The 144,179-nt window shown below is 43.1% G+C and overlaps 1 protein-coding gene across 1 annotated transcript; it reads right to left on the bottom strand.

Moving 5' to 3' along the window:
- Nucleotides 1–52,788: 52,788 nt before the first annotated feature.
- JAG2 (jagged canonical Notch ligand 2) lies at nucleotides 52,789–124,287 on the bottom strand. Its single transcript, XM_086749709.1, has 26 exons — nucleotides 124,091–124,287; nucleotides 123,533–123,856; nucleotides 97,150–97,204; nucleotides 90,099–90,353; nucleotides 89,014–89,074; nucleotides 78,077–78,207; nucleotides 77,574–77,693; nucleotides 75,414–75,527; nucleotides 74,498–74,611; nucleotides 73,828–73,941; nucleotides 73,204–73,250; nucleotides 72,754–72,927; nucleotides 70,284–70,434; nucleotides 69,831–69,995; nucleotides 69,136–69,249; nucleotides 67,612–67,725; nucleotides 67,120–67,233; nucleotides 66,058–66,174; nucleotides 65,045–65,072; nucleotides 63,917–64,002; nucleotides 61,540–61,653; nucleotides 61,213–61,328; nucleotides 59,303–59,548; nucleotides 58,745–58,876; nucleotides 57,561–57,717; nucleotides 52,789–55,084 (listed from the first exon to the last, which is right to left on the bottom strand). The coding sequence occupies exons 1-26, from the start codon at nucleotides 124,169–124,171 to the stop codon at nucleotides 54,612–54,614; spliced, it is 3,717 nt and encodes a 1,238-aa protein (XP_086605835.1). The 5' UTR covers nucleotides 124,172–124,287; the 3' UTR covers nucleotides 52,789–54,611.
- Nucleotides 124,288–144,179: the final 19,892 nt, after the last annotated feature.

Genomic DNA, 144,179 nt, shown 5'->3' with positions numbered 1-144,179 from the left:
GTTAAAAATGCAACGGCTGAGGCAGACAGATGTCCTGCTCCCTCTGCAGCAGAGATGTCTCTCTCTGATGGGGAACATGAAGAGGACAGCTGGGAGCAGTTCCTGACTTCTGTCAGCTGTCCCATTATATAGTGGCAGCCACAAGTCCCTGAGCTCCCATTATCTTGAACTTTTGAGTAACTTCTGAAAGTAACTTGCTTCATTTCTTGACACTTAAGAATTTACTCTTGGCACTAAAATATGTATTTATTTTGTTGTGTTTGTTTTGCCTTGGTTCTTTACTGACCTCTGAGCAGGACTTTGACTTCTTTATAGTTTTGTTTCATGATTAAAAAGGTTTGCTGAAGAACAGCTGTGAATGAGCTTTGGCCTGCAATGCAGTTGAAAAGCACCCAGCTGCAGGGACAGCTTCATCTGTGATCAGCTAGTAAGGAACGTGTGCCATTGCCCCTTCTTTTCTTCACCTGTTGCTCAACTTACTTCATTCATTCAACTACCTGCTGCTTCCTCTTTATTATTCTAGAGGATCATCTAGTTCTGAAGTAACACAGAGGAGGTCCAGCTGGTACAGTCATACCAGGTTTGGTGCTCCTGACCCATGCAGAGGAGAGCTCATATTGCTAAGGATGTGTCTCCGCACCTCCAAGCCCATCCACCCTTGGCACTGCTTTAACTGCTGATCAAACTTTTTGATAGTCCAGTGAAAAATCTTGGGCAATGCTGGCAAAAACACATCACAAGAAGTTGGACGAAGCCTGAGTGTGATGGGAGGACTGTGTATGCACAGTCGATCTGTGAGTTTTTTGTGTCCATGAGCCATTTCCATACCTAATAATGTTGGTGAGTGTCTAGCTCATGCTCTCAGGTCTCTTTTCCACTGACTGTTTCAGCAGTGCAAGTAAAACTGCCGTCAGGTGAGATAGCAGGAGGGGGTATGAAGCAGTGAGTCTGGTTTGTCTTGGTGAACCTGAAGATCTGATAAGTGTGGCAGCTGGATCAGCCAGATGTTTTACCACATTCAAGGGATCGTTTGAAGCAGTGAGATGAGGAACCAGTATGTTCCTCATCAGGAACCAGGAGGGCCACCAAGATGATAAGAGGGCTGGAGCACCTCTCCTATGAGGACAGGCTGAGAGAGTTGGGGCTGTTCAGCCTGGAGAAGAGAAGGCTCCGGGGAGACCTTATAGCAGCCTTCCAGTACCTAAGGGGGCCTACAGGAAAGACGGGGAGAGACTGTTCAGTAGGGTCTCTTGTGACAGGACAAGGGGTCATGGTTTCAAAATAGAGGTTGGTAGATTTAGATTAGATATTAGGAAAAAATTTTTTACATTGAGTGTGGTAGAACACTGGCACAGGTTGCCCAGAGAGGTGGTGGATGCCCCATCCCTGGAAACATTCAAGGCCGAGTTGGACGGGGCTCTGAGCAACCTGATCTAGTCAGGGATGTCCCTGCTCCTTGCAGGGGGGTTGGACTAGATGGCCCTTGAGTGTCCCTTGCAACCCTAACCATTCTGTGATTCTATGTTCTTTCTCTCATCATAGAGCTTTGCTTGTATCCCCACAGAGAAGAGAGCAGCTTTAAGCATTTACCTGCGATAATCTTGTCTGACCAATTAAATCAGCCAGCAGCTTTTGTGTCCCCCTCAGGGGCTGCATTGAAATGAAGATGTCCATGCAACTGTGCAAGCTGGAGGAGAAAAATAACTTCTGCCATTCAGAAATGCATGGAAACATATGATACAGTGAAAAACCTGGGAATATTCAGAAGGGGGCTGAGTCCAGGAGAAAGCAAATGCTTCCTAGATCAGACCCATTCTTTGACCTCCAAATATCCATGCCATCAAAACTTTGACTGAGGCCAGTGTGTAAGGGCAAATTTAAAAGAGGAAAATACTGCCTGCTGCAGGCCATTGCCACGTTTCTCAAGACCATCACAGCCTGACTGAGGGATCTCTGCCTCTCTGTGATCCCCCTGCAAAAATCCTTCCCAGAAGAAACAAAAGCTCCTGGACCATCAGGTACATTTTGTTCTGGCCAAAAGGACAGAGCTGTTCACCCTGACTCCCAAGGCATTCCTCCTGCCGCTTCTCCTTAAAAGGCATCACCCACCTGGCCTAGTTACGAACGTGAACTACGCAGCCTCGCAGTCTCCCTTCCATAGCAACTGCTGGGTAGTGACAGATTTTAAGGGAATTGATGGTTATCTGATACATAGTTGAGCAGCCATGTTCAAGGCTATAATTGATCCTTGCTCTCTTTTCTTTGCCACAAGCCCACCTGCTAACTGCAGCTCTTTCCATCAGGTTGTCCTCTAAAAAAAAAGAGAAGGGATTAATCTTGTAGCGTAGCTCAAATTACACAGGAGTTATTTGGCAGATTAATGTCTGTGCACTGAGCTAAATAACCAACCTGGGAGTGAAAAATCAAGCAGGACTGTTCTCTTAGTGTTTAAAGCCTGGAGACTGGGCTCAACTGGTGACACGGTGTGACAGACAACACAGAGGGAAGATTTGCATTTTTAATTTATGTTTTGAAGGGGTTCTGTCGTGCTGTGTTGTGTGCTCCAGGCTAACTCTGCTTTACCTTAATCTGCTCCCCTTTGGTGAATTTAATAGTGAACAACTTACATGTTATTCCAGCTGTAGGCAAAATATGTGGCAGTGTGCTTTTAATTTGAAAAATAAAGTCACATTGGTGCAAATAAATGAGACTAGAGTCACTGATTTTGCAGATTATTTGCAGTGTGGGAAGTGCATAAGGTTGAAAAAATACCTCATTTATGAGCAGGTCGATATGGAGTTTAAGAACTGAAATAGAATCATTGGCCACATCCTGTGGCTATGTTTGGTAATGTTTCTCAAATTACTCTTTCTATAGAGACAAAATAACTGCTTTCTTTTCTCCCTTTTCTGGTTTTATGATCACAGAATACACTGTAGACATTAATTTTTTTGAACTTCTATAGTTGCCTTCGCATGTTTATGAACACCAATGAATTTAGCACAAAGTGACCTGGAGAAGAAAGACATTGATTTACTAGCTTAGAGGTGAGGAAAAAGACCTGGGGGTAAGTGGCAGGGAGGGAGAAAGTGGCTGGAGACAGCTGAGAACACCAAGGAAGTTCTGGAGGATCCAAGGAGCTTCACCAAACTGCTGCCTGGATCTGCTGGTCACCAGCACACGACCCTGAACTCTGGTGTTGGCGCTAAGGGAAATCCTTTGTGGGAGAAAGGATCATGAAAGTTTGACTGCCAGTTCCGGCAAATCCTGATACCAGGGCAACACAGCCAGAGGAAAAATCCCCGTTGGTTTTGGCCTGGGCCAGACTGCTGCTCTGAGCCTCCGTTTCCCCGTCTACAGAATTCCTCTTCTTACAGGCTCTGTCTGAGCTTCTCAGTTAATGCTCAGGGGCAATGAGCTGGGAATGACGGTGACCCAGGTACACCACAAGAATCACTTCTGCTTTTAGAAGGAAAAAGTGCTTCCTTTTGACAGCCTTAGCAACAAATTCACTGAAAAAAGACCTGTTTGTTGGACAGGAGCTTGCAAACATTGAAGACTGACCTCAGTCATGGTTACAGAGGACACTGGTGCAGTTCATACCGCTGCAGTTTGCAGCAATCAGGACATAAATTAAACCTCTGTTTGCAGAAGGGGCTGTGCATTCGTATGCCCCTATAAGCCAAGGCATACTGGTTTTCTAACCAGGGTAATTTCCAATTGAATAAATTACTACTAAAATGAGAAGAAAGAAGGTTGCTCCCCATCAGTGCAATTGCATGCTAATGCTGGGGCTCAGCTGGTGAGCCGGTAACGGCAAGGTGGGGTTATACAGAGCACCACTCCAGGGGAACCTTCTCCAAATGTTGAGAATTACTGCAGGTGACATCTACTCAGGGCAAAGCAGAAAGGTGCATGGCCTGAAACCCTGGCTTGGACACCCTCATTAAATCACCTGCAGTCCACATCTCGTGGCCACAGCAGCACCTTGCAGCAGGACACACTGAGCACAATCGGGTACCCCACCTCCCTGTGATGGCGTATGCAAACATCCATGCGAAGTGGTGATGGAGCCTGGCCCTTGGAAGGGGAAAAGTGACTGGACAGCTTTTAGGTAGCAAAACATCCCCATGGCTTCGAAATGCACGTGGCATTAGTAGCAGCCATTCATTAGCCATCATTTGTTAATTATTTGTGTTTTATTATAACATTCCCTTGATTTTTTTTTCTTCAAACTTTATTAAGTAATTTATGCATGTGTGGAGAGACAGATATTTAATAGTATGTTGGAAAAGGGGGATTAAAAATTTCAGGAAGGAAAATAATCTGGAAAATTACATTTTATCTTTTAATTGAGACAAATAGGGAGAAATGAAGAGATGTCAAGTGATGGTGTGGATCTGACAGGGAAGTGAAGATAAAGGCACTTAAATATCACACAAAGTTATAGAGAGTTGCTTTTCTTTGAAAAAATAAAATATTGGAATTTTGTTCACGTTTTAGATAATTTTCTGATAAATTTAATACCTGCTTTGTCTTCATTGTTTTTTACAGCCAACGCGATAAAATGTGTTTCTGATCCATGTGTCAGGTTCCCCTGTTGCCATTGCAGCAAGGCAGCCCGTGATGGTGTATCTGCCACATTACAGAACACATCTGCTCCGTGGTCTATGACAAATTAGCTCGTAAATTCTTAGAGGTTGTTCTTGCTTAAAACACTCTCTTTCATAAAGAATTTTCGAGAAATAGTGTCTACAATTTTACTAAATATGACTTGTTTTGTTTTGTTTTGTTTTGTTTTTCTTAAAATGCCCTTTCTGCTCCAAGTTTGGAATTTCTGTGAAAAGTTTTGTATTTTCCTAACTAATATTTCTCAAAAAAAAAAAATATGCTTTTCTGACAAGTGGAGAATTTTTATTTTATTTTTTTTTCCTTTCAAATTGTAGCTTGTCTTTGTTTTATTCTTCCTTTTCTCCTTTTAAGTCCAGTATTATGCAGTTACTGGAAAGTCACAGATGACAGGACTTGTCAACTTCTTTCTTCACTGTCTTAGATTTAGATGTCTAGTGAAAGCTAAGCTAAGCCTTTTGCCCCTTCCTAGAGAGCGTGGGATAAACTGCCAGCTGGGTCTCTCTCTGCCCACTGTAAAATGAGCCCAGAAGACCAGCTCGACTAAGTAGCTAACTCTCAAATGGCTAAAATTGCGTCAGATGATTTGCACCCAGAGTAACTAGGAGAGAAATGAGACATGAGCAAACAGATGATTGTAAGGAAGCTGAAAAGAAAATGCAACCTCAGATATCATAAAATCTGTGACATTGAGTGACAAGTGAGGAACAAAGGGACTTGGAATGAAGAGTAAAAGGGGAAAAATAAGAAAGAAAATTGTAATTTCAAGCATTTTAATAGATCAGTATCAGTATTTTAAATGATTTATTTTTTTTCAATACAAAACTATTTCTCATAGATATATCTTCATTATATTGGGGGTCATTTCTAGGTTATTCTAATCTTGGATAATTATTTCTAAATAAATGAAACCCCTGTATCTAGCAGAATGCACTGATGCCTAAAACAAGACAGGTGACCTTTCTGGGACACCAAGTGACATAAATTGACTGTGTCCATGCTCCATAGCATTTGAGACTGAATCTCCTTTGGGCTCCATGTGATGACCCTCCAACACTAATATTTTTAACCTATTTTTTCGGCTCAAATTTCTGCTGTAGTGCAGGGGTCACGCTGTTACCAGTCCGAATGGTTGAAATGGAGATTGTGCATTGCATGCCCAAGTGAGAAGCTGTGGGAAGATGAAACCATATGGGGCCATGCTCCATGCTGCAAGCATAGGGGAAGGTAGGAATAAGCAGTTGGATGGGTTTATCCATATAATCCCTTGTATAAGGGCTGGTATGAGATACACCATGCCACTAAGTCCTGCATTGTCAGGAAACGTAACAGGATGATCCCAAAAAGAGGAAAAATGGATGGTCTCTTCTATAGACTGATAGGAATGTCCTGTAGTGCCTGCACTGTGTTGGTTGGCAGTCTTCTCTCTGGCCACCTGGAACTAGGAAAAGCAGCACACAGCATGTGTGAAGGCAGATGATAACAGCTGAAGCTGGAAAAGAGAAGCAGAGAAAGACAGAGGAAGCCATTTGTGCTGCCAGTATCTATTCTGCTAGATACTGCTCCTTGGGAAGGAGCACCTTGTGGCAATCTCTGCCCGTGCATCTATAGCCCAATATACTATTTTTTAAGCTTCCTGTGCGATGGGAGACTCAAAGAAGAACCACTAAACCTTTCATGACCTTGCATACTGGGCAGATCTGGACAGTGGTTGTAGGTGAAGGGAGGGCAGCAAAGGCTTTACGTGAAAACTCCCTCTGATCCAAGAAGTAAGGGACCATGATAGATGGGAATGGAGCAGCCCTAGTAAGGGTTGCTGGCTCTGCAACACACCAGACAAGCAATAGTACCACACAGAAGTGCCTGTACCACAGGTACTGAACGGTCCATTTGGGCCACATGAGTAAGCACATCTAATAGAGTCCATCAAATGAATAAATAGCCTTTCAGGACCAACCTCCATTTTCCAAGGTAACCTTTATGGGCTTTCCACTATTTCATTGCTACCCATTGCTTGGTTTTCCTAAGGTTGCGGTAGATTTTCAGGAAGTTGCACCATCTGAAAAGGGCCACTGGACCAAAGGTTCAACTTGTAGATCTATATTCAAGTCTGGAAGACTAAGTAGAAAGTAGACTCCTATGCTCATATGGAAAATGTGAGCGAGATGGACATGATTTCATGTTATGCCAACAAAAAGGAAAATCCCCCATCACTGTTAAGACTTGCCATCCTTCGTAGTACAATGAATTTGGAAGCTGAAAGAAAAATAGGAAATGTTGGAAGTTACTAATAGCTGTTAATGGAAGTGGTATAGCTGTAGTCAAACAAATGTGTCCCACTTCCAATGTTCTAATATATTTTGTCACTTTTCTGGAAGAGGCAAGAGAAAGTAATGGAAATTAAGTTTTATTTTCCATTGTTCATTTGTAGCAGTTCTAGTAATATCTGCAGAAAACCTACTAATTGGCACTTCAGGACATGGTTTAGTGGACATGGTGGTATTAGGCTGATGGCCCCAGTGCCCAAGAGAGTCTAAAGGCGGGCAAAGATTAAGAAGCAGTGTCCAAACTAGAGTTACATAGTATAAAGAGATTAAATAAAAATCCAGGTCTAAATGCAATTTTCCTCTGGCGTACTGGACCAAGTTACCTACTCTCTTACATTCTTAAGTGCTATACAGCAGTCTGCCATAAAATGCTTTATTCACATCTTCTTCCCTTTGAAATGGATATAAACCCAAATACCAACGGACCCCTGCAAAGGATCTTGAGCCATTTCTGCTGGCTTGGTAACTTCTTCTGGTATACCAATGGGAGCAGCGCATGACTAATTTGATGTGGTGCTGGCACGCAGTGTTGCCATGACTCTTCCTTTTGCAAACTCTTTTCTTCTTTTCCCAAAGTCAAATATGGAAAAGCTGTGACAGCAGCATGAGCAAAAGGATATTGGAAATAATCCTCTTCATTCAGCCTGCCTGCAAGATTTAGTGGTGCAGTAGCATTGCAAGGATGATTTCCACGCATCTGATAACACTGTGACACCCTATAATAAAACATACACCTTCTGTTTCATTTTATCCATTTAAGCCCTTTGAGCAACCAGCAGTTGTTGAGTTCCCCACTCCTACTATTAATAGTTGGGGCAGACCATGTCTGCCTACTTAGATTTATTACATTTTAACTAATCTTGATTGAAGTCTTCGTATGTATAGGCTCCAGAGCAGTTAGTCACCAGGGTTACACACAACATACATACACAGAGAGTTTTTCCTGAAATTAGCTCAGTAGATCTCACATAAAAACCATTTAATATGAAAAAGCAGTTTCTGCTTCCCTCTTTTCCTTATGAAACTGGGACAACCAAACACAAGAAGCACCTCTTTCACTATCAGGGATAAATTCTGGACTTTTACCCCTGTGAAAATCCCACTGAAGTTTATGGGGAGATTTCCCTGAGTAGGGAAAGTTGTGCAGCTCCACAAGTTTTGCCTTCACCAAGCAGCCACGATTCAAGAGATCACACACAAGAAGACAGACAAATTCCTCCCTGATACTCTGTATTTTTTTTTCTGAATATTTTAGATAATGGACTTTATGGTGAGGGATTTGTCAGTGACATGTGAAAATCCGCTCAGGGGAAAATTTGTGATGCAGTTTCTCAGCTGCAAGTATGAGCTCTAACAAGTCCTGTGTATGTGTTGTACATGGATGATGCAAAGGGCAATGCTCTCCCCACGGCTGAGAGAAGAGGATTTGGAGGCTGTTATGTCCCTGTGTCCCTCCTTCCTCCCCCAGGACTGCACGAGTAAGCTGGGTGCTCAGCTGAGAAAGGATTTCTGAAGATAATCTGAACACTTTGCTTTAAATGCAACATTGCAGATCCTTAAGCCAAAATATTTTGATTAATTTTCATGTTTCTGTTTCTACTACTCCAATAAAAAGTCAGTCATGCTCACTTTCTAAATAGTACGTCAACTTAAAATGTTTCTCTGAGAAAATTCCAAAACCTAAAAATAAAACAAAATAAAATAAATCCTCAAGGTACAGTTGCTTTTGCTTGGAGCTGGTTTTCCCTGAGTGCATCCTGCAACAAGTGCTGGGCGCAGGCATAGGCGCAGGGGCTGCTGTGGCACAGTGCTGGGTGGGAGCAGGGAGGTAGTGCCCAGGCCCGTGGAGGCACCCCAGAGCCATCTCCTATTCCTCAGACCAAAGAAAACTCAATTGAGCAGAACTTCTTGCTGCAGAACTCCAAGACTTCTTGAGGCAAATTTCCCATCTAGAAGCCTCATGAAGTGCCCAAGCTCAGAAGGGTCTCAGCCACCAGCCTGGGCTCCATGGGAAGCGAGGCAAAACCCCTGTCTCCAGAGTCCCCACCGGGTAGTTAGCAGTGGCATTGTCCTTTCACTCTTTGCTGTCCCCAAAGGACAAGGCTGATAAATTTAACGGGCACGAGTGTTGCTGTGCTGTCTGCACATTGGAGACATTAGCTCCTCAGCATCCCTTCCGTGTTACCAAAAGCTCCTTTTGCAAGAATAGGATAAATCTCCAGGGTTTTTAAAGATTCACTTCAAAGGTCCTGCAGCTGTCTCTACTGGTGATCTGCAGCTCTGGCAGGGCAGTGGGTTTGCGCTAGCTGAGAACATGCAGGAGTCTGGGCAAGACATGGTAGGTATGGGCAGAGAAACTACACGGTGCAGGGAGGGTACAGCAGCAGTGCAGGATGCGTCAGGCTCTTGGAGCGAGCACGGCACAGGAAATCTGGTGTCTTCAGTACATGTGAAGCTTCCTGACCTTATATAAACCTCTTCCACCATTTGTGCACAGCAGGTCCAACGTGTCCAGGGTGCACTCAACCTATTTGCTGCATGCTGCATGTACACTGTGAATGTGACCAAGGCCAGTCTGTGGGATTTGGGGATGCTGTCAGCACGCTGTGGGCCCCTGTGTGAGAGTGCACATGAACTGCAGAGCCCTTCTCACCTATTTCTGGAAAGCCTGTGAAGAAACCTGGCTATCGCCGAAGCTCTGCATTTTGGGAGGTGCAGCAAGAGGCTGATAAGGAAATGTTTTCTTACCAGTTCAGCAAAAATCCCAGGGAAAATCATAACTAGGGAGGCGCTTGTGCAGTCTGAGGTTTGGTAATGAGATATGTCTCAGCAGGGACATTTCCACCGTTAAAGCCCTCCTGTTGTCTGGGCCCAGGACAGAGGTGACTTGTTTCCTCTTGCTTTCTTCCTCTTGCACATTGGGGTTTCTGGCCTTCCATTGGAAATATGTTTTGGGTGTTAAGGACAGCCCTGATCCTGTGTCACATGGTTGGGACATGAAGAGGCAGTGTTGGAGAGCTGAGTGATGCTCACACAGTTGTGGGGGCTGGACTGGATGGCCCCAAATGCCTTTCCATCCTGTGTTGGGTGGTATCTTCTACTTTGAACCACTACTTTGACCTGCAAACTGAGAGATGGACATTTTGTGCTGCTCTGATGCGGCAGACAGGTAGAAAATTCACTCTTTTACTGATCTTCCTGTCCCTGATTGTGCAACGTGCCTCTGCCTTCCTGGACAGAGAAGGAACTTGCGGCTGGTGGCATTTATTCTCAAGAATAAAGTAAAAGAGAGATTTGGGAGCCAGTATTAGGTGTAAAGGTGATATGAACACTGCTCCAACACTTGCTTGGATGCTTTAGAGAGAGAACAACTGGGTGGTTCAGCGATTTCTGCCAGGAGTAGCACAGTGTGCTTAGCTTGTGACAGTGGTATACACCATACGTACCTAAAGGGACCTCTGCAAACCCACTTCAGTTGTAAAAACATCAGCTGCAGGGGATCTGCATCTGATGTCTGTCTTGGCACAAACAAGACCTCCCCACCCAAATCAACCATCCTTACAGCTTTTGCTGTAATATGTAACGCAGATCAACAAATCATCACCATCAGGGAAACCTAAACACTTCTGTAAGTGATTTCATAAAAAGATGCTTCTCAAAGCCCACGTACGGTAGAAGCTGAAACAGGAGATACAACACAGTGATGAATCCATCAACAGCAACATATTTGGGCAATTTCATGTCTTTTTCTGCCTCACACATCTATTGTAAAACTCTGTATTTTATCAGCTGTTCTAAACAGTGTCCAGATTTCCTCTCTAAATCATTTTTAATTCACAGCTGTCACTTTTTAACTGTTAATGACATTATTCACAAGACATTTTTACAGTTACCAGCAGCTTGATATTCTTATAAATTCCAGTGAAAAAATAATTGAGCAGCAGACCAAAGTGTGGAGATTAAAATGGTATTTTAAGAATATTGAGGCACAACAGGGAAGGGAGAAAGTCTCAGTGGGAGAAAGAGAGAAACCCTCAGTGGCTGTTTTGGAGCAAAGGCTTGAGGCTGTGACTGTGGTCCTTGTTAGGAACACTGGGCTGGAGAATGGGCTTTGCTGTTCTCAGCTGGCTGGGAAACTCTCTCCTTTTCCCCAGGCATGGATATTGCTAAAAAAAAAACATTTATGACTGCAATCCGTTCTCTGAAGGATTTGCATCAAAGACGTGAGCCCATGGAGCGATGCTGGTGAGGCAGCCACCGCCACTGCAGCCCTTCAGCAGCTAATGGGATGTCCTGGTCCGAGACTGAGCGCCCACCCCTCACCCCAGCCTGCAGGGACTCGCCAGCAGAGCTGAGCCCATGGGGAAGCTGGACCTTGCTCAGGACTGAGCGCAGAAAAATCCCTCCCTGGAGGGACATTCCTGGGCTGACCTCAGCACATGGTTGGCCCACGGTAAAGAGCTGTGCATGGGAGAGCAGAAAGGGAAGGGAAGCATAACTGTGGGGAAGGGGGGAGGCTGAGAGGGAAAATCTGGGAGCACCGAAGGAAGGCCTGAAGGAAGAGCCCCAGTGGGAATTTTGCAGGTCTGGATCCTGAAAACGCCACTGGGGAAAGGCTGTCACAATCCAGGAGAAAGTGAATCAAGACTTGGCAGAAGTGTTTGTTTGAGCCATGCTGCTTTGACGCTGCTGTGCCCGAAGAACATTAAAAAAAAAAAATCCCATTTAAAAGAAAATAAAGGGTTTAGTAGAGTGTATCAATTTGGTAATAACAACACTTCTAAAACTCTCCACTCTCTGTTGGTGTCCTATGCCTCACTTAGTTATGAGCAATTACTGAGCGCGTTTTGCTTTCTAAATAGCAAGAGTCCCCTGCAGAAAGCAAATGTGGAGCTGCGTCCTGGGAGCAGCCGATATGAAGTGAAGTAACACCCCAATTGCTGAAACCCCTGCCATGAGCCAGCACATCGGGTAGGAGAGCTTGGCTTCTCTTCCTGGGAACCATTTCAGAGGAAGCTTTCATCACAAAGCCAGAGCATGCCCCCAGCCTGAGCCCGCTTCTTTTAAACGTCATCCCTTTTCCTGGGCTTTGCAGCAGAGACGGATGGGCTCAGCCGAGCCTGGCGTGACAGGAATTTCTTAAAAAAAAGATCTGCATGCCTCCCTTGAGCTTCCCCATGCTCACAGTCCCCCCGCCCTGGGGAGGCAGGAGGACTTTGCGAGGCTGCCATGGTCCAGACAGACTTGAAGCAGTCCCACAGGCGTGATTGATGGACACTCTGGTGATGGGATTGCCAAAAATAATCCCAACACATGTTTCCCAGTAGCACCTGGCAGCCAACAAGAAGACAGCACTAGCATTTCCTAAATACTGAAAAAATGACTGTCACCGCAGATGCCTCACTAAATATAACCCCAGTGAGGTGGCAGCCTGTGAAAGGCTGGAGAGGGGCATCTACCCAGGACGTATGAACAACTCTGGTCCCACCGGAGCTGTAACTGTTGTCCCCGGGCTGCAAGATCTCCAGCGCTGCTTGCTGCACAAGCTTCGAAGTCCCAGACCTGATGGGGAAGTATCTCTCAAGGAGCAGATGCCAATAGAATACTGGAAACTGAAAATATGGAGCTATTGGAGCAAAGCAGACTCTTACTCTCCATGGGCAGGAGATATGATTTTGGGTGTCTCTCCATCTCTGGGGCTTTCTGGGATGGGGGTTTGCCCACTTTGAGGGCAGGCACTTGGTCCCTGCTCTCTGCCTTTGCAGAGGGACACAGACAAGCCCCTTCAAGTGGCACCTAGCTCAGAGCTGGGCAGCTTGCACACCTAAAATTTCCTTGCTTCCGTTGAGTGTTTCACAGAGCAAAGTGCAACCCAGTGTTGGAGCAGTGGAACACAGCTTTTAATTTTTAAAGGAGATGGGGATTATCCTTCTCAGTGTGCCCCTCTCCCCTTTGCCCCACAGCCTCACCTCAAGGATTAGGTTACCAGCAGAGTCCAGTGGTTCCTCGGGTGACGGGACTGCAAAGCATCAGTCCTGCGAGCTGCTCTGTATTGTGTTACAGGGCGAGTCAAGGGGTAGTGCTGCCTGTGTTTGCTTTAGCAGCTTGCTGGGCTACCATATGCATCCAGATATGTGGTTCTGACTCTGATACATGAGTCTCATTTTCCCAAGTTGGCTTTTGCAGGGGGGAGTAGGGCTGAGGGGAACTCTCAGGTCATTCTTGAAATCTGGCCTCTGAGACAAGCCTCTGTCAAGGTGTTTCATGCTTCTGAGACTCAGCTGTATCACTTTAAGAGCCAAATGTTAAATAATATGCCTAGATTTGTGCTTTGAAAGCAGAAGAGTTTGTTTGCAGATGTTTCGTTTGCTCTTCAGCCTGTTATTACCTACCAGCATGAAGTCAGCCTTGGACATGGCTGCTCAACTGCAGACACAGGTCTAAGCTGTGTCGTGAATCCTACCAGGACAGAGACAAAGGGCGGAAATCAGAATTTTAAACAAGTGTTATTTTTGTTTGCCTTTTCCTGCCTCCATGGGGTAGTAAGCCATGGAAGGTGACAAGCAAGGTGGTGGAGGAGAGCTTTCAAGTCGGGGAGCACAGAAAGCCTCTGCTAAGGAGAAGTTATTAGCCAAGAGATGAAAGCCTGGGTGAGGCCGCAGAGCAAGGTGGTCATATGCCCAGTCTGTCTTTATCTAACTAGCAGGAGGAATGGGATGATGAAAGCACCATGGCCCTGCTTTTACCTGACTGTTAGGTCTCCAGTCGGTTTGTTCTCCTGTACTTGTGCTTGATAAAGCTCATGTCATGGCGCCCTTGCTAGAGATGTGCTAGCAATGTGCTAATGTGTGCAGCAGTCATGGTTCATCCTGTTGTGTCGAAAGACTCACAGATAAGGCAAAATAACATAACCCATTAGAAATGTCTTTTTCTGATTTTGTACTCTAGGAAATTATGGGAATGTCTCTTGGGGAAGTGACAGGAACAACCTTGCTAGACACTAAGGACAATCTTCTAGCAAGCATAGCCCAGGAACAGTTCTCTGCCAGACAGAGAAGGACTAAACATGTGTTTCCAGCCTAGATGCTGTAGTCCAGGGTGGCCTCCTTGGTACACTCAATGGGCATTTGTCTGTTGGCTGAAGAAGGTAACACCAGTATTGGATGCCACTGCTGGAGCATCTAGCACTGCCAGAATTTTAACTTCATGTTAGACCGCAGTTTAATTTCAGTGATGCAGAAGGAACATCTGAGTGGGAGATTTGTTTTTCCACATTTGACCTTGCCCTTTGATTCTGAGCTGTGTGAAGCTGCAAGCAACTTTTTCCCAGTTGCTTATTCTGCTCTTACTCATGAGCAGAATAAAAAAAGAATAATGAGCAGAATGGAACAAAAAGCCCAGCCTGGGATGTTACTGTAAACTCTGGGCTATATCCTTCCTATATGTTTGCATAGTACCTGCTACAGCAAGCCCAGGGGTCCCGGAGATGTATCATCAGACAGGCAGTTAACAAAGGCAGGCAACAACTGCAGACTTTCATTTCAAATCCATCATGCAACATACTGGCAGAGGCAAATTTTGGAAATTGTTATTTGAAGGTGCCATCTTCTAGACACAACTCCCCATATACAGCTCTATCTCCTTTTTGGAAACTCTTGCTTGTCCTTTTTTTTAAGTGTTTCAGGCTTCGGTCCATAGAAACGAGCAATTAATTTCTGAACCAAGGAGCATGAGGTTTCAGACTTGCAGGTGTTCTCTCTAATAGTAGCTGTCATAGGAACGGTTCCTACAGCAGAGTAGGTAAACAAACGGATATAGAGCATAGTCCTCCATAGGACAGCTGGCGAGAAAAGCTATAGGGCAGAAGTGTCATTTAAACAAAAATGTCTAATTTGGGATCTCTTGTGCAGGACAGAAGCCCTTATGAGTTGGCAGTGTTAGCCCATACTAGAGCATATGGTTATGGCTAATTCATTTTTGTCTTCAGCATTATCTGTGCAATCCAGAATGAAGCATGTGATTTTTTTTTATGCAATACTTTTCAAGAAATTAAATACTTTGCAACAAATCTCAATGAAAGGGATGTGCAGCTTCCTCAGCGCTGCATGCATTTCTTGGTTTCTTTTTCTGCTGTGTGCTTCCCTCCAGCCTGGCTGTCTGTGTCCACCTGTTGCCCCTGCTCTTATGTTTCGATTGTAAGTGCTTTGGGATAGGAAGCATTATCTTCATGTGGGGCACTTGTGCAGGACCCAAGCTGCTGTTCTTAATGCGCTGATATTATATGTTACAGTCTCCTGTACCACTATGGAAAGACTTAGGAGCCTACTGTATTCATAAACCTAGAAAGCTCTGTCTGTAGGTTTGTGTGAAAGCATGTGCTTTCACACATGTGCAGACTGTGTGATATGGCATTTCTTGTCTGCTGGAAGATGGTGTGTGAGTGGGTGGGAAGTGTTGGAGTGGGCTCCACAGGCAGGGAGCTGGATGCAGGCCCTGCTGAACCACCCGCATCCCAGCTGGGGGAAGGGGCAGATCCTGCCCACAGTAACATCTCCTGGCTATCTCGAGGCTCAGCTGAGTCCATCCCTGGAGCACTGTGCAGTGCCCCTGGGAAGGTATGCCAGAGCGCTGATTCTTAGGAGGCTTGAAATAAGTGGCAGCATGGGTATGCGGTGTCAGCAACTTCAGATACAGAGGGAAGAAAGGGTCTTTGGGAATGAAGCACTCAGCTGGGGCATGAGTGATGAAATTCAGTCTCCTTCCCAGCATACCATAGGGTAAATCACCCTCTCAGGGCCTCATTCCCACCCTCCCGTTTGTATCTTTCCATCCTTCATCTCATCACTTACCAGCGTCTGCCCTACTATGTTTCACACCCATGTCTGTGGCGTGTGGTGGAGCAATGGGGAGAGAAAGAGGTCCTTTCTGGTTCCTCACTATCTCCTGCACAGCTCTCCTTCAGGCAATGGGAGGAACAGCAAGTGAGTCCGCCACCTGGCAAATCATCTGAGCTTGATTCTTTGAGACTTCATTGCACCAAATCTCATAACCTTTAGGAGGTTTCCCAGGGCTCCCTCTCACATCAGCATGCTTGAGTATGCTCTCAGGTGGTTTTGGAAGAGAAACCCTCCCCAGCTGAGACCAAGAGCTCTGAGTCTCCTCCCTCCAGCTGCCATGCAGCCTGATGCTGACTCTCAAGAGGCATTTGAGGGCATGAAGTAAAATCAGCTTATCAAAGGCTCCTAACTCCTCATACTAATCTTCTTTAGGAAGGCCCATTGTGTGTCTTCCATTCCATACAGATATTAGCAGAGTTAACGGGCACCTGTCGTAGTTTAGCCCTGCTTGGGACCGAGCTACACAGTCTCACTCACTCTCCCCAACCTCCCAGGGACCAGGGGAGAGAAAATAAAACAAAAAGTCTCGAGGTCTGAGATAAGGACAGGGAGAGACCATTAAAGTTACCATCATGGGCAAAACAGACTCGGGGAAAACTATTTCAATTTATTAATAATAAAATCAATGCAGAATAATGAAAGAAAAAAACAACTTCCTCCCTCTCCTCCCCTCTTCCCAGGCTTAATTTAATTTCAGATTATTTCCACCTCCTCCCCTAGAGCAGCACAGGTGGGAATAGGGAATGGAGATTGTGATCAGTCCATCACAGGTTGTTTTCTGCCACTCCTTCCTCATCGGGGGAAGAACTCCTCACATTCCTCCCCTGCTCCAGCGTGGGGTCCCCCCCACGGGCTGCAGTCCTTTGTGAAACTGCTCCAGCATGGGTCATCTCCTCCACGGGGTGCAGTCCCTCTAGAACAGCTGCCCCAGCGGGCCCTCCACGGGCCACAACCTCCTTCAGGCATCCGCCTGCCCCAGCGTGGGGTCCTCCATGGGGTGCAGGTGGATCTCTGCTCCTCCGTGGACCTCCATGGGCTGCAGGGGGACAACCTGCTCCACCATGGTCTTCACCACGGGCTGCAGGGGAATCTCGGGAATCTGCTCCTCCTCGTTCTTCACTGACCTTGGCGTCTGCAGCCGTTCCTCTCACAAGAAATTCTTCACAACAGGCAGGCAGACACCTCTCAGATTTTCTTCACGTCTCATCTCCTCTCCACTTCTTGCAGCAAGGCCTGGCTGAGTCCAGCACAGACGGCTGCCCGGCGGGAGGCCAGAGGGTGAGGCCTGCAAGGCTCACGCCTTCTCCTCTCTGCTGTCTGCCCTGCTTCTGCTTTTTCTCTTTTTTCCCCTTCTTAAATAGGTTATCACAGAGGCATTATCACTGTTGCCAGTTAGCTTGGCCCTGGCCAATAGCAGGTCCACCCTAGACCTGGCTGAGTCCAGCGGACAAAGCAGAAACTTCTAGCAGCCTCTTACAGAAGCTGCAACTGTAGTCCCCCTGCTACACAAAACCAGAACAACACCTCAGGAGCCGTTACAGTTTTAATATTCATACACTTTCCTAATTGTTCACTTCCCAGTGCCTTTTCTTCCTGGCAGGAGATGATAATGTTCCTTGCCTAAAGTCAGATTCCTCCAGCTCCCTGACTAATTTTCCTACAAATTTTGCAGCAAAAGCAGTTGGCTGGTAGGCCTGTTGAACACTTAAATGGTACCTAGGGTGAAATTAATCTCCCTAGCTTCAGGTACCGCCATCTAGCTGGTTACTATGTAGCTTGCCATCATCTCTTTAGAGTCGATGGCTTAAAGTAGGATTCATCTCATGCTAAAACTGATGCCCCAAATCAATTAGATGCATCCTTGTGTAGAATGCTTTACAAAACTGTGAAGGGAGCTCTGATAAGACAGCAGTCTTGTAAATGTCTAAAACACGGTGAGATGAATCCTACTCTTGTGCTGCAGACGTTGTTCTCCAGTGATTAAAACTGGTTAAAATGAGGAATGTAAGGAATTATGAAAAATACATGGCTGCACTGAAAAAGTCATCAAAAGCTCTGACTTCTTTCTAATTGCTACAGATTAATAGCTCCTATTACCTTCTAATTCCAATCACCCTCTTGAACCTCCCAATCCCAATGATAGGCCCCAAGAAATTTATATAAACCTCCCATATCATCTTTCTGGGTGTAGGCACATAATTTGTATCTTATCTGTAAGGAAGTGTCCCTTTCTCTAGCCAAACTGCAGGTTTAGATGCCAGAAACAGCAGCTTTCCAGTTCCATAGCTGTGAATTTACAGCGGGCCGATGAGCTGCACATGTGCTTTGCGTACCCGTGCCCACATCAGGACAAACATGGGCAAAAAGAGCCCTAAGTTCATAGAATCATAGAATGGTTTGGGTTGGAAGGGACCTTAAAGATCCTCCAGTTCCAATCTGCCTGCCTTGGGCAGGGACATCGTCCACTATATCAAGTCACTCAAAGACCCATCCAGCCTGGCCTTGAAGACTTCCAGGGATGGGACAAGTTCTCCTCAAAGCCTCTGGGTAGGGACAAGAGAAAATTTCACTTCGGTGATGAACTCTGTGTTTCCTCTGTTCTCAGCCTCTGTAAAAGTTAGTACAGCGTTTTGTTTAGCGGGACTTTGGCACATGCCAAAAGGCAGCCACCTAGTGAACTTCCCAGATGAATAAGGAGACATTAAACACCAGGGCCATTTGAACGGAGCATTACTGCTTATTTTAGGTCTTCTGGCAGAAGTTATGCTCTGCAGTATGATTGTTCAATGAACTGGAGACTGTGAGTCTGCAGATACACACATGCACAGGCATAGAACTGGTTTGCAAACTATCAATTACTGCACTGAAAAAAAAAAAGTTCTATATCTGCTGAGGCACCTAGCTGAAAAGGTAAAAAAAAATAAAAAAAAAATAGAAGCACAGAACTGGCAAGAGAACTATCCAGAGGTAATAAGTGAAGTTTTTGAGCTAAGTTTGAAGACTAGCTGCAACTTGCCACACAGGAAAAAACAGAAGACAAAAGCACTATTATGCTTTCTTAAAAATGTGAGAGTACAACACACACATTCCCTGACAAGGTCATTAAACATCGGTTCAGAGACCCACAGTGGCATATGCCCAGATACAATGGGTGTTTACTCTTTGATTCAGAGAGGTGCTGGTATGCATAGGGGTTGCTGTCGCCTGAAGAACGTCGTTTTTGGCCCCGTGTGGATCATAACTGCTTGGTTCGGTTAGTGCACAGAAATGTGGCTGAACCCACCCCTTCAGATATCTAATTTGTTTGGAATGACAGGCATGTCCTGACTAAAAATTAATTCTGCCAGGTGATATAACTTGTTTGAATTTGCAGGAATTTGCCATTTGGAAAAAGGAAAAAAGAAAAACACTTAATTAGGGATGGAGCTAAAGCAGCTAATTTGATCTTTCAATGGAAAAAATAAATTAGAGGTTAAAAATGAAGATTATGTGCTCTGGGTGAAGCATATTCCCTCCTTTCAGGTATGCTTTGATGAGGCTTTTTCCCCTGCTAAGAAACACAGTGCATGTGTCTTTCAAAGTAATGGCAGCACTAACCTGATCTCGTCGTTTGTTATCCTCCTGCCTCAGTCCCCAAGCAGATGACCTGGCCGTGCTGGGGATTCAGTTCCTTGCACCATGCGGCACATCACCCACGAGGAGGGGAAAGGCAAAGCCGGCTGCTGAGGCGTGGAGAACAAACCTGCCTCTCCAGGGCTTTTTACTCCATGCACCATCCCAGCACAGCCTGTTCCTTCTCCTTCCTAGGGAGGAGAGTCCACACACCCCTTCCTCTTCCCCAGACCTGGGTAGTTCCTTTTATCCAAACTAGTTTATTGCACCAAAACCCTGTGGCGCAGCCCTGGCAGCAGAAATTGTGCAGTCAGGAGCCAGCCTTTGGCGGCTACAGTGCCACTGAGGTCTGAGCTAGCCCAAGCATGGCCATGAGAGCACTGCCCATGGCTTTGCTGTGCTCTGGAAAGCCCCAGGGCAGCCCCCAAGGAGTAGCTGGCTTTACCACATCCCTAGAGCCACCTCTGCCCCTGCCCAGGTGCAAAACGAACCTTGCAGATGGGCTTGCCCTCAAGCCCACAGAAACCAGTTTCCCGTTGGCTGCAGCACTGCAGATCTTTAATAGCACCAAAGACATGTCCCAGCAGTGATGGCTTTTGGCTTTCCTTCTTCCAGTTGAGGTTTGAGAGGCCGTTGCTCCTGCTGCCTCTCCTGGGACACCCAGCCCAGGAGCACGATTCGGAAGAGCTTCAGTGCCCACGTTGGAGCAGTTTGACTGCAGATGGGTTCGGACCCATCCTTCCTGCAGCCATGAGCAGATGGTCTGGACCACTAAAACCACATTTTCTGGAAGCAGGTTCTCAGATGGAGTCACTTCCTGAGAGAGCTCTTTGTCTCTTATCAGGAGGAGTATAATCAGAAAAAAAAAAGCACTAATTATTTACTGGAGGGATTTTTTTTTAATCTTTTGTCTTTTCTTAGTAGTGTCCTTCCAGTTTCTTACTCATCTGTGGCTTTTTTACAAGTTGTCTTTCAGGTGAGGTGCAGTGAAGTGGTGTTACATTCCATACATGTAGGGGCTTAGCTGCAGTTTCATTGTGTATTCAACCCTATAATTAAGACTCAGATGGAAGACCTTATGCCTTTAAAGCAAAGAAATTCTAGGTTTCTTGGCAAAACATTTGGCTGAGTACATAGAGAGCACCTTAAGTACTTAAATGGTCTCTACGTGAGGAAACCTGATGCCAGAAATGATGTACCTTAAAGGCAGGCTGTTGGGAAAAAGCAAACAAACCAACGCTAAAATGCTTGATGTCTCGAGGTGCATTCTTCCTGTGTATTATTTTTTTCTTGGAAGATGCTCTGGGAGAGGGATTGTATTCTCAAAAATGACTCGCTGCTGGCACCCAATTGCTATTAATGTGAGCCGCATAAGGCGTAGGAGTCAGCAAGAACCACTCGGCTGGTTTTCAATAAATTATGAGGGAGTCGACCATTGCCTTTAAGCAAATCAATACAGTGCTGCTGCAGTGTGCCAACAAAACTCAACAGGAGGAAGGCAGCAACCTGGAAGGCACTACCGTGCACAGCCATGGGGTCTTCAAGGGGGAGGACAGCTGGAGCGAGGCATGGTGGCCATGGGACCGTGAGATGAGGCACGCAGCAGGTTGGGTTTTCAGGCGAGTGTGGGGCCTTGGCATAGGAGGGCTTTACCCATGAGAAAATTCCTACAAGGAAGAGGAGCACAGTGTCTCCTCCAGCCAGCAGATCTGCAGAGGACACTCGAGGGCTGTGCCCCTGCCTGGGGAAGGGCTGAGGTGGCTGCAGGCGGGAGGAGATGCTTTGCTCTTGCTGGTGGTGTTTTCCCTTCTGGGCATGCACCCATCATCTTCCCCCGCCTCTCCTCTCTGTGTGCCACCCTGCAGCCTTCACTGCATCCCTCAGGGCCTGCTGATGTATGAACTAGATCCGCTACTGGAAGAAAGACTTCAGAGATGGGAGTCAGAAGAGCAGCCCTGTCACCCACTGCTCCACAAGGAGCACAGAGCAGTCAGTCTTTTATTTTTTGTCTCCTGCTGGAAGGGAGTGCAGACCAGTGCTGACTTTGAAGCTGGAAAGAGCAGACAGAAAGAAGGACGTGGTCACTGGACTCAGGATAAGCAGCATGGGTCACATCTCCCCGTGCAAATAGCATCACTCCTGCTTCTGCAAAAGAGTGCACTTGCGTTCAAATACCAGTGTGGCACAACATGGGCTAGCGATGTTAATAGCCACCACAGCAGTTATAAAAGGCAACAAGAATATTAAGGCTAACAAGAATATTAAGGCTAACAGTAATGGTGTACAGCTCAGGCAGCTTTTTTTCCATCAGTCGATCTCAAAATACTCCAAAAGGGGATCAATAACATTTTTTTGCAGATGGAGAAACAGTGACACAGAGCAGTGACCTTGTCACTGTCATCCAGCTGGCGAGTGGCAGAGCCAGCAGCAGAACTAAATTCACAACCCGTGCTTTTCTCAGCCTAAAACAAACTCAGCTTTGCTACTTTGACTTTTCACAGCGCCATTCTAAAATTTGGCACAGAAAGATGCACGTATCCTCCACTCACCTCCTCTGTATTTGGGGCCTATCGAACGTGAAATGAAACGACAGAACCAGAGCAATAAAGATTTCTATCAATGGGGGACCTCCCACTGCACAAGGAATGTATTTTGTTTGACCTTCAAAAGTAAGTAATTTGTCAAAAGTCAGCCCAAGCTTTTTAGGGATATCTGTGCTTCTTTCAGGGAGATGATCTGCGTATCAGATGAGCCAGAATAATTTGGGATGTGAAAATTACAATTTCTTTTTCTTTCTTTTTTTTTTTTTTATTTTGTTATTAGGCATCAGAGTAAATAAGTATAAGCTCTACACGGAGCATCTTGTTGGGGCATACATTGTATATGCTCAAGGGTGCAAATATTTTACACACCCTCCCCTTTGATTTTTTTTTAATGGAATATGCAAATCGTGCATGTTTCAGCTGGGATTGTCTCTCTTTGATCTGACTCTTCTCCATCCTGGAATTTCTCGCAGTGGGGAGAAACCGAACCAAGGCGTGCAGTGAAAGGGAATTTCACCCTGCACTTTCTCCAAACCCATCAGAAGCCAGTAAACTCACTACAAAGACCTTGGACGATAGCAACAGGTTTGGAATAAATCTTTACGAAGGAAGGGCCAGAGAGCACTGTCCCAGGCCATTGCAAAGGATGAGCAAAAGGGCTTGGGTGCCTTCCTCTGTGCAAGAATTTGCCTACAAAGGGGATGGTTACATGAAAGAAAGTCATAATTTCCTTTGAATTGCAATGCCTGTCCTCAGTGCGAGATTGTGGAGGCACCGATAGCCAGGTCCCATGGTTGTGATGGGTGCAGGCTCATGTGCAGCAGGGTGGAGAGCAGCGTGTGGCTCTCCTGCCCAAGCAAAGACCCACACCAGGCAAATCCCTGGCAGCACCCACTGTTAGTGCTGTTATCGGACTGCTGCCTTTGGCCAGCACCTCTTGGCCTTGTATGATCTCAAAAACAACGCAGGGTGCAAACTGTCCAGTGGGAGGACCTTCAGGTGTCCTGCTAAGCAGGACATGAGCCGCTTCATTCACAATAAATGGTTTTAAAATGCGCACCTGGGGGAAGGCTGGCATGAGAGCCACCTGCATCCAGCGAGGAGGCCGGGGCAGGCGCCGCCAAAGAGGTCAGCTGAAACAACAAGCGGTGCCTAGGCTACGCTGCCAAAACAGCTCGCGCCGGGGCTTGAATTACCGCCTTTGTGCAAACACCCTGCGCGGCTGCCGGGATCAGCTCCCTTTCTTTGATGAAGCAGATAGGGCCAAAAGGAAAACAGAACGGGGAGAGAAAGCAACATATGGTGATACGCATGGATTTGCTGGACAAAGTGTCCTCCTGCTCCCGCTGGAGCCAAGGGAAGTTTTGCCACAGACTCCAGTGGCAGCAAAAGCGGAGCTCGGAGGGCTGGAGGAGTGTTTTGGCACACAAAGAAATGAGCTGTCGATCGAGGACGTATCCACGGCCAGGAAGACTGGTTTGCCTGTATGCCAGGCTGTGCTGCAGCAAACCAAGCACAATCAGGAGTTTGCACGTATTCAGAGAGAATGATTTGAGCTGTCTGGAGAAAATTATACTAATACTGGGGAAAAGAGGGAGGGAGAGAGGGTGTCCTTCCTGAATTTGGAAAGTATTCCTGTTCATTTCTACTTGCATGTGGGGGAGAGGGCAGCATAATGAATCATCCCAGCCACAAAGAGCACAACTAAGATTTTACCTGAGCGAGAAGAAAGCTTTTTCAAGGCTCATAAATGCTTACTGATTTGACCTTTTCTATTTGTGTGCCTCTGCATTTCCAGGAGCACAAGTGGAAAGAAAACATCCTTGAAAAAAAAACATCCCTGAAAAAAAACCCCGAACTATTAGCAGAGGTCTGACCCTCAGCCCCTTGACGGCAGTGAAGCCGCTTGCCTCCAGCAATGGATTTGGTCCATCCCTTGCTGCGAAAAGCAAACCAGCCCCAGTGTGGGGAGCCCCTGGCCTGCAGCAGTGCCCTCCCGTGCTCCCAGGTGCCTCTCACCTGCACACATTTGCCTTTTGGGCAAGCCCAGGACACTGCCAGGGGTCAGCTGGGAGGTAGCCAAGAGTTTGGCCTACAATGTGTTGGGGCTTATCAACGGAGCGTTGTTCAGCTTGGGATTCCTGAGCTCCTTAGTCACGTCCTTGCAGGTAACTATAATCACCTTCTGGAGAGCCTGGGGTTTTGCAATACTTGGCCCTTTGCAATTTTGCCTCTTCTGCAAATAACAGGAGTGGCCATTTTTTTGCTCTGCTTGAGCCAGGCTTTCCAGTTACAGGCTCTGGGTTCATGAAGAATTAGTTGGGTTGATTCTGCTTCCTTGACAAAGTTATTAAATTTCATTAAAAGCGGCTAGGAGCACATTAAGTTCCTCTATGCTCTTGTTTTTCCATGTAAGGAATAGTTGCCACTGGGCTGGAAAATTGGCAAAAGCGTCCATAAAAGCATCTTTATAAAGGCTTAGGAAAAAGACTGGGAAGGGATCCATACCTGGTCAAGTTTACATCTCTGGTCCAGGACTTTGGCTGGTGAGGGGCCATTCCCCACAGGTGAGCTCAATGTTGTTTGTTGGTTGAAACCTTCCCACTGTTGCTAGGACAGTGATCAGTGGGGCAAAGGCAGGTGACGTCTGGGGTCCACCTGCCCCCTTATCAAATCCCATCCATCTCTATGGGTGATGGAGTCCCAGAGGACCAAGCCTGCACCCATGCTCTTTCCCTGTATTTCGCACCGTGCAGTTTGGCTGGGAGAATGGATGCAGGGATGCACCTGCATAGCTAAATGTGAGTCCCAGGGTGGCCTTGGCTGATGGCTTAGGAGTGCTGTGCCCGTGGCACAGCCCTGAATGAGACATGGGGCCCTGCCACCACTCCCAAATATTTGGCGAGACCAAGGGGATGTGCTGCCTGGGGAGCCAAAGCTGAGCTGATTTGCCCCAGCCATGGTGTCCCCCAGCCTTAGGTGCCAGCACCCTGGGCCAGGTTCAAAGCCCATACATCACTGTATGGGACTGCTCCGCCTCTGTGGGGCTTGACTTTGGGGCAGGTCATGCAATGGCAAAGTGCTCTCCACTCCCTCAGCCCTGAGCTGGTTAGGACAGAAACAAGGGCATTGCAGGCTTTAAAATTTACTGCCTCATTTTTCACACAGGCTTTTTTCCTTTCTAGGAAGTTGCTAAAATTGTGGAAAAACCCCACGCTATTGCAGCAAACCATCAGCATGGCTGTCATGTCTCTGTCTCATGTCCGTTCAGCTCTGCCCATGAAAGCTGCTGCCGCATCAGCTATTGAGGCTGCTCAGGGCTGTATTTTTTGAATATTTTTTTAATATGGGAATAGATTTGACTTTTTGACTTTTCAGGTTCACTCACCCTCTCGTTAGTGTCTTTCCATCTCTCTGAGCTCGCTTAATAATGCATGACGAGGAGCACAGGCTGCTTGCTCTGCCACAGCAGCAATAATGCAGCGTGTACCCGCTCCGTGCAGGGTCAGGTTTCTGCCGCTCGGGAATTTGACAGATGGAAACACTGGGATTCTTTCCATGGCCCTCCTGCCTCCCAGGCCCCCAGGATAGCAGAAGATTATCAGGGGCATATCCCAGCACAGTCTCCAGCATGGGAGAGGGAGGACCTATGATGAGGGCTGGGGGAAGGGAGAGGTGGTAGAAGTCATTATTTTAATGAAACTTGAATATGAGACCCTTTCCTCTGCCTGGGAAGGGGCAGTGCATTCATAACTGTATTGCTAAAAAGATCAGTTTGGCTTCTTTAAACTGATTTTGTTTTCACTGTCGTGACCCAACTCATTAAAAAAATCAGAAATAAGATCCCCTCTCTTCCATCTCCAAACTGATGTTGGTGTTTCCTCTGCTTTAATTTTCTCTGCACCAAGTCAGGAGAAGTTCTCTGTTCCAAGGGAGTCTGAAGAAGATCCCAGACACCGGAGTCTGGCCAGACTCCCTCACCCAGTGGGAATGAGACCCTGGTTACAAGCCCGAGTGCTTCTGCGCAAACATCATGCTGCTGCCCCTGAGCCACTGCTGCTTCTAGATACCCACCTTTAGAGATGCAGACAATCAGTTCCTTCCCCTAGTTGTGCAGGGGACTTTGCTTTCAGATCAGTCCCATTTGTTCCAGATGCCCCATAGGTGCCAACATGGTAGAACAGAGGATGAAAGGGAATTTTGGAAGCTGGTGGGCAGAGGGATATATATCTGATTTCCCTTAATTCTGTTGTCTGGTCTTCAGATCATAGAAGATGAGACAGAGAAACCTGGATTAGGAAGAGCAAAATTGCACATGAGGTCACTGAAAAGAGGAGCAATTGAGAAGGTGTCGCAGTCAAAGCTAAAAAAGAACAAAAAAAACCACAGCTCATTTGGACAGGTTTGTGTTCAGAAAACAAAGCACAAATGGTGGTTTTCTGTGCCGTATGTCTCTGTATCTTCTTCACACTGAGAAGCATGGATGGGAGCAGCAGGGTGCACAGGTCAGAGATTTTGGGATTTCAGGATCAAGAGTCAGCCCGTGCAGGTGAGGCCATCCTGAAAGACAGGATGAAATCTACCCTCAGCCTTCAGGGCTGGGACCTGTCCGGCTGCCTCCCATCACTTCCCAGAGTCATCGGCATGACTTCCAAGTTTGGCCCCAAACTTTTCTATATGGGAAAAGACCTGGACTTCTTTGTCCCCAGGAAACATCTTTCCTTACAAAAAAACCCCCTCACCTACCTTCCAGATTTCATCCCAGATCAAATGGCTCCTTGTTACAGCAAGAGTTGTCTGTACTGTAACAAAAATATTCATCTTCATTTTAGAGTATAGGACATTGCAAAAATGGAAGATGGTTATATTTTGCAGTTACGGCAGAGCTGGCTGGAGCAGTTTCACAAAAATGTCATTGTCAGAAATGATTGCTGGAATATGAAAACGGAGGCGTGGCAAATATAGTGGAGTTCTGGGGACCATTCAACTGCCTCTACAGTTGCTTCCAATGGAGAAAGTGTTAAATAGGAACCCATTGCTTAATGCTGTGCGATATCAGCCTGTACCCGGGATGCTCAGTTACGGCAGAGTAAGCACGGTGACAGCCAACTGCTGTGCCTGAGCGCACTGGGTGTGTGCCCTCGGCTGGTGCGGAGCCAGGGGGCTGCCTCCCCAGGGCTCCCAGCAGGGCACATGCTGGCCTCCTCCTTCTGCTTTTGGAACCTTCATTTCATCTCCTAACACTGCCTCACACAGCGATGGAGTGGCTAAATATTTACACTTAGTGTAAAGCCATTGATTTTTGGCTTGGCCAGGACACGTGTGGTGCTCTGGCAGCGGTGGGAGCAGAGCATGCGGAAGCAGGAGTTGTGATGCTCCTGGGCACCTGAGAGGGCTGGTGGATCCTCAGCTCTCCACAGCCAGGAGAGCAGAGAGGGGAAGGAGGATACGTGCCGGGCTTTCGCATCCTCAGTGGGGCTGCCTGAGGCCTCTCGCCGGGGGCCAGTGATGGACAGCTGGCGAGCAGGGAAATCACCGCGAGGCATGGTGAGCCTCCCCTCGGCTCCAGGGAGGAGAGGCACGGTGTAATGTGAAACATCAGGCAGGCGTATCGTTTGACTTTATTCCTTCATGAGGCCACTTTGTGGTCTCTGTCAATCCTGAGTGACAAGATATGTAGATGGAAGCCAGCATTTGCTCTGTGTCTCAGTTTGCCTGGTCCAGCCATGTGCGGAGGCTTAAAGCACCATGAGAACAGGGACAGAAACAGCTCCCGCACCAAAATATGTCACTGCTGGCTGACGCAATCCAGGCAAGAGACAAGGGGACTTAAGACAGCTCATGAAAAAAATGCCATTAGACTTGCCTTTAAACCTTGCCTTCAGGCTTTCCAACTTAAAAATAACACACACCGTTGGCCATTTATGTTTAGCTCACTAAGGGCTTTCTTTCCTGCAGGAATGCGAGGATTAGATGGTCTTCTCTGCTTGTGCGGTGACTCCACCAGCACCCTGCAAAGCGATCATGTTCTCCTCTCCTAAAGCCTGGGCTGGATTGGCAGCAGCGGTGCAACAGCAGATGCATGAATGAGATTCCAGCGCCCTGCGTCCCATCCAGGCGGGAAGGAAAGGACTGCTCTGCAGGACAGGCTCTGTGCTGGGCTGGAGTAGGATCTTTGAGCCAAGCAAAGACTCCAAGAAAAATGAAGGTGCTGTTCAAAAACCTAGTGATTGCAATGCCCTGATTTCTGAGGGTCAGATCCAGCTGCCCAGCTGAAATTGGTGACAAGCTGCCTGCAGGTTTCAATAGTAAAATGACTGTGAATGACAGTAGGAAGTGGCTGCAGAGGGTTATTCATCAAGAAAGTGTTAGAAAGGCAGGTACTTAGCAGGATACAGCAAAATCATCAGAGTAGAAAGGTATAACAGCACAGCAGCTGGTGTAAGGGCCGGAGTTGTGGCTGGGAATGTTGTGGGGTTCAAAATCTGAGTCTGCTCTCAGAGCTGAGTCTGAACTCTCTGCAATAGATCAAAATAGAGTCTGGGGTAAAACAAGCTGTGGGTCCAGTGCTGGCTCACCTCCAGTTTTTCCGCAGGATAGACACCTGAATCTGGAAGACGCACCCCCCGGCCTCACTCCAGATAGCAACTCGCTCTTTGATTGAGTGGCAAATATACGCGTGCAGTCCCGAGGCACAATCCCTCAGCCTGACAAGACAGAGCAATCTCCTCCTGCCCCATGGAGAAGAGGCTGCTCTTTTAATTAAGTGGCTTTTTGGCCAAGTAACAATTTGGGGATGGTGGGAAAGATAGAAATAAAAGAGGAGGTTTACTAGAAGAGGCCTAGAATTAGCATCCACAAAACTTCTGAGAGTAAACCTGAGATGCAGGCTCTGCATCACAGCAGAAGACAATTTTGGCACAGGGAGGGACATTCATGTCTTCATCCCTCAGGGATCAGAGGAGTGGTGGAGCAGTGTCCCAGAGCCTGGAGACTGTCCTGCAGACACAGGGAGTCCCGTCTTGTTCAGCAGGGATTTCCCCAGCAGGGACAGTGATGTTGGACTAGGTGCTGGCTGCCCGGTTGGGTACTGCTGAGCTTTCCCTAGGTGGTACCAGCCCTCCGTCCTCCTGGAGAAGCAGTCCAGCCGGACAGAGGGATGTGGCAGCAGAGGCTGCAGAGCTCTGGTCTGTGCACTTCAGGATATGATTCACTGAGGCGCTGGGCTTCCCCAGAGCTGGGGAAGTGGTTTCAGCCCAGATAATGCAATACATCCCCATCTGTCACAGCACCTCAGAATGTCTGAGCAGTGTGTTGTCTGTCAGAGGCTGCTGAGATTGCCGTGACTTTCCCCTTTAGACAGTCTCAGGTTTTCTCAGGCTTTCCTAGTGCATCGTTCTTTGATCATTTCATCTGTTTTGTGGTCTAGCTGAAATACTTCTCTGGCTCCCTTCACACTACTGCCTCTTAACACGCTTCACCTCCAGTTGTGAGAAGAGCTGATGCTGTTACCTTTGCTTTACAGAGCTTCTTAAGGTGCACTGCTTTTGGAGACTCTGTTATGGTGCTGCTTCTACACTAGGGTAACAGCCACCTCCAGCCCATTGAGATAGGCAGTCTTCCTCCAAACCTGCTTCAGCCCTCTATGATCTTTACAGAGCATTTTTTTATGTTAAGTGTAGGACATAGCACAGGACATCAGGGGCAGTGGTCCTTAAAATATGCTTGTTAGAGAAGGAACATTTGCAGAGGTGAACTTGAGGTAAGAAAAACACACAGCTCAGACGCCAAATGCCAGACTGAAAAAGTGTTTGGAGGTGAAATAAATAAAGCCTCTTGTGATGACTGGTTTGAGAGATCTAATAGTGTCTTCAGGTTAACTTAAAAATGTGGAGCATCTAAAGACACAGTGAAAGACGAAAGTGGTAGGTGATAATTCATACCAATCTAATAAGGTTGGAAACAATTTGAAACAAATTAGAGGTGGAAAACAGAGAGTTAAAAAAAAAGGTAGGAAAGAACAACCTGTAGGTATTGCTAATATTTCTTGTCCTGTATGAGTGAAAATTTTTCCTTGTGAAAATTGAACTCTCCAGCCAGGTGAGAATGTGCAATTGTAATTCATGTGGAGAAGAAACTGCTGGTTGTCATAATTAGTGATAATATATGAGTACTGGGTGTTCTGATGAGGGCCCTCTGTGGTCAAGTAAGCATGCCTGCAAGGGTTAGCTAGAGTCTCTACCCTTTAGAGAGCACCTAATTACATCTAGAGAGACCTATTGCACCTTTAATAATGATAAATTATCACTGCTATTCTTCTGATCCTGGAGTGGTCTATCTGCTGAGCAGTGGCAGAGATCAGGAGATTTGGTAGCTGGTTCCTTAGTAAAGCGGAAATCACTACCACCATCTGCGTATGTCATTAATGTGCTTTATTTCCACACATCTTCTCATCTCCTGGGTCTGAGCTGGTCAAATAACACAGACAATTTTCTTTTCTTCTGAGCTCCCAGCCTATTGCCATGATGCAGTTCCCAAGAGGCAAAACATCAGGAGATGGTCTGCTACAACCATTGACCTGACTCTCAGGATGAAAGGAGGTAGCAGGTCTTTACAGGACAGAGTGCCCCATGGAGATTCATGAAGAAGCCTGTGTCCAACCATTGCACCTCAGGACAACGCCAGAGGTATTTACCAGAGCACTTGCTCTGGTGGTGAGGGGGGAGACATTGTCTCCACCTCACAAGTCCTTTGCAGAAACTAGACTGAAGAAGAGCAAGAACTGGTGATCCCTCTGTTTTTACGCAAATTAACTCTTACTGGGGAGAAGAACAACTTCAAAGTAATTCTTCTGATGACCTTTATGATTTGCAGCTACAGAGTTTTATCCAGTGGTACCTATTAAAATGTTTCTTGAGAGCCGCTGGGATGGCACTGTTCAGGCAGGCCGGGAAGCGTTCAGAGACGCAAACTGGCTCTCTTGATGCAAATGAGCCCTCTGATATGGCTGGAAAGCTCTTTCTTGTGGGCTTTGCTAAATACCGTGGTCAAAAGGCCGTTATTTGCTCCTTTGTACTGGCTGTGCACGCCGAACGCACACCCTGGCGTGACGTTATGCTGTTTGTCCAGACTGCAGGTTGGGCACTGAAATTAAAAGAGTGCAGATGCACTGAGCTTGCAAAAACAAGAGGTTTGGAAACCACTTTCAGCTGTACACCAAGTCACACAGGCACGGGCCTTGCTTGGGCTGCATTTGCCCTTCTTTTCCACTGGCGTAGTCCCGATGACTTCACTGCCGTATAAACGGGGTAAGAACCACATGCAAGTGTCTGTATGCTTGCAGCAGGACTTGAACATGCAATAGCAGTGCGATATGTCTGCTTCTAACATCAGGTATGCTTCCTCCAAGTGACTGTACAGAAGAGAACGGAGAGGCACAGTCCTGAGTGGGCCTGAGGCTCTCTGCTCTGATCTGTGGCTGGGACAGCAGCTAAGCAAACTGTAAAGCACCTGAAAGCCCTTAGCTCACTTAAAAGGAAAACGATAACTCCTCAATGGTGAGGCAAATCGGGCAGGCAAAACCCTGTGGGTGAGGTCTCAATTCAGCAAAGTCTTCCTGCACAGGTTAGCACATGGTCTACCCTAAAATGCCAGTAACAGCCTGGTAATGATGCACCTAATGTTAGAGCACAAGGATTTGCCTAGCTCGGTGCCCGTGCAAATGAACAATCCCACAAAAAAAAATCATTGCTTGCTTGTCCTGAGATGGTAGGGACTGCCCCAACAAGGCTTGAGGCAGCCAGGCTCTTCTCTTACAGCCAAGACAACAAAGCCCTGACCACACATGCAAAGCTTCAGAGAGCTCCTCTGTGCATGTTTCTGCTGGACAAGATGGCCAGACCGTGGTGACTTGGGCCTAGCTCAGGGCATGCTGGACCACCACACTGGAGCAGTCGCGGCATCCTTGGTGGTGGAGTGAAGAACATTTCCATTGCTGTGAGCCTCAGCTCCCCTATAGCATGCCATTGCAAGTTGCACCTAGGCAAAGATAAACTCTTTATCTGCACTCTTAGTTGCATTCTGTCATATTTTCAGCATTGGTTCACATCCTGTTATCTTTTCCCTGTACATTTAAACTCCTCTCTCCCAGTCCCTTGCAAGCCTGATGCAGGGAGGATGCTCTGCCCTGCCAGGACATTTTCTTGGGAAATCTCCCTGCCCTGATTGCCTAAGCCAGCCCCTTGCACAGGATGAGGGTACGCAGTGATGTTTATTTGCTACAGGGCAACAGGGTTTGCTCCTGCTTGCCTGCACATTCCCGCCAGGGATAACAGTATTGTCTCAAGGAGCGGCAGGCGTAGGTAGGGGATCAGGAAACTTGTTTGGTCATGCCGTAATCGCAGCAGGAACTCTCTTATCTGCTGTTATCATGCAGTGCTGCAGTGCAGCTTCCTAACTCAGTGGTCCCTCTGAGACCCTGCCAGCGTGGGACCAGAGGCTCCAACGCAGCAGCACTAGGCAGAAATCACTCAGGCTATCCTCCCTGCACTGACAGCCACATTTGGCTTCCTCGGGGGTCCCATAACAGCATGGAGGGAGGGGAAAGAGTGCAGGGAGAAACGGGTGCATTTGTCACAGCTTTCCCCCAAGCTGGTCACTGCTCCAAGGCTGGGGCCAGCCTCTCCCTTGCAAGCAGTGCTGCATACAGCTGCTGCACCTGGCCATGTTGAAAATGAAACAGGAGTGGGGATTTCTGATGGCATTTGAGCAGAAGGAGGGACTGGTGTTTAGAGTCTTTGGATTCAGGCTCGTTTCTGCATTGCCTGTTCGGAGGAAGTGTCTCCAGATTTTTAGAAGCCTGTTAAAAAAAAAGCTGGTGAGCTTAGCAGCTATATTTCAGCATTTTGTCTCAGACCTTGCTCACTGTGAAAATACTGTGATATCCAAAAATATGAAGGTGATCCAGCAGTGGCAAGCCTTGGGAAGCTTTGAGTTGGGTCCAAGTGTGAGTAAAAACCCCCTGGGCTGTTGCTGTCACAGCATCCATTCTCTCTTTCTTGCTTTGGTGCCCTTGGGGTTGCTGTGGCTGACAGCATCTTTACTGACTTCCTCCAAATCCAAGAACAAACAGAGATTTTCCATCATGTGAAGGCTGCTGTGATGTAGGTCCTAAAGGGAGCCTACAGGAATGATGCAGAGAAACTCTTCAGCAGGGCCTCTTGCAATAGGACGACGGGTAATGGCTTTAAAATAGAAGGAGGTAGATTCAGATTAGACATTAGGAAACATTTTTTTTTACAATGAAGGTGGTGAAACGCTGGAACAGGTTGCCCAGAGAGGTGGTGGGTGCCCCATCCCTGGAAACATTCAAGGCCAGGTTGGATGAGGCAGGGACATCTCCATGGATGGAGATGTCCCTGCTCCTTGCAGGGCTGTTGGGCTGGGTGGGCTTTAAAGTTCCCTTCCAACACAAACCGTTCTATGATTCTGTTTATTGCAGAATAATCTACCAAAAGGAGATGGAGGAACTGGGCAGGGCAGGAAGGGTCACAGTGTCCTGGGCAGGGGCTGAAAACAAATGGGACAAGAGGCTTCAGTGCAAAGCCAAGACATTGAAACAGTACAGATGCAAGGTGTAAGCCTTAGATTCAGCAAAGCAAGCTGCTGACTTCAGTTTTGGATTGCAGGATTGAACCCAGTGCAATTAAAGCACTGCAGAGGAATGGGCAAAGACTGTAGTGGAAAGTAAAGGACAGTTGCTTGTTTCTTTTCCCCCAAGTCGATGCAAGGACCGTTAGCACCTAAGCAGCATCTCATGGGTTTATCCTGCATATGAGGCATTGCCAGCATGTACAGGCCTTTCTTGTATGTTATTTTACAGTAAATCACAGCAGATCTTCCTCTGATGGAAATGCCCTGTTTGTTCTTGGATTTAGTGGGAGGAGGCGTGCTAGAGGCTGGAGGGGCCAGGACTGAATGTGTTTGCACATTCCCTCCCCTTATAGAATTGAATCCCTGTCAGCCTGGTGATGGATGCACTGCTGAGCCAGTATATCTGATAACCACAATCATTAACCAAATTGTTGGAGGGTCAGGGGTCGAAGGGCCAGACACCATTCCCGCTCCCGGTTTTACAAGGTTCCTTTGTCGCATTGTGTGCAAGCGCATGTCGTGTACGCAGGGAAGGCAACCGCAGAGCCCTGCAATCGCTGCCGAGCCACGGGGGGATGTGGCGAGCGAGGAACAAGCTGTTTGCACAGGGATGGGGAGAAAATCCCAGGGCTCGGGTGCGTCAGCCACTGGACCTGCCCATATCTTTGGAAATGAATGCAGGATTTCCCCCACACTCACAGCTTCGTTTGAGAATAGTGTTTGCCTTTCCTCTCCACAGAAGGAGAAAGGGCGCTGCCGTTGCACTGGCTTCCCCCACCCACCTTCCTTGCCACCTTCCCCCTCTTCCTCCTCCTCCTCCTCCTCTGGGAAAGGCCATTTATGGGACGCAGCCTCTCTCCTTACTCCATCAGGGCCTCCCTGCAATTTCTAGCTGTCACACACACACTCAGCAACTTTTCTAGAAAATTGCCCTCCATTTGCTTACCCCTGACGCACAAACGCGTGCGGATCCTGGGGAGGCAGCTACTTTCCCAGGCAGATGTCTCCGAGTGTTAAAAAAATAATCAGCTGCAAGCTAGGATGCTTCTATTCATCCTGGAGGACAAATTGCAGTGGAAAAAAAGGGGATGTGCCCATCCCCTGGCTTTTTACAGAGGGTCTGTTGCTTAAGAGACTGTTAAACCAGATTCAATGCACCACTGAGGCATCTAAGATGGGATTTAGGGACTTAAAATCTGCCTGGAGGCACCGATACACACTTTGTGAACAAATGGCTGCAATCCCTGATAGGTTATCAGGCTGCCAAAAAAGAAGGAAGAAGTAATTGGCTCACGTTGGGTCAGACAAGAGGGAACAGGACGAAACGGCAGCAGGAGGTTCAGATGGGCCCAAGACGGGGAACAAAACCCCCAGATGAAATTCCTGAGCAGAGACATGCACTGCCCAGCAGCTTTGGGAAATACGCTGGGAAAAGTGTAGAGGGAAAATGTGTGATATTAAGTAAATCCACTTCAGTGACCAAAAATACTTTTGCTCATTCTTCAGTGTCACAAGAAGGCATTTTTGACATAGCTTATTTAGACAGCTGCTTGCAAATATTCAGGTTGAGTCCTTTTCTGTCAGGAAAAATTAAAAAAGAAAGAAAAAAAAAGGAAAGGAAAGGAAATAAAAGTACAGAAAGTGACATTTCTTTAAAAAAATTGAAACTTTATGTGGGAACATGGAACTTTCAAGAGTCACTTTGCAAGAAGTTATGCTGGCACTTTCCTACCAAGGTCAAGGTATTCTCTCCCCCTTTTCCAAAAGCTTCTTTCCTTTTTGCTTTTTTTTTTTTTTGAAACAACTTTTCATTAATTTTTAATGCATATTCTATTACAAACAGCAGTGCGGTTCAGAAAAGACTGAGCCTGTAATAAAGAGCATTGATTGTCTTGATGAGGAACGTTCTTCTGACATCTGAAGTCAGAAGAAATTCAGATTTGAAATGTGAGATTTCAAACAATTTTTTAAATTACGTTTTTGTTTGGAACCAATATTTCAAACTCAGATAAGTTTCCAAATCATATTAATTCCCTCCCAAAGGAAATTATCGTCCCGTGTAGCTTTACTCATTTCCTCAATGTGTCATCGCCAGTGCTGCTACCCGGCAGAGGGGTGAGGAGCTGCAGCGCTGGCAGAAAGCCACTGACGGGCTGTGGGGAACGGGATAGCCTGCTAGAAGGAAAAAAACATCAACCACCTCCAAACATGGACATTCTTAAATCAAAGAGCTGCAGCGATCCAAACAGAGAGCAGAGGGGATCTTGCTGCTGGTGCAAATACATCGATATCCATTTGACTTAGCATCAAAATTATTGTGGAGAAAATGTCTTGGAGAACACCTGTGAGGTGTGTGAAAGGCAGCGGGGTGTAGTGACCCTGTGAGCATCCTCTAGTGAAGGGTGATGCCTGCAGGCAGCACAGCAAGGAACTTCCAAATTTGATCCAAATCATGCCTTATGCTCTTTGGGGACTGGGTTCTGGCTCAGGAGGGCTGTGCTGCAAATCTGTGACTCTGTTAACCCTCCTTCTTGCTGACTTTTGAAAGGAGACAACCTGGCTGCAGTCCCCAGGGAGATGCAGGCAGAAATGGAAAGAGGGGATGGCTGGAGATGGACCAGAGGGGGTATCTAGCTTCTTGATACACTGAGGTGGGGAGAAAAAAATGCAGAAAAGTGGAATATTCAGAGGTGCTTTTCTTCAGCTGCTCTTGGCATGACTCCACTCCCGGAGATGTCAAAGGGGCATCGGGAAGCCCCAGTGCGGGCCGCGTGGCATGGTGACACAGCTGCAAGGAAGGAGACTGTGCAGAGGGGCTAACATCCACAGGACCAGTGCAGGCACGCAGCGGAGATCAGATTAGAGGGGACTCAAATTCCTGGGCTGTGGAGCACTTGCCGAACAGGTTCTCTCACCTGCAGCACCAAAATTTGAGGGCTTATGTGGACATGGTGGCTGGACACCACAATGTTTGTGGAAAGTGATGCTGCACGGCTGCAACCCGTGCTAGGGGCTGGTCCCACACCAGCAGCGCTGAGCTGGGCTGCTGCTCATGCTCTGTGGTCAAAGGCAGGCTGGGCATCCCTCCCCATGGCTGGCTCCAGACCCAAACACGAGCCCAGACCCAATGAGCAAGCCTGAGAGCATCTCTGTGCGTGGGCAGAAACCAAGCAGGTGCTCTCAGAAGGTCACATTGACATGGGGGAAGGTAGAAGAAGGAAGCTGCACTAAAGACTGGCCTCCTGCAGGAAGTTTTTCGCACATTTTCCTCTCCTATGACATTCTCGCTCTCAGGTGAGATCCTGCACAAAGAGCCCTTTGGCTGGCTTACTCAACAGAAGATTCACAGCTGGATGGTGGCCCAGTCCCATTGCAGATGTGTGGGCTCCAAACCCTCCACACTTGGCTCTCCGTTTGGGAAACCACCTTGAGGTCACTTGGGAAATTTAGCACCTCGAGGTTTCAAAACTGTAGCTGACTCAGAGGTGTGCAGAAGCTGCTGCCATGAACTTGGTTTGTGAGACGACCACACACATCATCTCCGACACGAGAGCTGATTCATGCCATCTAGGCCACTGCTGGAGTATTTGCTGAATCACTGCACTCCTCTGCCTGAGATGGGTCTTTTTTGTTATTTATTAGTCATAAGGAAGACAGGTTTCTTGTGTTTGCAAGCCATGGGCTGCTCTGTGGCATTCAGTTATCTCTGCAGGAGAAGGCTGCTTGGTCTCCTGTCCACATTAAGAACAATAAATGTTACATATTCCTTCTTCTGAGGATTAAATTACTGACGGCAGGGTAGTAGAAAGGTATGAGTATTCCTGGGGTATGAAAAGACTTTACTTTTTAAAGGGGAAATGATTTGATAACCAAACAGACCCCATGCTGTGACCCCTTCTAGTGACATTATTGTGTGGATCAGTGGATGAAATGGTAAATTGTCCATCTCTGGAGTCAGCCAGCTGTGGGAAAATGATTCTTAAATTGTCATCTGAGATGCAACACTGCACAGAGGGCAAGAAAACACTTACTGCGAACAAAGCTAGTAATTCCCAGCAAGGAATTTGTTTGGTGAACACGAGCGAGGTCCCTGTGAATTCCTTGGAACTATTGACTATGGGATTGGGTTTTTCTTGTCGAGTTGTGGGTGGGGAGTTTTCCTGGGGTTTTTTTTTTTTGCTTTTTGTTGGAGTTTCAGGTGCATTCTGATGGGAAATGCAGGCTGTGGCATATTTTTCTGTCCCCTGATGAACCTAATAAAACTCTGCAAAGGATCTGCATTAAGAGAGGACTTTCTGTAGCAGGAAGGACAATTCAGTGGGGATCAATAATTGTGCCCAGACGACAGAAATGGGGGATGAACTGAGCTGCTTTGGGACATGTGGAAGAATAAAAAGAGAGAAAAAAATAATAATAATAACAACAATAATAACAATGATAATGATAACAACAACAACAATAATAATACAATAATTATTGTTCCTCAGGCAGTCCTGCATTTTTATATTGAGGTCTCTTCTGCCCAAACTGACAAGCCAGGAGTTTGATCTGCCTTGTGGTCCTCTGGTAAAATAAATATTACCATGGCTGAAGCGCAGATTTGGTTCTTACCTCTGGCTCCAGGATATTGACAAGTCATTGCTCCAGGACACTAGCATGTCATTGCTTCAGTTTGTTAGCATGCCATTGTTCTGGGACATTGACATGCCATTGCTCCAGGACATTGGGATGTCACTGCTACAGCTCACAGCCAGTCTGGAGTCTAAGGGAATAGGGAGCTGTGCCATTAGCTTCCTTGGAGGTAAAGGAAAAAGCAGACCTAAAAACCGTAACAGGTTCATGTCTGAACACCATGAAGTGAGAAAAGCCCAACAGGCTGATTTCAACTGAGCCTTAATGGGGCAGGCAGGCTCTGGGGTGTGTGTTCTGTCCTGTGATGAACTAAAGCCAGCTCGGGGAAGGAGCTGCAGCTGGACAGTGATTCCTGTGGACACAAGGACAATTCCAGAAGTGTGGCCAATGGTACAGATCCAATGTGCTCTTTGTCTGGTTTCTTCCCTCTAAAACTGGAGGCGGGATCATGTGTGGCCAAAACCTGGCCCAGTCTGGGGCCCAGGAGCCCTTTGACCTCTAATTTTTCAGTCCTAATGGCTACCAGACCAGGCACTAACTAGCCAGGGGACGAGTGGGCTTTTTCCCTCTCCCTGGTGCAAACCACAGATTCTCCTCACTCTTCTCCACCTGGGGCAAAGCCAAGGGCATGGCAGGCTGAGCCATGGGTTTTGCCCTGGGATGGAGGGAAGGAGGAAGGTGGCTGTCTGCTCTGCATACCACAGGCTGAATGCAGAGGGATTGCTGCGTGGGAGGATTTCTTTGGGTGATGAGCTAAAAGAAAAATTGTGGAAAGGAAGCCTCTTTCTCCAGTGAGCAGCTCTGGCAGTCAAGTTCCTACATCCTGAACCTCCTTGCCCCAGCCTTCTCTCAGAGTTTAGGGGCCTAAAGGCATTGCCATAACCTGGCATGAACAATCCAGGCTCTAGACAGTGACTCATTTTTCCTCCAATGTTTGGGTGCTGTTCGTGTTTTTCTCCTTTTCCTTTTTAAGGACATTTGAAAAGCCCCCATGCTAACAACGTGAGCCTGCTCCTCTTTCAGTATTTGAGCCAATACCCCTCCTTGGGCATGTGATGGGCTCAAAACACCACTGATTGCTCGTCACAGCACTATCATCAGACCTGTCCTGACCCACCAGGGATCCCGTTTGGGATGCCAGCCCTCATGTCCAGTGCAGTACCAGTCCCTGAGCTGTTTCTCTACCCCCATATTATGTTTTCATCACCTTTATCAAATTGTACCATCTCTGAACAGCACTTGGGTATTTTGTCAGGCTTCACATCGATAAGAGGTTGTTTTTCCATTTTTAAAATACGTTGTTTGTTCTTTATTCACTTCCTTCTGCTGATTCAATTTGCTTCAGAAATGAGCTGTTGCATGGTGGCTCCTCTGAGCTCCCGGAGGAGCCGTGCACCTGGGCAAGGTGCAGTCATATCCTCCACCCTCCTGCAGAAACCGTCAGCAACTTGTTTGGTGGTGGCCACCTCCCATGGAGGTGCTTTCCCAGAACCTGCTGCCAGGAGGTTCTCAGCCACAAGGGGTCTTCAGTAAAACTCATTCCAAAGCACCTGGTTTGGTCACAGGCCATTTCCAGAGCCTGAGGAAAAGTGAAACATCCTCAGGTTTGGAAATTGTTTGTGGGAGACCAGGTTTCAAATGCTAAATGCTGGGAATATATGTTATCCGTCATGGACGTAAGAGGCACAGCACCAATACGAGGATAGGGAAGGAGGGCAGACCCTAGAGGAAGTCTCTTAAGAAGATGAGTCTCTCCTTAATTTTAGCAGAGAGGAGTGAGAGACATATACATATACATGCTTTGTAGGGGTGAAAATATTCAGTGCTACTGGGATCTTTGACATTACCAAAGGCATAGCTGGTTTGAGAGTTAAGGACAAGCATATTTGAACCAGAAGAAAAGTGCACAACTGAACAACAATGGTCACCAGGAATTGGGACAAAGAGCAAGAGCCACTCCATCTCCTGGTGTCTTCAGAGCAACACAGACTTCAGTCAAACAAGCTACTGAGCCTGAGTGATTGAGCTCAGTGATCTGGTTAAATCCAGATTTAGCAATTCCTTCTGGCTATAAAAGTTACAACCCTGCTGGTTCTCACAGTTTATCAGTGGGAAAGGGCTGGATTTGGTAAACTCAGACATAAATGTCATGTGCTATATTTACACAAACCAGTGCAGCGCTCTCCTTGTAGGGGAGCAGCCCTGTCCCTGCGTGGCAGCAGCCACTCATCGAAGGGTGGCAGCAGGTCAGGGATGGGGGCTCATCCCCCGGGACAGCGGCTGGAAGCTGTCCATGGCCATCCCAGGGTAGCAGTGGTGCTGGCATCCCAGACGGGCTTCCCCGTTCCCAGGGAAGCACAGAGGCAGAGAGGGAGGATTTTATGCACCCAGAAAGCCATCTCTAAGAGGTCCATCACTGGTAGCAGCCTGGAGCATCCGGACAGGAGCCTAACACAGAGGGGAGTGCTGTTCCTGAAGATGTCAGATACACAACATCTGCATGGTTGTGACTAGATCTGATGATGGTCTGCTTCATCCCACATTCATGCAAATGCAATTTGCTGAGCACCCAGCGACCCCTCAGCTTCATCAGCCAACCACTCTAGCCCCAGCCCACCAATCCCCTCAATAACAAAAAACCAAAGGGGTTAAAACACTACAAGAAATACAAGTTTTGTAACTCCCCAAACCCAATTTGGTTCCAAGATGTTGCTCTTGCAAGACAGAGGAAAAAGTCCAGCTTTTGCCTGGACAACAGCTTCACCTCCCGTGCAGAAACCCCTGGCACCAGCCCTCCATTCCCCTGCAGCTAACCAGAAACACTGCCCTAAGCCCGAAGCTCGGCTTGGGCACTAGTTTTTTGCACGGCTTATGGTATTAACCAGGCCTCCTACGAAAGGATCTTGAGCATGGTGAGTAATGTGGGCAGCGGTGTGAAACCCATGGGGGAGAGTAACCAGAGCAGCAGCATCGCTATGGCAATGGAGATAAGGGGCAGCCTCACACCGCAGCTGATGAGTGACACATTTTCTAGCCCTTTCAATGCCTTGAAGTGTTTTCCTACTCGACTCAAACTAGAAGTAGCACAACTTAAAAACAATTAATGTCCCTCTGGAGAAAAAAAAAAAAAAGCAGCATTTTTTCCTTCTATTTTTAAGTCTCACTTCACCACAATAGCTCCAATATTTCACTCCTGCCTCAAAGGCGAAGTCCGAGGGAGCAGGATATGCTGTAGGGTATCTCTCTTGCCACACTATTCGTGTTATTTTCAAGTTCCTCTCTCCCGGGTTGATCTTGGCAGCAGATCACAGCGCCGGCACAGCACAATGTAAACCAGAGCCATTGTACTTCATCTCCCGCTCCTCATCGCTGCAACAACATTTCCCCACACGCCTCCCAGTGAATTGTTGCTGTGTCCCGTCCCGCTTCTCCCCCGCCTCCAAAATCCATTAGCCCACCGCAGTTCAGCTATTCATCTAGCCCCCTCGGAGGCACCGAAATAAAATGGTTTCCCTTTGTCGGCTGACATTACACAGGGCTTTGACAAATGGTCTCGGTGACAGCGGTAAGCGACGGGGCGGCAGGGCTGGCCGATGTTTCATGTCATGTGCGCCGAGCGGGCAGAAAAGCGTGGTAGGGAAGTGGGCAGCTATCGAAAGGGCCTTAAATCACTTTGCTGCCTTCCTTCACCTGGCACAGGCTCAGCAGTGCATCTGGCGGAGGGCTGGGGAGGTGCACCCTTCATGTGGGATTGGGCCATTGTGCTGTTCGAGGAGTCTATTGGGTTTGGACCAAAACAGTCAGGGCTGGCTTTTGCTGATGGAGCCAGAACTAAGGATAAGCTGTGATACCAACAGAGAGCTCAGGACCTCAGTCTTCATCAATGCGGACCAGTCAATGGCACCAGACACTGTCTGCTGGGGCTTTTGCTCACAAATTGGTGCCTAATGAGGCCCTGATTTACATAAATATGCTGTATATATGTGTATGCATGTGGGCTCACTCCTTCAACAACACAGAGCCAAAGGAGAGCGCACAGCATCGGCACGGTGCTGAACCTCGCTTCCCGTGAGTGCACGTTACCCTGGCCCCAGCAGCTGCAGCAGAAGGATATCCAAACAGCAACGCCGGCCCCATCCCCACAGAAATCCTCTCAGCCGCGCTCTGCCCGCGCTCTGCCCAGGCTGGTGGTGGACGGTACCCAAGATGGGCTGGGAGCAGCGATAAAAGTGACGTCCGTGGGAGTTCACCGCCAACTTCAGTGAAACAGGATCAAGTCTTCTGTCACTTGGCAACCCACTTTATCAACGTGAACTTGTATCTCTCTCTGCTGCTGTTTTTCCAAGGGCTATTCATGGTTCAAAGCTGTAGACAATACCGTTCCTTTCTTCACTCACCGCCACCTAGTTATCTCTGGCAGAGTGTGACTCTGGAGAGAAGCAATTTGAGAGAGGAAATACATTGGAGATGGAAATAGCATGGAAGATACAACAAGGACTCGACTTTCTTGTTTCTATCTTACTCAAGATTATGTTTCCTGACTGCATCCCCAAAGTCATTCAAGTTGTTCTAAAAACTATGAAAGGAACAAAAAATTTTTTTCATGTACATTGCAGAAAATCCAGAATGATTCTGCTGATGTCCACAGTGTGGAAGTGGGAAATGGGAGCTGGCACTTGGCCCTTGGCTGAAGCATGAACTACAGGAAAGGTCCAGGGGCACAAAAGAAAGAAATATCATGTCCAAATCAGACACCTATGTGGGAGCATTTCTGTCAGCATCCCAGTTCATAGCCCATTAGAAAATCCGTCTTAGTCTTTGCAAACACTCAGTGTCATCAAAATTCGGTAAGTGGACAAAACAATATTAAAATGGAAAATTCCACATATAAGACTGTAGCAGGACAGGTTTAGTTGGGAGAACTGACTGATGAAACCCAAAGGCATACGGATCAAAGCTTGGGTGTGCTCCCCTTCCCTGCAAATCTGCTAGGACAGTTCACCTGTACAGCAAGGAAGGTTGTCTTCTTATCCTGGGCTTACCCTGAGTTTCCTAAGTTTACATTGGAAATTGGCTAAGAATCTCTCACAAATTTAATTTTTGGAAAGGTGAAGTGAAATAAGTGTGCACAAACACAGGACAATTTTTATAGAAAGGGCTTTGCAATCTCAACAAAACTTTTCCTGAAAGGCTGAAGTTATCCTCCCAGGGGTAAATCTGATCTGATTGATTTGATTTTCTGAAAAATGTGTACATAGACATCAGGTGATGAGTTTGTAAAGAATTAACAAACAAGCATAACGAAGAATAAACAGAATCGAAAGAAAATGACAGGAAAGTTGTAAAAACAATAACCTTGAGAAACAACAAAATCCAATCAGATTTTTCCCCACTTAGCTGACCTGCAACAATTAAGGCTAAAAGGTCACCTAAGCCCCGGCAGGAGGGCGCAGTGGCTCTGCTTGGAGCCATCCCTGGGGCTGGAGGGGGCTCAGGGCAGCAGCCATGGGGCAGAGCTCCTGCCGCCGCCTCACCGCCCGGCTCCGGCCAGGACACCCATCTGCAAAGCGGCACTGGGACACGAGCTTCTCCCCTCCACGGGTCTGGGGCTGTGTGTCGGAAAGGTTCACAGAGAGAGTGGCTCTGAAGAGCTCCCAGGCTGCCAAAATGCCCAACTGCAGCTTTCTCTCTATTTGAGCAAATCCAGCTTGTTCACAAAGTTTTTTCCTACCTGATCTCAAATGGATTTGCAGACAGGGAAATTTATGAGAAATAAATAGCGACAGTTAAATAAACACTTGCAGGCCTCTGGCTATCTTGGCAGAAAAAAAAAAAAGAAGAAAAAGAAAAAGAAACCTGACAGCAAATATTAGCAACAGATTGGAGGAATTATTGTATGTATCTAGGAAAGAAAACAAAACAGGCACTCCTAAATCACCAGCCCTGATTTAAACATGAGCTTTTAAATATAGTGTGTGAGCAGCAAATGAGTTCTAATTGAGGAGAGCTTGTAAACAACCAACAGCTTTCATCTGCAGCATCACGTCTGATGCCGGGGACTGGACTGTGCTGCCGAAGCCCAGGCCTGGCAGTGGAGACAGGTACAGGCTCCAATCTCCTTGATGAATTTCAAGGCAGAAGCATCCTGGAGCAATGAGGAACAGCAAATCTGGACTCACACTTCTCAGGGTCTGGATGAGCAAAGGGAGCAGCATCAAGTCAGTGAATCAGGCACACGTGAGGATCCTGTGGCTGCTCCGTCTTGTCCAGGTGCTGCAGGGAACCAGAGCAACGTCTAGAGGCAGCCTCGGAGGAGTCAGCCCACTGTGAAAGTCACTTTGTAAAACCACCTTTGAGAGACATTATTTGCCTTGAAGTAAGAGAGTTGAGGGCCCTTTCCAGCGCCCGTGTTTGTGTGGGCATCTGGTCCTCGCCACATTCACTCTTCATCTCGTGCTCTGGGTAAAGACGTGCCCCAACATCCAACATCTATCGAGTATCTGAGGAGCAATCTGGGAAAGTGGGAGTAGCAGAAAGGAGGGAACGTGGCTGGAAGCAAGCATCTGATAGTCGAGGCCGTGGTCAGTACTGTTGCAGCAGCACATGCAAAGTTAGTGCTCAGCCCATGATGCAAGAGAGGGGAGACACAGCACGTCAGGAGACGTCCAAGCAGTGCAGATACAATCGGGCTGAAAACACCCAGAGCATGCCAAGGAAGTAACCTTGAATGTCTGCTGGTGTTTTTCTCTGGAAAGCAACAACAGGATATTACAAAAGGCCAGAAACATGGACATGGTTGCCAGGGCTTACCTAGAGACATAAATTACCTGCCTTGGAAAGGAGCATGAAAGGGAAAAGTTTATGCCTGGTTCCAGACCAGGGCTCCTTAAAAGGCGAGTGCTGGCTGCGCTGGCAGCGGTGCCCGGCTGAGCTGTCACAGCCGGCTGGAGGCTTTGACAGCGGGGTGGTTGCATTCAGCGTTAGAGCTCAGCGTTCCCACCGGCTCTGCAGGGGACAGGCCCTGGAAAACACCCCCGTTGCAAGAGAGATGGACCGCAGCGGCCGAGCCCTGCGTGCATCAGGCATCTGCTGCTAGGAAAAAGTCTTCTGCCTTAATTCAGTTTTGATTTCCAGAAGTTTTAATCACTCTCTGCTCCAGTAAATGATTAATTGCTCAGATGAGCTGAGCCAGAAACTGGCAAATCAAAGCTGCCCTTGTTTTCAAAACGCTTTGCCCACAAACCCCAGTTTAGCACCATACTCCACAGCAGGAGAAACACAAACCCAAGCAGAATATAGCTCCCGCAGCTCCCAACCCAAGTACCCAAATTTAGGCATGAAGATAGAGCAGCTTAACCCTGAGGATTGCTGGGACCCATATAGACCACCAGAGGCAATGGGAGCAGCAGGTGCTTGGAAACACTGCAAATCAAAGCGCTCATTTAGGGGACTAAATATAGAGCAAAATTTAAACACCCAGGCTGGAAAATGTTGGCCGTGTAGTCCCTCTGCTGCGTTTTGCTGCGGGTCCCACGCACCCAGGCTGCTCCTGCGTGATACCCGTAGAAGGTGCTGGGTCTCCACTCCCACCACCGCTGCTTATTAACAGGTTTTTATCCACGGTGACACCGTGCAAAGTAGGTTCTCCTCCTCACTTTTTTAGAGGATATTGCTGCACTTGAGATAACCTCCCCGGTTTATCAGTACTGAAAGCGATGTCAGCGGGCTGTCAGAGCACCTCGCTGCCAACCCACTGCCTCTGTAGCACCTTGGGGCCGTGTGTGAGGGCTGTCCCCATGCCACCGCGCAGGGGATGTTTGCCAGGCTGAAGTTTGCATCCAAGCACCCCCCAACAGCCCATCAAGGTCCAGGGAGCCAAGGCAGCACCCTCGTGCTTCCCAGCGCATGCTCAAGGATGCTGCGAGAGAGCAAAGCCCTTTGCTACCTTTTTTTTTTTTCATTTTGGCTTTCATTTTATTGAAAAAAAAGAAAAGGGAGGTGACAAATAGAGCCTGCTGATCCACACTCACCTTTTAACTTACCCAAATGTTCAGCTCCAGCAATGCCTCATTTTGCCTCCTGTCGAGAAGCTGCCACACTCACCATTTCCATTTGCCTTTGGGAAGTGGAGATTAGAAAATGCTGCAGCAGTTGAACTTCCAGTGCTCTGCAGCGAGGCCAGCCCTGCCCAGGGGAGTTTCATCCCCATGGAAGGCAGGCCAGGTCAGGGATGTCACCTGGGCCGCAGCAAGGGCTGGCTTGCTCATCTCCTGCACAGGCTGACGTGGGGCTGCAGCACCCAACAGCCCTGTCTCATGCCCCTTTACACCAGTAACGCATGGAGGATTTTTGAGTGTAGCCCAGTCATGTAGACATGCATCAGCGGAGGGACCACCACTGAGGGGAGAACTGGGCAAGCCACGCAGCAAAAGGAGAAACAGATAGATACAAACTGTCCCTGAATTTCTGATCCGTAGACAGATCAGGCCCTGGGACTGCCTCTGACAAGGGTACAAAAGGAGGCACAACCCCAACTCTCCCCAACAGCTGTCGTATACTGTTTTAAAACCATGTAACACGTATAACTTTTATATAAAACTATAGCTCCTCTATATACAAAACTGCAATTTTGAGACATTTCTGAATGGAGTTGTTTATGTTGCTGCCTTTTCCAGTACTGGCAGGTACCAGGACCTAGAAAAGCCCTGCCAGAGTATTTCCTCTGCTCCTAAACCAACAAATATCTGCAGCAGTTCTTAGACGCGGGTAAGCTTTTAATAACAGGCAGCCTGGTGATGAACAGGAGCTGCAACTCTGTGCTGGATAACGGTGCAGAGAAACCACCCAGGCTGCTCTCCTCCTGGCTTGAGAAATGGTGTGTCTGCCACTGGCCACCCAACCCTTTTTCCTTCTCTTCTTCTTCCCTTTCACCTCTCCAACAGCAAACCATGAGTGCTGGAGGTGCAGTGTGAACATGGCCATTTTGGGGTCACCTTGGAGAGCGTGAGGCTGTGGACCCACCACTTTTTAAAAAGACTATGCCAGCTGTGACTTGTTACACAGCTCTTCAGCAGCAGAGAAATCAAAGAGTAATGAACCAAGGCAATGTGGTACCTACCTGACTCTCATCTCTGAATCTTATTGATGTAGCATTCCCCAGAACATATTCCATGCTCACTGCTGGCTGTGTCCTTTTCAGCCTTTTCCCCACTGGAAAGGTGGCAGGGTTAGTTCTCGACCAGCCTTGTGTCTGCTAGTCCTGGGCATTGGCATATTCCTCCCTCCAAATAAACAGGATTCCAAGACTCAGGCATAGCACAGACCCCACTCACCCCACTTCCCAGAGCTGCTCCTTGCAGACACTCCTCATGGGTACAGTGAGCTTCTCCAGGAACCCCAGCACTCAGAGTAGCGGGATTCAGACAGCTTTGCACCCTTGGTCAAATGAGAGCCAGTCACGTGCTGAGCCATGGCATGAAAAGAAGTCTCCATTTCCTCATCAGTCTTGAAGCCAGCAGTGGCCAAAAAGTAACCAGCCCACCAAGGACTGTCAAGAAAGGATTTGAACAAAGTGGAGAACAGTGCTGGTCCTTGTGGGGTGCACACTCATCAGATGCTCTTCAGTTTGGTCATCCTGACTCAAAAGTAGCAGAGAATGACTTGGAAGGGCAAGGAACTCATACAGGAAAAGCAGCTGGAAATGTGGAACAGCATATCTGCAAGTGGAGATGGAAGAAACTGGGACTTTGAACCCCAAGACTTAGGGAAAGAGAGGTGTCTGCACTGTAAATCCCAAATGTGGAGATGGCGGAGACGGAACAACTACTTGCTGTATTTGCACCGCTTTATCAAGGAACAGGTTCACAACAAACAGATGAAAGCATTTTTCCACCCAATTCATGGTGCAGTTGTGGAACTCATTGCCATATGATGTTGCAGAGTCCTAAAGCATAAAAGGGATGATACGATGCCATGGAGAAGAGGTGCATATCAAACATATCTGCTCAGGAAGCCCCTAAACCACTGATGGAAAGAAGCTGGATGGGTATAAGAGGGGCTTATGCTGCAATTTGCTGCTTTCTTGCACTTTCTCTAAGCATCTTCCACTAGCCACGGCAGGACAGAGGATACTAGACTAGATGGACCTTTGATCTGCACCAGTATGGCTGCTGGCTGAATCAACTTCCACCCACAGGTAGGGCTTTGTTAATTAATGGGTGGGGTTATGCCCAGAGTTATGCCTCCAGGCAGATGGGTTCAAAGGGTCTTACATATGCCGCTGTCACAGCAGTTCCCAAACCTGCTCCACAGCTCCCTGCTCAACCTTCTTTCATATGTAGCCTATCAGCACTGTAAATCTGCCACTTGGAGAAGTCCCCTCCAACCCAAGTCTCCTTCAGGTGGGTGGGAGAAAAGATAGGGTATCAGCTAAGATAGCTTTACAAGTTAACAACTCTTTCCCTACCAAACAGGGCTGAAGGATGTGTGTTTGGTTGGTTTTGTGGATTTTTTTTGATAGAAGGTTTGAAAGCGATAGTCACTCTTGGGAACCCATGGGCCAGAAAACAGTATGACTCCCTAGTCACGGTCTTGCATTGTCACATTTACACCTACAAAGTGATCCTTCTGCCTTATCCACCACTGAAAAAAAAATTTTAAAAAAATCTTGATTTTTTTTTTTCAGAAAAGCACACATTTTTCGTGTTTGTGGTTATGAAGAGTAATATGGATGAAGCATCAATAATATGAACAAAAGTGTAATGCCTCCTAAATGCTGCTTTTTTAAGATTTCAATGATATATATATATACATATATATTTATTTTTTTTTCTCCCATCTAGAAAAATTTGATGGAGCTTTGTTGCCAGGGAAAAAAAATTAAGTTAAGTTTCTCCTCTGATTTACGTACTCCTTTCATAAAGGTGTAGCAAAATAGCCTTTGAGAAGGATGTACTCCATCTGGATAGTTGTAGAAACAGGTTACAGGTATGAACTGTGGGACTTGTTATTGGATGCTAGAATCAAGATAGTATTGCTCAGCCATTGGGAAGTTACATGCTGTGTGCAAATCATGCCGATTCTCTGCAAATAACCTGGATTGTTAAATTTGAGGCAGGAGAGTTGGGTCCCTGTTCAGCTCATTTGTAAGACTGACTTGGTGCTACGAGCAGACACTCGTAGCACCTGCACAATGTCTGTTTCTTCTTGCTCCAGAAGTAGTATATACAGTGTAAAAAGGAGATCAGTAGAAACTACACAGATTTTACTGGCTTTTGCAAGGGAAAAGGTGACCCAATGAACAAGGAAACTTACTGACGCTTGCAGGGAAGAAAAAAAAAAAAAAAAAAAAAAAGAAAAAAAAAGACATCCTACTTAGGAATATAATCTATGACAATCTGATTGCAAGCAGCTATTTACAATCAAGTGTTTGAAGAGAGATTTTTGTGCTTAGTCTAAGTTCCTGTCATGCTGGAAGAAATCACCTGCATACAGAGCAAAAGCAAAAAGTTCTGTATAGAAACATTGTGTGCATAAGAACGGCTGCTGTAAGAGGGATGAACATGGGAAGGATTTAGTCATATCTCATTCCTAAGGGAACCTTTTGTTCTTTTATTGTTTTATAAGCCCATCTGTGATGAAATAAGGACAAGAGGCTAGGTAAGGACTGCTTTTTGTTGCACTGAACAGAGCAAGTCTGAGATTCAGGTCGTTCTTCCAAAGCAAGAGCAAGATTCCTACCAGGAGTGACTCAAACACCTGGTTTACTGTTGAGAAAGGAGATAAAGCAAAGCCGGCCTCTACCCTCCTCCCTCACAATAAGTCCCCCGAAGGTCACAGTTAAGACTGCCAAGGGATGTTGACAGCCTAGGAAGGTTCACAAGCTACTTGAACTCTTCTTCAGGCTCATCCTTCCTCTGTTGCATCCAAAGGACTATGATAGCCCATCAGCACTCAAGAACAATGAGACAGAGATACTATATGTGTGACTGAATTTTTGTATCTGTTATTTTAATTCAAAGTAATATTTCCTTTCTGGAAGTTAAAAATGAAATGCATATTCTCTGCAATTTAAAAAAAAAAATCACCAATTTCACTGACTGTTGCTAAGAGACCATTTCAAGACTGCTCATGGTAGACCTGGCAAACGTGTCAATGTGGCACTTCAGGACATGGTTTAGTGGAGATGGTGGTTTTAGGTTGACAGTTGGACTTCATGATCTTGGAGGTCTCTTCCAACCTTAAAGATTCTATGAATTGAACCAACTCAAATTCCCATGCAAGTTAATTCCATGCTACCCCAATCCCTTGTTGTTCAAACTACCTCAAAACTACCATTGCAACTAGCCTCCTCTGCAGCTATCAAGGCAGTGACTAAAATGCCTTTCAACTTCTAAGTAGTTCTTGAAAAAGTATGGGGCAGCAGTGAGTTATTTTGCTATCTGAATTAGCATGGTTTGACCTCAAGAGGACTAATTATGTAGTCTGCTGGAGAACAAACCAGACAACAGCAAATGACTAAAAGAACTGAGGTCATCAAGTGTTTCAGGTCAGCATCATATCTTGAAAAGAGCATCAGAGAAGATGAGGTAACTCAGAACTGCTCATTGACTAGAAAAATCTCAAGGAAGAGTTGATTTACTAACCTTCCTCATTACATAGCTCTTGTAGCAGATAAGATTCTGGAAGTAACATAATGCTTAGCACATGTGCACCAGCAAGAAGTCAAGATGGACAAGTTCAACATTTCATGTAAAAAAAAAAAAAAGCCAAAAGGAAACAAAACTACTGAATGAGGTGATGTAGAGCTAGTGGAGAAGACATCCAATTAGAGAGCACCACAGAAATAAAATCTGTACAAAACAGATCAAGGTTAAACCGCACAAGTAAAAAAGCTTACTTTTTGTTTATCCTCCTCTTTTTTCTCCATCTTGTTTCATGTATCTCAGTCTACATAACCCACCCCTTGCCCTTGGTCATCACATGAAGGTGGCATAAAATAATTCTTACTTTTGGCATGCAAACAGTCCTACCAAGTCAAACACTTGTCCATGCTGGTTTCATGAAGCCTCAGGGGAACAAGTCCTGGACACGGTATCAGCTGTTGGGGAATGCTCTGACCCCTTGTACAGAACAGTGGGTGATGAGCAGTGCTGTGACCCTGTTATTTTATACACTATTTCAGTAGTATGAAGAAGAACTAGTGCCTTCAGGAGCAGTGGGCCAGCTCCCTGCTGCACAAGAGAACAGCAACAGCCTTATTCTACATGTATATAAAAACCTGTTATTTCTCTTTTTGCCTACAGCAGCAACACCCGCTACATTTATTTGTATTCACATAAAACCTCCAACAAGCTATTTTAAGTACATTGTGAGTATTGGAAATTGCTCTCTGCAGCGGGTACTCACACATACTGCAGTGTCTGAGAATAGCGTATCTTAGAAAAAGACATTTTTCTAACCTGGCACTGTCCTGATTGACTACAGCATTGCTTCCATTATTTCTGAGAAGCTAATGGCAGCCACTAAGTTTTCCCAAGGCATTGGGGAATTGATTTTAGAAAGTCAGTATTGAAGAACTGTTAGTTCCTTATCTCAGCTTTGCATTTCCTCTCCCCATCAACCTTTCTTCAAGGGCAGGAGACAGATATTTGAAAAGTGGAAATAAAAGATAACAACAGAATCTGATTTTGAGAACTGACTTAGAAACAGCTCTCACATATCAACATGACAAAGACAAGCCAATACTACAAGGAAAATAATAACAAAGTAACTATCATGACTGGAATAAAACCTCTGTTAGGATCTAGAATTCTGCTTTGGGGGTTGATGGCTACTAGGAAAATTCAACCTTTATATTCCATATTATTTTATGTAAGAGTTCACTTTTTACTACCGAAAATATGCCATACAAAAGTCACCATAAGAAACAGGCATAGACCTATTAAACTCAAATTGGAGCGTGACAACTAAAAGGCCTGAATGGCTGTAAAACAGAGGAAAAAAGTATTAAAGATCCATCTCACTTTGGCAAGAATACCTCAAGCCCCTGCATGCTCAACAACACTCTTATCATCCAAAGAAGCAAAAAGATACTGCTTGGACAAGCCTCTGAACAGCAGCTGGGAGGAGAGCTGTTTAAAAAAAAAAAAAAAAAAGCAGCAGCACATCATAGGCACAGTCAATAACTGTCAGCTAAAAACAGCCTTTGTACTTTGCAAAGGGGCAGCACAGGCAGAGCCCCGGTTTTGGTACTGAAGGTGTCTGTCTCCAGAGCACGTGTGAGATACCACCTCCTACACCAACCATCAGCCGTGCAGCAGTGGGCAGAGGACAACGCTGCCAAGTTGGCTCAGGAAGTATCGCACTTGGACGCAGGCTGTACGCTCAGGTTACAGGAAGCATCTCGCATTCAGTCAGGACTTTCACTCCTCCTTCCTTTAGCCTCATCGCATCACAACTTCAAGCACTTCAAAAGCAAACACAATTTGAAATATCTTACACACAATGAGGGAATCATTTTATTAGATTATGGAAGACAGCAGCATTACAGTACAAAAAGTTACAAGAGTAGCAGAAAAAAAAAAGTGTTTTTGGTTTAAATACTCAGGATTATACTGGGGAACATGAGAAGGATAGTACCCTTTTCTAAACTAATGCCTAACCAGGTTATCAAAATAAGTTTTGAATATTTAGCACAAGTAAAAAAGTTACAACAAACATCATTATAAAATGCTTTAATAAATAGTTTCTTTTCTGAAAGTTTCTTTTTTTTTTTTTTTTTTAAGAACATGTCAAACAAAAGTGTACTAAAACAGAAGATCCTGCAAAGCAAATCCCGTGTTCCTGTATAAAATAACTGGTTTCAAAACATTCATGTTTACATTGTTCATGGGCCAGAGTTTATACTCTCAAACATCCACTCCTCTCACTGGTAGGGTAACTAGGTGTATGTAGTGTTATGCTTCTTCAGTAATTAAAATAAACTTACAGTTTGCCCAGTTAATAGCAATAATAAAGCCTTTTAAAAAAATGCACAAGCCTTCCAATTACGAATAACCATTTCTAATGAGGTACTCCCATCTTCTGAGCTTGCCAGCCTTTTTTCTTTAGAGCGAAAAATGAATAAAGCACAACAGAAACAAGACTGAGGAAAATATTGTTCCCTTCATTAGGCCTGTATTTAAACGCAAAAAAGTAATACCACATGTAATTAACATATTCACAAAAGAAAACAATGCCTCGCTATGTTGGTACTGTACAGTAGATGCACCCGTTAGTGTTCTTGAGATGGGCTGAACATGGGGATAAACAAACATTTCTGGATCTATTTACACGTAAGTGGTTATGTTCCTATGTAAATACAAATGACCACAGATTCCTAACATTGATTGTATTAACAGCATTTTCTAATCTGGACATAATACCAAAAAAAGTCTTATAAACTGCCATAAAACCTCCTTTTCTGCAACATAAATTAAAAGGAATGACATGTAAAAAAAAGACCAAAATATTTAAGTTATTAAATCAAATATACAGAGTGATTCATTTAATATGTACATATTTACAAAAAAGCACTTTTACTATTAGAAAATAAACTGTGTCAGTTGGGGAACCTAGAGTTCTCACAATTTTACTATATTGATATGGCAGTCTTTGACAGTTGCTATAGAAAAAGTTTAATCTCAAGGCACTTGTCACATGCTTCAATACTGCAATTCTAAAGTAATCAAGCAGAAATTAAAAGGCCACTTTTAAACCACAGTTGAAAGATCTCTATAATTTTTTTTTTGTTCCTATTACAAAGTGTGTAAGGCAAATTTGGAAAAAATCTTACAGAAGCTACTAACGTAACAAGTGCAGTGAGCTGCCATTAATAGAGATTCAAAGTCAAGAAAGCAGTTTAAAGTTCACACAATTTCCTCAACCAGGAGGTTTTAAAGCCACCATTAAATTAGAGCAAGTAATAAAAAGAAATACATTCTGTAAACAGTGTACAGTCTTTTGTAATAAACTTTACACATATTGAAAATACAACCTCTCCTCTGCCACACAGCGAGTGTATTATAAGTAAACTTTACAAAAATAGCAACTATCAAAGATTACTCATTTTTTTCATCTGACAATCATTGAATAATTTATACAAGGCTAAAGAAACAAAATAAATTTTATTTATTATTTTTATTTATTTTTTTACGCAAAATAAAGAAACTATGAACATTTGACTCCAGATATTTTTAGTCCTTGATGCAAAGCAGAGAAGGCGTTTTTTCCCCTCCCCAGTAAGCGTAGGCGCAGTCTGCCTATGTTCCAAATACAGGTTAGTCTCTACTGCCTTCAAAGTTTGATGCATTCACATTTTTTACAGATCTGTTGTCCATTTTGCTTGTTTGATGGGATTTCTTTACTGGACTGCTCTCTGATGTGTCAGATGCCTTTGTCGGCAAAGGCTTAGCGAGTTTGTGAGAGAGGAATTTGTCCATCTCCTCATCTCTTTCCTCCTCTTCATCCTCCTCTTCCTCATACTCTACATACTCCTCTACAACATCACAAGTTCTTTTTTGAGGAGATATGAAGTTTTTGCATTCATAACGAATGTCTTTGTTACTGTAAGATCTGTCTATAGGATTTCTTATGGGATTCAAAGGTGCCCACTGGTTATTGGCACCTTCTTCTCTAGGAGGACGACTTCTCTCTCTCTCTTTTCTTCTCTTCCGAGTCCACCACACGCAGATGATTATACAAGTCAGCCATACAATGCTAAATACTGCACAAAGAATTGGAACCAAATAATCTAGAGGGTAAATAAAAAAAAAAAACAAAGCCTTGAGTTAGCAGACCTAGATATATAGCACCGGACATCTGCAAGAGAAGTATCCCTACATAACTACATGTTAGCGCAAGAAAGATTTTTAGGAGAAAGGAAATAAGATGTCATTTCCAGCACAATGATAACTGCCTGAATGCACTAGTCCATCTAGAAATGCTTTAATTTAGTTTAAACTAACTTAGTTTTCCCTACTTAATGTTGAGGAGGCAAAATGCCACATTTGCGATGTTTCTTCCCCTCCAACAAATTCATTGTATAAGCAGCGTCTTCCCAAGCATTTAAACTAAGTCAGCCCAGAAAACCTCAGTAATTACTCTTAAGGAAAAAAGTCTATCCTCGTAGGAGGCAGGCTATAAAGACTACTATGCCTCTAAGTTGCTCTAGAAGTATTGGCACTTGCATCAGAAATATCTCCTGTGTTTACTCTCTGAAAGAAGAGTTCTTTACCGTGAAGTCCACAGACATTTATCTATCAACTACCTCAAAAAAACATACAGGTTAGAGTTATGTAACCAAATCTATCATGCTTTCTTTAGAATGTTCTGGTTTTACTTCAGTGTAAAACACCAGAACATTATCACTAGAGATAAGAGTCTTCACTGCTCAATGAATATGCAAAAAGAGTTAAGGCAATTACTCTTCTTCACATTCCCAATCACAAGCCCCACTAGTGCTCTCCCAGCCATGCAGACTCAGATTATTTCTCTAGGAAACCATTCCTGAAAAAAATTATCTATGTTTTGGACTTTCCCCCCCCCCCCCCCCCCCTTCCTCAAGGGCTTTACTACTGATAGAACAACAACATTTTTCTACTCTTCTTGATAAGCAAGAATTCACACTTGCTAAGAGGCAATAAGACAGGAGGTGCTTTGCTTTTTGTAGAGACAGTAGTGTTGCTCAAAAGCTCTGCAGACAAATGCTGTCAACCTACCACTCTAACCTCTGATCCAAACGTAAATTCCCTCTGCAATTTTAAGACAAGTGCTTACAGAATAACCCAAAAATCCCTGTACAGAAACAACCAACTGCTTCAACACCATGGTCATTCATTCTAATGTTAAAGTGTCTTCTGAAAAAATTCTTAAGTAGAATATGACAATTCTCAAACATTTACTTCTACTAAAGGAGGATGAATAAACTGCAAACATAGTTGGCTTCAAGGGATCTAAAAATTTTATTTTAGCAGTTTGGGGAAGGATTGTACTTTGAGAAGTAACTGCTATTATCTCCTCATTTTTCACAAGAAACCTAATGCTAAACCATGAATGAGGGGGGAAAAAGGAAGCTCTTCAAACCAGCTTCTCTAGGATTAAAATACAAAGCTTGCATTCTCTCACTATTACTACATGTATTATTTTGTCATGTGACTGTAGATCAAGTTTACTTAATAAAAGATTCTTAATACAGAGAACTGCCTGTATATAGATTCCAAATTCAGAATACTTTTTCTCAAAGCTAGAGGAAGCTAGCTAGGGGAGCTGAGGAAATAGTACATTTGCCAAGGCTTTAACAGATGAATGACATTCCCTAGGAGTGAAATGCAAGGGAAGCAGAACCAGGCAATTTACTAATTGTTTGGACTACGGGTGGAAGATCTTCCAGAATATTATATTGGGGAGGTCTAGGAAAAAGTTGGGAGAGTCTCCTACCACTGCAAGACTTCCACTCTGGGGCTTAGTTGAACCAGGGCCTACCAGGGCTTTTCCACAAAACCATCTCCTGCCTTCCCCAGGCAGGAACACAGTTATGCAAAACTTTTAACTGCTTATTCTGGCATAGCTCTTGGAGAGTCAATATTCATAGACAAAGGTCTCCAACCACACCATCTCCTCATTAAGAGAGAGGAATGAATATTACATTTTAAGCCAGCTGTGCACTACTGAGAAACACGTTGAAAAGGAGAGCAAAGTTTTACATTACCATGGTCAACTATTGGTAGATACTAGACATCTTTAACTCTTATCGAGGTAAATAATATGTAAGCACTTCAGAAGAGACTTGGTGTCACACTATGTGACTGCCCCTCCCCATATTTTCATTACCTCACAGTTTCAGTTTCTATAGTGCAGCAGCATCAAGGGCTAAGATTGGGTTAAGGTTAATGTAGGACAATCAGAAAGGATTAGAACAGCATGAGAAGAACTATCAATCTTGTGGAAAGTATGCTTAGACCGGAGAACGGGTTTGGAAGTCAGAGCCAAAACAGCGTCAAGGGTAGGTAGGGATATTACATTAGGGATGAGGTTAAGTTTAAACTAGCACACAAACACAGAATCTTGATTTTAAAGCCACTTTCTCTCTTTTCAGTTAGCAATAGCAATTAAAGAAACAACCTGATCTATCATTTTCCCCAACATGTAAAGAAAGATAAGACAAGACTGACAGCAGGGGAACAAAGAATGCTTACACACACACAGAATGCATGCGTTCAGAACCTTACCTGATGATGAATTCCCAACAACAATGGTCTCTACTTTGACTTCAGTTACTGCCAACATAACAGTGCTGTTCTGCCGCTTAGTGATTGCATTTACTATTGTATTAGCAGCATTCTGTATGAGACTATTATCTTGTTCATCTCGATGTGGGACAAAAGACTAAAGGGAGTGAAGGGGAAAACCAAAAAGTTATTGCAATCACCTAACCATGAAAATGTACTTTTTAAATACAGGTACATCTTAATTGAGTTCACTAGGTTAAATTTACCTGACAGTAGTTACAAACAGTACCCTAAAAGTTTACTGTAGCAACAGCATGGCTGGCTTTATCCATGCTGCAGATGCAGTGTCAGACTTGGTGGGTAACACACCTACTTTGCTAATTTAGCATACCTCAAATAAAAGGCAGCTGACTTCCATGTTACTTACACTGCTGAGCTAAACTTAGTCATCATTTGGAGCGCTTCAAGACGTGGATTATCTAGATAGAAGGCTGGACTAATAACAGTCTGCTCTATTTATACCATACACTTTGCTTCCTGCATCATGGCTTAATATATTCTTTACGGTACTGGTAGAGACAGACAATCCAGCTTCTGCCTGGATAAACACTTTACTACGAAAATTAAAAATTAAGTCTTTCTCAGAAACTAAGCAATATACAAACAATTAGTGAGTGGGCTGTATGTAGACGACTCTAGAGTTGAGTCTTTAGCTCAGTAAAGCAACAGCTACTTTAATCTACTCAACCTGCACCTTCTTCCACTTCTCACTTAGCACTTATGTATTTAATGAACATCCTGAAGCAGCCACACTCTAAATGCACAGCAGAAACTTCTTCACAAGATCCAATCCAGCCTCCTGCAACCCTATCTCCTTACCGAGAATGCCAATAGCCTAAAAATTTCTGACAGAACAGGTAGGCACTTGTTCACTAATTTGGGCTGAATTTGCCTTCAGAGTAACTTATCAGGAGGTTGTGGTAGCCTTCTGTCATTAATGAAACCTGCAGTTTCAGCTATCTAGCATTATAGGAAATTGCGAGATCACAAAATTGCTTTGCAGTCAGACTAAGCCACAGATTGCACTATTTGCACTGAAGTGAAACAAGCTTAAACAACCTCTTCCCTAGCTGAAACTAATAAGAAAACATTTTCCTACATATTAATACAAGTCTCATACTTACAATAGCAACTTCCACTGCATTCTCTGTGGAGTAAGACAGATCACATAAAATTATCAGAGTTCTGTCCCTAGAAACAGTCCTAGTAGCTGGTAAATACCGGATTTCAGAACAGATATTTTCAGTTGTAGTGCCCTGTTAGAAGCAAGGGAGATTATATGACTTTAGATCCAGTACAAAATCGTACATAAAAATAAACATTTTCAGTGTTTTTGCTGTTACTCAGACCGATGAAGGCAGCAAGAAAGGGCAGAAAAGTGAAGAATGAGACTTTGGAATGAAGGATGAGAAATTGAGTTTGCATTACTATCCTAGTACAGACTGAGCCCATCTTGAAATGTAAGAAAGTAATTCCTTGAATTTAAAAAAGAAAACATTCAGTACAAATCCTAATTTTGCCTCGCCCTTTAGACAAAGCACAATTAATAGCAGAGGAGTTTAATAATACATTTTGCAAGTTTATGACAGCAAGGAGTCATTAGAAACATTAATCTTGCGTGCTTTGACATGGAATATATCCCTACATATATTGCCATACTTCATTAATAATTCTATTCTCACCTGGGGAACTTTGTCTCCGTTAAAAATTAAAGTAATTCTAGCACAGTCATTGTCTAAGTATCCAGAATTAGGCAGACACTTGATATTGGCAGGCAGAGGTTCAGAGGCACTGCATTCTCCCCAGTCCGTGCATGGTGGCTGAAAACATTTCATATACTTCTCTTGGCATTCTTGACCCATGGGACATTGGTTATTTGAATTATCCCAGTGTTTGTATAACAGACAAGGTTTTTTCCCACACCACACCTAGAAATTAAAAGAACAAAGTACTGTTCAGTTAATGGCTCTTATGCATCAAATCAAAATAAGAAATTCACATAAGATGGTCATGATCTACTACTGACTACAAAATATCCATATTTCAATACTGCTGTAGTCCTAGTAGCAGATGGAGTTGTTCTTCCACGAAACAAGGACATTTTGTACGGACAAAAGAGTAAAAATTGTGCAAAGACTAGCTGAGGCACTGGTGACTGGGCATATTTCCTTAGAAGCTTATGGATTTGTCCCACATAACTGAGTTACATAGAAGTTTAAGAATGTATTTTAAACTAATAATCTAGGCTTCTACAATCTAGAAATAGAAACACCTCCACAAGGATTAATTTCTCTTCAATATTTATACTGAGATTTTTGCCACAGAATGCTGAAGATGTTAAGAGTTGATACACAGTGGTGACAAGCACTGGATTTCAACCACTCTTTCAAAAGAAAACAGTATGCTGGTACCCCCATGTCACTGAGGTGCAGCAAAGCTTCCAAACACAGCTCCATTTCATGATGTAACCTTTAATATTCTATATAATACTATACAGCTATTAGTTTAGGAACTTACAGATTTGTTAAAGCACAATTATCAGCCAGAAAGCGTATTTGTCCAATTATGCATGAAAGACCAAACACCATATATGGGTAAGTTGCATTTACTGCACCACCATTCTGAAATTCTAGTTACCTTCATGTACTGTTATCTTCTGAAAACATCTCAAACGTGAAATCACACCACCATAAATGGAGTAAAACAGCATTTCTAAATGACTGAGTGCAAGATGTAGTTATTTCTTTGCCTGCAGCGTGTACCTAACTAAAACTAAGATTAAGGCTGGACAGACTAATAAGACACAGAGGTTTTTAAACTGGTGCTTCCAGTGAAGCAAGGGAGACTGCCATGTGAGGGAATATTCTAAGTGCTGTTAGTGCTCATCTGGAGTCACCCACCTAGCCTTACAACTTGTAAGCAGCACTGACCTTGTCTCTCTCCAGCTGTGATGTAAAGCTGCACAGGTAAAACAAATCCACTAAGAAACACTATCTCAGTAGGGCTGAAAGGCTTAGAACACATACACTGAAGTGTTCAATCTGCATTTAGGCTTTTTTTTTTCTTTTAGTCACAATCACCAGGATGTAGTCCATAATGAATATACAAAGGTTTTAATTTGTCAATTCATAAATCTACTGAAGGATAATACATTAAGGCAATTATTATCCACTAAAGAAACTTTTCTTCCTATTTGTCCTTTACCTTGGAACTAATGTCTCACAAAATTAGGAGGTCTAACATTGTGTTTGCAAAGCTTTGGCAGAGTGATTTATTTATCCTTTCAAGGATCATTATTCCATTCCAGTTCATATTTCCTTTTCTGCAAAAAGTGCCTGTCTGCTTCTAGGGAGCTTGTTCTAACAGGTAGAGAGCAAGACAGTAGTTTATCATTATAGAGACAATCCCATAAGTATTTTTAAAGTCGTTAGGCACTTTTTTTTCTAGAAAAAGAAAACAGACAGTTTGGGGGAGACCTGTGCAAGAGTCTAGATTAAAAAAAAAAAACAAACCCCTAAAATTAACTTGTCTATGAAGAATAGTAAGTTTGTTTCAGCCAGTACAATTTAAGAAAATAGAACAAAATGCCCACCTTGGTGCAGTCAATACGGCCATCTAAACAGTGACAGTTGTTGCACTCTTGATCCCACCTGCTGCCATGGGGAAAGGTCATTCCTTTAAGCCAGCAAGGCTTTCCAATTCCAATCACTAAGGAGGGGAAAAAAACCAAAACAAAACAAACAAAAAAGCACACTCAGACAGTTCATCTCTTTGAGTTACTGAAGCTATTACAACTCTAAATTAAAAAAATCCTAGCTGCTGTTCCTCACACATCAGACTACCGTATATAAACTCTATGCTGGCTACATTGCACCCTACTGTTTTTTTGGGTAAAGGTTGATAGCAGATATAGGAATACCTTCTTGGCACCTAGGACCAATTCTTCCAGGGGGACAAGTGCATCGGTATCCATTTATTTCATCTATACAAGTGGCACCATATCCACAAGGGGAAGACTGGCATTCATCAATATCTAGAAAGAAAACAGGTAAAACTCAGTGATAATGACACAGAACACTGTAATTAAACATATACTGAGATGTAATCTGACAATATCTGTTTTCTTAACAAAGAAAGGACAGTTTGGCTTCAGAATTAATCTCCTAATAGGCTAGTTCTACCATTTCAGCAGTAACCTGTAACAGATTTCTCATAGTAACACCCTAATCAAAGTTCTGGTGATCAAAGCAGCAGTCATATGCTGACTCATCTCACGGAGCAGAGATGTTGGACAGCTGAAGGTGCTAATGTCTTCTCCACATTCAGCTATAGAACTCAAGTCCCACATCCTGTTCTCACACTAATCTGACACATTTAGGCTTCCTAGAAAAGCTTATGCTTTCAGGAAGTCACCACAGTGCGAAAGCTGAACAATGAATTAGCTCAACAGTGCTCAAAAAGAGTGACTTACTGCAATACAATTCACGATAAGGAAGAAGAGTAATAGTTTAGTTTGTAACAGACGTTTGATGTTATTTTTCTTAGTAACCTTGAATTAGTGAGTAGATTAATTTAGTACATAGACACTTAGCACAAAAGCCTCTTAAAAACAACAGCCTTCAAAGATTCAAAGGCTTAGCCATAGAAATCTATTGAAAAAGGGATGGAACCATAGTTCATTCAGATGCACAGCAATGTGTTACTTGTTATCCTGGGGAAGTGACCAATATTAATTTATGCTACAGTCTACTGAAGGCAGCAGAAACCAACTTGTCAAGTTGTGAGCCATAGGCACCAGCTGCTTTATTTTTAACCATAACCATTCTCTTCCAAAGCATCTTTTGAAAGGTTTCCTTCCATTGAAAATGAATGTCCACTCCAACTCCTCAGAAAAACTGCTTGAACACTAGTTCTTGACTGATGGACAATATCAGCTTATCTTTTGTGTTTAAGTGCCTGGACTTAGAAAGTGAATGTGATAATGGTAGTAGTGAGACTTATCCATGTAGGCAATGGAAAATACCAAATGAATGTGGAAGGGCTTTTGGTTCTATTGTAGCTTCCTTCATAAGTGCTTGAAGATTAAGTTTTCTGCAAATACAGAAGTATCTAAACTACTACAGGGTTTAACTACTCTTTCCTCCTCTCTTCACTCTATGTTGGTTTAAGAGTCTATGCTGAAAAAAAGTGACCATCAACTCTGTTTCTGTTATCAGCCATAAAATGCATTTTTGTCACAGCTACTCCATTTGTTTATACCAGTCTAAACAAGAAAAAAAAAGAAAAAGAAAAAATAGTCTGCAGTTCCATTACAAATGCACAGTATTTGTCTTTGACTACAAACAGTCCTCTCTGCATTTCTTGTCTGGAAAAGGAGAATTCAATATCCCTCACTGCATGTGTGGCTCTAGATACATGATTATCTGCCATCCCTGGTTCTATATCCAGAGATCACTATGCCGATGTTACCACGAGTGCTACAGTCATCTTCTGATTAGAAGTTTTAGCTCACTATCTGCCAGAATGAGGATGAAACCTCAACTTTAAAGCACATCATCATACTGATGGAATGGAAGGATCATGCCAAACAGCCTTGAGGCTACAGAAAAATCAAAGTCTGATCTTCCTAAGAGGTAGAAATAAAATAAAGTAAAAATAAGGTATCACATGTAAGTCAAAATGGTAATATTCCATTAAAAAAAATAAAAAGAGACTCTTCCACAACACTTCAACGCAGTTCTAGGATTGTTTGGATCTTCTGTTCCCCTCCTTTTCAGTGTCTGTCCTTCAGGATAACTGCAATGTAACAGGTATTTTTTATAGCTTTAAAAGACCTTTATCATACTTCTCTGTTATTCATGTGCCAGCACTACACTCCTCATGTTTTTGTTTTCATTTGCAACATCTCTGTGGATTTCAGTTTCCAATGTTAAATGGAAGACCTAGTGATACATGTCATCTTTAACAATAAGTTGCTTATCAAGAAAAATATTTAAAACTTAAGCTGCTATGAAGCCAGCACCTCAGAACTTTCAGAAATGCCTGAGGAAATCCAGTAACCAAGTTTTTGAGTATAATTTAAGGCAACTCATTTCAGTTCCATTTAATGAAATGAAGAAAGGAACGTAAGTTGTCATTATTTACACGGTATTAGTACCTGGTTGACTGACAGGTGGCTTCTGCTTCATTATTTGGAATTCAGCTAATCTAATGGAAAAAGTGGCACAGGGTGTTCTTTCTGATTTGTGCATCAGAATGGTACAACCTTTCAGGTCTTTACCCATACAGGTACTTACTAATTCTGCAGTCAGGACCAGCAAACCCAGGCGCACATTCACATCGAAACCAATTCACACCATCAACACAGATGCCTCCATTGTAACTGTAAAAATAATAAACCTATCATTACATCAAGCATTCGCAGGGTATATTCACTGAAGATGAGCAAAAACCATAGGTCTCACGCGGCGTGTTCAAATGGAAATTTCTATTGTTCCTATTCATAGTACTTTCTCACTATTGAACAATGCAGAATTAAAAAGTCCCTGCTAATTCATAATATGAGTCTACTTAATAAGCCATCTACATTGTTTCATTGGTCTCCAATTAAAGCTTTGTAATTAAACCTTCTGCTGCTGTTTAGAGGGACAATCTATTCCCATTAACAGAGAAAGCATAATGTTAGATAAACAACATTTCTTACTAAGTCACCTGTTAAAACAGCAACATCCTACAAGAGCGCGTACATGTGTGGGGAAGTATATCAACAGAACTCAAGGACATAAACCAGCACTGTACAGTGAATATGGAGAAAGCTCAAGTTTCGCAAGGTTTGTTTTTTTAATACATGAAGTACAAGTTATTGCATCAGAATGGACAACAAAGATAAGACAGATGGTTTGCTTCATCCACATAACAGTATTTTTCCCTTCAACTATAAATATCAGTCTCTGTATTTAAAATACTCCCATTGTACCTTCAAAAACAATAATTTCATTTATAAAACACATTTATACATAGCATTTGATCTAACAGGATATTGTTACATTATCCAAAATTATTTATTGTAAACTAACAGATTTTGATTTCTCCTTTATCATTCTAAAACTCAATTGTAGATGCTTGAAATGTTATCAAGTCTGATTCATTTAATATCACAGTAATTTACTAGTCAGTTCTGAAACAAAGACTACACAAATACATTTATCTGCTCATATATGAACCAATGCAGGATTGCAGGACTGTTTTTGTGGTCTTTGCTGCTGTCAGGGATAGATAAGGCATGGCAAAAAAAAAAAAAAAATATTTTAAGATTTTTACAGAGGCTAGCTTCACTTATTTTATGCTACAATTAACTCTAATCAGGAAAACTGTGCTCACTTTTATTTTCACATTACATACAGAACTGGAGTTTGCATACTTACCATGGATGAGGGTTGCAGTCATTGGTATCTATAAAAAAAAAAAAAGAATACAGACTAATGTAACTAGTGGCATATTTATTTTCTAATGTATAATATTATAGTTCAAAAGATTCTATATTTGATGCAGAAAGTAAACTAATACATAATTGAACTTCTTTCACACTTGCAAAGAAAGTTCAGTTAGACTTAACAAAACAATGAAATACCTTAAATTTTATGAATAGACTGACAAATGCAAAATTTTATAACTTTGGTGTATTTTGATATATCAACAGCATAGACTGATCCACAGCATGATGGTAACATAACAGAAACAAAACAGGGTATCAGTTGCACTGGTAGTAGACAATTCAACCAGGCTCTAACATCTTCCTAAAGAATTACTACTCCTTTGGCACTTCATATGCATACATGCAAGTAGCCAGATTTCTTAAACAAATCTTTCCCATTATAAACAACTCCAAATTATTTGTTAGCATTTATGCTAGCACTATCAGCTTTAAAACAGCTAATTAGGGTATACATCAATACAACAGTAATTTCACAGTAGATTTAAAATAAGGTTCCCCCCCTCCATGTTACACCTTGGAAAAATATAAAAATCAAATTTGCAGGCTTTACTCCACCTAAGCAATTAATTGTATTAGTATGTCAAAGTAGTTAACTGCTATCCTCAGAGAAAATTATGGAATATATACTACTGCCTGCCTTTCCACATACATTTCATTACTAAAATATGTATTTCTTGGAGGAAATTTCTGCACATGTTCCCAAAAATGGTATTTCTATAGAAGGCTTAAAGTCTTATTTTGGCAGAGACTAGGTGCAAAAAGAAGCATAAGTTCTTCATTCATTACTTGAGCATCATCATCTTTACTTACTTCCCACCCTGAATGATTCAGATATTTTGGCACAAGAACTCTATAAACTTGTTTTGTTTCAGTTAACAGCTCTGTGCCAGACACTCCTAATATCCCAGGGGAACACAGAAGAAGAAAGGAGAAAAGCCTTACTCTGTGTGCATGTACGTCCTTCCCATCCTTCTTTGCAGATGCAAGAAAAGGAATCTCCACTGCCAACACATGTTCCACCATTCATGCAAGGGTTTGGAATACAGCTGCTGTTTTTAGCTTTGAAAACAGAAAAAGGTCTCTATTTAGCACAGAAAACAAAAAGTATCTATCAACTGGATGTGTCAATATCACAGTCTTGAATAGCATCAAAGTGAACAGTGCAAGACTTAAAAGAAGGTTAAAAAACTCCAAAAATTGTTGCATTGCATGGTAATCTCTCACCTACCTTCACCATCATTCCAATTGAATTGATTGAACCATGAAGTTTCATAAAAAAGATTATCTATTTTTTCCCATCTGTGTAAGCATCCTCAAAATACTGCTAAATTCCTACTTTGGCAGTGAGTTATCCAGGTCAGGAGGTGGACTTAATAATAAAACACTAATATTTAAAGTTCAGATTTGGATTAAATGCCCCAATTGCATCTAAAAAGTAGAAAAACTATGCTAAGTTACCTTCATCCAACCTCTTGGTCCTAGTGGAGTTTCATATTCAGAGAAATATATCATGGAGACTACATTCAATCCCCAAAAAATCAAGAGTACTTCCCTACAGCAGGCAGTAGGGAACTACTGCAGATCCCCTAGGAAGAACCACTTAATTTCATTTTTCCTGAGTATGTCTGCTCATACATCTCTCAATCACAAACTTATTCACATTATGAACCTTCAAGCAAAGTGGGAGAACTAAGTTCCCAATAAAACCTTTACACAGGTGCTCTAATAGAGAAGTTAAGACAGAGGTCCAAATGTTCCGAATCTGCTTAGAAGAAGCTATGTAAAAGACCACGTAAGCAGCCTGTGGAGAACAGCTTCCTAAAAAATCAGGATCATGTCAGCTGAGTAGAAGAAATTACTCTAAACTTCAGTCACCAGCCAACTAGAACAGCTTTGAACTAGTCAGCGAGAAGAAAAGTGTGCCTACTTACTAAACAGTTAAGTATTATTTAAACACTTCTCTATTACTTCAGGCTTTATCTGTAGATGATTTTAAAAGCTTACCAGTGTTGCAAGTACTTCCTATCCATTCTGGTGGACATGAACAGCGGAATGTATCTCCATCATCATAGCATGTTCCACCATTGCTACAAGTATTCGCATCACATTGGTATTCACCTATACATCACAACAGAAGTTTTAATTTCCATTAGTCTTGCTGAATTTTAAGACCAGGTACTTTTTAATAACAAAATCACTTTAAAAGAGGCTTCATATTTAAATGCAACAGTACTAGAAACAGATAGTTCCACTTGCTGTATTACAGTAAGCAATCAAAAGGGTGGAATCTAAGGGCATCTCTTACCACACTATTTCATTACATGAAGGAATACCTTTTTTAAATGTTCAATTTTGTTGCTGGGAAAGTGAAAGAAGTAATGAAAATAGGCCTATTATTTCACTGCAATTGTTTTATTTTAAATTTCAGGAACTCTAGTCTCATGAGAAGAAAACAAATCTTTGGGTAAACTAAAGATCAAAGTAAAGAACACTTACGTGAATGGCAAGTTTTGCCTTTCCAGTCATTCTTACACTCACAATAGAAGTCATTTACCAAATCAATGCATCGGCCACCGTTGTGACATGGGTTAGGAGAACAGTCATTGAAATCTAGGCAAAAAAGAGTTATTCAAATTAGATTATCTAGCCTAGCCAAGGCCATGAGAAAGTATAAAATACTTCTTTATAAAGGAAATAAATGGTGGACTATTTAGGAAGATAGCATTCCTAATTGTTATGGGGTTATCTTTATATAAGCAAGGAAAAAAACCCTCTGATTGACTACAGAACAATATGAATTATGAAAGATTTTCTGACAGCTTAAAAGTATCATTCAGTATGGCTTCTAAGTAGAGCACCAAAGTAGTTTCATTTTTCCAGTAATCAGCTGTATTCTGAACTTCAGAGAAAACTTTCTAGTAGGGACAATGTCCTGAAAAGGACCTCCAAACCCAGGACATCCACATGAAACAGTTAAGGCTCCCTCTCCTGCTTTATGGCTCGAAATATAGAAAGTTAAAGCCATTAGATGGCTTAACCATATATACACACACACATATATATGTGTGTATACTCACACATTAAACATATACATATATGAATTTTATAGAAGATTCTTTCACTTGAGACAAACGTTTTAACAGGCAGAACATAATATGCCAGACCGAACTTCATCTAGACCACTAAAACATTCTTTTGACTGTGACAGTTGCCAAAAACTTCAGTCTTTCCTTCACATCTCAATTGGTGTACACCCTGTAATAAGTCACAGTAAGTCTTTGCCATCACATTTTAGAAGGCACTTCATTCAGAGTAGAAGAAACATCAACTGCAGTTTCCTTTGAGGTAACTTTACCATCAACTGGCCTAGTACACTTTGACAATCAAGGCCCAAGCCAGGGCAGCAAGAGTAAAGGCCTGCTCCCAATGAATCCAGAATATAAAATACTGACTCATGATAATCATTAAGCAAAAATTCAGGCTTCAGCAGTTCTTTTCTTACTAAAGGAATAGATATTAGATTTATAAATTCCTTCCGTAAGATGGAGGTAGATTACAGCTTGCACCAGCTTAAAGATAAAAAGCTGGCCAAGGTTGGAAACTACTATGAGTAAATCGGGTAAGGGACAAACTTTTGTGTACAGTAAGTACATAAGTACTTTAAGAAGTACACCTGCTTATAGCAATATAATGAGTAGACCCCCTAAACAGCATATATGCACTTTTGCCTCTCCTCAGGAGAAAAAGAAGTTATCTCCTCTTGTCATATATCCTGTACTATACCAAAGAATAAGATTACTATCCTATTAAAGGAAGTGAGCCTTTTAGAGCTTCTGCTCCAAAATCTTGAAAATGCAATTTTTGTATTTGAAAATACAAAGTTACAATTTTTGCAAACAACACTGGGTAGACTGCAGTTATAGAACAGAGAAACTAACCCGTTATTATTAACTATGTAGCAACTATCACTGTCACAGCAAAGCTGCAATATTTGACCCTGCAACACTTAGCAGTACTCACTTGTGTCACACAATTCTCCTTCCCAGCCACTTGAGCAGAAACATCTAAATGAGTCAACTTCATCAATGCATGTCCCACCATTCTTGCAAGGTTTCCCAAGACAATCATTGATATCTATGACAAAAAGTCAACAATTATTGCTCAAGACAGCCTCCACCTACCTAGAGGGCTGATCTACACTTGTGTCTCTACGAAGAGTGGCACTAAGTTATACTCCATGTGTACATACACAAGAACAGCTCAAACATCTGTTTTCAAGACTGGTAAGCTTTCTAGATGTATTCTGTCCTCATGTAGCATTAGGTTTACCGGGCAGAAATATCCAGGTGTTCAAAAAATACCTGGAATAGCAATATACACGCTCCTAAGCTGTGCTGTCAATGTGTCTGTCCCTTCTTTATCATCCCCACATTGGAAAAATCCATGGCTTCTTTAAGACCGTACATAAAGGCAGCAGGCAGACACATTTATACTGAAGTTGGACTAAACCCAGTTTTCTTTCACGGAGGAAGTGTGAACCACTACAAAGACAACTATTACAAGAACAAACTAGATTTCAAGCAGTACAGCTGAAGCAATGTTCTATGCAACTTTATTAAAATCTTAATGCTTTATTTTATGTTGTAAAGTTCCAAAACAAAAACTTGAAGGAAGTTTTAGAGGAACAAAATAATTTAGAAGAAACTCCTACTTACTTTCGTGACAGTATATTCCAGTAAAACCTCTTTCACAGGCACAAGTAAAATTCCCTCCTGGCTGACTTATACACCGTCCATGAGGTCCGCAAACATTAGATGAAATGAAACGGATTCCTTCTTGGGTGGCATTACTGAAGACTTCTATTGTACAGCTGTCTATTACTAAAAATGAGAAGTATATCATCAGACTAATAGTCTGCATCAATATCACTTTTTAGTTTTTAAAAAGTTATAAAAAGTTAAGACTAATCACATTTTAAAAGTTAACTAAGTTAACCTATTTATAAACAAGGACTGTTAGAAGCATTTCTTCTCATTGCCTCACTATTTCACAAAGCTAAGCGAGTACAATAAAAATGTTTCTGCATTATGTTATTTCCAGAAATACTACTTTTCTTTTTTAGTGTACCACCAGTACATTAAGGTAAGTTTCTCAACAACAGCAGTTACCTTTACAAGAATTGTTCTTGCAGTGGTCCTTGAGATGAGAACAATTCTTTCCATCATAGTCATCAGGGCAGGCACAGTAATAGTCTCCTCCCAGATCATAGCATTTAGCCCCATTCTGGCAAGGGTTAGGTTCACAGAAATCAATATCCATCTGTAAGAGAGACCATAGTTAGCAGCAGCTGCTTTGTTTCCCAGGAGTAAGCAGCATTATCTGTGTTGCCAAAGACACAGATGAAGCTAATTTACAAGGAAACTCAAGTTTTAAGAATGTTTATGAATCATATATATTGCATTCCATCCTGCAAACACAGAGAGAAGCTTCAGGTTACTTTAGTCAAACCTAACACAAAGCATTTCTGATACTGCTAAAAAGATATTCCTTTGCAGGAGGCTGAATAAGCACATTTGCAGTAACTTACTTAGCAAAGAACAAGCCATTAAGAGACATCTTACTGTGACTATTCTGGATTATAAGTCATTCCTCTGCCCTTCACATCCACATACTAAGTGCTACAATACAAGTTAAATACTAGTGCACTTTGTGTCTGCAAGACACTTAAAATATACAGAACCTTAAAAAAATCCTATTCTCTAGAGCAACTTCTCTTCCCACCTCCACACACAGAATTTATTACAGAACACCACAGCTTGGAAGGGACCTCTAGAGGTCAGCTACTCCCACCTCCTGCTCAAAGTAGGTCTAGTTAAACCAAGCTGCTCGGGCCTTATTCTCACAAATTCTATCATTGTGCCAATTTACACACAGAAATACTAGATATATTTTGAACACTTCTTACCGTCTGATTCAAAAAGCAAGATTTAAATCTAGCTTTCATAATATAACCCTTAACGTAGACAAATTTCTGTAGCAAAGCAATTCTGCTTTCTCTACATCTTAGATTGACACACACAATCACTGATTGGTGATGCCCTAAACCGGCCTCAAAAATCCACAAAGCAGCCCCAAAATGGATATTGTTACATCACAGTATCTTTCCTCCAAATTGTCATTCTTAAGGATTGCTTTCCTCCCCTGACGTTAGTTTTTCCCTCTTCACAGCTCTCTTGTGACAAAGATTGCTTTCTCAACCTTGCAGACATAACATTAAGTCAATAGTGGATTTGGTCACTATTTTTAGTAGTTCTGTAGCTAAAAAGGAGAAAAATTATAAGCTAATCAAAACAGAAGGAATACAAATGGCATTAAATATTTAATTCAGAGGAGCACGTACACTTATAGCTGCAATAAAGAGATTTTCAGCGAGCTATTTCATGGTCTCATATGGAACATTCAAAGAAAACTACAAAAAAATAGCTATGGTCTGAGAAAGATTCTCAGATCTCCTCTATCAGATGTCTCCATTTGTTTCCTTCCATTAGTGTAAATTTCCCTTTCCCAATGCAAGTTCAGTAGCTGGTATTTTAGCATCTGGAATCAATGGTAGATATTTCCTGCAACACACAAGGCAAGCAGCCAAGTCCTCCCTATTATTCAAACAGATTTGCTAAAACTTTAATTACACAGTATGGTATGAATCAGCCAGCAGTAGAGCACTGAATTTATGATCCTTACGATCCTTGCAATGGCACATGAGCTATTAGGTACTGCACTAGTTTTATTAAACTGGTCAGTATCTGAAATCCTTTTTAATTTACAATAAAAGGAGGGCATTGGTTCTTTAACAATGCCAATAATCAGAATAAAATTACTTCACTTAAGATAGATCACTCCAATATTCTCCATGAAAAATTCTGGAGCAAATCCAACCAAATTCTAATCCAATGCTGCCTTGCTAACCATAACACTTTTATGGATCTGACTATGAGTGAAAACCAGAAAGTATATACCTAGGGCAATATAGTTTTACATTGAAAAGTCTAATGTCCTCCCTAGAAAGAGGCAGATCTTCGTTATCACGAAGTACTTTATGAATTACCACTAGCACTTCAGTATTTTAGATCTGAATCCTTATTTAAGCAGTAGAACTACATGTTCCTAAAATGACCTCAAACAGGAAATTCTGAGCACCAATATTTGTATATGTGCCTACCCTTAATTATGTGGATACTCCTTACCAACAGCAGTAAGATTACTTGAAAGGTAATTCAGTTACGTACTTCACAGTTATTAGGATGAAGACCTAAAACATTTGAGCGTAACAAGAGGACACAGGTCCTGAAAATTGCAAAGGAAAACTTTTCAAGCTTAAGGAATACTTGTAGTCGTAAAACACTCAGGAGAGCCAACATTTACGTGCAACAGCTTGCAGTTTATCAGGCTGCAAATTCAAGTGTTACAGCTACTATGACAGCACTGCATAACAAATTTGCTTATTCAGAGTGTCAAGTAACAGCTACGTTAGTCAGTAACGCTTTAGCCTCGTGTTACTCCCATTTAAACCCAGAGAGAGGTTTATTTCAAGAATTCAATCCATGAAAAGTATTGCAGTAATGTCACCACTGCCCTCACCTCACAGAAGACTCCTGAGAAGCCCTGTGAACACAGGCAACTGAATCCATTGACCAGATCTTTGCAACGGCCTCCGTTTTGGCATGGATTGCTTTCACACTCATTTATTTCTATCTCACAGTTTTTTCCTGTGAAGCCACGAGGGCATAAGCAATGGTAACCATTTACTTCATCCTTCATAGAGGGGAGAAAAAAAAAAAAAAAGCAAAAAGATCTGTTTATTAAGAAAACTTACAAACAAGAATTAAAGTTATTTCTATATTCTGGATTTATGAACAGCAATAGCACCACATAAAATTATTTTGTGAAATGGTGCAAGAGACTGCAAGCGCAACACTACACTTTTAACATTTAACCTCATTTAACCAACCTGTAATTGCAAACTATAGAATTCATAACTAGCCAGAACAAGATTTATTTTCAACATAGCATGTAATAAACAAGAGTTACCTTACAAGTCCCTCCATGTTGACATTGTCCATGACAGTCATTAATATCTATGGATAAAATACACAAAGTATTAGAATTTATACTAGAAGACTAAGCTGTAAAGTATAGGTCTAGCATAAAAATGCAGAACAAACTATTTTCAGAAAGGATTTTTCTAGATGTTTTAATGGAAAGTAAGGATGTTTGATGTATTAAGAGATTCTTATTTTAAAGAATATGCAATAAAAAGTTAAATATTACATACTTCTATTAGCATAACAGGAATTAAATCAAATGCTACCTGCTAACTTCATATCTAATGTTTCAGCAAAAAGTATTTAAAATTGAATCAGTACACTATATCATTCAGAATCAGGGACAAGTGAGTAGGGAGAAACTTAGAGATATGCAAGTGTATATCTAAACTCATTTTAATATCAGCTACACCTCTAAATAAGTTTTCAAACAGTATTTTCAATTTCAAATTTTCAATTTACACTGATGGAAGTTAGAAAATCCTGACAACAGGTGTTTTTTCTTGTACAAGTATACTATCTTGTACAAGTATACTATCATTCAGCACAAAACTTTTTCTTAAATAATAACGCATCCTACGGTCAACATATATACTAAAGATATACTAACTGATATGACAATTTACTCCTGTCCATCCTGGAATGCAGTCACAGTAATATCCACCAATGAGATTTTTGCAAGAGTAAGCATTAACACAGGGTTTCCCCTCACACTCATTAGCATCTGTGAAAGAAGATAAAAGAAAGAATAGAATAAAGAACAAACCCAGAAACAGATTACCACAGCACCAAGCAAAGTTTCCATGCAATCCAAGCATGAGAAGCTCATATTATACGTTGGTAGGGCACTAAAACCATTTACATATCACAGGTGTTTAATGCACACTTGTCTATAGTAGCACATGCACATTATCTTACTTTTCCCTTTGCCAAAACTCAAAAGCTAACATGTTAGTCAGGGAAAATCCCCTCCTTGCCTCCATAAGCTTATAGTCACTGTTCTGCCACCATGAAGAAGGAGCTACCGTCACCAATGCTGTATTTTGAAACAGAAATTCTAGAAGAACTATTATAAGTAAGCTTAAGTTGGGGCTTAAATAGTTACTGGTTCACTTGAAACTTCTGGCTTTAAGATCTACTGAAGACTAACTAAGATACCAATAGCAACACACGTCTTCAATATTTTCTTCAATAAAAATTGTATCAGAAACACAGAGAGTTATTCATCATTTAGGAATAATCTCCAGTGGTCTTCAAAACTTTAGAAGGTAGCTACTTACCAAGCTGACATGTTGCTCCAATCCACTGTTGAGGACATATACACTCAAATGCATTAACACCATCAATACAGGTCCCTCCTTGAGCACAAGGGTTAGATGCACATTCGTCAATATCTGGAAAGTCAAAGTGTGCCTTCCATTACATGGTTTAAAATTTGGCTTAACCTGTGATTTTTTTCAATGTTATTTTGAGATGAAGGAGGAGAACGTGCAAATAAGCTTAGGAATAGAGTAACATTTCTAACCTACTTAGGCTTTTCTTACATCTTTGAGATAGGGGAGAAAGGAATTTTTCTATCTGCAGACAGCAAGATGATTCAGTTGATCTGCCAATGATTAACACATTCACTGAAAGTTACGTTCCTAGACCATGACATGTGTTTAGACAGTATTTTTCTCAGGATAGTTACTGTTGAAAAACAGATAAAAATCCTATGTCCCAAATCACAGGCAACATGGAAACCAATTACATAGGTCCATAATACATTTCAACCACTTCCCTGTCTTCCAAGGCAGACACTTCAGCATTTAAGTGAGTAATTTACTATTCTACTACTTTAAAAAGGGGAGAATCTTTCATGTTCACATTTACATCTCTTAAAAGGAATCCATTCTGTATTTTGCTTTAGACTGGCTAAAGAGTTGGAAATTTTTCTACATGCTTCGGCAACAGGGCATTCCTTTGGACATGGTCCAGCTACACTTTTCACAATCTGTAGATCCCAACTGCATCAACTAGATTCTGCTGGCTGCACAGAACTATTAATTTTTTCAGAGGTTCCCCATGTGTAGCTGTTAAAAGACAGATAAGGTAAAAGACTACCACCAAATTCCATACCCACAGAGCATGATTATCAAGTAAGTTGTATCAACCCTTCCAATCCAATGGGTCAGTCATCAGTAAACGCATACCCACCAATAGCACATGTTGGTCCACTCCACCCTGATGGGCAATGACACTTGAAGCCTGAGGAAATTTCATGACAAATTCCACCATTAGCACAGGGATTAGATACGCAAGCATGCTCCGCTAGGAAGAAAGAGAGAAAGAAATTCTTGCTAAATACTCTTCTAATATCAATTAAGGAGAACTTAAATGGTTAGCTACTGTGCTCTGATTAAAGTGACTAAAAGCATGAGCAGTAGAGAGGTGCCTGTACAGAAATCTGGAGCCTCCCTTTCCCAGCTGCTGAGAGCAAGATTCCCGGTAGAAGACTGGAGCAGAATTTTAGTGAAGGTGCATCATCCTTCATATCTACTGACTAGAAAGCCTGAAGACAGACAAGTCACTCGTATCTCAATATGCCAAGAACTAAAGAAGCTCCCCATTAACCTACTGCTTCCAGCCATGCACTTCCACCTCTAGAGTGCTCTAGCACTTTTTTTTTTTTAATTCAGTGAGATAAAACAGATATGCTGTATGTAGAGGTCTGAACAGTAGTAGAAGTTTAGGTCTGTTTAGCTTCATTCTAATACTGTTCCTTGGAAACAGCAAAGTGTAGAGCTACTGCAATTATAGCTAGCACTGCTTGTTGTCACTCCTTGTAGGGCTTTAACACCTGTAGAGGCTGCACTAAGCAACAATCAAGTTGAGGAGGGACAAGTTGTATGCCATCACTTTTGGTATTTTCCCCTCTCAGAAGCCAAGGAAGCTTTTGGACAGAAGCCAACAATTCCCTTGCTAGGTAAGACTTTCTAATTGTTGCTAGCATTTATATTTTTGAATCTTTCTTTCAGTGATGTTATCTAGTTTGCAAACTGAATTTACATTGTCTAGGATGTTAGGTACTAGTACCTAAAGTAGCTCATATACCAATCTACTGCTAATAATCTGTACAGAACTCATCAAATGTACGGCCCTCTTTAGCACTGCCCCCTTGTCTGGAGAGCCAAGGTGCTTCCCCACAACTTTCGGGGCAAGCCAAGCCAAGATTTCATCCATTTTAGCCAAAACTTTGCATCACATTCTACCAGTTGAAGCAACATTCAAGTTTTGATAGCATCATTAATACCATACAGCACTTTATAGACGTTCAAAGACCTACACCCTGATGAATGTGAAAACCTGCTGCTGCTAACAGTTGAGTGACCTTAATGCCAAACAGTTAAAGATAAAAAAACCTGGTTCTTTCCATGTACACTTATAAATATACCAGGGAATAGCAAAATTCAAAGTGAGAAGACTGGGAATATCACATTTAAAAAGAGGATTTAACAATATATCATCTCAAAGAAAGCCACTGCAGAACACCCAACTGAATACTACAGGTAAAAAGTGGAACTGACAGTTTTCATTTTTCTCCAAACATCAAATCTTTAAAGCAAAATAGGAAAGAGATTGTACACTTGCCCTTTTCTCTCCAGAGACAGAGTAGTCAGGAAAAGTGTCCATATACCAAAATAGTCTCTAGTATATGAAAATTTTGGTCTTTGTGTAACACTCACACAGATACACATGAAGAGTAATATGCTTTGCAGTATGGTTGAGATAGGAAGCACTTTTTCATGTTGGATAAATATAGATTTGTTAAACTCTAGTCAAGAAGGCATACTTCATGAGAAATATGGTTTAAATGCTTTCCTCCATTTTGCCAATGGGAGCAGGGAATACACTTAAGTTTTGATTCAGACTAGTCAAGGTGACTCTGTATGAGGGCTTGAACATATTTCCATAGCAGTTAAAACTGCATCATTAATCCAAATCTGTTAAAACTCCTACATTAAAAGATTATTTTAAAAATCAATTTTCAGTTGATCAAAAAGGATAGTCAACACATTCAGGCAGCTAAAAATTGGGCCAAACCCCACCCCCCACAGTTAAAACGGAAGTGTCCATCACTACTACCTTTCTTAGCCATCAGCTTGTATAAGATGCATATTTGCAAGCAAGCCAGAAGAGAAGAAAATGGGTAGCAGGGAAAGGTGCACCTGTAACCCATTTCTATGGGACTATAGCCCAATTGTGAAGAAGCCAAAGGCAACAATGAGTATAGAAAATACCACACAGGTGACTAGAACGTAGCCATGCTTAAAACAGTTTCAGATTTCTGAAGATACATGCAGTATCCAGAAGTACCAATTTCGCAGTTCTTTCCAGAGTAGCCATCTGGGCAAGCACAGCGATATTCATCTGGTTCAGTATTCATACAGGTTCCACCGTTCAGGCAGGGATGGTGATTTCCACAGTAATTCAGATCTGGACAGAGAAAAGCGTCAATCAACAAGAAACATAAATCTCACCATTTTAAACCCTAGTCAGACATACAGACACCTTTTTGGTTTGAGCATCGTTCACCCACATCATTCCCATATTCCATTAGCCAGCCTGCCATTTCATTACTGTCCACAGAAAAAGGAAGAATGAGCAAGAGACAACTGCATGAGTTAGAAGAGTCAGGACTGTTCCAAGCCTTTTGCCTTAAACTTCTTATACTTATGATGTTTAGGCACTGACTTGCCACAAAAGAATTAGGCACAGAAATACTCAGGTAGTTGCACACTAGCAGGAAAAAATTGTTAATGAGTTATCAGTGAATCATGCAACTTCACATATTTTTCCTGTACATTAATGCTAAGTACCTTTGTTACAGAGCAGGCCACCCCAGTTGGTTTCACAATTACACTGCCATGGTTCATTACAGCTCCCATGAGCACAGCCTGGGTAGCGGACACACTCATCACAGAACTGTCCTTGCCAACCATAATGACACCTAAGATGTAAGTTCACATGTTAAAAGTTAGCAACATGATGCTTAATTATCAGCATTACAGGTATTTAGAATACTACACTTACCATTCTCAAGAACAAAGTCAACTGTTCAGTGTGCAACAGATAAAACTTTATTTCTCCTGTTTAGAAAGGACATACTAGTCCTGTTGAATATCCTTACTGGAACTCATCTTGCTCAACTGTGTTACATATCATGGCAACAAATAACACCAAGCACTATGCATTATGAGAACTGTACATAAATTAGTTGTTCTTTCACAAGAAGTCTCAACTTCACATAATCATCTCACACTAGGAAAAAAAATTGTGATTGGTATAAAAAAAGTTGAAGTTGTTCTTCAAAAGGAGACTGCTGGCTTACTGCATCAAGCACCATAGCCTTTTTCTCTCTATGAAGACAGCTTTCAAGATATTAGCTAGTTTGTTCTGGAGTGCTACAGTTTTGAAAGACCAGCGCAGCCAGAGATGCAGCTATCTTCTCACTTTTCTCAGGACTTAGTTTCTCAAGAGAACCCTTTTTACAGATTTATTCTATTATATCCTCAGTGTTCTCTAGTGACATTATGAAAAGGGTGCTTTTTGGAAGAAGGAGAAGAGAGAACAAAACCAAAAGCCATTAATAATTCATTTATTTTAAACATAGTTGAAATTTTATCACAATATTTCTTCAGAGACCAGTATCTTTATGTTATCTGTAACAGAATTCCGCTAACAAAAGCAACTGTTTATGCTACAGGAAAAGCATTGAAGTTTGAAATTTTAAAAAGAAAAGGAAAAAAGAAAAGGACATAAGCGAATGCTTTTTTTTTTTTTAAAAAAAAAACAAACAAACACCAAAAGTATATTTCACACATAGTTTAATAAAAAAAGGAAATAGTAAGCTTGGTCTTTTGGGTCAACCAGAAAAGCCATTCTGCCTGTTATTTTAAGAGTATTTCTTACAAACAATTTATGAGCCATACTAGCAACAAATAGATGCATAAAAACACACTGAATGGGAGCAGAGCCCTAATACTTAGGGGAAAAACAGCATTAGAAAGGAAACTATTTTTTAGATTTAACACCACCATTCTAGCATCAATATGCTTTGAACACCATAAAAGAACACAAATCCTTAAGTCTTTGGGGTGTGGTAAGAGAAGACAAGGAAATGAAGTATAAACGAGGAGTCCTGGTTCCTTGTGAATCAATCTGCTTCCACCATTTCAGAACACCATATCAATCCCCAGACGAACAAACAGGTTATGATGGCAGCATATTACTTAAATTTCTACTATTTACATACGCAGAAGGAATCTAGATGCAGATCTTTGCAAGACGATTTTTTTTTTTAATATACAAAGTTCTAGAACTACTTTGAGTTCTTAGTCCTAGCATCTGCTCCTCATTGAAAACCTCAAAGTTGTGGGATCCCTAAGGACTACCTAGTCCAGAGGCCTCCAATCGCTCATCTAAGCAAGGCTGTCAGAGCCTGGAGAACATAGGTATTTCAGAAACAGCTTTCTTTTGCTGCATTAGCAGTAAGAGGAAACAAATACTGCTCCTGCTAAATTTGATCTCTTCCTTCCTCCTCAAGGACAGAAAAATCTTTTCAGGGGCTGGTAATAAACAATAAAAAAAAAAAAAAGAAAAAAAAAAAAAGCACTGCAACTCACTTTACTGGCTGCAACCCAAATCTCCATCCATGCCAAACCTGGCACTACTGCCAGTGATTCACCATGACTATACTAGCCAGAGCCAACTCCCCACCCACATATAACAAGCATTTTCAAGGGCTGAAAGTCTGCATCACAAAGTAAATAATCACAATAACTCTATTTGTTTTCAATACCCAATGGATAACAAGTTTCTTTGTTTAACACTGCACTGGTGATTAAGAGTGCAAAGAAAAATACCGACACCTTCTTAGAACTTGAAGGTATCTTAAGCACCTACTGGAGTTTGTAGGTATGCTCAACTGCATGAAAATTTTTTCAACAGAAAAGGATTGCTGCTTTTTCATGATATTCACAACAGTCAAAGTTTACTGCTAAAGTCCCCACCAAGCCTGAGGGAAATAATTTCTAGAGGCTAAAAGCAGTCCAAAGGAACACAGTGTTTACAAGTCAAAAGGTTATTATGTGGTAAGCTGATCAGCCTTCAGTTTACAAGGAAGAGTAAATTAGGATTTCCTCTTAAACAGGAAGTCTGGTTGCATCCTACATTAGCAGGTGCTAGAGCAGCTTTAATTCCACTTCCTTCTAAAAAGATAATGTTTACATGGATCTCAGCTCAGCCCTAGAGCAAGATGTGGTCAATAACGTTAATTCAGAAATGGGCACATTGTCATTTAGGATGAAAAGATCAAGCCACAACACAGGGATGAAAAAAGTTTAACGATCCATTATGAGAAGGTCAGAAATAGAAAAGTAGCAACATCTATTAAAAAAAAAAATCAATTACTTTTCAAGTGACAACCACTTGTGTAAAGACAAAAGGAAACTGCTAGTGCAGTTAATGGTGGGCTAAAGTTAATGCTTCCCTGTTCCCCCTCAGTTGAGAATAATTTGTTGAAAGTTTCTGCAATCCTAAATTTTTGCACATCTGAATAAGAAAGAAAGCCAAATTTAGAGAATTTATAAGGATTCCCATTGTTCAACGAACAAAGAAAATTCTTATTGGAATCAAGATTCTACTTCCTTTGTCCTTCCCGTCTGCTGACTTCATCGGCTCTAATTCGTCTTTACAACGAAGCGCACGCAAAACAGAATCAGAGATGGCTTAATCTCAGCCCTTGCTGGGTTATTAGCAGTACAAAAGAAGCTACCATAAATAGATTGTTACAGTTTAGTAACTTCCTGATGGAAGGCTGAAGTACAGGCATCTGCTTCCAGACCAAAATGTCCCTTTAGATCAGGATTAACACAGAGAGAGCACAATAGGAATAGAAGAACAATTGCTAGTTATCTTGAAACCAAGAACCTACAGAAAAAATCCTGATAATTCTGAAGACTTGCTTCACAGCTCCCATTTTTTCTTAGATGAGAGTTTGGTGGCAATAGAAAACAAGAATTTAAATACAAGGCTGGAGGAAGGGGAGGTGACAGGAGTTAACACTAGCTAAGCTTCTAGATAACATTTCAGTCTTGAGATTAGAGAAACTGCAACTGTGCAGGAAAAATACTGTTCTCATTGATAAGTAGATAAAGCCACAATAATTCAACTCATAGTGTACACTTGCTTACAACAAGTAAGCGTGGCTTCAAATAGCTACATTCCAGGACAATCTCAATGTGTTTAAAGTAGTAAATTTAGTATCAAGGAGTCCTACAGAAGCACCTGTCACTACACACAGTTCAAAGATACATATGTACTCAGAGACAGGAGTGGGAAAAGGAGAAAAATATATTTAAGGTTTTTTGCTTTTCTTGGGGCTATTAAAAGAGCTAAATTTGCCAAGTTCAATAAAATAGACTTTTCTACAGAACTATGCTTTCCTCTATGTTCTTCTGAAACAGCTATAATTAAGGAAAAAGCTGATACAGGTCTTTACTTTCCTCTGAGGATGTTTGTCTTATAATTATTTAGTGACTATGTTCAAATTGAGCATTTCTGAATCAGACAACACAAAGTGTTCAAGAAGATCCTGTGTTGCTGTAAATAAATAGATACATTATTTGTGAGTATAATGCTCTAAGCCATCTGGTCCAGTTAGATCTCCTTTGGGCAGGAGGTGGAACTAGATGACTCAAGGTTCTTTCCAAACTCCATGATTTTATGATGAATCCTACAATCACAGAATCAGTGAATAGTATGGGTTGGAAGGGATCTTTAAAGGTCATCTAGTTCAACCTCCCTGTAAGAAGCAGGGACATCTCCAACCCCTTTAAGTACTGTGAGGCCACTATAAGGTCTCCCCAGAGCCGCCTCTTCTCTTCTGCAGGCTGAACAGCCCCAACTCTCTCAGCCTGTCCTCACAGGAGAGGTGCTCCAGCCCTCTGATCATCTTCGTGGCCTCCTCTGGACCCTCTCCCACAGGCCCATCTCCTTATGTTGGGGTCTCCAGAGCTGGACACAGTACTCCAGGTGGGGTCTCACCAGAGCAGAGTAGAGGTGCAGAATCGCCTCCCTCAACCTGCTGGCCACACTTCTTTTGATGCGGCCAGGATATGGTTGCCTTTCTGGGCTGCAAGCACCCATTGCTGTCTCATATTGAGCTTCTCATCCACCAGCACTCCCAAGTTCTTCTCCTCAGGGCTGCTCTTGATTAATTCTCTGCCCAGCCTGTTATTTGTGCTTGGGATTGCCCCGACCCGTGTGCAGGAGCTTGCACTTGGGCTTGTTGAAGTTCTCACAGTGGCAGTTATGGAAGAGTTGTGGAAAGGAGAAGAGATGTACTCAGATCCTGATGGTCTGTAAACCATGGTCCCTCAACACCTTACATGACCTTTCTTATCCCAAAGGAAGACACATGATGCATACCAAAACATTAGGGTACTCTCAATGGTCAGTACTAACTCAGCAGTTTTATACTGTGTTCACACATGATTTATTCTCCTGGTTCAGTCACTTCTGGTTATTTGAGAGTCCTGAACTTTCTGTGCAGAAAGCTCCCCGAAGAAACTTCATATTGCAGGTCTCATCCAATCCCTAATGTACTGTAGTTAACCTTACAAAAAGGTTCATAATACACAAGAACGAAAGGATTACTAAATAAATTAATTCTGTTCTACACCTAGCTACAGAGCTTTGCTAGCACTTAATGCATAAGTACACCTAAAACACTAATGCGAAGGAAATAAAGACTAAACTACTTCTGAAGTGTAGGTCAAAATACGGGACCTAAAAATAAATTTGAAAAATCCTAGGGAGGATATAGGCAAGATGGTATAAGCCTTTAATTACCATAGGTTACACCTCACTTGTATCTAGCAAATCCTACAAAGGTTGGAGTGAAGATCATTGTGACATATTTACACATCATTTTTTAAGCAGGCTTTTTGGAGCGAGCTTCTCCCACTCAGATTTCAAATCGGAAGCTGTGGCCAAAACACTCAATACAGGAAACAAAGCAAAAAGTGACGTTAAGAGCAGAAGCAAAATGCATCATTTAGGGGTGGGGGAGGAATAACCCTCTTAAATGGAAAACTACTAAATTTTCTAATGACTTGAACAGGATGGTGTTGCATAGGCCAGAACAATAGCTTTATATTAGTTATTTACTTAAAATAACTATAAGAAAGTCTGTTTAATCTTTTAAGAGATTAATTGTTGCATGGCAAGCAGCAATATGGTCTGGCTGTTTGGAGATGCTACAATTCTGAGCACCCAGGTTCGATGTTACAGTTAGTATGGTACTTGCTCACTAAGTTTTGTCACAGAAACACTTTCTCCACTTTCCTACCTTTGAAATAAGCATGATAGTTTCGTGAACCAGGGAGGAAAAGATGCTCATTAATGAACTCAAATAATTCAATTACCTGAAAGCTTGTCATCTTTTCCTCTCACCCCACATATTCTTATTAGACTAAAAGATACACACATTTCCCTACAAACATTTTTCTCCTCTAATAAAGGAAGTAATTGAAAGCTAACGTTCTCACTCCAGTACTATTTTAGAGTTCTGTGAAGGAGTTGATAGAGGGGATGGTTCAAAGTGGTTTACCCAGAACATGCAGGGAAAGGCTGCTCAGTTAACTTTCAGTAAGTGGCTCTAAGGGTGTGTCTGTATTTGCATTAGTTCACACCAGAAGCATGCTTTATAAGCAGGCTGCCTGATCATTCCTGTTGGTGGTGTGTTGGTTCACATCACAGAGCTGTTTTGGAACAAAGCAATTTGATTCCCTTTAGGTTAAACTAAGGTAACGTAAGTCAACGTATGCCAGCAGCACACCTAATGTCTTCCAGCTGCAGACAGACATTCAGTTCAGAAAAATAAAAGAGAGCAGTGTTTTTAGAATGGGTATTGGGTTCTCAACACTGCTTCGACCTACTGTTCTAATTTGTCTGCACTACCTGCTGTCATAGACACAGGTTAGAAACTACTATGTAGTTTTACTTTCTGTACACCTGCTCACATTCTTCTGGCAGCAGCATCCACCTTTAGGAAGTATTCTGTGCCTTTCTACCCATTCACCATCCAAAGAAGTGAGTGTAGAGTGTGCCTCAGTTCCTCAAGCAATAAAGAAACAAAACATGGGATTCTTTTTTGTCTAACTTAGTATGTGTACTTGTGAAACACTTGCCAACAATCCCAGGAGGCTTACCACTAGAACAGAAAAAAAGCCATGAAAAAAGTATACTGGTTATGAGAACAGGCAAGAAAACTTATACAATGAGACACACAGCAATTGTAATAATTTTGCAGGTTCTCTGAAACTCAAAGCTGTGAATGTGATATCTTGTATTAAAGAGGAGTTAGGAGAAGATGTCCAGGTACTGGTACCAAGTACACTCCTGCAGGGCCAAGCAATAGCCCTACGCTCTTAAGGGATCACAGCTAGTCCGAGATAGCAGGAAACGAAATGGTCAGATGCCACAGCAGCACTCAAATGAGACTTCTTCTGGTTTACCGTTCAGAGCACCTTATGAGATTTCTCATAATCTGAGCACTTACGAGATTTCTCATCATCCATTCTGGAACAATTACGGAAAGAAGTCACATTGTTTAGATCTGCTCTTGATAAGTCCTGGTTAGCCAGTAATTAATCTGTGAGCATTTTCTAGATGTTTAGAAGTGGTATACCTGCTTCAGTGTTCTTTTGAGATTTCTGATCTAGCTAGTAAGGAAGTTCTCCATCTCTTACTTTCACTTAATTTTTAGAAGCAGTCATTGTATTTTTTTCTCTTTTTTTTCAGTCCTCTAAGACCTTTTGTTAGTCCTCTACAGTCTTTCAATAACAACCTGCCTTGAGATGCCTCACCAGATCTCATTGTATGCAAGTTTGCAAGAATCCAGCTGCTTCTTTAAGTTTAGGTAGAGTTCCCCAATGCACGTTAAGCATGTTATCCACCCAAATGTCATGAAAACACAAGCGAGAGATTAGTGGTATTGGTAGGTCTCCTACTGAAAAGGACAGGAAGACTATGCAAGTTTTAACATTTAACAAAGGATCTCTAGAAGACTATTACACTCCCAAAACTCCAGGTAGTTGGAGCTTATTTTGCAATTCAGGGTTTTGTTCCTGCATCTCTGTAAAGAAAGTACTGAATAATAGTTGAGCAGGTTCTGACCCTTATACTGACAGATTAGGGGAGCAAAATCACTTGGGATAGGCCTACAGCACCTGCAAGCACTGCTGGACACAAGAAAACAGCCTTGTAAGTAGGGCTGAAGAGGAATACAAGGACTACAAAAGGCATGGCACTGGAAAGGAAGTTTGAAAAATCGGTTTCAACAGATACACATAAGATACGTGATTAAGTAAAAACAAACAATCACCACTGTGAAACCACAATTTTCTCATATATAGTTCAAAAGTAGTCCTAGGGTAAGACAGTTCAAAGCACACAGATTGAACAATTTACTTACTTTAAAAGTTTTTAAAACTCTATGCTTGCTTTGTTCACCTTGCATAAATTCACATTAGAGTACTACTAACAATCCTATTTCTAATTTGTTTCAGTTACTCCAGACATTCTAAAGGAATTTTTGTATCACAGTTGTGGGAAGACTTGCATTCCCCAGGATATAAATTATTACTTTGCTGAACTGCCTCCACAATGACAAAACCTATCACCTAGACCAAGTCATACCACAGAATTATTTCCTACACCTTGTCATTTTGAGACATCAGGTCATCCCCTTACTTACTTTCCATTTCTTTAATGAAAGCTCAACAAAAGAAATGGTGAACTTCACAACATCGTAATTTCCTCAAAACAAGAGGCACATAAACTTGCCCAACAGATGATGTACAGTTACAGTTAACGGCATATCCTTTATTTACACTCTGCAATCGTTTAACTACTTTTAAGACCTGTTTTTGGTATAACATTTAATCCAAGAACAGCTCTAAATTACATTGGCACATCAAAGCATGGAGAGTAGATCCTTGCTATGGGAGTTAGGCTGAAGGCTCAGAGCCATTGCTTAAGTTACCTGCATGTTCACACAAGTTGAAGATAGAAACGGTTTTCCAACTTTTCTATTTATAAATGCCACTGTAGATTTTGGCAGCCAAGTAGCTATTGGCACCAGTAGGTTTCCATACATCTCACACCCATGTTTTTCTCACTTTTTCATTTTCTTTCTGAATTAAAAAAAAAGGACATTGTTTTCACCTGTTAAATGACAGTGGCAACTGTCCAAAAACCAGGATGAAGGAATCTAGATTACAATTCAATAGCACCAAACATAGCAGTTTCTTTTAAATAACAGCTTCCTTTGTACTACTAAAGATAAAGGTCATGTCTGTAAGCCTTGCTTATTTTTAGTTCAGTATCATTTTTCTACAGAAAGTATTATCCATTTGGGTTAAAAGCAACATTTCTAATATAGCCTAATAACGATTACAGAACACAAGTTAAAGATATTTGTGTGAACAAGCTCAAGCTACCAAATCACACTTAAAGAAGTAGCCAAGAACCTCCTGCAATACTGGAAATAGAGAGGCCATAGATAAAAAGGCCATCATTTTCCTTCACCCTACTGATCACAGACCTATCACTTCAGCAGACAGGCTCTAAGAAATGAGGCAGATGACATACAGTTCATCTGAAATGTTAAATCCCTTATTCCTTCCCCCAGTACTTTTCTTCAGATGAGAGAATCCATCCAACAAAAGTGAAAATTCTAGTCAGAGTTCTTCACTAGACTCAACATTGTTTCTGTGTGCTTTGTTTAGCTGGGCAGGTTAGAAGGGGGCATCTAGACTTCTAATACTAGATGCTTCTTCATATCAGTGACATGCTGCAAGGAAGGGCTTTGCTTATTGACAGACACCTTAAAAGAGGCACCATAGCCACCCAGCTCCCATTTTCAAAGGTTTTGTATTCCCTTCTTTGAACCTTCCTCCTCCTCTCCAACTTCCATCGTCCCAGATACAACTGGTAAGGTATAGAAATGAAAGCTAAAAAGGAAACTGCACCACCCCCTCCCGCCTCCCCCCAAAAGGGTACTGTTTTGTGTTTGCTTAAGCCTGTTGCTTTTCCACCTTTATTCAAAAGCTCCTTGCATTGAAAAAACAAACAGTCACGGGCTCCTAGGACACTCCTTTGATACCTACAGGACTTCAGAAAACTTTACATGAATAAAAAAATCATTAGAGTAGGTTGTAAAGCGGAAAAATGTGTTCTTGGAAGGCTCAAGAGAAGGAGTACTTCTTAGGCAGAAGTGATGCTGGCCCAGCTCTCAACAACAATCAATCCACCAAGAGCACTAGAGGCACACAATACTTGAAATCACAAGCAAAATATTTAATGATATTAAAAGATCCCAAATAACGTTAAATAGAAATTTTTTACAAAAAGTAAAAAGTTGGTTTAAACATCTGCTTTTAAAAAAACCCCACACCACCTAATATAGGTTTTATGGCTCTTAAGAAGTAAAACTGCACATGCACTGAAGCGTACTGTACAGTACTTCATGTACTGTACAGTACAGTTTTCAGTCAGATTTCAGAGCTACAACACACCAAATCTTCTACAAGTCAGCAGCATCTGATTTAAGACTTACTTTGTTATCTGCCATAACCCACTGTCAGAAACTTCAGGCTCTCCAGCAGGATAGGACCTGTTTGCATGTCAGCTGCCACAGCTCATAAACTGGCAATCCAACCCCAACTTAGCTCGAAGCCCAGCAAAGCTAAGTGACCTGCATCCTACTTCTGCCACTTCTGTGATGACTGCAAGTAGTTACTAGTAGGAGGATGAAGCAAAACTGCGTTAAACTATCACAGCCTGCCACAAATGCTATCTGTCAGCACTCAGGAGTTCTGGTAGCCAGTTCAGCTTCACATCATTCCAAGCAAGCAGATTCAGAACAGCTTACAAAGGAACCACTGCACAAATCCACTCTTCCAATGATGTATACAACTCTGATCACAAACTCAAGATCCCAAACTTGCAAGTAGACCTGTCCCATTTTCTTCATAAACCCATGTAAAAGTAACACCTGTTTCCCCTTGACCCACCATGTTGGATGCCTGAACTTTTACAAGAAAACAATCAACTTTTCTTGCTATCACAGAGGCTACTTAGGCTCCATCACCAAGTTAAGGGAATATTTCAGACTGTTCTCTCTGATTTAGGGATGAAAACACATTCACTTAGGGTAGAAAGTTTACGTTGGGGTTGCTATTGTTATCTACATTACACCAAAAAAAAGAAAAAACAACCCTTTTTTTTCTTGGAAAAGCTAAGTTTACTATAGTTTGGTGATCAAATATATATATACTCAGCATTCTAGCACTGTGAGCATTTCCTAGTCGTAACAGTCCAAACAGCAAGTTCCCCTTTTTATTTGAGGGACAAATAATACAGAGATCAAAGTTCCTAAGGATTTTGGAAAAGAAAAAAAAAATTATTCTCATTTGATAAAGGCATAGTTTTTGATCACATGAAGTAAATTTGTTCAGTCCTAGATGTGCAAAAAATAGAATATGATTGCAAAACAGTCTGAAGTATATGCAATTCTTACACATATGAAATCTAGTTCAGATCTACTTCCATCAATGCTTTTGTATAAAGTTTTTCCCATTTTAAAGTAGACTTTTTAAAAGCAGCAACACACAGAGACAATGGTAGCAAGATCAGTACTAAAAAAAAAAAAAAAAAAAAAAGGAGATACTCAAGCATGCAGACTTACTTGCACTCCCCAGGTGTACTGCAACCCCCATGGAGCAAATTACATCCTTGTTTACATACAGCTGTAAATAGAAAAAGATTTAGGCATCAGTCTGGGCAGCTAGGTAGCTGCTAGTACAGCGGCAACCTGGAAGCTAGGGTTTCTGTCATTTAGCCTATTTGTCACTTGTGCAAAGCACACAGTCTTTTGCCATGTTCCAATAATGTTGCTTTCAGCTACCTGTTTCACAAAACACAACTCCACTACAACTGTTTATGAAAAAATAACTTAAGGTGACTCCTTGAAAAAGTTGCTACCAAATAGGTTTGCAGCAAGGGCGTCAGCACTGAAACATTTATCAAATACAGTTATTTTTTTTTAAACCTAGTTTTAGACTGGTATTATGCTGGAAGTCCCAAGCTTCAAAAGATACACATGATCTTGGATAAGCCCTAATAACATTCTGATCTCTCATTAACAGGCTTTTTACCAAAAAGAAAGAGAAAACAACGACAAGAAGCCCTCAACAGAAAGAAGAGTACGTCAAGTAATTTTAGCACTAATTACTCACTGAGACTGAAGGCAAAACACAAAGATTTGATTGAGTGGTACATTAAAAAGGATGACTGCACTTGAATTTCTGTTCACATTAAGAGCTATCAAAGAACTTTCAGCTTTGCATACATTACACTTAAAACTTCTTCATTTGTGAAAATACTGTTAGAAGGGCATTTTAACAGGATTAAAGTCTACAGTATTATGGACATGATCACTGTTCAATAAAAATCTTACATTAACAGATGTATTACATCATTTTGCTTTGAAGTAACACCATCATTGAATAAAGTAAATTAGTAAAAAAAATGTTTCACTATTTTGAATCCTAAATTTGTTGTGTAGCTGCCATAGCACACATCACAAACAACACTGTAGCCTGCCCTGGGCTCTGCTCTCCACACAGGATGTTTTTTCAAGGATTTATATTTAAAGGGCAAAATGTTACAATTAATGTGCTACAGCACCAACACTACAGAAAAACATACTGCAGTTTATACCTATTATATATACACATTAGAGCTAGTCTACAATGAAGCAAACAATACTACCTTGTTTACATTCTTCTCCCATCCAACCTTCCATGCAGGCTTTGTTTCCATTTTGATCACATGTGTAGTGACCAACAAAATCATCTCGAGGGCCACAAAATTTATTGCACAGGGCACTGTAGTAATTTTCATCACACTTCACTCTTATTTGTACTTCAAAATGGGCAACGGGACCATTAAATTGTAGTGTCTTCCATCGATCTTCTGGGTTGATCATGCCAGCATGTGCCACTCGTTCTATTAACAGGTCTTCACCTTTTAGAGAAAGGTAAATGCAAGAGGTGGAGAGTTTGATAGCACACAAGACCACAGAACTTGAAATCAAAAGTATTCAACTGCTTAAGAGAAAAATGTAGTAAAGAAAATGTTAAGATGATAAAGATCTACTGTATAACTGAATTTTCCTTTGCCTTGCAAAGTTCATTACAGGAAGGCCAATTTAAAAGTGTCCCAAAGGAAATATTAAAAAACCCTGGAACATAATCTATAGGAAATAGCTTATTTTTCAAGGCTGCCAAACATACCACACCCACATGCTGACAACCAGCAGCTTTATCTTGATCTGAGGCTCTTTTTGCCTCCTTTTTGTTCTTATAAAATTGCAAATTCTGCATAACCTAGTAGCTGAGATATTAAAGGTCTCTGGTGCAAGTTTAATTTTAAAAATAAAGCAAAACATACCCAATTTGCTGCAAAATTACTGAGCAATAGTAAATGCTCTGGCAGGCTTGTATTATGTATGCAAACTAGCTTTCTTCTATTTTATCATTCTCTCTACAGCAAAAGCAAAATATCTTTAACAAGCATTTCATAGAACACTTTGTGCAGCTAGTATTTAACATTTTGAGAAGAAACACACAAATGAACCCAGGATTGTCAAGGGGCCGTTCTCAACTCTGTACCCTGCTTATCCTTATCCCCAGTGGGACTACTGATAATTATGATCACTGTTGTAATACACTCTATAACCACCCTGCCTTGCCCTCACAGAAAGCAGCAGCACTGTTATTGCCAGGCTCCATTAACCAAGACCAAATGTGCACAAAGAATAAGCCGTCACATGGGAGAAGAGGATTCTAAGCTATAAGATTATGGAACTGCCAACACAAAGTACTTCCATTTTTATGAATATCCATTTTGTATTTATCAATTTTATTCTTGGTATAGAAGCTTCAGTACTAGGAGATGAGATGCAACTATAGTCAGTACAATGAAATGATACAATTGCTTCAGTAAATGTCAAGAATAAGCAAAGCACGGTAAGGATAAAGGTAGACAGTGAGTAATCCCACTGATAGGAGTCTTCAAATGTTTTCACTATTCAAATCTGGTAACATCCTACTGCAAGAGTTTTTCTAGGTGAGTCTGCAAGCTGCAGCTAGAACTACAAGCACTATTTAAGGACAAGAAAAAGGTACAGAAGCTCCACTTGTATACATTAATTTCATACCCATTTATGAAACAGCTACAATATTGCCAGCACAGAGCTTCAGTGTTTGGTTGTTTTTTTTTTTCAAAATAAAGATTCTTTAAAACATAGGCTGAAAGAAACAAAGAACCAAAACCTTGTACACAGGAAGAGGCTGTAATGGTAGTGAGATAAAGTCTAAACTTCAGATTATTAATAATATAAAAACACACCAAGCTGTTAGCAAGCAATACTAAACTCATTTTCAGCAAATGTGTTTCACCTGCTTACTTTCTAGAACTCATTAGCCTAATCAGTTTAGAAAATAAAACCAAAAGCATGCCTGTTTCTCACCTTGGAAGTTATTGACAGCATAAAGGTATCGCCCGTGCATCTGTTACCAAAGCTGCACTTCCCCCTCAGCACGTAAAAACTCGAGACAATTTTCAGTCACTCCAACATTAAACGAAAAGGGAAGCTACAGAAGCAGTGGGCTCTGCAATGCATTTTATTATCTTAACATCTCTTTTCAAAGCTTGCTTTTACCATAAAAGTCTTTCCTCTTAAAATTAAGTAATATTGAACTAAAAATAAAGCTGCTTTAATTAAGCACTGAAAGGTTCTCCAATTATTAAAAGCTCAAAGTATCTCTCTGCTTTAATATTAAAAGCAGTACTGCCATGTATAGGCTACAATTCATGCTTGCCTAGACTAGTGTGCATAAAACATTTTCTGTCTAGACAAGGCACATGCTGAAGTCCATCCCTGTTCTTTAACTCCAAGATTCCTGTATGTGAACTCCTCTCTCATCCAGCAGCAACGTGGCCAGTGTAAGAATGAACAAGAAATCTGCAAGCTAGAAAAGTCTGCCTGCATTTTATTTTTGACTGAATTGGATATCTATCATACCACCAGTCACCATTAAAAGCTTCAGTATTAGATTCGACATCCTTTCATAACCTTATTCTTCTCTAAAGACTATTGATCTGAAAGCTCGATGAAAAAATATGAAGGAAAAATGTTGAATCACTGGATGGTCAAGGAATTTGAACAAATAGCAAATATGCATTATAGAGCTATTTTCCACCTATAAGCAACACAGACTCTTTAAAAACAGCTGCAACAGCAACTGCTGTAAAAGTGCTTCCTCAAAGTGTATCAGATGGACTAAAGAACAGGTCCTGACATTAAAGGAGTGAATTATATAATTAAAATCTTATCAAGCATTTTCAGGCCAATGTAGATTCATCACACAGTTAAATAACTGGAACAAGCATCACAGCTATTGCAAATACAAACAGCAGAACAGTTCTCTTCATACCTGGGGTCGAGAACAGGGGAAATAACCCAATACTGGTTTTTTTTGTTGTTGTTGGTTTTTTTTTTTTTAAAACAAACTTTATCTTTACAAACTCCTCTGAAAAATAATGTATTCTAGTCTTAAGAGCTTTTCCTCTGCTTATATCAGTAAAAGTAGGGCTTAACACCTAAATAAGTAAGCCAAATAATTTACCCTGAACCACAAGAGGCATCAGGAAATCAGCTCCAAGTCATTTAGTTTCTAATACTAAATTCTTAAGTACCAAAACATGAGAATTCTGCTTTACTTTGAATTTAAAACTGATACCAAATAGAAGGTGCATCTTCCAAAGAGATCTGTAATCGCAGGGAGGAACATGTTTGTCAAGGTTCCTCCTTCCTCCCCGACAAAACCAAAGTGTTTCTGAAGATATTCAGTCTCTCACACTTAACTGTTTTGATGAGACAAGTTTGCTCCCTGCATCTGGTTTACCACTAAAATTCACATTAGGAACTCACACACATTACTTTTAGGCCTTAGTAAAGGCAATGATCTGCATTACTGAATTTGTCTGGTTATGGGTCAAAAAAGCAGCATACGCCGCTCTAATCTCCGCCTCACACACACTCCTCAGAAGCAATGGGGCTTCTTGGTTACAAAGAAGTTTTCTACAAGTCTCTGGGAAAGCAGATAGTGGCACAGATGTCTGCATAAAAGGAGATGATGGTTAAAAGGTGGTTCTTTAATTAAGCAACTGATTTCTGGAAGAGGAATCCTTATATGAAGAGTAATTAACTGTAACTGTGCAATCAGGAACCATGACTAGACTTAAATAAGAGCATTGCTCATCAACACACTAACTTTTAACAGAGGTCAGACATTCCCAACAAGCCACTCTCAAGGCAATACAAAAGGCAATGCTGGCAGCCGTTTGCAAGGAACCACACGCAGTAGCATAAGAACTTCATGCCCAAAAGGAACAGGAGGTACCCTTCTCAGAAAGCGCATTGTCTTCAGTCTTCAAGCAACCCTTTCAAAAAGCCATAAGGACAGATTAGTCTCCTACAGACTAACATCAAAGAGGAAGTGAACCACTGCATCCTCGTAGTAGACATGTAGTCAAATGGAAAGTTACTTTACGGGTGAAGATGTCAGCTTGCTTTATAATGGCAGCACTGGTTTAGGCATTGCCAAGACCTCTGCTATAGAACTACAAGTCTGCCAAGTCAAATGACTTACCTGGAAAACTGCATGAACTGCTGTGACAGATGACAGAGAACAGGCCCTTTACAGTGACTTGGTATCTAAGGCGGTTTCCTTTCCCCCTCCTCCACCCTCACAAAGCAAACAAGCGTTAACACTATACCACCACAAGCTTCCCTCCAAGCCTACCCGGCTGCACCCAGGAGGAAAAGAGTGCAGGAGTGGTTCAGGAATCAGGGTTCGAAAGCCCCTCTCAGAGTTTGTAGTTTGAGGTAAGTACTGGGCAGACTTGTTCTTGAGGTGGTACTTCACAGGTCTGCTCTGAGCACCCTTGCCTTGCTTTCAGTGGGTGCAAGGAAGAATACAGGATGCTAGGACAATATAGGGAGGGAAGAATGACAACTGTTCTAAAACCTTCAAGTTGTTCACTGGAAACCCCCCCTCTTTCCAGGTTTTGGGTTTTTGTTTGGAGTTTTGTTTTGTTTTTAATAAATACCCACTTGAAAACCCAAGCAGGAAGACAGGACCTGCATTTAACTTTCAGCCTTACTTGTCTCCATTAAAGGAAAGCAAAACCTGACTTTGGAACTAATTAATCAGCTTATAAACAGACTCTGGCAATTACTTCAATTAATCTTTCTTACACTAGCAACAGAAGACACACACGTAACCTGATCCAGAGATCAGCTCACTGTTCAGGACAAGACAACGAGTTCAGCTTTCCACAGATACTCTCTTTACTCCTCTAGGATACAGATATTTGTCTTTCCTCTGGAGGAGTTGCCATATTCCCTTTCCTATTCTCTCACATAAAATTTTTTTTACTGATCTGTCCCTGTTTGGCAGTTCAGTAGTACTTGCAGAAATACAAGGAAGCACCTTTGCATCTTGACAGATTCACAAGGCAAAAATCTACTAAGAATTCCCTGCCAAGACCACTCAAAAAAAAAAGTTTCAATATTAAGGAATTCTTCATAGAAGTTTAAATTGCAGCATGGCAAAGCAATATATCTCTATCATGGAATCAGTAAACAGACTACAGAAAAATTTAACCAAGACAAGCCAGTATTCTGCCAAATTATAAGCCAAGAAAGCCTTCTAAATTCACATGACAAGCCTTCTAAGTTTCAAATGCAATACAACTTAACAGCACCTCTCTGGCAGCATACATTAAAGGGAAGTTCACCTTCCATGAGCAGTTTCTCTTGAGATTGAAACTGTAATCTAACACTTACATAGACTTCTGTAGCTCATGGAAACTGTTAAACTAAGGAGATGGCCCACTGGGCCTCCAAAAGACACTATATATCCTGTGTCCTAAAGTTTGGGGTGGGAGGCAGAAGTGGGGAAGACATCAACGCAAGTAAATGCATAAAAAGATTTGTTAGAGCATGTTAAAAAACCGAAAGGCATAAGAAAGACTTAACACAAGCCTAAAGTGACTGTCCCCTTATCAAGCACATTTTCAAGGAGCTGGATTTCAAAGCTACTGATCTGCAAGAGGATTCTACAGATTCTAAGACATAAACATAACAAGTTAGAAGAGCATTATTTATTAATTAGCTTATTAAAACCCAAAATTCAGCACTTAAATGCCTACAGATCTGTTTTGCAGGACAGGCTCTTCACGTTTGCCTCCATCTGCACCATCTCATCAGTTGACCTGCCATCTAGAACTAGGGCATGAATATGCCAATATTTGTTGTGCTATCTGCCTCTAGGTAAATTATTCCCAAGCTGGAAGCTATTTAAAGGAATTAAATTCATGTAGTACTTTTTGAACACAGCATTCAAGAGGACATGTCCAATTTGTTGCTATGTAGGATATCTAAACTTATTCAAGATTCAGGCTTACTCTGCTCAGCTCACAAGATCTCATTTTGAACACTATGTCCAGGCTTTGGGAAGTGCCATTCAAGAAGGCTGTAGACCAGCTGAAGGGTTGCAGCAACATGAATTACCAGAGATCTAAAGAAAACATACCTATTAGAAAAGGCTGAAGGAACTGTTAAACAAGACAAAAGAAGCTTAATTCTAACAGAGGGAGAGCTTAGGAACAAACTGCAGACTCATCATTGGAGATGGAGTACGTTAGGAAAACCTCTAACTTAGGAAAATCTTTCAGGAAAATGCAAGTAGGACTGATCCCAATCTTCAAGGAAAAGGACCTTGAAATGCTAATACAGCCTTAATATCAATTGAGTTTTGCCAGTTTTTTTATGCTTGATGCATCTTGATAAGGATGGTCAGTGAAGCAGCAGAGAATGGAACCTGTAATTAGAAACTGATAATGATTTGAGACATAAACCTTTGCTATCTTAACATCCAAACACTTATGTTCCTCTATATTGATCCCAGCCAAGATTAAATAGTCCATCATTAACCACAATGAGAATCTGAAGTTCACTTAACACTTGTAGCCAAAAGCATTGATTATTTGAAGACAGGTGTGTGAGCCATGACCAAAGAGTAGGTTCAAGCTGGAGTCCTATGTTAAAAAACAACACAGCAACCAGCACCTTCATACTATTTTGAAGTATTTTTACAATAATCTTGCTTTTCCTTCAGATCAATAGCCCTGCTCTGATACTGAGTGTTAGCATATACAAACCAGAAATGCAAGGTAACTTTCAGTACTTGAGGAGAAACAAAAGGAGAAGGAATCATACCATGATTTAGAACATCCATTTTGTTTCACCAAAAACATCAAGCATGGTTTCCGTATGGGAAACAAGAATGCTTATTTGTTTACATGATCATGAAAAGTATTGCACAACTTGGTTATGGGTAAACTGAGGAGAATTTAAAGTGCAACTCTACAGCACAGACAACTTTGCTTTAAAAAAAAAATATAGGGCCTACCATAACTTTTAAACATTTTTTAAAGCTAAATTTAAAGTCATGTATTACAATGTTTACTTACTATTGTCCATTCTTTTTCCTATCAGTAATAATTTTTCACAGTTCCTAACCCAACATTCAACACTTGGATTTGTACATGCCCTTTACTTAAATAGCAGGCTTGCATTCAGACTGATTTGGAGGGATGGCTAATTACAGCACACCATTTCCCCCCTCCCCAAGCTGTCTACATACAGCACAGAGTAAGTGAAAGTTGCAAGTTTTACATAAATACTCACCAGATTTTGTACCATTATCCCAATCCCATGCTTCTATTATTAACGTGAATGATCTCTGAAAAGAAACAAGACACCAGTTAGATAATAATAAAAAAATCGCTGTTACACACCAGACAAATTGTGATTTGGAATAAGCAAATATTGCTGTTAAAAGAAAGCCAAGTGAAAGCAGTTAAAAATTTCACTTCTCTGCTGTCATGTGAAAGTTTCTCTGTCATCATGTGAAAGCCCTTGAAGGCATCTTCTCAAAAGCACGAAACATAATAGCATTAAAAAATGTGGGGCAAAGCACACTAACAGCAAAACAAAAAACATTCCCCCCTACACACCAAGGACTGAATTATTTTTATTATTATTGTTCTCCTCCCACTGCATCTAATTCTCAGCTTTGATCAGCCACAGAAATCCTTTTCAGAAGAAGCTGTAAAAGGTTTGAATGAAGTGAAGGGTTCTGAACATTGGAAAACAGCAAGGATATTTAAGACTTAAGCAATTGAAGATTAAAAAAAAGGAATAAAGTCAGAGCCATCCTTTAGGAAGCACATGAGAGGCCAGTCTGCGTAACAGACAGCTTTTTCTAGAAAACAGCGAATCTGTCTAAAGAAGAAATACACGAAAAGCTACCCTGCATCTATATTTCTCATGAAAGGGGTACTGTGAAAAATGGACCTGCAGAAGACACAGCAGCAACAAATTGTGAAAGGAAGCACACTTGGTAGTATACTTCCCCCTGAGGAAAAGAGAAAAAGCGTAACTTCAGACAGTTAAAATGACTTGGAAAAAACCATGAAGGCTTTACTTCACTGAAACAAGGATTCAGGCCTTTTTTTTCTTGGTTTTATGACCTTGTATACAAGATAGATGTTGATATTAAAATACTAAACTCATGTAGAAAAAAGTTACCTTATGTATACACGGAATGGTTACCTGTTTTAACAATAGTAGCTGTCAAACCCTTCAGCTTTGATATTTTCCAACTTGTCCAAGTCAACATTGAGATTCTCACATACATTTAAAACCAAGGAAAAAACCTCCAAACCCAGAGTTACTGCACCACTGTCCTAAACCCCTTTATGCTTAGAGGCAAGCCACACCAAAAACTAAAGCTCATTAAATACAGCAGAGCCAAGCCTTAATGTGCACAAAATTCACAGGCTAACGATCTATGAATTCATATGGACCTGGGGACATTCAGCCAAGAAATTACAGCACTGTCTTAGGAAGAGGATTATGTAAAAATTCAGCTACCTTTCACAGGGTGCTTTGGACTATATTACTGTTACATCAAGATACATGCTATCTCAAAGTAAAAGTGTAAATCCTTTGTATGCCCCTCGCCTTCCCACAAAGGAGGGCTGATTGTAACACTGAAATCTCCCTATTTTAGAATAGCAGCAGCACAAACAAAATAGATCAGCGCAGCACCCTAAGCAGAACGACTCTGCCTGAGGTCCTTCACAACTACAGCAAGAATCAATCTATTCAGAAATGAACTTAACTAAGCATGTATTTTTCTACTGCTTAGTTACATTAACACATAAACCACAAGCTACGCCTTTGAAAAATGTTTTCAGCCTTCAGACATATACTAGGGAAGATTTTCCATCACTGAAACACAGGAAGGTTTAGAGGTAAATAGTTAGACTACAGTCAAGGAAGGAGGGAAAAAGGAAGCTCAGCCGCGACTACAATGGACAGAGGCATACTTGGGCTTGAGCTGCCTTTGGAAACGAACAACCAATGGAGATCAGCTGAGAAATTAAAGGCTTCTATTTCTGAGGTATGACAGCATAGCACAACTCAACTCCACAATTTTTTTTTTTTTGTAAACAAATGTTAATGGAACATCTCAGTAGCTTCACCCTCCAACTCCCTGCTCTCCCCTGCCCTGCAATCTCAGCATTTAGGGAAGTAGGACAGGATCCTACTGTATTCTGAAAATACTACCTGCCACCTCTCCTAAATTGCTACGTGAAAAATAAATGTAATGTGAATAGTATCAGAAAATAAGTACTATATAGTATTGCCTAATATTATTCTCTGGTAATGCAAGTCTCCTACTTCAGGTCAAAATTAAAAAGTGTTAACCTAGGCAAAATTCTGCAAATCAGTGCACAGCTCTGTTAGCCACCACCCCTGCTTTTAACAACTGATCTTCTGACATATCCCTCAGTTCTCTTGTGTTCCACTGATTTGTATTAGAAGAACAAAATAGAGCTCAAGTGCTTCCAGATGTCTACTTACTAATCTTATGTAAGTGCTGGTCTTTCCTGCAAATGAGCTGTTGCATCTGACTGCCCACACAGGCTCAGGCAGAAAAAAAAAAAAAAAAAATTAAGCTGGACTTGCTGTCTTAGGAAACAGATTGGTCAACTATGCCTTCCCGTTATTCCATTTAAAAGTAGATTTGTATCTTTGCCTAGGATACTAGGGAATGTTTGTGGGTGAAGAGAGCTCCACGCAATGCACTGCTCCACCATGCACATGCTGAAAGATGTGAATAGGCATAGAGAGGCATTCTACCGATTTTAAGGTGCTTGAAATAAGGAGTCCCACAGCTCCAGTAGCAAATCTGACCACCTAAGCTGGTGTAGACTCCGGATTTGAAACTTGTAAGCAACTATGACCAGTGGACAGCTGCTCTTCCAAGGTGTGGAACAACTGAATTTGTGGCCAAACAGCTGACCTCTGCAGCCCGCACAGCTCCTGCTGCCTCCTGGTGGCACACGGGGCAAGGACACAGCTCTGCAAGCCCCAGGTTGCACAGGCCTGGTTTCAAGCATTTGCTTTTACCCTCCTGCCACTGGTGGCCACCAACATCTATAAGCCCATCTATAAAAAGCTTAAAGAACATACATAACAGACAAGAGCTACACTATTAAATCCTTTCACTTACTGGCATCCTATAGCCTCAGTTTCCCCATGTCTACTTCTGGGCTAACAAGCAAGCACTTGGCTGTTTACACGTAAGCAAGCAGAGAGTATAACATTTTAGGAAGGCTTGTAGTCATGCTACAGGCTTGTAGGAGATGAGAGATGTTAGTCAAAAAACAGTAAATGGTATTGATAGACAAATGCACATTTACTGGAAAATCAGTTTCAGCTGGGACAGCTCTCAGTTGTGCAACTTCCTGCTTTCTACTGGCAGTTACACAGTCCCCCTTCAAAAACCCCTAACAGACATCGTAAGAATGTAACCAGAAGAGAAACTGATTTTTGTGGCTATCCTACCTCTAGAGAAGACAGCTAAGGTTAGCAACACAGCTTGTCATCTCTTCCTCACCTACAGCTAGTCAGTAACTTTTAAAGAGGAATCTCTCTTCACAGTAGCACGACAGATCATCATGTTACAATTACTACACCTCAAAACAAGAAACAGATCCTTAATCTACTGGTTCAAAAAAAAAAAAAAATCCCTCTTCTCTCTCCCCCCCATCATAAATATCAAGTCTTGCACTAGATCTGCTTAAATTGCTCTGCATTGTGCACTTCACTTTAAAAAAAAAAAAACCACCAAAACAGCTGAAAACTTACAAAGAAGCATCCATGTTACCAAATATGTCCACGGTATGTTGCACTGAGAGCTTTCCAGTTGTTGCTCAACTATCAGAAACATTTGACTATCAAAAACATTTATTAGTGGAAATTTTAATATTCATACACTCACCCGTACTGTAACCCTACTCAATAACCAGAGTAAGAGCTACAGGCTGAATAATTAATGGCTATGAACTGTGAAGAATACTTTTAGCTTACACAATAGACATACCCATTTTATAAAAGCTCCACCATTGGCTTGCATTAGTCCCGTCTGTACTTTTCGACAGAAAGTCTGACACAGACTACCCAGCACACCTGCTACCACCAGCTGCAAGTGACTCTTCTGTAGCAGATACCTATACCAGACATCTTTCTTAAATTGTGCTTCCAGAAAATAATTACAGAACTTGCATTAATATAGCTCACGAACAGAATCTAAGAATCTACTGCGAATCTTTAAAGCTCTCATCACCCAGCAGTATATTGGCTCTCTGACACATCTTTAATAAGAACAGGCTAGCTTAAAAGCTATTTAAGGTAATAAGTTCTCCACAGAGGCTATTGATACAGATACAAGTGTGTTCCAGTTCCTTCATAAATTTAACAGAAAACTCTATAGTTTTCCAACAAGTATCCTAAGAATGCCCCAAATTCATGAGTCTTTTATGCATAATACATGAACACCACCACATCCGCTTCTTTTCTAACTTCAACAAAACTCTTGTTGTAGGGTGATATGACTAGCACCTTGTAACAGCAGGATGTGCACATTCCAGTCTATTCTTATACATAAGCAAAGCTTTGTAAAGTACTATCTGCTGTTTATTTCAACTACTACTAGCAAAATATTTTGAAAGTGACCACAGCACAGATTGAAGGGGGAGGAGATGGGGGTGAACATACAGCACTGAAAATACACTTGTTTCTACCAACTTTGGTGTCTAGGTTTATCTTCCAAAAAGAATTAAATACAAGACAGTATTTGTGCTCATCAAAAACCAGAAGATGTTAAAGGCTACGAGTCAGAAGAGGAGCACCAGCACGCTTCTGCAGAAGAGCACAGCTTTACGAAAGATTCATTTTGTAGGAGTTAACTACAGATAGGCCAAGCAGTTTGAAAAGATACAAATTAAGCCTGTTTATCCTGGTGATGCTGCTTCAGTTGTTTGGTTTTGGTTTGTTTTTTTTTTTTTTCCTTAGGACTGGTGTTGACAAAAGCAACTTCAAAGCATTATTGCACTGTTTATACATTAAACAAAACACTCCCCATACTATCCCAGCGACCTCCTTTCTGGGGAGGGGGGTAAACAAGACCTGTAATATTGGTATGGTATTGTGTTTTCACAAACTATTACTATTACCTTGATATTTTCAAGTCAACATTTAAAAGAGTTTGGTTTGGGGTTTTTTTTTGGCAAACCAGACACATTAGACTTTTCATCCCAAGAAAGATGATCAGTCTGCTGGCAGCACTTTTAATCAGGTATAGAACCAGGTATCCTCCAACTCAAAATCTGGAAAACACAAAAAGCTAAGGTTGAGCTGAAATCAGTACTTGACATTTTCTGCATCACTAACAAGCTATTGCGTATTAAAATACTTTTATTCTAACAGACAAAGAATTACCAATTTCTTTGGAATAAAAGGACTGACTGGAGTTTCTACTTGGAAAAACCTCAGAAGAAATCAGGAATCAGCAATGAAGTAGAAAAAAGCATGGCTCCTAAACAAATCCAGAGCCCACATTATTCTCCTGTTCCACAATCACACAGTAAATGCAGGGTTTCATCACCTATCAAGGACAGGCAACATTCGTATTTTAACTTTTCAACCATAAAAATAGGTCAAACAACAGTGGTATATCACTATTCTTATGACTAGTCTAATTTTTCTAACTTCTGGAATAAATCACCACCAGTATTTCTTGCAATCAAGTCCATTAAGTCTCAATAAACACAGTTAACTCTCAGATTTTCTTTCCTAAGAAACTTCTAGACAAGTGAGGCAAACAAGTCTCGGGGCTTCCACCTCCTTTTTTTTTTTTCTCCCCCTAGCACCTCTCTCCCTCCCCTAAACAGCCTGTTTGCCATGGAAAAAGCTGACTTAAAAGGCAAGCATATTCCATTTCCTGCCACAGGAGCTCTGCAGCTAGGGAAGTTCTTACAGCTTCCTCACAAATAAGGCAGAACTGCCAAGGGAGCAAGGAAGAAGTGAAGAAAGATTCTGAAAAGGTCCAGAACTCATCCTCAGTACAGGTTTAAGGGCAGACAGATGGAACAAGCCTGCAGGTTGACCTTTTGAGAGCAGACCTTATAAAAACATAATGGAGACCTCTGCTGAGGGAATAAGTGTTCCCCATTTGCAGAGGGGGAAGGGGGAAGGGGTAGGAGGCTGTTTTTGAAGCTTGAAGGGTATTTCAGCCGTGCTCACATGCAAGAACTTGTCTGTAGAATGCGAAGGCCATTCCACCATATAAAATCATAAAGATGCCCATTCTCTAAACCCTCAGATTTCATTTGAGAAGCAAGCACCACTGGTATAGCAAGTCTGAAAGCCTTCCCTTCGGAAACCTGGGCCAAACAATCCCATTTTATTAGGAGTGCTGTGGAAGGCCAGGTTACAAACTGCAAACATCTCAGCAGATAGCAGAAAGCAGTTGAGCAAGTTGAAGCCTTCTATTTGAGAGCAATTACTGCAGTTATATTCCTCTTGGCCCAGTCACAAAAGTAGGATGATGTTTACAAACTTTGGAGCCCTACTGTTGTGTGAGGGGAACTCTTAATGAATTAGCCCCACCTGACAATCTTTAGGAAGCCTGCAAAACCTGGGAGGAGAAGGGGTACTTTTTGCCATGGTTAACAGCCAACAGGCTGGTACCTCCGCCTACGTAAGTCTGAACACTTCACTTCACTCCTCCTCCAAACCAAGCAAAGTCAAACCTGGAGGGGTGTGTATGTGTGTATGCATTAGGGGCTGGTAGGGGGAAATCTAGATGTCTAGACTATTAAGACTCATTTCATTGCAAAAGAAGCACAAATGAAAACAACAGGTGAATAAGTAAGAGTCAGTCTCAGAGTTGATATATCAAGTTTAACACCCAGGTAGAGACTCACCTCCAGTTGAAGAAAGTTACCCAGCAACTAGGTGGAATAATCCTACCAAACAGCTGTATGCATCTAGAAGATAAATGACTTCAAGGAGGAACTCAAAGGGGTATTACAAAATCTATTTGGCAGTGCCAGGTGCTTTGTGAAACAGGAGCATAGCCTGCCTCTCTCCACGGCAATCAAACTACTAAATCATGACATACTTTACCAGATGATATATCTGTAGGATGCTCTTCAACTGAAGGTTTGAAAATACTCTGATCCTGTGCATTCAGAGCACAGTGATTGGCACAGTGCAACAGGAGTTTCTTGATGTGAGGGGGTCTTGATACATCATGGGACAGCAAACATTTTAGCTGTGGAGTTCTAAAACTCATCTGAAGTCATGTACTGGTTTTAGCCAATGCCTGTAGAAACAATGACCCATTTTCTGGTAGCTGACAACAGGCCAAAATGCCATGTCTCTGAATAGAGGAGAACATTAATGCAGTCACCTCAGACCACATACAGAGCAAAGAAAAAGCTCTCTGGAGACCCATCGTATGAGAAGCTAAACCATCAGAAGACAGACTCCGCAACCTTCTTGTAACTTAGCACCCTAGACAGAAACTCAAAGCAAATCTCAGCTCATTCAATCTTGCGACAAATGACAAGTCCTAAGAGTATTTGTTCCCAGTACCTCAGTACTGGCCCTGACCTTTGACAGTAGCCAGAGCAGCATCCTCCTTGAGTACATGGGAAGCATGCACCTCACTAACAGCTTTCACAGTGCCAGAAGCAAGTCATTAGCTTCTTAGAAAAACTGCAGGAGGTCTGACCCAGCAGCAGTCATGTCAGGACTTATCTAAAGAAAAGCTGATCTGGTAGCTACTCTCTGCTCACAGAAGTTTTGAGAAGAGCCCATCCCTCTTTTAAAGCAGTGCCTTTCACTCACCATTACATGCACAGCAGCAATACTAGTCCTGTGGAATAGAAGCAATTCCTGCCTCTGCTTTTTATAGCTATCTGCTATTCATCCCCACCCCACTCCATCACCCCTCGCCTGATTCCAGCATATACACACCTCTGATGTACTCAGGGAGATTTACTTCCAACTCTGAAGTCCGAGCTGTCAACTGTGTTCACTTACATTTGAACAAACACCACAGGATTGGCTTCCAAATAATTTATTTTCCTTATACTTCCAGAACTAAACAAAAAGAAGCCCATCAGTGAAAACTTAGCTACTCAGGTACAAGGACTTCTGAGATAACTTGCCTCTGCTGAGACTTTCCAGCAAGAAAATAGAAAAATATCTGTGTTTAATACCACTCCAAGCTATCAGCTATCACATTTACCAGTTTTGTGGAAGCACTTCTATTTTACTGCAAATGCCTTCTGCCTATGCCACCTCTAGGCACTTCCTGCATATCACAAGTCTTAACAAAAGTATCTGTTTATAAAACTGACCTATATATCACCAGTAACAGATTTTTATTTTTTTTTGCCAACTGGCTGAGCAAGCATAATGCTCAAGAAAAAAAAAAAAAATCAATTTAATCTTCAGTGAATTATCAGCAACTACAATTTTATCCTAGTGACTAGAATAGTGGCATTCCAGGAGGTCTTGAAACCAGCTCTTAGACTAACATATACACAGTTTAATCTTACCAATGATTTCTTCATCTTTCCATGGTATCTTTACAAATTCTTTGTGACCATTGGTGCAAAGGGAATACAACATTTCAAATCTTGTCATTTAAGCTTCCGATTTTGCTGAACATAAACACATATTCTGAGAGCCTCATATAATCCTGAGTTAATGGCACTTGCGACTCTGTTGTTCTGGGCAAATTTGTATCGATAAGCAAGGTTTCACAAAACACATCTTGTGACTTGTCAATTCCATCAACAGCTACTCCTTCAATCCACCAAAGACAGTTTGTTTCTAGCTAAGCGGGTTCCCTTCACAAGCTCAACATAAGTCCTTTGATCAAGAGATCTGCTTTCCATTGCTGTCCATGTCTTGACTATTTAATATTCAGAAGTCAGTTGGAAGTCGCACCCTGGTTAGAAGGGGAGGCTAGAGAACAGGGGGGAAAAACAAGGAAAAAGACATTCAGTGTTATGCCACTGTGTGATTCTGTAATTGAAGGTGCAGGGAAGCAGCACAGTGGTTCTTCCAAGAGATAGGATGAACAGCATCCCCCAAGAAAGGGAATGTTAGAAATCAAAGGTCCAGAGAAAGGCAACAAGAAATAACACTGAACTGATGATTTCCACAAAAGGAATGAAAAAAGCTAGTCAAAATGCCTCAACCTGGAAGAGAGACAACTACAGTATGTGATAGAAATCTATAAAGGGCACTGGGGATGGTTAGGAATAGATCATAGATTTTCTTATTCTTGACAAGAACTAAAGGGCATAAAATTAAGCTAATAGGAGCCACGGTCAGAAGAAAAAAAATACGAGAAGATGGCACTTCATGCAAGGCTTGGCAAAATGTTACACAGGTTGCCTAAGGGCAAAGTGGTTTTAAGAGCTTTGTGGGTCCAAGGGCAAACTGGCACAAATAGAGACAATCACAACTAGTTCAGGAAGTTTCCAGGTTGAAAACAAAGCTTGGGAGAAAGAAAGGTTTTCCATATTCTTGCCCTTAGACTTCCATTAACATATGCTTACATTCCCTGAATTCTGGTTTCAGTATAAGTGCTGCTCTGAAGCAAGTATTTGACTTCCTCTGATGGCTGATGTTAAGACAAGAGACCGCTAAAAAAAAATAATTATACTGTAGAATCTTGCATGCTGCCCAGGCCATTAGCATTTGTCTCAGTGTAATCAAAATTGTGACCAAGCAAAGTTAGAAGGGAAAAAAAGGGAAGTCAGAAAAAACCAAAAACCAGTTCTGAACAAGATTTATAATTATACCTCAAGAACTCCGCTTTGAAAGCCATGACAGAAGTAGCCATAATTGAAAAAAATCTAATCAAGATTCTCTTTTCTGCAATACTGAAATGTCACATGAAATGACTGCAAAAAAAAAAAATCAAACCATGTAATGCAATAGATGCATAGCAAGCCACATACTTGCTGCAGTAGATCCAAGAAATGCTACTCAGGAGGAAAAAAAAAAAAAAAAGCTAGATATTAACTGGGAACTGGAAACTTCCTCTGACGAAAATGCACTCCAGACAGTCTTTTAAGAGTGATTAAGTCAGGAGACACAAAGCAGAATATCCTGTCATCCAAGGCAAGAAAAGAGAAATGCACAAACACAGCAAGCATTTATCATTTATTAACTTACTGAAGACTGAAAATTTTCAAATGAAATACCAGGCTTACTGATTTTATAGATATTTTTCACACAATAATTTGTCTCATTTGTGATAAAAATCCATGTTTACCTGTAAGAAAACCAGTATTTGTCTTGGGGAAGACTAAATTGAGGTCTACACAGAAAGGTAACTGAAATAATTGGGCAATTCAACTCCAAACTCTAGCTATTCTACTTACAGTCAAAATCAATCCCCAATGGCAACTATGTAACACAGATAAAAGCTAGTGCTATTCCTAGTTACTCTTACTCCACTAAGAAAGTGATTCTGCACTGCCTATGTATGTTGCTATGCCAAGTGTCACAGTTTCAGACAGACATGTTCTTCCACACAAGCTGAAGCACAAGCAAGAAATACCACCCCTATTAAAAGCCAGACCCTCTCAGTCTCTCAGGAACCAGTGTCTATAAGAAGGAACATCACTTACATTCTCCAGGAGGAATTAGAGGAAGAATAGATTAGGAAGGGTGAAGATTAGGTTAGCATGACTGGCACAAAAGCTGAGAAGGCATGAGCATCTGTGACAGTCTGGAAATACCAGTTAATAAGAAAGAAGTAATGTCAGAACTTTAAAGCTGGAAGGGGGGGGGGAAAAAAAAAAAAAAAGTAAAAAAGTCACAGAGTTACTGCAGAAGTTTCCCTAATTTGACTGGACCACCTCAAATGCAACACTTCCGTCCACAAAACCTACTTTCAAATGTTGTAAGGAATCCTTGTCATTACTCAAGATCCCAGCCAGAAATGACAGGAAGAACCACCAGTCTCTTCAGAGCAGGCTGGCTTGATTGCCCAGATTTCTAATAGATGCTCCTAGATACTCTGCATGGATACCTACAGTACTCTGACAAACAGTAAGATATAAATACTGAGCCCTTTGGATCTGCTTCAGTAGCTATGTACCTGGAAGTCACTATAGGCTCAGTCCAGGGCTCAGACAACACAGAGTCAGAATTTGAGCCAAACTAGAATCCTTAGAGACCTCAGGAAACACATTTTAGACCAAAAGGAACAGGGTGAGAAAGAAGGAATTAAGACATCACAGGCTTTTTGGAGCCATACCTACTGAGGTAAATTTATTTCAGTTAAACTTTTTTATTTGAATTTTTGCACACTGTCCAGTAGGGAAGAAAAAAAAATCCTTAAACATTTTGGTCAGTACCCACAGAAGATCTTGTCCTTCACATCTCTAACAAGTCATGGGAAAAGACTTACAGAAACTCAATATCATACAACAATTCAGTAAAACTGTTTTTCTTCTACTTAAAGGAAGTCCACTCCACCACATGCATTCCAATCTGCAAAGAGCCCGGCAGCTTTTGCCTGCATCTTGGAGGCGATCCTTAGTTCTGCTGGACGGAGACCTAGCGTCCCACAAAGAGCTTTAGGCATGCAGAAAACAGGCCTCAAAAAGGACAGCATCTCACAACTGCCAGCCCTTCCACAGATGCCTGAGCACTGCAATGCTTTCTTCATATGTGACCACTGTGGAAGAACAACTGGCACTATAAAGAAGGATGATACGTACACAAAGTAAAATCCACTTGAAAACAGAGTCCTAACAAGTCATCTTGCTTGTCACTTTTTTTTCCAATAGCTGGTCAGAGCACTAATGATGAGCGCAGAACACTAATGATGAGCCAATACTAGTGCTAAGAAGCAGCATTAGTCATCCTTCCCTGCCACAGCTCCGCCGTGCAAGTTAATTTGCCTAACACACCTTTGTACACTAAGCCTTTACACAATCCGATTAAAAAAAGTTAACTGATCTTTGATTTTCCTTTGACACAGGTTTTAGTACGCTTGTTCCAATGAGGTTTTCTGGAAAGCAAACTAGGAGACAAAACAGTATCAGCAAGCTTTCCTTCTATACCTTAGAAGAAATTAAGTAGTAGAAAAGCCAGCCAATTACCAAAACAAAACTCTTAAATATAACAGCAACTAAAACAATAGAATTTGGAATGCTATAGTACAACCATACAAAAAGAAGAGACAACATTCTACTAGTTTACCTGAGGGTAGTCAAACAAGTGCCATAGTTTGTATTGTGCCTGTCTCTCAAACAGCAGAACCTACCATAACCTCCTCAGATTTAGTTTCTCTTTTTGACAGTTCTAGAGCAGAAGTAGTAGGAAGGAAAAGTGAAATTAATCCCACGTGCATCAACCCTGCAAATCTGCTAAAATCTCAAACAATAGCGTTCCCTTCCACCCTACAGGAACACAAGGAGTTGATTTTTAATTGAGATTAAATCAGAAGTTATACAGAAGAGAAAAACAGCAGCAACTCCAGCAGATGTTACTCCACTAGCATCTGATTTTAGTGGACAAGAAAAAGTCAGAAACCTACCAGAACACACTGTTTTAGATAAAGGGTCACAGGATTAAGTTTCAATAGACATTTTGCCTGATCATTGCATAAAAGGAAAAAACCCAAGCTATTTACACCTTGGACACTTTCATGACTTCACAGCTATTAAGATACAGCTCTCTTCACCACAGCTGACACTAGCACTAGCAGTTTCCAGAAATCCACAGAGTTAACTCAATAGGAAAGAACAGAAGAAAAATATTGATGAAATTAGAGAACAGAGAAAAAAGCCTTTTAGAAAGAGATGTGTACAATACCATGCACACAGTTGGGTACCATCTTAACATCATTTTATTAGATTTAAGATGAAGCTTTCAGCCTTGCTACCACCTTTCAACTGTTTCAGACAAACTTGATATTAACCAAGTATCCACGTCCTACTCTTTTCCTAAAGTTTTGGAAGAAGTCCAAGATAAATTAAGCCCATTATATCTACACTTTCTTGTTACATTAATGAAAATGTAGCTAGATTGTCTCTTTTGAAGTGTCTGTAACATCCATGAAGACCCATTAATGGTTAGTGCAAGACCTGTTTTATGCTAATATTTAGAATTCAAAGGTGAAACTAGTGATTAATACTGCTCTTCCCCTCCCCTCTGTGCTCCGTGTGGCATGGATATTAGTGTCCTCTGGGCACTTCAAGCCATGCATCATTATAATTTCAACTTTGAGTCAAGAGGGAATTAAACTAACTGTGTAATAACATACTTTAATTATTGTTCTAAACACTGAACACCTGCATGCACTCTCTTTAGCATTGGAAATATGCATACTAAGAAGGTAGGCAAATATGGAAAAAAATAGGTATGCCTTGAAGTTCTATGTTTGCAAATTTCCCAGGAAGAGAGAGTAGTGTTTTAATCTTAACTCTTTTAAATAACGTTAGCTGTTGATAGCACTGCAGTCTTTCCCTTTGTTTCTGGAAAAAAAAAAAAAAAAAAAAAGCAGCACATGCCCACAAAACCAATTCAAACTAATGAGCCTAGGTGTCTTGCCCTAGGAAGAGGAGAGGCCCATACTCAACCTCTGCTCCTGAGGGAGCACGGAAGTAAGGGCAGTGTTTTTCTAAGTCCTCTTCAACTCTCTCATCAGTCCTGTCCAACTCTAGAGCTAGTTGGGCAGTATCAGTCACATTTGAAAGATGGCAAGCAAAGTGAAGGCTTTGCTGGCCCACAGTGGTAGCCGCAGCTCACTGATCAAACATACCTATAGCTCCAGACAAGATGCATCATTTTTCTCCAATGGTGTTAGCTCTGAGCACAGGTATCATCATAGGCCTTTTCACCGTAAGGAACACAAAGTTCTAGGTTTAACGGCTACACGACTGGCGCAACAGTTTCAGTCAATTTGAACTTCACATTTTCACAAGAGACTTATCAAATAGATCACAGATTTCCTCATGGCTAGTAACAGAAGTATCATTAACCCAGAAAAAAGGGCATAACGCACTTCAACTATCCTTCATTTCAGCCCCAAACTAAACATCAACACAGTTTTTAATTTCTGCACATGCTAAAGAGGCTGGCAGAGAAAGAAACAGAAAAAAATACCATCTTATTTCAACTTCATAGATAGCTGCTCACCTTGCATTACAATCTCTTCAGCTCTCTTAACCAAGACACTGCAGACAACCAAAGCTACATCTGTATCTTGCTGTTCTCCATAAATTTATATCAATAAGTTGAGTAGAAAAATAAGTAACCACTGTAAGAGATGGTGTAAGTTTTTTCATTTTCATACACACAAGGAACTTGGATAAAGGATTAAACAAGGATTCTGCACACATACGTGCACACTTAGTTAAATATACATTGGAGCACCAGAGTTTAGTTGTGAAAAAAATATAACTTTATAAACATGTTCCTGAAACAAATGCTTGTATCATATTCCAGCAGCAAGACTGAATCTTCTGAACACTGCTCTGTGGCTACAGTAAGTCTTTATCGCATGCTTGCAGAACCAACCACTACACTGTATCTAAGTACTATTAAAAATGAACTGCTTACAGCAGCAAATAAATGGAGCATACAACAGGATATGTAGCCTACAATCCCAAAGCACCTATTTACCATATGGTAACTAAAACTTGATCAATTCCACCATGACAAAGCAGCATTAGAACTCTAATATCAAATTATATCTTTCAGATTAATGTAAATTGGAGGGGATATGATATAGCTTTATATTATTACAAATCAGACAAAACCCACAAATTGGCACCCTTTGGAAGGAAAGCTCTGTAGTAAGTGTAGCAAAGTACATGGAACAACCATTGAAAGCAGGCACTTGCCTTGTAAATTTACTCTAAGAAAGTGAATTAAGAGCGCTTCTCTATTTTTTTCCTTCTCCCCCCACTGCCATGGATCTGGAAGCTATGAAATGGAGATGAACTGAGCAAGTCTTCAAGTTTATTTCATTGTTGACCCCTAGCTACTTCTCTGGTGTGCACCAGTGTTACAGCATTCCTCATAAGGGTGAGTATCAATGGAGAATAGAATGAAGCCATGTAAAGTAAGCTATCGTTAAAAGAAACCAATTAAAAGAAATTTTTCGAGCTCAAGGATGGACTCATAACTGAAGAATGTGTATTAGTGATGCTTTTCAATTTCTTTAGTACTTTATTTGCCACTGACACTTCTGCTGTTCTGTCTTCTCCAGATTCCTTGGAAAGCTGAAGTTTCACAGACTACCAAATCTTGAAAATCCATCCTAAGGCCTTCGGGACAAGCAAATTATCAGTGATAATAATGCCACAAGCCAAGACTATCTTTTCCTGCCAGCTAAAGCTTACTTTATTTACCTTACATTTGCAGTGATATGGGAGCAGATACAAACAGCTTAAGAAGATCTGTCAATATGCAACAGTTCGGTCTTCTAAGCCCTGTGACAGTTACATTCTGACAGTCTGCACTAAGTCCATGACATGCAGTGTTAGAAAAAAAATGAATTGAATTCTGGGAATTAACCTCTAAAGAATTGTCACCAGCTAGGCTTCACCAACCACTTTACCCTTCACCTCTTACAGAGCAAGAAGAGATGTGAAGTGACTACAAGCTATAAACCATACAACCCTGAAGTTATCACAGCTTAACGGCAAACATCAGAAGGCACTGAAGGAGCACTAAATATTTGACAACCAACACCTTAAGTGTATAAGCAAGTCTAAACATTTCAATTTCTCTACTTCCTTCCCTTCCTCGCTTTCTGACAGAAGCGACCAGTGGTCTGTGTGGACGAATCATGAAAACAATGCTCTGTCCTACAAAGTTCTCCAACAGCCAAATACAACACTAAAACATTTTGCGCCTATATATAAACATATGGTTTAAACAACAGTTTAAAACCAACACAAGAGGTGCTATCAACTCATTGCTGTGTACAAAAACCAGTCATTAGTGAGGAGCAGCAGATAGCTATACTTGCTCTTAACAGTTCAAGTAAACATGGTTTGACTTCTAGACTTTGCTGATTACATGCAGCCAGTTACAGTAAAAAGTCCATGTTGTGATATAAGGAAAATCATGTTACTGTAATGTAAAAGAGAATTAGAACTATCAAAAGCATCTATTTTTTTTTGTACATGGTGTAAGAGAAAGGAACTGCCACTAAAATCTATTAAGCAGCAGCACATTACCAGACCAGTGCTATTAAAATGGTCCTCAAACAATAGGAAGAATAGTAAATGGTACCAAAAATTGCACGCTCTAAGACTTCTACTTCAGTGTCAATTGGAATACATCAATAATTAAGCTATTTACATATTTCTCAATTTACTGCTTAAAGCACATGTCAGTCAAGCCTTCCAAGTATCAACAAGCTCCCTAATTGCAACTTAAGTTTTCCAGCTGAGTCCTGAATCTTTTAACATTAAAAATGTAGATTGTGTTTTAAGGAAGATACTTCAATTTTACAATGCTATAAACAGAACTATACACATTCGGGGGGAGGGGGGAAACAAAAACAAAACAAAAACAAACAAAAAAACCAAACCACACTTAAAGAAGCCTATTTGATGTTTTAGGTTAACTGCCAGCTCTTACGATATTTCAGTACAATTTGCATGTATTGAACTGCTTCAGAAGGAGTAAAGAAAGCTACCTCTACCCAAAACTAGCATTTTCCTCCCAAATGTAGGATACTGCATCAACATTAGCATTGCCTACTCATTTGAAGTCCAGAAATGTAGAATTTATCCAATTCAAATTTTAGATGCTTTAAGTTACTCAGGCTGGAATGTTCAGAGTATGCTACATTGGAGAGATTATAGACCTAGTGGCCTATTTGGCAGTAGAAGAGGCATCACAAGAACAATTTAAGTGTAATAGTAGCATACTGAACAGAAAACACCAGAACACACCCTGCTGGGAGCAAAATATATATAATCAGGACTTTCAAGCCCGAAGCAGGATGTAAACAGATTGCAGTTTATGTACTAATACTCCAGTCTTATCTCAGATTTAAAAAAAAAAAAAACTTCAGAGAATGAGCACCTGTGCATCTGTCCAAGGGGCATATAATTGGTTACTCAAGGACTATTAGGCTGTTTCTTAGCAACCTCTGCAAGCTCTAATCAAGTAAGACTAAGATTGTCATTTAGCCTTGAAATGCCTTGCCCCTTCCATCTAATATAGCATTCTAACTGCTGTTGAGGAGCAAACAGTAATTTCAACCACAGATAAAAATCCATGCTTACTATGTGTTTCAGCTGAGAGTTCCTCTTAGCACTTGTTATCAGAAGATCTTCATGTCAAATATGCTTTTTTACACTTTATTTAGTATCTGAAACCACAATTAATAAAATAAACCTTTAAGTTTCCTCCCTTTTATAGAAAACACAGGCTAAGCCTAAAAAAAGTGATCTTGGGAATAAAGTTTAATAAAGGAACACAAGATACAGCTCTACTCAAACAACAAGATTTTATAACAGTAAAACATTCTCCAAATAGAATTACAAGAAAAATGCTTAATATCAAAAGCAGCAGCAGAGACATTTCAGGTAAACAGCAAGCATTTGTCTCAGAGCTGGATGGTATTTAAATCTTTGGTGATGCTGAAATTTATCTCCTGTGTTGCACACATTGGATTTCTAAAATCGAGTATCTTTAAGCAAAACTCTGGCCATCAGAACAGAATAAAAAAAGCCAAAGGTATTTAAATAACTGAAAAATAAGCTCATTTGTTCAGTCCTAGTCTAGCATCATTGCTCATCCATAACACTGATGGACATAGGATAGTCTCCACTTAAGACTGCAGTCTTGAACATTAAGTTTTATGCAGAATATTTTTCCTTATACAGCAAGCAAAGACACCAAGAGTCTATGGTTAAATCAGGGGTAGCCACTCCTCCCTGACTCAAGATGATCTACATGAGAACCATCACACAGCACTCTCCAGCTCTCTGCCTTCTGACAGGTCTCCCTGGGCATACAAGGGAAGGCAGCAGCTCCAAGAGGGTCCCATCACCCTATGGGAGGTGGAAGTTCAGCAGATGCCCGACATGACCTAGCACAGATGGACTTCATCATCCATACTGGTTCATTCCCCAACCGTGGGGGAAGTGGCAGGGGAACGGGGGAGCAGTGAGATTATACGTCCACCTTCTCACAGCTCAAAAGCCACCAACTGGATATGGCTGACAGTACTGCCAGCAATCACCTCTGGCCAAAGATCAACCAGTTTTAGACACCCACTAACCAGAAGCCAGAGCAACTTTCTCGCAACAAGCCCAAAGGCGTATCAGAGTGAAGAGGAAGAGAATGGTGGAGTTACTGCCACAGAACAATAGCAACTATCCTTTGGGTAAGCATCTGGCTAACCATTAAGGAGCCGGAAGCAATGTCAGTATACCCTTATTCCTTACTCCTTGAAGCAGCCTCTCTCCTTCCAAATTGCTGCTCCCAAGCTCCTTCCAGATCCAAGGATTGCTATCAGCTAGAATGGGAGAGGACCAAGGGAAAGTGAATTGATGTGTTAGTAGGAGAGTGACCCTCCCTTTTTAGTCTCTTCAGTAGGCTGAGAAGCTCTGAACCAGAGTATGCAATGCAAATAGGACCCACACAGAGTTGACAAAACATTGGCCTTGTTTTCAGAAGAGGAGGGAGGGAAGCTTTCAGGTACACAGTAATTTAAAGCTTCTGCAGATGACTAAGTATACGATGTGATCAGAGCTGCTTTATTAACTTAATAGAGTAGTTTCTAAAGTACATTCATAGCATATATTTCAGAGCCAACACTCACACAAAGCAGCACCTACAGGAAAAACAAGTGAAGGAGTCAGACTACACAGAAAGGATGAATTCCAGTCATTTCACCTACACGTAGTGACTCGATGGCATTGCTCAAAAGAGGGGCCCACAGGAATAGAACAAAAGAAAGTAATTTTAAATGTTTAAAAAAACAACAAAAAAAAACCAAAAAACCAAACCATAATTTACCTTGCATATCTGTCTCAAACACAATCCTTCTCATACAAGAAAAACGTTGTGATAATTTATTAATTACAAACATTAAAAATGTGCTTAACTGTTTTGGACATTTTTTATATCCAGAAGACAGTAGTTTCACATTATTTATTGCTTGACAGAAGTTTAATTTTTTGCAGCTTTTGTACTGAACAGTGAACTCTAATAGCAACTTAAAGTGAGATGGACTTGTGCATGCAATACAAGCAGTAGTGTCAAATACAGAAGGTAGCTTTCACAACACAAAGCTTCTCAATATCTACAGCAACAGATTTCCTGGAACTTCACAGAATTTCTTAGAAAGTCTACAATACAGCAGGAACACGCCTACGAGGACAGGCTGAGAGAGTTGGGGCTGTTCTGCCTGGAGAAGAGAAGGTTCCAGGGAGACCTCATAGCGGCCTTCCAGCACCTAAAGGGGGCTTAAAGGAAAGACAGGGAGAAACTGTTTAGCGGGGCCTGTTGTGATAGGGCAAGGAGTAACATTTTTAAACCAGAGGAAGGTAGATTCAGACTGGACTTTTTTTTTTTACACTGAGAGTGGTGAAACAATGGCACAGGTTGCCCAGAGAGGTGATGGATGCCCCATCCCTGGAAACATTCAAGGCCAGGTTGGATGGAGCTCTGAGCAACCTGACCTGGTTGGAGATGTCCCTGCTCCTTGCACAGGGACTGGACTAGACAGCCTTTAAAGGTCCCTTCCAACCCAAACTATTCTATGACTCTAACACAGCTTAATTAGGTCAAACATCACAAGTCTGATATAAATGAAACTGATTATGGTTTTACCCCAACCAACCATGTTAAAGATAAACCTGATCGTTTAAGATTAAGGCTACAGGGAGTCAGGTCTTTAGTAGACACTTCGCAAGCAGACTTTTTTTTAATTTTTGAGAAAAATAGTGTTTCAAACATCTTCAAACAGGCCAAAGAGTGCTACAAAGCCTGTGGTGAATTAAACGTGCTCTGTTTCTACCTCGCCCTCCTCTCCAGCTCGTATCCTCTAGTGTAAGAGTAATCCTGACTACTTTAATATCCATTCCATTTTCAGTCCAAGATTTAATGCCCACACCAGCTGTGTGGCTAAGTGTAGCATTTCACTGATAGGCTGGCTGGAGTACCTTCTGGAATAAAGATTAGAAAGTTGACAAGAGGTGTACAAGCATACCACTCTTGGTGTCTGGGAGGTAAGGTTATTTGTTTGCAAGTTTTGAGTTCAGCCTCACTGTTTCTAATAAATAAGCAAGTGTTTACTTAAGGAAGCTTTCAAGGAGTATAAATAGAAGTGTTCTTTACTATCTGACCATCTCTGTGACATTCAACCCTCCCCCTCCCCGAACTTTAAGGTACAAAAGCTTAAATACTTAACAGAATACTGTCCTCTGAGGAATATTTATTTCAAAGACATATGAAATTCTAGATTGAGTGACATCAATGTATGAAAGATGAAGAGAGTAAAGAACATTTCTGCTTAAAGTTAGAAGGCAGATTTCTTATAGTTACATGAAACTTAAGTCTTTAGGCTTTCTATTCTGGGCAAGCTGCAAATAGTTGCTGGCACACACAGCATGCCAATAATAAATCCCTTTTTCAAAGACTGGTTCTGAAGTGCACACCATTAAGGCCTTGATTCTTTTTTAGAGGCGACACCTGCAGCTGCTATTGAAATCAACTGGAGTTGTCACTACCCAGCATTGCTAAAGTCACTCACTAAAACATCACCCGATTATCTTAAGAAAGAACATAACAAAACCTGCAAGCTACTCTTTGCGTTTGTGTAACTTGAAACTAAAAGGGATTTCATTTATATAATAAAGCATTCCCCCAACCTCAGCCTTTCATTTCTTATCAAAAAAAGTCTGAAGGCAAATATAGCATTGAGCAGTGAGGTGAAAGCAGACTGATCTACTTCCCCAAGACGGAGGAAACACAGATCCCTGTTTTCTCATCTACAGTATATCTATCCACGGATTGCAACAGGAAAGAGAAGGCATCATGAGCACAAGGACTGCAGTTGTTTTGTCAAAATAAGACACAGTCTGGCACGTCACTTAACACAGCAGTCCTAGAGTCTACTGAGAAGCCAATTGGGCAGAGTCAGTAAGTAAGTAGCAAGTTCAGGAGGGGAGGCAGGTCAGGGAAAGTGGTCAAGTATTAAAAAGGAAGCTTTGTGTTACCAGCAGAGCATTCCACCCAGGGAAAAAAAAAGTTAAGCTGCTGAAATAAGACATTAAACATTTATATAGTTCATCAATACATGGGCATCGACTATATTATTTTTTCCATGCTGATTTCCTCTGCTAACGAGGTGTGATGCATGTTCATTACAACCCATCACTACACCAGATGAATTTTACACTTTGGTATAAAGTCTTGCTCTCATTTCTTGTTCCCAGTCCTCAGATCTTGCTTGGGACTGTGCGTTTGCATGTAATTTTTTTTTTCTTTTAAAGGGAGTTTCAATGGAGCAAAAAATAACTATTTAGACGTAAAGCTTGCTGTGAATGACTGGGGGATGCTTCATTTGTGAAATTCTGATCTTTTTCAGGAGAAAAGTGTACATACTGTTCCTTGGGTACAGCTGTGTACAAGTACCTTTTTCAGTGCTAAATGGCCTAACTTTAACCTGACTAATTTAAGCATATCTGTCACATTGGGCTGTCATTCAAGCTGACAGGATGCATGTTTACTCTATCAGGGAGCACGGAGTAATCTAATCCAGGATGTTTTCATTACAAAGCCTCAAGATCCTGATCAGAGAGTAGTGATGGCTGTGTTAAGACAAAAAGTAGACCAACTGTAGATCTCCTAGCCAAACAAAAATAGACAAGAATATTTCCTACAGTCAGGCTATCTAGTTCCACACAGGCACCAAGGATCCCAGATAACATGTTTTGAGGCTAGATGCCTTCCACGGCCTAACCACCTTCATCAGACACACAGTTTTTCAAATCAGAAGGACAGAGAGCTTGATGCACAGTCCTATACTGAAGCAGACAACATCCGAAAGTGCCAAACAGAACACCATACCCATTAAGTAATAAAGCTGTAAGGTCAAGTATTCCTGCTCAAGTTTTGGCAGGGGAGGGGAGGGGTTGCTTTCTAAGAAATTTAACATCTACTGCTGCAGCCAAGTTATCCTCTCAACAGCTTTATTTAATGGTTCATGCTCCTGTGTATGTTTTAGATCAAGACTGAACCCTTCCAGGCATTTGGATGAGACTCACATGTGGACTGCATGTGGATGAAACTCACACAGAGCCTGGATATTACATTTATATACTTTCACACATTTTTATCTACCTGAAAGTTAACAGTACTTGAGAAGTTGAGAGAGAGGTGCTACAATCACACTAAATAGCAAAAAGTTAAGATCAGTGCTTACAAAAGTTATAAATGAGTTGCCCACATTCTAGTGGGGAAGGCGCCCCTCTACCCAACCAATCTGTGAGGGCTGCCTGAACCTCTACTACCCCTTCTTCAGATAGGTACACAGAATTCTAGCTAAGCGTCAAGGAAAAATAAAGTGAAATTGCTTGTTGCTGCTACTTATCCCCAAGGTCTGAACTCTGAAGTTCACTTGTGGAGGTCAGAGTATACCACACTCATATGTATACTGCACTGTCAGTCACGGTAGAATCTCAAAAACAGAGTGGCTGAGGGTAGATAGTGATGTATGCTGTAATAAATGTTTTCAACATCCACAACTAGTCAGAACAATTCCTCTATATGACTAATTAACTGAAGTAATGGATGCATACCAATATTTACAGGGCAGGAAAAGCTGTGAATTCCCTGAGGGAAGGAACGGGTGGAGGGAAAAACCACACACATACAACTCCATTTCACGCCATCTTACAAAGGAGTATCAAAAATGGTTCCACATAACACATCCAGTAGAATGCCTATAACTTTAAAACATCATCTTTAGAAGCAGCCTTCAAGTAACCCCTCTTCTATTGAGCCCAAATCTGGAGTTCTGCAAATAACTTGTTATTGACAAATATTGATGTGCAAGGTATTTCTGAAGCTTCAGTGTTTGAACAAACAGCTCTGTGCTAGAAAAAAAAAATACTCAAGACTAACAAACCTAAACTGTGTAAGTGATCAGAATCAACTCTTCAAAGCTACTTGAATTCCTCTGTTTTAAAGTTGCACATAAATTTTAATTGCATCATTTGTTTGTTAACAGTCTCAAATGAGCATTAAGCTTCAAGTTTTACAGCAGCAGGCAAAGAAAAAAAAAAAAGTGAGGTAGGTGGGTGAAGAAGACAGCTGTATTGTTCTAGCTGTTCCTCAGCCTCTCCCACTGCCAGATTTCTGTGGATGATGTATCCCAAGGTAGCAATTTCAAGAACTTTTTGGCAATATCCCAAACTCCTCTTGCAAATCAGAGATCAGACTAATGATATTTTTAAAAAAGACAGGAAATAGGAATAAATGGGATAACTGACACTGTATCAAACAGTGGAAGTCACTGAACTCTAGCACTGCAGCTTACAGAAGAGAGAAGTGTCCAAATTTTAGAGTAAAATTTTACCATGTAAAAATTAAAAAACACCCACAATAGAACAAAACAAAGGTAAAAAAATACCTTTCAAGACAGTACTTGCCTTACAGCTACTGTTAGCTCAGGACACTGCAAACAGACATCAAGAAAACCTCCCTCAAGCGATTTATACATTAATACATTAGTCTCCTTAAGTGAGGGTGTTATTCAGATGAGGTTCAGTAAGAAGCCCACATATACCAATCCTGGCTTCCATTAGGGATGGATCTCTCAGTCTTAAAATCCAATGTAGAACTACTGAAATAATTCCTCCCCCCACTGCCAGCACCAAGGCAAGTTCATTTCATAAGCGAAGGACACACTTTCTGATTCTTTTCAGTCTCTTCCCTTCCCAGCACATTCAATAAAGGAACATTAAATTAATTACTGTTGCATAGCAAAAAAAAAGCCTCATGAAAAGACTATGTCCATATCATTGTTTCTTGTTTGCAAACTTGAGCAGAGAGAAAATATTATTTGAGAGTAATTTTGAAATAACCCCAAGGTGTTGAAACCTAACCCAGGAACTCAATCTAATTCAAGAAACCTTGTGTTAAACTACATTACAAATTAAGCCTCTCCTTGCAGAGTCTGTATGGCTTACGTACAGTTGTGACAAAGAAGCAGCATTCCTCACCAACAGACCGAACATCAAGAGTTCAAAACGTAACTACAACACACAGGAGGGACTTATTTCCATAAGTGCATCCATGGACTGCAATATAGGGATTGTTTTTAAAAGTACAGCTACTCCACAGCTTATTTTTAGAATCAAGGGTGGGCAGGGAGAGTATTCAGTAAACCTTCCAAAAATCAGCCAACCACCCACTAAACTGCAGTGGCACTGTTTAAATAAATTACAGGCTGCTTTGCAACAGCTGGGAAAAAAAAAAAAAAAAGAATCAGTAGAAAGAAAGACCAAAGACTTTGAATCCTTTAAAATGCCAGAGGCAATGATACAAGAAACAGCAGCTCAGGGCACTGTATGCTAGAGACACTATGGTAATTTACCTGCAAGAGGTAGGTCAAACAGGCCTTTCTTAGGACTTGATGAGCATAGAACAACAATATCCGGCAGCTGCAAGGTAGGAATGTGCTTATTCCAACAGAGAAAAACCAAAGAAGGCTGGGCTTAGGGACCTGTGTTGTAAGGATTATCAAACTCTCCTCTTGTTTCAAGTAGCAATACTAGAAACTGGCAAAATAAAAATGTGAGTTAAGTTACCTTTATTTCCTCATGCAGATAAAGTTTGAGGTGCTAATGTTACCAAAATCTCCTACTGAAGAGTTTACAATTTTGTCAAGCCTGTATTAAGTGGTCAATAAAGAGGAGAAGGAATCTTAATTTTTCCTTTGATCTTATAACTTAAGAGCAGAGTTCCAAATACCCTGGGTTTATGGTATTGGCTATACCCGTTAACAGCAACCTTTGTAAGTTCAACACGCCACAGGACCAACAAAGGCAATCAAGGCACCTCAACCTGGCAACCAGAATGTAAGCACCTCTGTGCACAGAAATTTATCCGTTGTACTATTTTTTTAACCGTCTAACTCCAGCAAAACCCCTACCTCCAAACAGCAGTCAGTTTTTAATTTCAGGTGCATGAGCATCAGGTTGGAGGGTCCCTGGCAGCACAGAAAGTTAATGATTTACGGGGACTGGTTTCCTTCAGCACAAAATACAAGTGCTTTTGTCCCTGACCATTCCGAGCAGCTGTTTTCCAAATAACAAAGACCCTGCGAGCTATGTATCTGGAGAGGTCGGCGAGGACCACTCCATCTGTTAGTCACCAGGTGCCAGATCCGCAGGTAGCGGGGCTTCCGACAGCCATCTCCCTCTTGAGCACTGCACCGTCCCCGTTCCTCAGCGCCTCACAACTTGCCAGCTTCCACCCCGTGGCCCATCTGGAAGGGCCGAGAGCAACAGCCGTGAAACTCCCTGCAGGATCCTACCTGCCCGCAGCCGGGCCTTTCCCCCCCTGCGCGGGCCCCTCTCCGCACCCAGCACCCCCGAAAAGCAGCAGGAAGGTCGTTGGTGGGCAGCCCCTGCGGATGTGCCCCCTCGGTCAGGCGGCGCACGGGGCGGGGGGGGCCGAGGTAACGGATTAGGGAGCGGGTCACGGAAACCCTCCCCCGAGGGACGGGCAGAGCGGGACGGGGGCAGCACCACGCACACAGCTCCCGCCGCCACACAGCCGAGGCACGGATCGGGTTTCCGCCAGGATCAGAGCGGGGCTCCGCTTGGGACGCTCCCTCCCGATTCGTGTGCCCGGGGTGTGGTGGTGGCGGGCAGCTCCAGCCTCCCTTCGCCGCCCCCGCGCAGGTGTCGGGGCTCCGTGCGCCCGGGGACACCCCCCCCCCCCCCACCCCACCCCGGGCGGCGCCTGCCGCCCGCCCCTCCCGCCCCCGCGCCAACGGCCGCCGCGCGCGCCGGGCGGCCCCGCCCGCGCCCCAGGAGGGGCGGCAGCCCGCGGCCTTCGCGAGCCGCGGCACGCGCCCCGCCGCCGCGCCCCCACCTGCGCCGCGCGCGCGCCGCCCGGCGGCGCCCCCTGCCGGGAGCAGCCCCGCGCTGCGCCGAGCGGAGGGGGCTCGGCCGCCCCGGGGTGCGCCGGTGCCGTCGGGCGTCGGTGTTCGGGGGGTGGTTTTTCACTATTATTTTGAGGTTTTTTTTTTCTTTTTTAATTTCTTTCACGCACAAGCCGCCGCGACTCGCACCTGCGGTCCGCGCGGCAGCCCGTCAGTCCGCAGCCACCGGCCATTCCGCAGCCGCTCCCCGGCGCCGGCACCCCCGGTCCGCCCCCGCCAGCGGCCCCTTGTGAGGCCGCCTCGACTCCCGCGCCCCTCGGGCAGCGCAAACCCCCCGCACCCCTACCCTCCGCCGGCTGTGCCCCGCGGCCCCGGGAGGCGGCCAGCCCCGCCCGGGCAGCGCACCGGCTTTTAACGGGGAGCGGGCAGCCGCTGCAAAACTGACGCGGGGGGGTAGAACAAAAGAAAAAAAAAAAAAAAAAAAAAAGAAAGGTGGTAATAGCGCGATCATCAACCTACCGGCCACGCAAACTGAAAGGGAATAACAATCCTGCCCGTCTCGGGGGTTCTGCCTTGATGGGAGTATTTGTTGCTGTTCAAATAGAAAATATTTCCACCGAGCACGGGAGTAGATCCGAATCCGTAGTTGCAGGGTCCGACCGGAGTGATCTTGGCCTGATATTCCTTGAGGCAGACTTTCACGTAAGTGTCGCACTCGTCCCGGGTACAGCGCAGGTTCTGGGGGCTTTTCGTGCCATCGCAGCATTCCCCATTGAACAACTCGCCGTTTACATTCCGCACCGAGTTAAGCTGCAGCTCGAAATAGCCCGTGGACCGGGACACCTAAAAATAAAAATTAAAAAAAAAAAAAAAAAAAATCAAAGGGGAGACAGCTTCGTTACTACCGCGCCCAGGGACAGCGGCCAGGCGCTCCCCGGTGCCTCCCTCCAACTTTCGCCGGTTTAAACCCGCCGCGACGGCGGCATATACGTATATATAAAATATTTTATATCTCTCTATATGATACGCGCACGGTAGGGACGGAGCGGGGAGGAGGGAGACGCGGCGCCCCCCTACCTGCACGCAGGAGGCGAGGAGCAGCGCCAGGCCGAGCGCGGCGGCGCGGGGGGCCCGGTTCCGCCGGCCGGTTCCCCTCATGCCTGCTGCTCCGCGCCGCCGCCGCTGCCTCAGAGAAGCCCGCCGAGCCTACCGGCCACGGACCGGCGGCCGCTCGCGGCATGGGCGGCGGGGGAGCCGCCCGCAACGCGCCGGTGGGCGCAGGGCATGGGCTGCCGGCGGGGCCGCCCGGAGCGCTCCGCTGCTGCCGCTGCCGCTTCTGCCGCCGCTCCCCTCCCGCGGGCTCCGCTCGCCCTCTGTGCGCCTCGGCTACGCGGACACCCAACAAGTAGGTGCCGGAGTGACAGCTTCATTACCCATTCGCCGCCGCTGCCGCCGCCTTCATATTAATGAGGGGGACGGCCCGGCCCCGCGGCCGGCGGGTGGGGCCAGCGCCGCTCCCGCCGCGGCTCTTAAAGGGCGGCGGGCGGTCGGCCCCCGCCCTGCCTCGCCCTGCCCCGCCGGGAGCGGGGGGTCCGCCAGGGACAGGGGAACGCGCGTGGGGTACGTGTGTACCCACGCGAGGTTGGAGCGCCGGCAGCTGCGGAGGAGCGCGCAGAATGCGTTTGCCCGCAGCGCTGGGGGTATAGCCGTGGGGTAGGTGGACCCACGGCCGTGGAGTGGGTAGGGTGAGTGCACCCACGGCTGTGTTGGAGCACGCGGGGTGTGTGCATCCACGCTCATGTAGAACTACACGGGATGTGCGCACACGCGGGCGTGGAGGAGCACATGTGGTGCAAGCAAACGGGGTCAAAGAGAAGGGCTCGGGGTGGGAGCATCCCAGCAACGTAGGAGCATGCATAGCTCATGCACCCACAGCTGTGGAGGAGTACACTGAGTGGGATCACCCACAGCCGTGGAGGACTGTGCTGAGTGGGATCACCCACAGCTGTGGAGAAGTACATGATGTGTGTTCTCAGAGCCATGGAGGGCTGTGCTGGTTGGGAGTGCCCACAGCCATGTAGGAGCAACACATGGTGCATGCAGATGTAGCTGTGGAGGAGAAGTGGGTGGGATTACCCCTAGCAGTGGAAAAGCATGCGTGGTGCATGCACCCACAAGCTGTGGAGGAGTGTTTGGGGTGGATGCACCCGTGGCTGTAGAGGATCGCAGAGGGTGGGAGCGCCTACAGCCCCAGAGGAGTGTTTGGGGTGCATGCACCCGTGGCTGTGGAGGAACACGTGGGGTGTGTGCACCCACGCTCCTGTAGAAGCACAAAGGGTGTGCACACCCGCAGCCACGTAGGAGTTCACACAGGATCCCTTATAGAGCGCTCTCAGCGCCATGTGCGGTACAGAGAGCAGATGGCCAAGTGGTGGGATCATGTCCTCCTCCAGCGGTGGCTCAAGCAACTAGGAGAGTAACCGAGCAGAGATTTCGCCTTTAGTTTAAGCATCCTGAGATTCTGATCCCTGCTGACAACTATGAAAGCTATACATCCAGACAACTGCATGCTATGGATACACCATCAAAGCCCAGATCCGCTCTTAGGACCCAAGTTTTCCTTCTGTTTCTCTCCCTCCCCCCTCTCCTCATTTTAACTCTTTAGTACTGATCATCCACCGAGTGGACAATTGGAGAACAAACAGCTCAGAAATCAAAGGGCTGTCATGTTCCCCTGCGCAGAAAACCTTTCACAGAGCCTCCCCCTGCCTTTTCAGCGCCCCGGCTGCCTCCCGTCCCTCCAGCAGCCAGCCGGCACGCTGCTTCTCTGCTATTCATGGCCAGCCTGCAGCTGCAGCTACTCTCCTAGGCTGACACAGCAGCAGCTGCTATATGTGTGCCAGCTGGCTAGCCGCTCTCCAAAATCCTCTTGTCCGCCCCGCTCCCCTTGCTTTCCTGCTTCTCCACCTACAGACCTGCTTCTCCTTCCCCACCCATGTCTTCCACTCGCCACAATCTGCTCTGGTTTCCTATCTCCCCGCTGTCCTGAGCCTACCCCTCTGCTGTCCTGATTCACCTTACAGCATCCCCTACTTTCCCTCTCATCCCTCCGGAGCTCAAACAGGAGCTCTCTGAAGTGGAGCAGTGAATATTGTTTTTGATTATTTTATGTGTCCTCTCTTTGAAACTATGGCTCCCAACATAACTGCATTCTAGCATATTTTTGGTTAAGATAACCTCTGGTACAACCACCTTTAGAAGGCGGCAAAGGGAAAGCAGAGCTAAGGGAGGGCCAGCACCTTGGCCACTATGTTTTCCTCATCAGAAACGTTGTTGGGCCCCTACCCTTGCCCAGCTGCACTGCTTGCTGGCTTCCAAGTGGATAGGGAAATGTTTTTCAGTTTTTAATTAATTTTTCTAGTGGCTGAAGGGAAGGAGTTTCTTAGACTAGCTTTCTGCCTAATGATTATTTTGCAGTGGATGGCAGCCAAAATATTTTGCAAGACAGGTATTTTGCTTGCATGTATCATCATAAACAAACATAAAACTTCATAATCTACATTCAGCATTATGCAGTCAATATGCCCGTGGAGGAAGACATATATTTTTATCACCAGGCTGAGCAAATGTAATACAGAAGAAAGATGATCCAGTAGTTACAGCATATGCTCACTCTCTACAGAGCTAAGCTCGGTTACCTGCTGCATCTCAGAATTTCTTTGTTACCTTGAGCGTGCTGCGTGCTCTTTTTGTGCTTTCATTTCACCTTTGTAAATATTCTGCAGTACTCAAAAACTCTGGTACCATTTTAAAATGCCTTTTCTCGCTGTGACCTGACTTCACAGGAGCAGAGAGGGGAGCTGCAGCTATTTCCAGCCATCCTCTCTGCTCTGGGAAATTTTAATTTTATTCTTCTTGGTGTTGCAGCCCCATTTACAACCTGAATTCCTTAGTTCTCTCACTGTGTTTATTATTTCTCAAGTACCGTGGACTTTCATTCTATTCTTCTTCAGGTATAGAAAGTTGTTTCATTTTAGTTATTCAGGGAGAGTGACGGTTTTCAGGAAACGTGGCAAAAATATTTCTTAACATAAAAGTTTTTAAAAAAGGCCAGTGGCCAGATCTGGAGGTGAATGCTGAGCAGGGCTGAGAGGAACCATCCCTCACAGCTCGGACAACCACATCAGACCGTCCCTGCAGGACCAGCCGTGAACGGGACAGCCCACCCTCCCGTGTACTCCCTGCCTTCCCGCGGGGGCTGCCTCCCACTGGCATTTTGGGGGAGATAAAGGTAGGTAAAATGAAACACAAAAGGTCCTGTGCAGCCCTTGGGGTGCCTTGGACACTTCCAACAGGCCAGCGAACCCTTCTGCATCCAGGGGTGCAGTAGCAGGATTTGCCCTCCTCTTGCTCCAGCGTTTCCGGGCGCTTTCCACCCGTTTTCAGCTTGGGACCAGGCTTCCCTCGCTCTGAGCAAGCACGCTGGAGGCGGCCAGCTCCATAACTCATTCCCAATCAGCTGCGCTCTCCAAGGCCCGCTCAAGGCCCTGGCTGCCAAGTGCAACGTGTCTCCTCTTACACCCACACCTGCAGCCCAGCCTGCTGTCACCCAACCCGCCGCTTTTCCCAGCGTCCTGCATCTGGCTGCGCCCCGTGCTGGCAGCCATTCTTTCCCTGGCGAGTGAGGCTGGGACCTTTCCATACCCACTGAGGGCTCATCCTCCTTTCGCCTTTCCCAAAGAAGGGTCCCTGTGCCTTTGCGTTGTGTTGCCTGGCTGTCCGTGGAGTCCTGTCCAGGTAGGCACCTCCCTGCTGCTCAGGGCAAGCCGACATAAATTTCCCTATGCTGAGCACAAGCTTTGAGGTGCTCTTCTTTCACTCCCTCCATTCCAAAACAAGGACTGTCAAGATCCAGATAAAAACCCATAAATATCCTCCCATTGCTGCTCCCTCGCTTCCTCCTGCAGCTGCTCCTCCTTTCTCCGGCAACTCCTGCTGAGGGTAGCAAGTGGGAATGGAGGACTGAGCATGGGAGAGGGCTGGAAATAGGGCTGAGGAAACTCCTGCTTGACTTTAACCGGGGTTGGAGCTTGCAGTCAGCAGTTACTCATCATGCACGAGGGACGAGACTGGAGAACATCGGTCCCTCTGGCAAGGGAGGGAAGTGCTCACCGCCAGTCTCAGGCAGGGTGGAGCGCCGGCATCCCGCACCTCCTTGTTCCCAGCCCTCTGGGCCAGGATTTTGGCTTTTGCGCTCTGGCTGTGTGCTTGTGTTAAGTTTATGCCTGCATGCAAATCCTTTGCAAGTATGCTCATTAAATCATTTGCATAAAACATCCCTGGAGGATCATAGCAGCTAGGAAGGGGCAGAGTTTATCCACTTGCCTTGGAGACGGCAGAGGTATAGGGATGTCATTCGTTAGTATGCGTACGGACGTGGATGTAATATCTCGTTTACCCAGGCCAGAATGTGTCTACTTGGGAAAATTAAAGCAAGATCATTTTGGATGTTGTCCATCTGAAACTTGGCAGAGTAGGAGTTAACCGTCCCTTTCTGGCCAGAAAGCCTACAGCTGCCTATCCTGAGAGCAAGGCATTGCAGGACAGAACCAGCTGCGAAGAATTAATTTCTCTCCTTCCTCCTCCATGAGAAGCCTTGTGGGCCAGGGCTAACGATATGAATGGAGAAGACTGCTCAGGAGGAGAGCTAGAGGGTAACCAGAGGAGAAGAATTTTTCTTTCTTTCTTCTTTGTGGAACTTGGCTGGAGCAAGGTATTTTGAGCTTTGCTGTGGACTTGGCAGGGTAGAGATGTCTTCTCCCTTGACTTTGACTGAAGAGCCCTGTTGGATTTGTATGGCTCATGTAATGTCTTTAACAAGTGTATACATGCATATGTGTGCTCTTCATGGAAGCAAAGCAGACTTGAACTGCAAGGATGTTGTTTTTAAATATCTTCCAGTATAAGACCTGGGAGTGGTTTCTCTTAGGATTTTGCTGCTAGTACAGCTGAAGAGAAGACCAAGCAGAGAAAGCATAAGGTAGTGCTTATATCTGTCTTCCTTCCCGACTACTACGAGGAAAGTAAAGTTATGCCTGACAAAAGTTGTGCCAGGAAAGGGGCTGAGACCTTGGCACCACCCTTTCCTATTTCAGTGGTTGCCCAGCTGTGAGCTTGCACTGGTCTCTGCAGGCTCCAGAGCAGAAAGAAGGTGGTTTCCTATCATTTCAACATTGCTGCCTGGCATGTTTTCTGCTTTTGGGGCCTGGTCTTCTGTCAGCAGAAGCATATGCTCAGTCTGGCCCGAGAAGTCAATTGGTCTCAGTTTGCACAGCTTGGTACTGAAGACCAGTAATATTCATAAAATGAAGCAGCTCTAGTGAACATGAGCTTTGAGAGTTCCTTCCACCTGGTCACCTCCCATGTTTCAAAGCCCTGCCTAAAATGTTAACACTTGGGATGAGGGTGGAGGTGTTAACTGGTCACTCTGACTTCTGAGACTCAATTCACTCCCTTAAAAGTGAAGTTCTTGCTCTCCTAGTGGCTTATCTTTGTGGATTTTCAGAAAACAGCCCATCTGAGAAGCCTTCTCCAAACTGACTGAATATCCAGTATCCACAGCTAGCCTTTCCTCTTAAGGTTCGTTGCAGTCACCCTCAAAGAAACCTCTACCTGTGACTTTCCAAGTGCGTGAATGACAGAAAATAAGGTCAGAAGGGATATCCAGAGATTACCTAGTTTATCCCATTCCACAAGGAAGGACAAGCAGTGCTTGTTTCTTGCGTAACAGATGAGTATCCCACCTCTTCTTAAAAACATCCCCAGACAGACATTTCATATCTGTGACAACCTGTTCTAGTGGTTAACCATCAGAAAATGCATGCTACTGTATTGCTGTGCTTTGATTCCACTCCTTGACCTATTTGTGACAGACGTGGAGCACAGCCTATGCCTTTCTCTCTGTTGCTGCCCTTTATGTATTTGAAGATTATGGCCGTGCCTCCCTCTGATGTCTCTTCTTTAAAATGAAGAAAAAAAAAAAAAAAAGTATTTTTCTGGTCTTATATGATTGTAGACCGTATTTTCTAGGCCCTTGATCATCCTCGTGGTCCTACTGTAGTCTCTCTGCCCTCATCCCTGAACTTTCTTAAAATCCAGTACCCCAAATTGGACACAGAGTTCCAGTGAGATCTTAGCAGCCCTAAATGAGCTGGGAGGAATACATCACAGACCAGGCAGAAGTCACTCCTGGCTGTGTACGCAAGCATGATACTTGCGTTAATGTTCCTTTTTCTTTCTTTCTTTCTTTTTTTTCCAACAGCATGATGTTGTCGACTTCAGTTTGGTTTGCCCTCCACTGAGCAGCTTTTTACCCTTGGAGCTTTAAATCATGTTTTCTGGTTGTGAGAGTGTGATGCGAGTGTCAGAATCCCAAAAAAAGGATGGATTTGTTGCATCTACTAGTTTTTGCCGTGCTGCCCCAGCAACAGGAAAAATATCTGGGTGGCTTAACAAATTTGTGTTAGCTGTTACTCACTTCCTTGTTATTTTCCAGATGTTTACAGAGGATTTCTTTATTTGTTTCCAGTTCTTTCTGATAATTCAAATGAGGTTGACTTGTGCTTTATTCTCCAGCTCCTCCCTTTTCCAAAAAGAAGTTACGTCTCCCTTCTCCAGTCTTCTGACACCTTGTTGGGTCTAAGCACAGGATATTTAAAGAGTATTCTTCATTTATTATTTCTCTTTTCTAGGCTGAGATCTTTGTCATCCGTGGCACTAATTGTGTTAACCATTCGAGTGCAAGTGGTCGTTTTACTGAAAGCTGAAGTAAAAAAGGCAAGTAATTCCACTGTCTTCACAGGAAGCATTGCTAGCATTCCTTCCCCATAGGGCTGTTCTTCCACGGTCTTCATGTCCCTGCTAATGTATTTTATGTTTTCTTGATATCCTGTTGATCCTGTTGGTTGAATTTCTTTTTACATGTCCACTTTTCTAATTTGATCTCTACATTTTCAGCCTATCCATTTACATTCACATGCAAGTGAATCTCTTTTCTATTTTCTGATTGCACTCTTTCTCGCATTAGAGGTCAATGAAGGTAATGATTTAAGCAAATCGTCCATCTCTTATGACAGTTGCTTTCCCTTCTGTGTTGGGATTTTTTGAATTGATGTCCTTACCATTGTTTCTTTAAGGTGCTGCCAACTTTCCTGAATTCTCTTTTCTCTGAGACTTGTTTCTCATGATTATCAGTTCTATGAGGTTTTTGAAATATGGTTTCTGGAAGTCCATTGTATTTATTTTGCTGTTCTCCTTCCTTCCTTTCCTACAAGTTGTGAACTCTGTTGTTTCATGGTCATTCTCACCCAAGCTGCATTCCTCTTGCATGTTATAAGCAGTTCCTTCTCTTTGGTTAGAGTCAAATTCTGTTCTCATTTTGATTATGTATCAAGTTTTTAATCTCTTCTTATTTATTGCTTATGCTGTTTGCATTATTTCATCAGGTGATCTGTTATCCTTTTCAAGATCCCTCCAATGACTTTCTTATGAGTAATGTTATTTCCCCTACTTTATACACCTCTGCCCAAGTACTTGATGCTTGTATTTACCTGTTCACTTTTGAAACCAGTACTTGTGAATCCTAGTTGCATTAATTCAGCAGATCAGGGCACAGACATGCTCTTCCTGCTTTGTGAGTTGAGTGCTAGCTCTGATCACCAGTTCTCTTTTCTTGGAATATCCATCCAAGTTCAAGCAAGTCAAAGTCTTCTTGGTGATACCACCTGCACAGCCACACATTCATTTCCAGGAGAAGAGTTTTAAGTAGCTGATACCACTCGTGACCAAAATAGCTGGTGCTTTATTCATGGAAGGAATTTTCCCTTCCTCCTTTCATACGTGAACTGATCTGACCAATGCTGAGAAAACCTGCTCTGAATGTGTTGGTTCTAGCCAACTCAGATCTCTAATTCCCATGGAAAACTCATAGGGAAATTATCTAAGATGCAGTTAGAAGTTTATTCAATTGAAACCCAATCTGGATTCAGACTAAGCCACTGACATCTTTGATAGTCTGCTGTCAGAGGATAGAGACCTGACATCCCTCTCCTGTGTCTGGACCACTTGGCAGAGCAGGAGCTGTGGTTGACCAGGAAGTACTGTTGTCCTGCCAAGAGAAGGTGGCAAAATTCAGAAAAATGTAAAAAAAAAAAAAAAATCTACGTCTGTGGAAGGAATGTATTCAATGAGTAGAGGGGAAAACAGATATCTATCTATACAGTGAATTGTTAATATGCAATGGATTGAGGTATCAGATGTATTTACATAGATAGAATCATAGAATGGTTAGGGTTGGAAGGGACCTTCAAAGGCCACCTAGTCCAACCCCCTCGCAAGGAGCAGGGACATCTCCAACCAGATCAGGTTGCTCAGAGCCTCATCCAACCCAGCCTTGAATGTTTCCAGGGACGGGCCATCCACCACCTCTCTGGGCAACATGGGCCAGTGTTTCACCACCCTCATTGTAAAAATTTTGTTCCTTCTGTCCAGTCTGAGTCTGCCTCCTTCTCATTTAAAATCATTACCTCTTTTTCTATTGCTACAGGCCCTACTAAAAAGTCTGTCCCCGTATTGGTTCCATTTATCTTCATACAGCCATTCCTTTCACAACATTAGCCATGTGGTTGGCCTTGACCAGCTCACAGCTTGTTAAACTTAAATGTGAGTAAGGTGGAGAGTATGGTAGATGACAGAAGAAAAAAAAAATGAGCTATTTAAAGCTATTATTTCATCTTATTGTTTAAAAGCATCCTACTCACCGTCAATGGAGTAGGGTTCATGCATTCCTCATTGATGTTAGAGTCTCATACAGCAGCATCCTCCGCTGATACTGTCCACTATTTCTGGTCACCTGGAAAATCTGCCCAATGCTGGAGGAGGAGGAGGGATTGCTTTGTATTAGGGTCCTCTGTCACATAGTGACCACTGTAACACAATGTGCTTGGAAGTAAAGCAGTCATACCTAAGGAAATGCAGATTTGTACATGGCACTACTGAACACCACATGGGTGATGTCCCAGTGTGAGCATTGTGCCAGTCCAGCCTCAGCAGTGGAGATGTGCAAGAGAAGCTCTTCCAGTGCAAAGGTCCAGTAGTGCACTTACACAGTGACACTGATGAGGAAAAAAAAAATAGTTATGACATTCCAATAATTTTTTTCCAGTTACTAATGCATTTATCTGAATTGCTGCTTGATGCATAATTTAATCTGATATGCATGCTCATGCAATTTTTCTTCTCCCTCACTGGCACGTGTAGCCTCTCTTATTTCAATAAATCAAATCAGATCTTTTTCTAAAAATTTCTCTATTTGGAGTTCTGTATAGCTGAGGTGGTCAGAGAAGTGATCCTCCACATAAGAGCTCTTGAACTAAAATACTTGTGCCCGTGTCTCCATTAACGCTCAGATCTCCGTCGGTCTTTGACCTTTCTTTCAGCCAGTGCCTTCCAGCGCTTTCTGTACAAAGGCAATGTGCAGGAGCAGACCTCCAGCTTGCAGAAGACAGCTCAATTCATTTCAGATAAGTGACTCAAAGCCAGGACCATGCCATTCATTGTGCTGGATCGGAGTTGCATTCACAATTCATCTGCTTATGCCCTGATTAACCATTCAAATAAAATTTTTATCACTCCTAGTTAAAAGCAGGCATAAATGAGAACTGCTTCTTCTGAACAAGAGACCTTGCTCCGAAACAGAATTCCTTCTTCCTGAAGCCAGGCAAAATAACCAAGGGGGGCGACAGATGATTCATCTACCAGCGCTCTCCATCAAAAACTGTAGCTAAAACAAGATTACTAAGAAGAAGAGTGCTATTAAAGGAGGAAACTGCTGCTGTAATTTTGTTAAGGAACATGAGATTATTTAAAAGCCTTTTAAAAAGTGTGTTTGTTCCGGGAGAGGAGGGGTGAGGGAGGATTTTAGAGGAAGGGAGAAGGGAGAGCGATTATTAGTCTTTCTTGCCTATGAAGATTCATGCCACTTTCTTTGCCCTAGCCAGCAAGGCTGTGATTTCAGAAGCCAGTGTAAGTCATTACTTTAGCCCTAATTAATAGGACACAAGCTGCACCTTAGCTTTGCAGAGGCTGAAAGCACTGAAAAAAAAAAAGCTTGTGGGGCACAGATGATTTGGTACACTGTACTGCACGCTATTGCAGGTTAAGAATTTTTTTCCCACCCTGCGTTTTTGTTCCTGGCAGTGATGGTCTGTAGCGTGCTCACAGCAGCAGCCTCACATTGTTCAGTACTGCTTTATAAACTGTGCTAGCCAGTTTTGCACCTGGTTAGCACACGAAGCAGCGATGAAGCGGGCAGTGAAACAGGCTGTCACTGCTTTCAGCAGGCTCCACCGTGTCTTATTCACAGCAAATTGCACAGCAAATACATGTTGGTGCAGTCACCTCATAGGAAGCGGTGCAGGAACCGATGGGGCAGAATCCCAGGGCTGGGGGAGCCAGGATTTAGAGTGAGTCTGCCAGGACGGGTCTGGTGCTCGCTGCAGACCTCAGCCCGGGGGCCGCTGCCGGATTTGATCTGCGCCCAGTGCGCTGGGTTCCCCGCAGAGCCCAGCCAGTACAGCTGTCCCTGGGATCAAGGGCAGAGCCTTCGCCTGGAAAGCTGGAGATCCCGTTCTGATTCTGAAAGTGGCTTCTTCACATACCAACTGGATGTATTGTACGCGTTATTGAGAGAGACAGACCACTGGCAAGGAGTTATATGTAGCCACTCCAAATGTAGTTCTGCTAAGGGACCGAAAGGATCCATTAAACCTGATCCTTCAGTTGTACAAAAAGCATTTTGTGTACAGTGTCAACTCACAGCCAGAGCTGCGCATTTTGATCAGATTTTCAAGGTCAGACAGAAACTTGATGTTGATCTGGTCTGACCTCAGCTGGTTTCCAGGCTCTCACGCTGTTTGCTGTTATTAAGAGAGGCTCTGTGGTGGGGCTCCCCGCCTTCAGTTCAGGAAGGGACACTCTTTGGGCAGGATTTGGCCTGGGGGCTGCGTAAAAAGCTGAGAAAACACCCTTGAGTGGCCGAGAAAAAGCTCCGGGACCCGACACAGGTTGTGTCTGTGTATGTGATTCTATGATTCTGTGATTCCTGCTGGATAAAGCAAGAGTGCTCTGGAATGGAGCTCATACCTGTTCGTTAACCATGTGTTGAAGTTGCACTGCTATAATCAATTAATGGTATGTTTTAAATAAAGGGCTCCACTGAGCAGGATATTATAAAAGTCTGGCTTTGTGATGTAGCAGGATGGGGACGTTGGGGGAGCTGCGGCAGTTCAAAAACCAGAAATGTTACGTGAAGGAGCTTGGAAGTTGAGAGAGGTTCCAGTAATGAACAATTCTGAATAAAAAGATTGAATTCAAGCTGGAAAAAAAAGTTCAGGATGTGGCTTGTTTTCTGTAGTTAATCTCTTCTAAATGTTTAAGAAGAAAAAAAGACGAGAGAGGGAATGGAAATGGTTCTTTGTTTAAAAATAGGATCAGAGATTCTACCAAACACATGAAGAAATCCCACAGTTTATTGTACCATGGGATCCCTCCCCTCAAACAGGCTCACCCTACTCGGTGCAGTCCTGGAAGAGCCAGAAATGAGTTTGTGTTTTAAAAATGTAGATGTAGGGTTTTCTAGCCTCTGAATTTGGTTTTGGCCCTCAACGTGTGTGTCCAAAGCATATGTGTCGCGCACAAGCCACGATGTGTGTTTGCAAGGGAACAGGGCATCGGACCTGCTGTTACTTTAATGTGCAAACTGACCCCCGTCTGGAGAGAGACCCCCCAGCTCTGATGTCAGACCCACTGTCGGGCTGGCACAGCCTCCCCTCGCTGCCACGCCGGGTGAAATCTCTCTCCCCAGGCCAGCAATGTACCTGGGGCCTCTGAAACCCTGGATCCATCCAGCATGGACCAAAACACAGGGAGCTGGCCGCACGCCCAAACGCAGGGTTTCGTATTGTGTCCTTGCATACATTTCCAGGCAAAACATATTACACCTAGCTTTGGATGCCAAACTTCTCCAATTATGAGAGAACAGTAATTCACCAAGGAGTAAGTATTCCTTCAATTTCCTTTGCTTGGAAATGATACCGAGAATCTGTTCTGAATGGAGGCAGATGAAAAATGCTACATGTTAATGCATATTCTGGGTTAGCTGTCTTTGTTAAATTAGAATGAATGCTGCTCATTTCCCATCTGGTCCTCTCTGCCATTACTTCCAGAATATATTCACAGCTCTTATTTGTACAGTACAAATGGCTGGCTGTAGTACCAACTTTACCTTTTATAGGCTGCTAAAATGTTGGTGCCAGATCGGAAAATAACGTTCTACTTCTAGGAAGCATCTGTGGACATTACTTGCTCCGACAGCTTTCTTTTTTCCCTCCTCTTATTTTCTTTAAATGTAACCATATATGTGAAGCGAGTTTGTTGTCAAACCGAGTGAAAGTTGATGGTTTGACAGCCCTGGAGCCTGCAATCTTCCTTGCACAGTGAGGATGCAGCAGGCAGATCAAGCAACGTGCTATCAGCCTTCTCATCTCTTCTGCGCAGCCGTCCCCGAGGGCTGAAAGAGCAGATATTTCTCCATCTGCAGCTGCTCGTTGGTGCCTTTGCTGGCTGCTGTGCCAAGGGATTTTGTGCTCTGGATCTCTGAGCTCTCTGGGTTGCCCTGAAAAATACCAATACAACAGAAACCAACCAGCTCTCAGCCAGCGCTGAATCCAGCACTGCTGACCTGAGATGGTTTTCTGATTATTCCTCAATCTCCCCATCTGCGAGCGTTTGTTTCTGGCGGTTTCCTTAGCAGGCTCCCCATTCCAGCAACCTCCGCCCCTGCCCTCCGATGCGTTTCAGACCTACCTTGGTAAACAGAGTGTTGTGATCCGAAACGCCCACGTTTGTCTGCCTGGAGTGACCAAGGGCTGCAGCGCCGTGCCGGGAATTCTCACCATAGCAACTCCCAGCATTGACAGAATTTGGTACTTATTAAATGGACTGTTTGTTTACCTCTCAGACTACAACCTCCGGTGAAACACCGTGAGCTGAACAATGCCAGGCTGCCACTAATATCCTCACATGTAAAATAGGTAATTACTAGGTTCTGTAAATGAAACAGATACAGAAAAGCCTGTGTGGGGTACGAGCATTGCAGATGTAGGGTGACACACTGTTATTATGGGAAGATCAGCAAGCACGCTCATCAGACGCTGCCAGGCAGTCTTGATGGATCCAGCAGAAAGTGAGTTCTGTCAGACACATCTCCTCAACAGATGATCTAAGTGATCGTATTTACAGAGGTCAGTTCACACACTTAGCAAGCAGCAAATGCATGGGGGGGAAGAAAAAAAAAAAAAAGAAATTATTGGTACCCCAGCAGAAAATAAGCAAGCTTGCAGATCAGTGCTCAGCCTCTCAGGGATCAAATGTATGGAAGTGAGTTTTAATTTGTTTGTCAATGCCTAAAATGCAAAATCCCGTAACAGTACAAAAGTGATTTTCACAAAACACCTCCCCACCCTGTCATCTGTGCAACTGCTTCAGTTCCAGCAATGTGGCATCTGCCAGCCTCCATGCAATCTCGTGCTTCCAGTGGGCCATAACCTGGCTTGAGGCTGCTGTAAACTGTGTTCAGCAAAGGATACAGGTGATAAAAATAGGAGGAAGCACCCAAGGTCGAACCTCTTCTTCAAAACTCTTCTTTGAACCCACCCCAGAGATGCCCAGCCTCCTTAGCAGCACCTCTGTCTGGGCGATGGCTTTCAAGACCTACACAAGGGTGCTGCTGGGCACCCACCACTGCTCACGCGGGAGCGGGGCAATGCTCAGCCTCGGCACAATCTCCCCGAGCCGTGGTGTCCCATGGGTGCTGCGCACTGGGTGCGAACTGCCCATGCACACACCCTGGCAGCAAAGCCTGGGGGCAGCCCTGTAAAATCAGCTGATGATCAGCACAGCCAAATTGCCAGAGAAGGGGTACGCGTAGGCATGGCCAGAGCACAAACTGGCAGCATCGAGCATTGAGCATCCTGTGGCATGCAGCTGCAGTTTCTGTCTGGCACCCCACTGCGTTGCCCACTCTCCCATGAGTCTCCTAGAAGCCTGGGATCTGGGTAGGAATTCCTGCTTGTCCCTGCCTACCTGCTGCCTGAGCCCCACTGAGGTTCAGGATGTTGTCAGCAATGAGGGGCCTGATCCAGGCAGCAGCCGCTGTGCATGGCTGTAAGATGCCGAGAGAGGAAAGAGAAGCCAAACTGCATAACCCCCATCTGGCATCCCCATCAAAAGGGGCCGGGGCTGCTGCTCAGCTCCCTGAGCCAGGCAGGGAAGGGGATGGGAGGTGGGCTGGAGTCACTTCCCATACCATCGCCTAATTAGAGCATTTCTGTAAGAGTGGGCGAGCTGTCTGGTCACAGATGAGATGCTTCGGACCTTGTGCAGGCAGGTGCTTGTAGGAAAGGAGGGCAAAGGGGAGAAATACCTCTGTGACAAGGGTGAGCCTGGAAACCAGCCTCCATAGCGCTGCTGACTGCAAAAAGCCGAGGAATCCACAGGCTTTTATTAACACTTTTCCTCGGGTCTTACCTTGGACTAACCTCTCTCCCTTCCTTAGGCAGTAATTCTTGCTCTTTTTTTTTTCCCTAACCTTATCACTTTGCTAATAGTCCTCTCTTCCATGCAGGTGCTAACCCCTCTTTTCGCTTACCTTAAGTAATTAACCAAGTTAAACTCAAGAAATTGTGCACAGATATCCCTAGATTGGAACTGCTGCTTCTCTTCCCAACCCAAAGAAGGCTTTTTTAGCCCTGGAAACCTGCCTGTTTTCTGTAGCCTTGTGAGCTTGTGTGATGATGGCCATTATATCTCCGTACAACCCTGGCCTTGCCTAACGGCAGGGAGTGGAAAGCCTTGTGCTCTTGTCCCTGTTCCCCCAACTCTTTCAACATCTGTTTAATTTTAAATGCAGAGTGCTTTCCGTAGGGGTGCCCTGAGCACGAGGCTGGGGAGCTGTTTCCGCTCCTCATCTCCTGGCTAACGAGAGCCTCGGTTATTTTTGACTCAGCGTTGGCGGGAGGAGGGACGGAGAACGCTGCTGTATCCCAGCCAGACGCGGGTGCCCTCTTGGGGAACTTCCCATGAGTTTGGCTCCTCATCTGAATGTGCCCATGGTGGGAACCAGGGGGTCTGGTCCTCATAGCTGGGGTCCTCCCTGCTCACAGCAGCAAGGAAAAACCCCAGAAGGCAGTGGGGAATAAATTGCTACAGCAGCAATGGTTTCAGCTACCAGGATCTTGGGAGGGCTTGTGCAGGCTGGGACAGCACAGCTTTGCTGCCACCACCCAGGGAACAGCTCTGAGCACTGCTGGTCTCACCCAGACCCACACCTTGATGTATGGGGTAGCATTGCGGTCCACTTGGACATCACAGCCCCTCAGAACTTCAGTATCCTCTGGTTCAGGGTGCTTCGCTTTAGATGGCAAAGATTTCATTTTCTGAGGTGCTGGACTCTCCTTGCTCCTGACACAATCAGGGCAAAGCACAGCACAAGCATCAAATTAGGGCCTCCAGTTCGGTTAGAGCATGGGGATAGCAGTAGCAGCATGCCCGGAGGGGAGAAGTTATTGCTCTCCCTTTGAAAGGACGAGGATGGAGTTCAGTGAAGGTATGAGGATTAAGCAAATGCTAATGGTGAGCATGTAAATGGGTGATCAGATTAGAGGGAGAGCTGCAGGCTGGTACATGTGGGGACAGGCAGAGTTATGGGGGCAGCTACCAGCCACAAGACTCTTGCTGTGGCTGCTCCTGCCTCTCAGAGAGGTGCTGCTGTGCCTTGTTTCCAGGTTGGGATGTTCCTCTTGTTCCAGCCTTACCACTTACTATGACCAAGCACATTTCACATTTCAAAGTATTTTTTTACTGGCTGTCATATGAGCTGGAGTACGACCCAAAATGTAGCCTTGAGTATTTCAAGGCGATCATATGGAAGATCTTCAAAGGCTAAAATTTCTTCAGTGTCAGACATTTGGTGCTGCTTGAAGATACAGAGGTGTTGAAAGATGGTTTCCTGCCATTCAGTTCTGCAAGGAGAGGGGCAGTGGCATGTGTCGGGCTCTGACGGTGTGGTAATTCCCCACTCACACAGAGGATCTTTCAGTCAGCCTTGTGTGAGACTTCCTCAGTACAGGATAAAATCATGGTCCCTTGGAAATTCATCATGAGTTCCCATGGACACTTAGAAAGCATTATGTTTGCTCAAGAAGTAAGCAATGTGCAGAATTAATTACATAAAATAGAAAAAAAAATCTGTATGTGGATTTTGTACATGAATGAGCTAGGTAAGAGGAAATATGTTGTTTTTTTTTTTTCACTAGATTATTTGTTTTTGCTTTCCTTCTTCCGTGATTTCTGACAAATTGCAGTTCCCCAGCTACACTTCAAAACATTGAAGAGAGCAGTTGCAGAAAGTATGGGATTGAACCCTGGAAGAAAATTGGCATTTTTTTCTCAGTTCATAAGGAAATCCCAACCTGAGTCTTGCCAAAGACTCAAACCATCCCTGACCACCAGTGGTTGTTTCTAGTTCTAGCTTTAGAACAACACTAGTGGCTTTCCTGGGGACCTGTTCAACATAAGAACTCCTCTGTGTTTGTACATGCAGGATTGCCCTGTGGGCAGGGAAAGAGCTGACTCAGTACATATTAACCCTGGTCTCTCCTGGCCATACCCTTCCTGCCCCAGTCACGGTGCTGGGCTGTGAGGGAGGCAGAGGTCAGCAGCTGACCCTTTCCCCTCCCAAGCCCTGAGCTACAGGGCTCCCTGCACATCCCCCTGCTCACTTCCCGCTGTGAAGCCACACATCCATGATTTCGGGCTGAATTGAAACTGGGCTTCAGGGGCAGCAGAGCCCAAACCAGACCTGAACCCCCAAATTTATCCTGGTTCAAGTATCTGGGAGATGACTGCTGTGAATCAGACAATAAGTCCCTTTGTTTCCCATTTCTGACTCATCCTCTTTTATTGCCTCACGTTTCCAGCAATGAACGAGTCCAACTGCCTGTTCGGAGAATTATTTTTGTGGCAGAGCGTGCCTGATGGAAGAGACACCCATTGCTATCCATTTCCATTAGCAGCCTGTCAATAGAAATTAAATTACATGAATAAGGCGCTATCAGTGCCAACATCACTGCAGGAAAACATTAATTAATCCTCATTTACATTAGTCAGTGCTACCATCAAATAGACTCTTCTGTTGCTACAAAAGACATTTCCACAAATGATTGTTGCTGTCTGATAAACAGATTCACAGAACCTCACTGACTCACTTTTTGGGCACTCGCCATCCCATTTGGGGTCTGAACGAAGCAAATGCTTTGTGGGCTTCTATTCAAAGCCCAGGTTGGATGTTGGGCCTCTGAGTCCTATTCAAACCAACCCAGACACCGAAGAGGTGGGGCTCTGGGCTTTAAAGAAAATAAATCCCCAATTAACTTACAACAGTCAAAGCAAATTTATTTTTCTAAGGAGTTGGTGATGTGCCTGTCACCGTTATATCTAAACATCACTAAGGCTCTAATGATCTTTCAGAGGGTGCTGTACAATAGGTGAAAACCGGAGGAGACTGATCTTTCCCTTCTGGCTCAAGAAGGAATGATTAAGAGCTAAACTCTTTCCTGAATGAACGTTTAAGTAAGGCATATCCTATTTAAATCCCAGGATGTCTTTACTTTGGGATTTTTTAGCCCTGCTGAAATCCAGATCTGCCAGCAGGCTCTGTCTTCAGTGCAGACTGAAGCTCCTACATCCAAACACCGCTGCCCTTTGAGGGGCTTCAAGCCCCAGCCCTGCAGCCTGGCTCACCTCAGGGAGCCGATCCCTGGCTCCCTGCCCTCCCTCTGGGAGAAGGAAAGCTGCTGCCTCAGGAGAGCCGGCTTTGGCACACAGCTTTTTGGGAGTAAAGAAAAAAACAGTGTATGACTGGATCCACATCTGGGGTTCATCTGGTGTAGTGGAAGTGACCCCAGAGGCTTCCCTGATGCTCCCATACTCTCATGATCCCATCCATCCGTTGAGCTGGCACAACTGACCTTACCACCAAACAATGTGGACGTGGATCTGTAGCCTGGATCCCTCCAGCCACCTCCTGGGAAGAGAGGGTCTGCAAACCAGGACGGGTCAGAAAGCAGTTTGGAGAGGTCAGGTGCCTGCTTTGGGATTGTAAGCCCTGCTCTTGGACATGGATACCGGATGCAGCAACATTTACACTATTTCCAAGTTTTCCTATGGATTTGGAGCACTATGACCTGATCATCAGTCCCAGATGGGGCACGTTGTTGCTCCAGGAGCTGTGCAGGTATTGGCTCAGTCTGAGCGATGGACCAGGCAGAGCTGGCATCGCAGGCGTCTCTGCCTGAGGTAGAAGCCAGAAATGAAGACAGCAGTCCTGGTGGCAAAAATCAGAAGGATGAAGAAGAAGAAGTGAGGAAAAAGTGAAGAAAACACCAGGCTGTCTCTAAATCATGGCAATGACTTTCTAAATAAGTTGCATTGCACAGCTGGCTTTGCTGGCCACGGAGGTGACCATGGGTACCAGCGCCACAAACATTTTATTCTTCTACTTCGCTGCAGAAGACAAATTGGTCTAATGGGAGGTGGGAATGGGTGGAAATGGAAGTTGCGATCACAAACAACTTTTGCCAAGAGATAAGAAATGCCATTAGCGGCTCTTCTCCGTGGCAGAATGCTGGGTCATGGGCGCTGCTCCTCCTCCCTCAGCGTTCAGGAGAGCACTTCATCCAGCCACCACCGCTGCCGGAGAGTTGTTTGGAGGCACAGAGCGGCAAATTGTTGTCTCTGCTGGAGAGCTGTGTGGTTGTGCTCAGGATCTTTCTTTTACCCATGTGGAAAAGTAGTGCCAGAATGAGTCTGTGCACTGAAAAGTACTATTTTGAGCCCGTGGTGGGGGATAGAGAAATAACAGAAAAATCAGCCTAAAATTTCTGTATTTGAATAGGTTTTGAAGTCCTATTCAATGCTTTGGCTGTATAGTGTCTGGTACAAACTGTTGGTTACTGTAATAAGTCTGTAAATCTACTGTAAGTGCCCTTCCACTTCTTTGCCCCTTTTCACAAGGCATGGGTTCAGCCGCCGAATGACTATGGGGATGTATTAAGCAACAAACAGCAGAGTCCAGATAAAAAAGTTTAGCTGGGATAAAGATAAGGCAGGATCCACACAATCAGTGCATACACGGGCAAAATCAAGAGCAGGAAATATGGGATGAACCTCACAAACACTGCGCACAAAAGCAAAATACACCCTGTAACCCTCCTGACATTTAGAGTGAGGAAGTGGAGATGTAAACAGGATCTATTTATTGGCCCTGCCCCAGCACGAACTGTCTTCGGAGGGCAGGGATGGGCAGTGGTTTCCACCCTGGCTAGGAGGAGATGCTGCAGTGGAGTTTTGAAGCTCTGCTGGTCCATGTAGGAGCTGCTTTCTGCAGTGCCCAGCCTGGTTCTGCTGGGCAGGGGTGCACAGATCATCGATCTCCTGCTCCATCTCTCTCTACACCTATCGATCTATAGGGAGAGAGCATTGTGGTGCCCGCTCCCTTGAAGCCAATGCCTGAAAAGATCTCTGCAGGAGATAATGGTGAGCAGCCCTCAATGAAACCGTGAGCTGAATCTGGTTCACAGCGATCGTTTGAAATGTGTTACCCAGTCATCTGCTACCTTGTACTGCGTGCCAACACTGATATAATGAACCGCTGATCGTTCACTTAATAGCTACACTGTGGCTGAAAAACTGGGGACTCCTACATCATGTAAATTTGCCTAGATTTCATACGCCTACTGGTGACCTCCAATCCCTGTTACAATGGTTTTGTTCCACTGAATAGAATGGGTTTATTCTGTTTTTCCAGTGAGGTAAGTGAAACGAGAGTCAGGTCCCCAATATTATGTTAAACTGCATTGAATTACCCATGGCAGAAAGTCTCAACTCAGGTACAATGAGTATTTAAGATTTTTTAAATGCTTATTTCTATCTCTCCTTGCATGAGATGCTTTTTTTTAGTCCCAGTAAGTCTTTACTCACATTTCCAAAT

The sequence above is a fragment of the Chlamydotis macqueenii genome, chromosome 5 (genome assembly GCF_036417535.1).
Source record: "Chlamydotis macqueenii isolate bChlMac1 chromosome 5, bChlMac1.mat, whole genome shotgun sequence".
Lineage (NCBI taxonomy): Eukaryota > Metazoa > Chordata > Aves > Otidiformes > Otididae > Chlamydotis > Chlamydotis macqueenii.
This window is presented reverse-complemented; position numbering and strand designations above follow the sequence as displayed.

What these genes read in the sequence shown, in the direction of transcription:
- JAG2 (XM_086749709.1), bottom strand. Translation starts at nt 124,171, where the DNA reads ATGAGGGGAACCGGCCGGCGGAACCGGGCCCCCCGCGCCGCCGCGCTC. An exon ending in GGGAGAAGAATGTAAACAAG is followed by an intron (nt 89,075 to 90,098) that starts GTAGTATTGTTT and finishes TTCTATTTACAG; the next exon opens with CTGTATGTAAACAAGGATGT. An exon ending in AGGAAGTACTTGCAACACTG is followed by an intron (nt 66,175 to 67,119) that starts GTAAGCTTTTAA and finishes CTGTTTTCAAAG; the next exon opens with CTAAAAACAGCAGCTGTATT.